Source organism: Coregonus clupeaformis, chromosome 27, assembly GCF_020615455.1.
Source record: "Coregonus clupeaformis isolate EN_2021a chromosome 27, ASM2061545v1, whole genome shotgun sequence".
Classification (NCBI taxonomy): domain Eukaryota; kingdom Metazoa; phylum Chordata; class Actinopteri; order Salmoniformes; family Salmonidae; genus Coregonus; species Coregonus clupeaformis.
In genome coordinates, this window is record NC_059218.1 from 34427156 (window position 1) to 34550525 (window position 123370).

Genomic DNA, 123370 nt, shown 5'->3' on the forward strand with positions numbered 1-123370 from the left:
CCATCTCCTTCCTTCCTTCCTTCCTTCCTTCCTTCCTTCCTTCCTTCCTTCAGTAGCACCTTCCCCTGATCCCCCAGGGTTCCCAGACGCCTGCACTCGAACTGGCGCTGGAATCTGGATGTTGTGTTAAAATAGCCCAGCACACTACTGGCTCAGAGGGTCTGGAGCTGGAGGAGACATGAGTGAAGAGGACAAGGGCAGGCAGAGGAGATGGAGCACATTCACTGGAGGCTGCTGCCCAGATTCACCGCCTGAGGCACCACTGGATCATCTTATAACATGTTTTCAGTCATACATTTCTATACGAAACATGGTTTTGTAATATTCTGTGCCCAATAGTGTATCATTTCATGCACCATCAAACAAAAACAACCATTGACATATATCACAGCCTTGTTTTCCTTGCTCCAGCATGTAGCAGATTTGTTTGTGTCGGACACCATATGCTGCCACTGAGATTTTAATGTGCAAGAGGCAGGTGGCCAGGTTGTGGGTGACCTTACCGTCTGTCTGTGTGCCAGGTGAAAGGAGCCAGTGGAGGAGGATGGCTGTGTCCTGAAGCACTGGGCACAGTGGACAGGAATCAGCTCAGTGAAGAATACTGGTTCTGGTTGTGATCAGGATTGAGACAGCAGACACCACATCTACACTTTGTGTGTACATCTACAGTTACTGTCTTGAAAACCTCCTGCATCTTGAGAACAATAAAGGCCTTTTCTATTTAAATCAGATGACAACTGGTTAATTCGGAGGACAACACTAGCTGAGGAGGGGAGGAGGAGAGAGAAGGGGAGGGGAGGAGGAGAGAAGGAGGGGAGAGGAGAGGAGGGGAGGAGGGGAGAGAAGGAGGAGAGGAGAGAAGAGAAGGAGGGGAGAGAAGAGGGGAGGGGAGGAGGAGAGGAGAGAAGGAGGGCAGAGAAGGGGAGGGGAAGGGAGGAGGATAGGGGAGAGAAGGAGGGGAGAGAAGAGGAGGAGGAGGGGAGAGGAGAGGAGGGGAGGGGAGGAGGGGAGAGAAGAAGAGGAGGAGGGAGGTCTGAGGCTGTAGCTGCTACTGAAGGGACATAATGCACGATGAGAGATTATTTTCAACCAGTAAATAGAGAAATAGAATCTGTCAGTGTTTTTAATGTGGAAAAGACTTTCCAGGAGGTTCTAAAACAGATATTTAGTTGACGTTAAGCTCAACCATGTGAATAAGTAAACGGCAAGATACTTTGGGGAGACACCATTCTTTTTTTCAAAATCTTGTTTATTAAATTTAGAAAACACCATTTTGTTAACGTTTCATAGCAACAGCAGGAAAGAACTGAAACTGAAAGAGGGAGAGAGAGGGTGTGTGGGCCGACCCCTGAGTTCAAAACCATCTCTGTGTGGAGCTCAGCTGCCCCTATCCAACTGCTCTGGGGGTCAACCGGCCCTAACCTGGCACAGACTAAGAGAGTCAGTATGGTAACCAACAGCATGGTTTTTACCCGGTAAAACGTCTAAAGAAAAAGGACATAATAAAACTCCAAAGACATCAGGTAGAAAAGTTGAATTGCAAAGTCACTCTTCAAGTCAAGGTATTTCCTGCCAAAATATACCGAATATGTAACATTAACATGTAATTAGGTTGCCAAACCATATTGGTATGCGGATTTCATCACTGGGGTGGGGGGGGTGGGGGGTTCTGCACAGCTTTGGGGGAGGACAGGGGGGTTTAGGGATGCAGTACAGATGTAGTCCAAAGAAGAAGTGCAAACAATGTCTATAGGGTGTGGGGGGTTGTGGGTTGTGGGGGTGTGAGAGGAGCGGGGTGGGCTCCCCCCCCTGTTCTTCAAGGTGCTGAGAGGGGTGACTCTCTGGAGGGGGAGCCCATCAAGTCCTCTGGAGGAAACACGGTCAGTGTGCAGGCTCGGATCCCACCCAGCGACTCAGGCAGGTCAAACACTTTGTGCCACTCGTCCTTCTCCGGGTCGTACTTCTGCACTATCTCCACCATACAGCGGTTGTTCCACGAGTAGCCTCCCACCACGTAAATCTTGTTCTCGAAGACGGCCACACCCACGTCGCTCTGGCCCCGCAGCATGGCGGCGATGGGCGTCCACAGGTCCAGGGCCGGGGAGTAGTACTCACAGCTTAACACGTCATCATAGTCGCTGGTGCCCCGGAAGTGATTCCCCCCGATGACGTAGAGGCGGTCGCCCACCGTGCACATACAGTGCAGGCCACGCACCGTGGTCATGGGCGCTTTCTGAGTCCATTTGTCTGCGTCTGGGTCAAAGCACATCAGCTCTTTCTGAAACGTGTCGTGAGTGATTCCCCCTGTAACACAGAACAAAACCATATTAAATAAGTCCCATGACATTGATTTCCTGGGGTTGAAAACAGCCCTGGGGTCTAATCAAAAGCATTTAACGGACTGAACCAATTGAACTGTACCTAATAGTAACTTTATCCTGGCCTCAACCTAGACCTACATTCAGCCCTGCCACGTTGGGTTGCCACGTTGGGTTGCCACGTTGGGTAGCATGGTGGGCAGGGTTGGCCTTGAACAGCTCCTGTCCTGTCAGTCACATGGCCAGACCACAGCACTGTGACTGGCCTTGCAGAGCATGTAATCCTGAACCCACAGTTCACTTTACTCCACCCAACCCCCGACCTCCTCAGAAACATCTGGCTGCTCTCCCCAGCAACACACGCAATTAGCCCCACGCTTAGCAGCATTAACACACACGGCACACATTTTCTCAGCCACACTCACCTGCAATAAAATATTTTGACACAAATAGAAGCATCAGAAATTCCTAACACTTTAATACAGTGCATGTGTACCAAGGTTATAGTTGTGATTTTCTATTCGTTTCTGTTTGATAAAAACATTTATATTACATTTTCATATTATTTAGTTTTAGTTGTATTGATAGGGACAGAGAGTAGTCTATGCGTGGGAGGCTAGGAGCCATTTATGTGTTGTAGGTCTAGTGTTTGTGTCACGCCCTGTCTCAGGGGACTCTTATTTGTTGAGTCAGGGTGTGCATATTCCTTGTTGTGCTTTTTCTATGTTGTCGATCTAGCATGTGTGGATCTATGTTGGCCGGTGTGGTTCCCAATCAGAGGCAGCTGTCGCTCGTTGTCTCTGATTGGGGACCATACTTAGGCAGCCTATTGGCACTGTCTAGTTGTGGGATCTTGTTCCGGTTAAGGTTTGTTGTATCTACCTTGGACTTCACGTTTCGTTTGTTGTTTTGTCGTTGTGGATAAGTTAATAAACATGTACGCATATCACGCTGCGCCTTGGTCTGACCCGTCCTTCAACGAACGTGACAGTTAGTTTTTTGGGGATGTCACTTCATGCCACTGGGGGGCAGTAATAAGGATTGTCATAGGTTTAGTTAGGTTTAAATTATAAATCAATCTTAGGCCGCGTTCCAGAGCATAGATGTTGCTGACGCCTGACAGATCTTTCAACACCTGGATAGGTATTTTAAGTATCAGCTAACCACGTGATATAGCAATCAGTCAGTCGATGACACAGTCGATGACCTGGCACGCAATTGGTTGATGAATGCAATGTCTGAGCAGGGGAACGCAACCATTGTCTGCTCATTGCCCCCGCTCCGTGGAAGGGGGTGCCCCAGAGCAAAACATCTCACTGGAAAATGTTTCTGGTCAGGGCCACTCTGGTCTGCTTATCGCCCCCGCCCCGACTATCGCACCGCCCTCTGCAGGGACAATACGTAGACCAGAGTGGACCCGCCCCGATCAGAAATGAGGGGGTGTCTCGCTTTCTCTACTGTCTTTGCCTCTGATTCTTCCCTGTTGTTAGCTAGTGATAGCAAATATGATCTATTATATTGAAAAGATGTTCAAGTAACCGCTCTAACAATGAAAATACATGTCCTCAAAGATGGAAGGCAGGCGGGAGGAGACGAGATCAGTTGGGACCATTCTAGCCAATGAGAGGGCAGATAGGTGTGTGAACACCAGGTACAGAAGTTGCAGATTGCCATATGAATCCACTTATATCGTTACATTTGTAACAACCTAAACATTACTCTATTTGATCAAATAAGCCTCACGTAACTTGACAATCTCATAGACCTCCATGCAAAAAGGTCTGCTTATGTCGTGGGGACAGATTTTGGGTGGAGGTAATCCTCTCGTGTCGCATCTTCCTCTCTGGTGATAGCTAGTGATAGTGATACACAAGCTAGACTTATTTGAAACATTACCATTTACTGGCAGCATTTACCCGCCAGAATCAGAAGCTGGAAAACCCCATTAGGAAAAAAAAGCTTGAAAACCCCATTTGATTAAAAATAAAAATACAACTGAACATCATTTATAATGTTTTTGTATTCTATTTTAGTTAGTTTTGCAGCCAAAGATAATAGTTTCAGTATAGTTGTAAAAATATTTTTATTATTTTATTACAGTTTACAGAAACTTTATTTTAGTTTTAGTTTACTATAATAACCTTGGCGTGTACACATACACACATAGGCACTGTAGTAGTGGAAACAAAGGAATAGAAGGGACACAAAGCTGAGGGAAAGTGGGGAGGGGGAAAAAACAGGACATGTCTATAGGGAAGGCTGAAAATAAAGAGGCACACAATCCCAGCATGCATCTGGGTGGGAGTCAGGCAGGCAGGCAGCCCCTCCCTCCTTGTGCTATGAAGAGTGGCTGGGAGCATACTCAGCGAAGTGAAGATCTGCAGTGCATGCTGAATGGAGCCCCAATCCATCCACTGCTGCCCAATGATCTCTCTCGCTTTCTTTACCTCTTTCTTTCTCTCCCTCTCTTCCTCCCAGACTCATTAATCTATACAGACCTATTTTTAATCAGTGGCCCTGACTGATCAGAAGTCTAACACCAGCCTCCTCCTCGACCATTAGAGCAAACACTTAGATAGCCAGAGTTCGATCCATTCTCCTTACTCAAGTGTGTGTGTGTGTGTGTGTGTGTGTGTGTGTGTGTGAGCGTGCGTGCGTCATTAAAATAATCTCTTTGAGACAAGAAAGACATATCAAACCCACTGATAGAACAGCAGCTTGATATGGGCTGTGGTTCTTTTGTATGTTGGGCTGCAGCTCACTGCCCAAGGTAAGTAGCATCTTACATTTACATTTTAGTCATTTAGCAGACGCTCTTATCCAGAGCGACTTACAGTTAGTGAATGCATACATTTTCATACTGGCCCCCCGTGGGAAACCATGCTCTACCAACTGAGCTACAGGGGACTACGGCCAGTAACTGATGTCACTGGCCAACAACCTTCAGGGCTTCTAATGGCTGAAGGATAGCTCTATTGCAGATACACATTTGTACAGCAAATGTAGAGAGGATAGATTTTGTTTCTAACATTTTTTACAAAAGAATCTCAGAGATGCAATGTTCAGTTTCTTTGTTACCATTTATCATTACTATTAATTACAGCCTTTAATTAAGGAATGTGTATCATCGCAGTTTAAAGACGATAGTAGCTTTCATTTAAAACAAAGGCAAAAGTGTTGGCATAAAAGACAATTGCAAGCATTTTTAGATTATTTAAAATACAATCTTTTCCATCTTGAAGACAGTATAAATCAAATCAAATTGTATTTGCCACATGCGGCGAATACAACAGGTGTAGACATTTCCGTGAAATGCTTACTTACAGCCCTTAACCAACAATGCAATTATTTCTTAATAAAAAGTAAAATAAAACAACAAAAAAGTGTTGAGAAAAAAAGAGCAGAAGTAAAATAAAATAACAGTAGGGAGGCTATATACAGAGGGGTACCGGTGCAGAGTCAATGTGCAGGGGCACCGGCTAGTTGAGGTAATATGTACACGTGGGTAGAGTTAAAGTGACTATGCATAAATAATTAACAGAGTAGCAGCAGCGTAAAAAGATGGGGTGAGGGTGGGGGGGCAGTGCAAATAGTCTGGGTAGCCATGATTAGCTGTTCAGGAGTCTTATGGCTTGGGGGTAGAAGCTGTTGAGAAGCCTTTTGGACCTAGACTTGGCGCTCCGGTACATTTACATTTAAGTCATTTAGCAGACGCTCTTATCCAGAGCGACTTACAGTTAGTGCATACATTTTTATTATTTTTTATACTGGAATCGAACCCACAACCCTGGCGTTGCAAACACCATGCTCTACCAACTGAGCTACATCCCTGCCGGCCATTCCCTCCCCTACCCTGGACAACGCTGGGCCAAGTGTGCGCCGCCCCATGGGTCTCCCGGTCACGGCCGGCTACGACAGAGCCTGGATTCGAACCAGGATCTCTAGTGGCACAGCTAGCACTGCGATGCAGTGCCTTAGACCACTGCGCCACTCGGGAGTATACGGTACCACTTGCCGTGCGGTAGCAGAGAGAACAGTCTATGACTAGGGTGGCTAGTTGAGGGAGAGGTTGTTATCCTGGCACCACACGGCCAGGTCTCTGACCTCCCAATAGGTTGTCTCATCGTTGTCGTTGATCAGGCCTACCACTGTTGTGTCGTCGGCAAACTTAATGATGGTGTTGGAGTCGTGCCTGGCCATGCAGTCATGGGTGAACAGGGAGTACAGGAGGGGACTGAGCACGCACCCCTGAGGGGCCCCTGTGTTGAGGATCAGTGTGGCAGATGTGTTGTTACCTACCCTTACCACCTGGGGTCAGCCCGTCAGGAAGTCCAGGATCCAGTTGCAGAGGGAGGTGTCTAGGGTTTCTGGGATAATGGTGTTGATGTGAGCCATGACCAGCCTTTCAAAGCACTTCATGGCTACAGACGTCAGTGCTACGGGTCAGTAGTCATTTAGGCAGGTTATCTTAGTGTCCTTGGGCACGGGAACTATGGTGGTCTGCTTGAAACATGTTGGTATTACAGACTCAGTCAGGGACATGTTGAAAATGTCAGTGAAGACACTTGCCAGTTGGTCAGCACATGCTCGGAGTACACGTCCTGGTAATCCGTCTTTCAAGCCCTGCCACATCCGACGAGCGTCAGAGCCGGTGTAGTACGATTCAATCTTAGTCCTGTGCGGATGTTGCCTGTAATCCATGGCTTCTGGTTGGGGTATGTACATACGGGGGGGGGACGTCATCAATGCACTTATTGATGAAGCCAGTGACTGATGTGGTGTACTCCTCAATACTCTCCGAAGAATCCCGGAACATGTTCCAGTCTGTGCTAGCAAAACAGTCTTGTAGCTTAGCATCTGCATCATCTGACCAATTTTTTATTAACCGAGTCACTGGTGCTTCCTGCTTTAGTTTTTGCTTATAAGCAGGAATCAGGAGGATAGAGTTATGGTCAGATTTGCCAAATGGAGGGCGAGGGAGAGCTTTGTATACGTCTCTGTGTGCCTCTGGATGAGCGCTGCCTCTGGATGAGCGTTTTCCTGTTTAGTTATGGCCTTATACAGCTCATTGAGTGCAATCTTAATGCCAGCATTGGTTTGTGGTGGTAAATAGACAGCTATGAAAAATAAACTTTTGGTAAATAGTGTGGTCTACAGCTTATCATAAGATACTCTACCTCAGGCGAGCAAAACCTCAAGACTTCCTTAGTATTAGATTTTGTGCACCAGCTGTTGTACAAATATACACAGACCGCCACCCCTTGTCTTACCGGAGTCAGCCGTTCTATCCTGCCGATGTAGCATATAGCCCGCTAGCTGTATGTTGTCCATGTCGTCGTTCAGCCACGACTCGGTGAAACATAATATATTACAGTTTTTTATGTCCCGTGGGTAGGATAACCGTAATCTTAGGTCATCTAATTTATTTTCCAATGATTGAAGATTGGCTAATAGGATTGATGGAAGAGGCAGTTTACTCGCTCGCCGTCGGATCCTTACGAGGCACCCCACCTACGTCCACGATATCTCAGTCTCTTTCTCCTGCGAATGACGGGGATTTGGGCCTTGTCGGGTGTCTGTAGGATATCCTTCGCTTCCGACTCGTTGAAGAAAAAATCTTTGTCCAATACGAGGTGATTAATTGCTGTCCTGATATCCAGAAGCTCTTTTTGGTTATAAGAGACGATGGCAGACACATTATGTACAGAATAAATGACAAATAATGCGAAAAAACACACATAATAGTACAATTGGTTAGAGGGCTGTAAAACGGCTGTAAAACGGCAGCCATCTTCTCAGGCGCCATCTCTACCTTTCAGAGACACTTATAGGCACCTTAGCTCATTGGTTGAAGTGGCCTCTAGATAATATCTCACCATGATTGCTGTTTCCTGGCACATTTATCTAATTATTTGTGGAGATAAAATTGTGCCAGTGCTTTAACCCGTCGTAAAAATGTATGACCTGCTTGGAGGAAGCACAGTGCTTGCACAAATGAGACCCAAAGAACAGAGGCGGGGAACACAGAGGAGAGACACAAAACCATAGGGTCAACAAGTTCAAAAAATAGATAGAGAGGATGGGCGGATGTGAGCTCCATTGTTACCCACGGAAGAGCTAGCCCTGGTTTATAAACATGCCGACCGACCGGCAGCTTAAGGAGGCAGTTGGTTTAAACCAGAGAGATATACTGTAGAGCAGCTCAAATTTCAATAGAATAAAATCCTATTAAAATAAACCCCTCTTTACAGATCAACACACAGACCAAGAGGAAAATAAAATGCATTTCTTGAGATCATAATCATGATTTTTTTAAACTTTTTTTTTTAAATATGCGAATCAGCGGTCACTGCACTCCAGGTTGAAGTAAAGGTGCCTCCTCCCCAGTGCTTTACAGTAGGAGTTTTGTGTGACTGTAGTGGTAGTGTAAAGCCGTGCTGGCTAGGGGTCTAAGCCCCACCCTGGGAGTGAGAGCAGAGCTGTGATGACCTATGGCTTGACTCAGCGTGTCAGCTCCATTCACCTGACAGGATGCCTTTAGACAGCACAGCCACCGCCCTGCACCCCCACGTGGGTCACCTTGCACAGTGAGGTCGTGACCCCTGAGATACGGGGTGCGCTCCCGGACAGAGACACTGGCAAAAAATGACTCAACAACACCTGACTACCATCACTAGTGAGAGGTTATGAAATGCAGGCTGTCATAAAATCTCATCTCTGCATGCTGCCAGTGACCTTGGAGGAATGAAGCTTGCCTTAGTGCTTGATGGGAGCTTGTTTAATTATTATGCTCTACAGTACAGACATCTATCTGGTAAGGTGGAGATATTTAGGCCTAACCATTGCTCAGTTCCTCCAGGCAGTCTACTGTAACTGTAGTGAGGTACATTTACATTTACGTCATTTAGCAGATGCTCTTATCCAGAGCGACTTACAAATTGGTGCATTCAACTTATGATAGCCAGTGGGACAAACACTTTTTTTTTTTATGAGGGGGTTGGGGGGGGGGTGGGTAGAAGGATTACTTTTATACTATTCCAGGTATTCCTTAAAGAGGTAGGGTTTCAAGTGTCTCCGGAAGGTGGTCAGTGACTCCGCTGTCCTGGCGTCGTGGGGGAGCTTGTTCCACCATTGGGGTGCCAGTGCAGCGAATAGCTTTGACTGGGCTGGGCGGGAACTGTGCTTCCGTAGAGGTATGGGGGCTAGCAGGCCAGAGGTGGATGAATGTAGTGCCCTCGTTTGGGTGTAGGGTCTGATCAGAGCCTGAAGGTAAGGAGGTGCCGTTCCCCTCACAGCTCCGTAGGCAAGCACCATGGTCTTGTAGTAGATGCGAGCCTCAACTGGAAGCCAGTGGAGTGTGCGGAGGAGCGGGGTGACATGAGAGAACTTGGGAAGGTTGAACACCAGACGGGCTGCAGCGTTCTGGATAAATTGTAGGGGTTTAATGGCACAGGCAGGGAGGCCAGCCAACAGCGAGTTGCAGTAATCCAGATGGGAGATGACAAGTGCCTGGATTAGGACCTGTGCCGCTTTCTGTGTAAGGTAGGGTCGTACTCTGCGAATGTTGTAGAGCATGAACCTGCAGGATCGGGTCACCGCTTTGATGTTAGCGGTACATCTGCAGTGAGATCAGGATGACACTAAGATATGCTCATTCACGGGGAGGGAAGTTGACTTTCTGGTGTATTAATAGTTCAAACACCATGACCGTTACCCGTTCCGTTTCCTCTCAGTAGAGGAACCCAGAGGTGCCAGTCGGACCATAAGCCAACCAGAGACAGAAACACATAGAGCAGAGTGTCCCAAACTCGGTTTGCTAGGGCAAAAACCAAAACGTGCACCCCTGACAGTAAGCCCCATCAGCTGGGAAGCAAAAATTCCAAATTTAGAGCCACCAGGCCCATGTTGTTACTCTACTGGATGCTGGAGGCTCAGGCTGGAGCAGAGCAGGTGAGGTGCCACTGGGTGAGGGAGGGTTATGGTGTTAGTGGTAGGTGGCTGGGTTACACTTATATGAACACTTGTGCCCAGAGGCCGGGGGAGATCAACATAGCCTTGCCTGTGTGTTGGAGCTCTATGGTTCTGCACCTCCTACACAGTCATCAACCTGTCCCTCCCATTTCTCTCACTCATCTATCCTTCCCTCTCTTTCGCTCTGTACAGCATCACTTTGCGTTAGTCACACATTGTGAAACTGTGGCTCATCTCTCCTTAAGGCAGGATTTTCAATCCTATGAAGTAAACAAGCACAGGGCTGACTCCTACAGAGAGACAGGGGATTAGTAGCACCAAAGTCTATGACAACCACACAATCATTATCCCCCCGAAAACGTCACAGTAGGGCTGTGGCGGTCATGACATTTTGTCAGCCGGTGATTGACCAGCAAATAACTGCTGGTCTCATGGTAATTGACCGTTAATTAACATTAACATGTTTACCATCTCCTGGCTTCCACACACAGCCTACAAGCCACTGATGCAGACCTTTGAAACATCTACATTCTAAAAAGTCTAAAGAAACATGAGATGAAGAAAATGTAGTCTATTTCAGAAGAACAGAATAGCATACTCTGAGTTGTCCTTATGTTAGGTCCTGATCTGGCTATGCCATATGGCTGTGGGCTATACTAGTTCATTTAGCAGACAAGATTTGCTTAGAATTCTGTGGCATTATTTTATAGTATGAAGAACACAATTGAACATAGCTGAATAAAATAGAAAGGGTATTTTCTCCAAACGATTTCCGTGGGAGTGCGCACATGCAGATATTCTGTGTTGAGTGGTTAACAAAGAAACAGGTCCTCCTATATGCTTACTTTAGAGTTATTTATGCAACTTTAGTTGTGATAAAATGTTGGGCTATATGTTTTGATTTTTAATACATTCTAAGGCTGCATGATGCAACTCTAATGATGATTTGAAAAAAGTAGCATGAAAGGCATGAGCTCTGCTTTGTTTCTTGTGCAGGCTGCCCACACTTCATCAGTCTCTCATTCACAATTTGACAAGCACTTGATAATATTCTCACCAGGCCTCGAATTTCCCAGCGGCACCCCACTTGTGTGGCCGTGATGCCCCCTAAAAAAAAGACATGCTTTGACCAAAGTGGCCGTTGTGCCTTTGGCCTGAATATAATAATTATAATTCCCTTCTCCCGGCTGCCAATCGCCGTGCATTGAAGCACCTCTCACTCACATGGCTGTCAGAGATCTCAATTATTATTAGCCAATGCCCTCACTTGATCAGGTCCTTCTCTCAGCTCCGAAGTAGGCTACAAGTGAAGACAGCTCATCGTTCTTATCGAATTCCGAGGCGTATATTGAAGATGTTAGAAGAACTGTCCACATTTACTTTTCGTCAGCCAACAAGATGAGTAGGCCTAACGAACAGCAAAAGCACTAGCCTCTGTCAATCTGCTATCCCACATAGTACAAAAGTGAACCTATTCTATTGATCAACTTGTCCTTCTGTGCGATAAATAAATATTCCAAACATACTCTGGGACAGTTGTGGGATGTGATAGATCCCAAATTAATACAAACACTTGCATCAAACATTTTTTTTAAAGCAATGAGGTTGATGCAACAGATCAGAACGTTTAGCTTAAAATGCAGTAGGCTATAAGCGTGAATGTTCCTAAATGCAATCAATTAGCGGGAAAACACCATTTTCAAAAGTGACCGCAAATGCTATTATGCATGTAATGCTTTATTATAAAGGTGCATTTTTATAGTGAAAATTATGGCTGTCTATGTATGCCAGTTAGGCTCTACACTGGTTGTAAAGCAGATTAATCTGCATAATTTTAAGAAGTTATTTGGCCACTGGATACAAACCTTATCAAAACATATAGGGCTAGGCTACATGAGGTGTGCGACTATGATTTGAAAAAGTTGCACACAAAAAAGGCATGTGCTGTTTCTGGCCTTAATGCACACACTGGGCATCATTCACAAGTGATATTACATCATTCACAAGTAATAATATTGTCACCCACAACACTATTCTTAATTTAATCTTGTCTTTACATATACTAAATAATATACAGTGGGGAAAAAAAGTATTTAGTCAGCCACCAATTGTGCAAGTTCTCCCACTTAAAAAGATGAGAGAGGCCTGTAATTTTCATCATAGGTACACGTCAACTATGACAGACAAAATCACATTGTAGGATTTCTTATGAATTTATTTGCAAATTATGGTGGAAAATAAGTATTTGGTCACCTACAAACAAGCAAGATTTCTGGCTCTCACAGACCTGTAACTTCTTCTTTAAGAGGCTCCTCTGTCCTCCACTCGTTACCTGTATTAATGGCACCTGTTTGAACTTGTTATCAGTATAAAAGACACCAGTCCACAACCTCAAACAGTCACACTCCAAACTCCACTATGGCCAAGACCAAAGAGCTGTCAAAGGACACCAGAACCAAAATTGTAGACCTGCACCAGGCTGGGAAGACTGAATCAGCAATAGGTAAGCAGCTTGGTTTGAAGAAATCAACTGTGGGAGCAATTATTAGGAAATGGAAGACATACAAGACCACTGATAATCTCCCTCGATCTGGGGCTCCACGCAAGATCTCACCCCGTGGGGTCAAAATGATCACAAGAACGGTGAGCAAAAATCCCAGAACCACACGGGGGGACCTAGTGAATGACCTGCAGAGAGCTGGGACCAAAGTAACAAAGCCTACCATCAGTAACACACTACGCCGCCAGGGACTCAAATCCTGCAGTGGCAGACGTGTCCCCCTGCTTAAGCCAGTAAATGTCCAGGCCCGTCTCAAGTTTGCTAGAGTGCATTTGGATGATCCAGAAGAGGATTGGGAGAATGTCATATGGTCAGATGAAACCAAAATAGAACTTTTTGGTAAAAACTCAACTCGTCGTGTTTGGAGGACAAAGAATGCTGAGTTGCATCCAAAGAACACCATACCTACTGTGAAGCATGGGGGTGGAAACATCATGCTTTGGGGCTGTTTTTCTGCAAAGGGACCAGGACGACTGATCCCTGTAAAGGAAAGAATTAATGGGGCCATGTATCGTGAGATTTTGAGTGAAAACCTCCTTCCATCAGCAAGGGCATTGAAGATGAAACGTGGCTGGGTCTTTCAGCATGACAATGATCCCAAACACACCGCCCGGGCAACGAAGGAGTGGCTTCGTAAGAAGCATTTCAAGGTCCTGGAGTGGCCTAGCCAATCTCCAGATCTCAACCCCATAGAAAATCTTTGGAGGGAGTTGAAAGTCTGTGTTGCCCAGCGACAGCCCCAAAACATAATTGCTCTAGAGGAGATCTGCATGGAGGAATGGGCCAAAATACCAGCAACAGTGTGTGAAAACCTTGTGAAGACTTACAGAAAACGTTTGACCTGTGTCATTGCCAACAAAGGGTATATAACAAAGTATTGAGAAACTTTTGTTATTGACCAAATACTTATTTTCCACCATAATTTGCAAATAAATTCATTAAAAATCCTACAATGTGATTTTCTGGATTTTTTTTTCTCATTTTGTCTGTCATAGTTGACGTGTACCTATGATGAAAATTACAGGCCTCTCTCATCTTTTTAAGTGGGAGAACTTGCACAATTGGTGGCTGACTAAATACTTTTTTTCCCCACTGTATGTGTGAAAATAGTTTTGATTTAGAATGGATCATTATCATGCACCTGTCTTGGAACAGGGGGAGGGGGAAAAAATACATGTCATCTATGCACTTAAATAGCGAATGGAGAATGCTTTTCCCGTGGTTCATTTTCATGCCAGCCAGGTAGGCTATACTCCTGTTGTAAAGCGAAGCAATGTGCTTAATATTAAGAAAGTTGAGAAATAAATATAGTAAGCCTATAGAAAGCTGATGGAATCCTCCTCTTTTTTAATAGAGGCCATCAAAACTATGTTGTTTTTTCACGCAATTGCATAGTCTATATAAATGTTGCGCAACATGAACTCATGGGCTCTCATGAAGTGTTTGATTTAAATGTTCCATTACATTTGCATTGATGCCAGAGTGATTAGAGGGACAATAGAGTGCTGAGTACCAGGCAGTTAGCAAGTTTGGTAGGCTACTAATAACCATTAGCAGCATCAGAGAGCAGTTTTGGAGAAGCCTAGTTACCGTGACTAAACAGTCACGTGACCGCCGGTGTGGCGATAATACGGTCACCATAACAACCCTAGTACCACGTACCGCTAGCAGCATTTTAGCCAAATACTGTCTAGTCTGTGTTTTATAAATGTGCAATAAGTATAAAACAATTATATAAGGAATTGGCAACTTTTTCTCATTCTGAGAAACAAGGTAGGCCACTTGATTTCAACATCTGAACAAAGTGGACAGGCTAGCATGCTGATGAAACAGTTGGAGACAGAAGGGTGTGTTCATAACAATTCAACTGTTCTACCTTGTTAGCAAGCAAATACATCCAAGTTGGCTAAACTTGAAATATAAAGATTAGCTGGCAACTCACTAGCACATGGGCTTGTGCTTGAGAGATTGTTTATGAGACCTGTGTTAATTTTCTATAGCCTAATGCCTGCTACAAGAAGTTAGTCATTATAAGTGAATGTGCATTATGCATGGTTCTGGTAAAAATTGTAACAAAAAGGGAATTTTCATAGACAGACTTGAAAGCCAGATCAGTGATTATTGCAAAAAAGCCCATTAAACTATTTTGATAAAATTATAAAATTATTAGTGGGTCTTATGGTTGTGGAAGGCTTATATTTAGCCTAGGTATTCATTAGATTATTGAATTCATTAGATTATTGCTGACTGTCTGTGAATTTGACCTTTAATTGTACAACAAAGCTTATTTAGAGAAAACATTAAAATCTAGATATATATTGTGAAATCGGCCATAAATAATAAAAAAATTAAATAGAGATATGCTTTTTAGGCCATATCGCCCAGTCCTATATCACATGCTGCTCCATCTTATGGCTAACGTGTGACTGAAACGATTAGGACGTGTGACTGTCAAACTTGTGAGGCTTTAGTCACCCACAGAAAACCCACACATCTATCTTGTAGCATGCCAGTCACTCTCTCAAACAGAGCACTACCCATCTGATACAGTCAGTGGCTCTAAAACACAAGTACAGTCAAATACGAAAAGAGCCTCCCCTCCACCAAACCCTGGAGCTAATAGGACTAAACTGCATCAGCAACTTGATTTGGAGCCAAGTACGTACCTGAAATATACATGTAACCACCGTACACCGTCCCTGCATGGCCGTAGTGTGGCTCGTTCATTTTAGCGACGTACGTCCACTCGTTTGTCCTGGGGTTGTAGCACTCCACCGTGGCTGCATGGGGAAGAAAAACAACAACAGAGTATTAGAGGGGAAAGTAGTTCAAGAGAAAACTAAGGAGAACAAACATAGCTGCAAATGCGGCCTTGGAGGGTCAGTGTGGGAGCTGCTGAACCAGGGACCTAAATACAAAGCAGAGATCCCCCCACCAACCACCACTCCACTCCCCAGCCCCTTCATTGCAGTGACTCTAGTCTACACAGAGAGACTAGGGAGGGTGTATCCACTCCCCATTACATAATTAGGGCCTACTCTGTACCACTCCACTTGAAGGCTCTTATCATAATTCAGTAGCGTATAGGCTAGCCTGGGATGTTCTCTTCACGCCACTCTGTCTGGAGCCTCTCAATTAGGCAGTGATTTGTCAGGTTAGAAAATGATTTGTCCAATCAAGTTTCCAGACAGAGGGCAAAGCTGATTTCTCAAGCTGGCTGGCACCCAGGCAGAGGAGTCTCCATATGGCAGTTGAAGCAGAAAGGATATTATCATGCAGCCTATAGGCGTAGCTGGGTTGGTGGGTGACGAGGTCTTAGACACCACCTGACTGTCCAGGTGATCAGGTCAAACACTCAATCCTCCTTTGTCTTTGCCCTGGCTAGGGCTGTGACAGTCATGGAATTTTGGATGACGGTTATTGGTCAAGCAAAACTTGCACCCCTTGGGGTCCCCAAGACTGAGTTTGGGAAACGCTGGGCTAATCCCTGGGACCTACCTATAGGGTTTAACCCAGGCCCAGATACAAAGAGCTCTGGCTACAGTTTTGATACAGAAGTCCCAGTGGACCAAATGGATGGTCTCCAATTCAGAGCATCACTACATCACGTTTTCATCATTATCTCACTAAGTAAGCCAGTATTCACTTCACCGATATTTCCTGTGAGAACTTGTCAAAAGGGGAAGCAGCCTAGGCCTAATTAAACATTAACAGTCCAAATCATTCGAAGAAGAATAAATATCTTTAACGAACTTTACTGGGAGAATAAAACGGCAGCAGCAGGCATTAGTGATTTATTAGAACCCTACTAATTAGTAATGTGTTCTATATCTATTCTCTATCTACTTCTTCCCACACGGTTCCTAAACAATAACTGATGATTTGCAAGAATGCATTCTGAAAAATATCCAAAGCTAATAAATGAAGTAATAGCCCCAGTTACCAAGTACATTTTCTCTTGTCCCCAGAGTGCTTGGTGCTTTAAGGTATACATGCAAATGAGTGCTCAAGAGCTTTGGTTACATGCTGCTATATTTACAAGAGCGTCCTACAAATCAATTATTCAAACATCAGAGATATCCGTGCTGTCATTGTTCCTCACATGTTTGTGCTCTGGCTGTCCTAGTAGAGTGGATTAATATGAAAGGCTTTCACATGGACAGTTATGGAGAGTGGCCATAGAGGTATAAACAGGATGGATGGCCTTTAAACCTGTAAATATAACCACATCATCCATCATATGTTAACAAATGTGTGTGTGTGTGTGTGTGTGTGTGTGTGTGTTGTCAGCGTGTGTCACTGACTGTACACACACACACACACACACACACACACACACACACACACACACACACACACACACACACACACATCACCATCCTCTACTCTCAAACCGCCCTGACTGAGGGGAGCCTTTTATGTTCTTTAAATCTTTTAAAATAAGCTGACAGAACCTCAGTAGCAAATCAAAGTTTCAAAACCCTCCCTCCTCCGCGTGGTTACATCAAAAACGATTTATGTTCAAAAGGCTGAACTCCGTGCTGCGTTCGAAACAAGTGACAGAATATCTGAGTCCCAGACTGGCTTCCCAAGGATAACAGGCAGTAACCAGCACAGGAGACTGTCCGTTCTACCCATTCAGAGTGAACTAGTGCCCTACGAGGACCCATGCCTACTGTGGCAATTACAGCCCACAACCCAGAGGAGCAGAGTGGATAGCATGACCTGGCCAGCCTGTCCCCTACAATTACAGGGCTGCATTGAGGTAGTAGGGTGGCACCACTCTGTCGTCTGCACTCTGCAATGAGAGTCTAGCTGCTGAGCTGGGTGGGCACTGACATCAGATCACAGTGTCCTGGGATGCTACTTACAAACATTCCACCGGCCGCTACCTCTCCCTGACCTCCTCCTCCTTCACCTTGTTGTTTCTGCTGCTGTCGTTCACAGGGTCTGGCTGCAGCTAGCCCTCCCTCATCTCATCCTATACTCTGCCTGGTCCAGGGCTATGTCAGAATCACACAGCCACGCCACATGTGCACCTGTGCTACACCATCATGTTGTGACAACTGACAATTGGTGTGCCTTGTGCTTGCCTTTCACTATTTCCCATGAGATGTCCTTTCCAAATATACCCAGATATGTTAAGCATTAGAGCAGGACTACAAGCAGTGTAATCAACCAACCTTGGTGAATTAAACTCACCCAGCTCTCCAGCGGCATTGCGTCCACCCACGGCGTAGAGGTGTCCCTTGAGAGCGCTGAGGTGGAAGAAGGTGCGTTTCTCATTAAGGCACGCCACCTGCATCCACTTGTTGTAGCGCGGGTCGTAACGGAACACCGTGTCCACCGCCGTCTTGCCTTTGGTGTCATAGTTGCTCTGGCCTCCCACCACGTAGAGGAAGTTGCCGATGACGGCGATGCCATGCTGGTAGCGGGGGGCGTCCATGGGCGCCAGCGCCTTCCACTCGTGGGCCTTCTCGTCAAACAGACGCAGCTCCTTACTGACCACCAGCTGCTGGCGCAGGACGCCGCCCAGGGTGACCAGGTGACCGCTGTCTGAGCGGATGGCCGTCCTCTCTGACTGCATGACCGGCTGCATATAGGGCATCATCTGGTAGTTGCTGGCCTCCAGGAGAAGGTTGACGCAGGTGTTGTCTGTGCGCATAAAGTCTACAGTCTGCACGTGGTTGATGAGCTCCTGGGGGTTCATGAGGGGGAAGCGGATGTTCTTCATGAGCTTGGGGGCGTGGTCCATGCGTCCGTCCTCATAGCGGAGCCAGCGGCACGCGGCCTTGAACAGGTCCAGCTCGCTGCAGTGCTTCAGACTGTTACTGGACAGAACAAAGGCCAGCCGCTCAAAGGGCAGCTTGACAAAGTCCCCCGTGCCCAGCAGCGAGGGAAAGTTCTTGAGGATGAAGTTGTTGACGTATTTGTCCACCTCCGTGAGGTTGTATGTGTTAGCGATGCGCCCCACCTCCACACAGTTATCCAGGGACACCTGCAGCCAAGGAGAGAGGGGAAGCAGTGAGAAGCAACCACTCTCAGTCACACACAGAAACACCACACACAAACAACACATTTTACACAGTGCTTTTACCGCAGGCCAAATCTAGATATTAAAGTAGGCAGTAGAGTACAGTAGTCAGATATCTTAAGCTGCTGAGTATAATCCCCCTGGCTGGTTCTGGAGGGCTGAGCAGGCTATACGAGCAGGCTATACGAGCAGGCTATACGAGCAGGCTATACGAGCAGGCTATAAGATCAGGTAGGATGAGCAGGCAGTGTTAGGCTCCTTACCCCAGATATGAGAAAGACCTTGCAGAAGTCGAGCACAGGGAGGATTTGGAGGAAGCTGGCTGCCTCCAGTGTGTCCTGCAGGTTCTCCATGTTGAGAGACAGCTTGGCCGTGTAGATGAAGTCTATGATCTTCTTCAGGCCTATTCGGTTGACACCATGAAGCTTGATGCACATCAAATCCTGTTCCTTCATTCCACCTGCGTGATGAGGAGAGAGAGAGAGCGAGAGAGAGAGAGACAGAGAGACAGAGACAGAGACAGAGACAGAGACAGAGAGAGAGAGAGAGAGAGAGAGAGAGAGAGAGAGAGAGAGCGAGACACACAGACAGAGAGAGAAACAGAGAGACAGGAGAAAAACACAAGGAGCATATTATACAAGGCACCAGTCAGAGAAAAACAGAATAGCATCACCTATGAGCTCTGCCTTTGACAGTCAAGGCTAACCGAAGGAACAGACGCCATTCCACCGAGCTTTCATACATCTACCATTATGGCTATATGTAAATGAAATGTATTCACCAAAGCCTGGAGACCGTTGTATAATTCACCCAGAGAGGGCTGTGGGTCGCAGTGAAAAGCCTTTGCTCAGCATCGCAGCAGCATACTCCCCTCCTTATTACGGGCTTAAACAGTGACTCACTTCCCTCTTAACACATCTATTTCAGCTCAACAACACTTCTGAACCTCTCAGATAGGCTGCATACTTGTCAAATATCTGCTGAACCACTTACAGGTATTGAGGCTGTCCTCTTTTGGCTGTTAAGAAGAGGACATTCGACATTGCCTAACTCTTGAGGAATAACTGCATCTATCTCAGTCATTTCTATTTGCGTCATCAGTGAGGCACTTACTAAGCTACAACAAGAAGAAAGAAAGAAAAACAGAAATACATTACGGAAAGAAAAATACACATGCTGAATATTGTTGCTGATCACAGAAATGATTTCCCAGGCATTGTACAATAACATAAAGAACATTTCTAAACAACCTCAGTGTTGAATGCAATTTTTGCATTGTCTTGTGAAAAGGCTTATTATTTTTCTAAAAGCACAAGGCAAATCGAAACTTTAACCCCTGGGGAAAAGGTCCCACATCTAATTCAAGGTAAGGTACACTATATACATTGCATTCTTAAAGTACTCAGACCCCTTGACTTTTTCCACATTTTGTTATGTTACAGCCTTATTCAAAAATGGATTAAATTGTTTTTGTCCTCGGTTGCAACACTCACTACCGAGTTCCAAACTGCCTCTGGAAGCAACGTCAGCACAAGAACTGTTCGTCGGGAACTTAATGAAATGGGTTTCCTTGGCCGAGCAGCCTCACACATGCCTAAGATCACCATGTGCAATGCCAAGCGTCGGCTGGAGTGGTGTAAAGCTTGCCGCCATTGGACTCTGGAGCAGTGGAAACGTGTTCTCTGGAGTGATGAATCACGCATCACCATCTGGCAGTCCGACGGACGAATCTGGGTTTGGCGGATGCCAGAAGAACGCTACCTGCCGAATGCATAGTGCCAACTGTAAAGTTTGGTGGAGGAGGAATAATGGTCTGGGGCTGTTTTTCATGGTTCGGGCTAGGCCCCTTTGTTCCAGTGAAGGGAAATCGTAACACTGCAACATACAATTACATTCTAGATGATTCTGTGCTCCAACTTTGTGGCAAAAGTTTGGGGAAGGCCCTCTCCTGTTTCAGCATGACAATGCCCCCGTGCACAAAGCGAGGTCCATACAGAAATGGTTTGTTGAGATCGATGTGGAAGAACTTGACTGGCCTGCACAGAGCCCTGACCTCAACCCCATTGAACACCTTTGGGCTGAATTGTAACGCCGACTGCAAGCCAGGCCTAATTGCCCAACATAAGTGCCCGACCTCACTAATGCTGTTGTGGCTGAATCGAAGCAAGTCCCCGCAGCAATGTTCCAACATCTAGTGGAAAGCCTTCCCAGAAGAGTGTAGGCTGTTATAGCAGCAAAGGGGGGACCAACTCATATTAATGCCCATGGTTTTGGAATGAGATGTTCGAGCTGGTGTCCAGATACTTTTGGTCATGTAGTGTAGCTTGTCAGATTGTAGAGATGACAGGGGAAGTAAAAAGCAGCATCTCAAACCCTGGAGGATTCACGCTGTGCTTAAAGGAAAAGAGCACTTTGGGAGAAGCCTCTTTCAGGGAGATTGACACAATAATTTCCATCTACCAGGCAGGAGAACCAAGACAGAGACCAACAACGCCCTTCTGATTAGCTATGGCTGGCTCAAACACACACACACACACTGCTTCCATCAGAAGGCGATTTACGCAACAACCAGACAACACAATGCTAACAGCCCCAGAGTACAGATTGAATGATGGACGCGTGACAAACAGGCTAATCCTCTGATCACTCAGTCTGTTAATCAACATTAAACACAATATGCAGTCGTCCCATCCTGTGCTTGCTGCTGCTGCGAGAGAGAGAGAGAGACATAATGTCTTACCTGTGAACATGGCTTTGAAGTAGTCGCTGGAGGAGGCCATCATTGCGCGGTGCACTGGAAAGGCTTCGTCTCCGTCCCCCGCCACCAGTGTGACATCACACAGTAATCCCTCTATCCTCAGCTGGTCAAATCCCTGGGATGGAGGGAGGGAGAGACAGGAGAGACCAGCCTGTTAGAGAGCTGCTCTGTGTACTGTGGAGAGACCCTGTCTGTCCTGAACCATGGCCTCATTCCAGAGGGGCTCAACCTGCTCTCTATAGCCCTGCCAAGACTTGGACACCGAGACTGGATTATCCTAACTCAATCACTACATAACAGCACTACCGGTTCTTGACAACCTTCCTGCAAATAAACAATGTATATCCCTAAAGTAATTATTTGTCTACCTTCACACAGAAAATGTTACAGTAAGTTTTTTATTTCATATTCTGATTTAATGTAAATTCCTTCAAGGAAAATATTTTTTGGGGGTAAAACCAGCCAAATACATCTTAAATGAATATGCCACAGAACTATACTGCTCACCTGGCTTAATAGCAATATGTAGCAATGATATTATTTTCTACTGGTCAAATTGATTGTTTCTAGACGGCTCCCTTGACATTCCGAATACAAAGTCATTACTCCAACAACATTCTTTTTAACCTTTTTATGTTCAGGAAAAACTGATGTCGATGTTAGCTAAATAGGACAATTATGGTGTTATCAAGCCCAGTGCTCAGTCACAGACTGAGGTCCCTATAAAGAACACAGTGGAGTCTAAACGCGGCCACATGCTTCCCATCCGAAACAGTTCGGAACAGTTTGTGTATATATTATGACGACATTTTGTGACGTTTTTGTTCATTTTGGTCTTCGGCAAGGGTTTTTTAGGCTGTTCGTGCACACATTTTTGTAATGTCAGTTGAGTTGAATCAACAAATCACAGCACATATTGATGGGTACACCTCCTGCTTTTACTTCCTGCTTTGCTCCTATGGGAACGCTGTATCGCATTAGTGGAAACCAAGACTGTTCTAAGGGCAAGTCTGTCGGTTTTGACTAGCAGAAGTGACTTTTCGTAGCAGGTTAGGAAAACTTACGTGGCAGGTTAGAAGAATAAGGTTAAGGTTAGCTAAAATTGTCCCCGACGTGACTCAAACATATCTAGCTACAACCAGGCCTGCCCTGAGAACAGTCTTGGTTTTCACTAATGTGATGCTGCTATGGGTACACTTGCAATGGCCGCCAGTCCACCCATTATGCTATCATTGACGAATGGGGACGCTCGTTCTATTCATTCTATTTCTATGGCAGCACATGCGTTCAGGAGCGGAGGATAGGAGAACATTTGCTATTACCATCATCCAAAAGTCCATGACCATCACAACCCTACTTGCAGCAATGACAGAGACAGTGTTAATATGATTAAGTGGCATCCCATATAAGCATTGTGCTGAATCACACGTATACACCCACCCTGTGCTGTGTTCCTGACACCTTTTCAACACGATAATACACTCTTCAACAGCTAAAAGGCTATTACACTGTCGAAGGGAAACCTATGAAGCACTCTGTCTAACTAACAACATCTCCACACTTCAACACAACACACCTCCGTCATAGTGACAGGTTGTGGAGTACACACAGTGTGGACAGGTCATTGACGAGTCCAACAGCTTTCTGCCATCTCCTGCCTGGCCTGGGGGCCCCTCTCTCTGTGACGACCTTCACGTGTGGACAGAGACTGGCATGGGCAAGGCAGGCCAGGGAGCCTGACTCACTGAATGACTCACTCACTCACTGACTGATACTGATGCTTCATTCCACGGCTGGAGCCCAACACGCTGAGCCACTGTCTGTTTACACTGCAGGGGTCACAACCATGTCTCTGTCTTACCCTTCCAGCTAGTTACTGTATATAAGTAATATAATGGAGTTCTTCTCCAATGAAATTGTCATCACGTTTTCTTTGTGTCTTCTCATATGCAGAAGACATCTCGTTCTATGCGTGCGATGAAAAAAGTAGGCCATTTCAACTAGAGGGAACAACAGTCATTTCCATTATTTCAATCCAACTTTTCATGAATGATATCACTTTGACAACTCATTGCAAAGAGCATAACAGACCGTTTTCAATGTCTTAGAACATAATTCCCTTTGAGTCAATGGAATCATATACTGATCATTCTCCTTATCAAATGCAGTGAATGGGTTTGAAAGTCTTATATATCCTAACCAGCTTGCACACACAACCCTGATTTATTTATGTGCTTTGACCCTCCACGCGCATTGCATCCTGACTTCAGATGTGCCAGTGATTAGAGTGGGTGAGTCGTGTTGTTAGCGTGGGTGTGATTGTTATAATTATTAAAAGGTGACGCGTTCATTGCGTTGTGAAAAACTCATTATATATTTTTTCTAGGACTGACCCAATTTAGTCGACTGGTCAATTGTTTGGTTGATAAGCTGTTTGTCGACCGAGATTTCTTCAGTCAAGTTTTTTTGTTTTTCATGGTGCACAAGACACCTGTCGCACCTGATTCGCGCCTGTCTCAGTGGACTGATCCATTGCTGAGGCCACGGGGATGGCACAGTCTATCACTCTAAGACATATGATACTGAAATTGTATATGGTTATATTATGTAATAAATAATGGTGCAACATTACCCCAACCAGAAGCCATGGATTACTGGCAACATCCGCACTGAGCTAAAGGGTAGAGCTGCCGATTTCAAGGAGCGGGACTCTAACCCGGACGCTTATAAGAAATTCCGCTATGCCCTCCGACAAACCATCAAACAGGCAAAGAGTCAATACAGGACTAAGATTGAATCGTACTACACCGGCTCTGACGCTCGTCGGATGTGGTAGGGCTTGAAAACTATTACAGACTACAAAGGGAAGCACAGCCGCGAGCTGCCCAGTGACACAAGCCTACCAGATGAGCTAAATCACTTCTATGCTCGCATCGAGGCAAGCAGCACTGAAGCATGCATGAGAGCATCAGCTGTTCCGGATGACTATGTGATCACGCTCTCCGTAGCCGATGTGAGTAAGACTTTTAAGCAGGTCAACATTCACAAGGCCACAGGGCCAGATGGATTACCAGGACATGTACTCAGAGTATGTGCTGACCAACTGGCAAGTGTCGTCACTGACATTTTCAACATGTCCCTGATTGAGTCTGTAATACCAACATGTTTCAAGCAGACCACCATAGTCCCTGTGCCCAAGAACACTAAGATAACCTGCCTAAATGACTACCGACCCGTAGCACTCACATGCTTTGAAAGGCTGGTTATGGCTCACATCAACATCATTATCCCAGAAACCCTAGACCCACTCCAATTTGCATACCGCCCCAACAGATAAACAGATGATGCAATCTCTATTGCACTCCACACTGCCCTTTTCCACCTGGACAAGAGGAACACCTACGTGAGAATGCTATTCATTGACTACAGCTCAGCGTTCAACACCATAGCGCCCTCAAAGCTCATCACTAAGCTAAGGACCCTGGGACTAAACACCTCCCTCTGCAACTGGATCCTGGACTTCCTGATGGGCCGCCCCCAGGGTGGTAAGGGTAGGTAACAACTCATCTGCCACGCTGATCCTCAACACGGGGGCCCCTCAGGGGTGCGTGCTCAGTCCCCTCCTGTACTCCCTGTTCACCCATGACTGCATGGCCAGGCACGACTCCAACACCATCATTAAGTTTGCCGACGACACAACAGTGGTAGGCCTGATCACCGACAACGATGAGACAGCGTATACGGAGGAGGTCAGAGACCTGGCCATGTGGTGCCAAGATAACAACCCCTCCCTCAACGTGATCAAGACAAAGGAGATGATTGTGGACTACAGGAACAAAAAGAGGACTGAGCACGCCCCCATTCTCATCGACGGGGCTGTAGTGGAACAGGTTGAGAGCTTCAAGTTCCTTGGTGTCTATATCACCAACAAACTATCATGGTCCAAACACACCAAGACAGTCGTGAAGAGGGCACAACAAAGCCTATTCCCCCTCAGGAGACTGAAAAGATTTGGCATGGTTCATCAGATCCTCAAAAAGTTATACAGCTGCACCATCGAGAGCATCCTGACTGGTTGCCTCACCGCCTGGTATGGCAACTGCTTGGCCTCCAACCGCAAGACACTACAGAGGGTAGTGCGTACGGCCCAGTACATCACTGGGGCCAAGCTTCCTGCCATCCAGGACCTCTATACCAGACGAAGGCCCTAAAAATTATCAAAGACTCCAGCCACCCTAGTCATAGACTGTTCTCTCTGCTACCGCACAGCAAGCGGTACCGGAGCGCCAAGTCTAGGTCCAAAAGGCTTCTTAACAGCTTCTACCCCCAAGCCATAAGACTCCTGAACAGCTACCCAGACTATTTGCATTCTCTGTACCGGTACCCCCTGTATATAGCCTCCCTACTGTTAACTTATTTTACTGCTGCTCTTTAATTATTTGCTATTTTTTACTTATCTACTTTTTACTTAACACCTTTTTCCCCCCCCTTAAAAACTACATTGTTGGTTAAGGGCATGTAAGTAAGCATTTCACTGTAATGTCTACACCTGTTGTATTCGGCGCATGTGGCAAATAACATTTTATTTTATTTGATATACACTACCGGTCAAAAGTTTTAGAGCACCTACTCATTCAAGGGTTTTTCTATATTTTTACTATTTTCTACATTGTAGAATAATAGTGAAAACATTCTACAATGTAGAAAATAGTAAAAAATAAAGAAAAACCCTTGAATGAGTAGGTGTTCGAAAACTTTTGACCGGTAGTGTATATCTACAGAAATAAGACAGATCTTGCTTCTGTTGCCTGTTTGAGTGTTTGTTTAATAGCCTACTGACTCCGTGAGCACCAAGCCTCATGCAACGACAAAATGTCGGATAAAGCAATTTCACAGATTTGGCTGTTTTTAATCTTTGCTATGCTGTAATAAAGGTTTACAAATTTTTTCGTTACAACTGACTGTTTTTTTTCTTTTTAGGGGTAGATCAGCTTTAATATTTCAGATAGATAGTAACTTCCATCAATGTAATTGTCTGCATCACTTCCAATCCCCCATATGTTATTTTTCTCGCAAATATATATATACACATACATACAGTGGGGAAAAAAAGTATTTAGTCAGCCACCAATTGTGCAAGTTCTCCCACTTAAAAAGATGAGAGAGGCCTGTAATTTTCATCATAGGTACACGTCAACTATGACAGACAAAATGAGAAAAGAAAATCCAGAAAATCACATTGTAGGATTTTTAATGAATTTATTTGCAAATGATGGTGGAAAATAAGTATTTGGTCAATAACAAAAGTTTCTCAATACTTTGTTATATACCCTTTGTTGGCAATGACACAGGTCAAACGTTTTCTGTAAGTCTTCACAAGGTTTTCACACACTGTTGCTGGTATTTTGGCCCATTCCTCCATGCAGATCTCCTCTAGAGCAGTGATGTTTTGGGGCTGTCGCTGGGCAACACAGACTTTCAACTCCCTCCAAAAATGTTCTATGGGGTTGAGATCTGGAGACTGGCTAGGCCACTCCAAGACCTTGAAATGCTTCTTACGAAGCCACTCCTTCTTGCCCGGGCGGTGTGTTTGGGATCATTGTCATGCTGAAAGACCCAGCCATGTTTCATCTTCAATGCCCTTGCTGATGGAAGGAGGTTTTCACTCAAAATCTCACGATACATGGCCCCATTCATTCTTTCCTTTACACGGATCAGTCGTCCTGGTCCCTTTGCAGAAAAACAGCCCCAAAGCATGATGTTTCCACCCCCATGCTTCACAGTAGGTATGGTGTTCTTTGGATGCAACTCAGCATTCTTTGTCCTCCAAACACGACGAGTTGAGTTTTTACCAAAAAGTTATATTTTGGTTTCATCTGACCATATGACATTCTCCCAATCCTCTTCTGGATCATCCAAATGCACTCTAGTAAACTTCAGACGGGCCTGGACATGTACTGGCTTAAGCAGGGGGACACGTCTGGCACTGCAGGATTTGAGTCCCTGGCGGCGTAGTGTGTTACTGATGGTAGGCTTTGTTACTTTGGTCCCAGCTCTCTGCAGGTCATTCACTAGGTCCCCCCGTGTGGTTCTGGGATTTTTGCTCACCGTTCTTGTGATCATTTTGACCCCACGGGGTGAGATCTTGCGTGGAGCCCCAGATCGAGGGAGATTATCAGTGGTCTTGTATGTCTTCCATTTCCTAATAATTGCTCCCACAGTTGATTTCTTCAAACCAAGCTGCTTACCTATTGCAGATTCAGTCTTCCCAGCCTGGTGCAGGTCTACAATTTTGTTTTTGGTGTCCTTTGACAGCTCTTTGGTCTTGGCCATAGTGGTTTTTGGAGTGTGACTGTTTGAGGTTGTGGACAGGTGTCTTGTATACTGATAACAAGTTCAAACAGGTGCCATTAATACAGGTAACGAGTGGAGGACAGAGGAGCCTCTTAAAGAAGAAGTTACAGGTCTGTGAGAGCCAGAAATCTTGCTTGTTTGTAGGTGACCAAATACTTATTTTCCACCATAATTTGCAAATAAATTCATAAAAAATCCTACAATGTGATTTTCTCAAATTTTTTTCTCAATTTGTCTGTCATAGTTGACGTGTACCTATGATGAAAATTACAGGCCTCTCTCATCTTTTTAAGTGGGAGAACTTGCACAATTGGTGGCTGACTAAATACTTTTTTTCCCCACTGTACATACATACAGTGGGGAGAACAAGTATTTGATACACTGCCGATTTTGCAGGTTTTCCTACTTACAAAGCATGTAGAGGTCTGTAATTTTTATCATAGGTACACTTCAACTGTGAGAGACGGACAAAATCCAGAAAATCACATTGTATGATTTTTAAGTAATTAATTTGTATTTTATTGCATGACATAAGTATTTGATCACCTACCAACCAGTAAGAATTCCGGCTCTCACAGACCTGTTAGTTTTTCTTTAAGAAGCCCTCCTGTTCTCCACTCATTACCTGTATTAACTGCACCTATTTGAACTGGTTACCTGTATAAAACACACCTGTCCACACACTCAATTAAACAGACTCCAACCTCTCCACAATGGCCAAGACCAGAGAGCTGTGTAAGGACATCAGGGATAAAATTGTAGACCTGCACAAGGCTGGGATGGGCTACAGGACAATAGGCAAGCAGCTTGGTGAGAAGGCAACAACTGTTGGCGCAATTATTAGAAAATGGAAGAAGTTCAAGATGACGGTCAATCACCCTCGGTCTGGGGCTCCATGCAAGATCTCACCTCGTCAATGATCATGAGGAAGGTGAGGGATCAGCCCAGAACTACATGGCAGGACCTGGTCAATGACCTGAAGAGAGCTGGGACCACAGTCTCAAAGAAAACCATTCGTAACACACTACGCCGTCATGGATTAAAATCCTGCAGCGCATGCAAGGTCCCCCTGCTCAAGCCAGCGCATGTCCAGGCCCGTCTGAAGTTTGCCAATGACCATCTGGATGATTCAGAGGAGGAATGGGAGAAGGTCATGTGGTCTGATGAGACAAAAATAGAGCTTTTTGGTCTAAACTCCACTCGCCGTGTTTGGAAGAATGAGGAAGGATGAGTTCAACCCCAAGAACACCATCCCAACCGTGAAGCATGGAGGTGGAAACATCATTATTTGGGGATGCTTTTCTGCAAAGGGGACAGGACGACTACACCGTATTGAGGGGAGGATGGATGGGGCCATGTATCACGAGATCTTGGCCAACAACCTCCTTCCCTCAGTAAGAGCATTGAAGATGGGTCGTGGCTGGGTCTTCCAGCATGACAACGACCCGAAACACACAGCCAGGGCAACTAAGGAGTGGCTCCGTAAGAAGCATCTCAAGGTCCTGGAGTGGCCTAGCCAGTCTCCAGACCTGAACCCAATAGAAAATCTTTGGAGGGAGCTGAAAGTCCGTATTGCCCAGCGACAGCCCCAAAACCTGAAGGATCTGGAGAAGGTCTGTATGGAGGAGTGGGCTAAAATCCCTGCTGGTTGGAGGTTGGAGTCTGTTTGATTGAGTGTGTGGACAGGTGTCTTTTATACAGGTAACGAGTTCAAACAGGTGTAGTTAATACAGGTAATGAGTGGAGAACAGGAGGGCTTCTTAAAGAAAAACTAACAGGTCTGTGAGAGCCGGAATTCTTACTGGTTGGTAGGTGATCAAATACTTATGTCATGCAATAAAATGCAAATTAATTACTTAAAAATCATACAATGTGATTTTCTGGATTTTTGTTTTAGATTCCGTCTCTCACAGTTGAAGTGTACCTATGATAAAAAGTACAGACCTCTACATGCTTTGTAAGTAGGAAAACCTGCAAAATCGGCAGTGTATCAAATACTTTTTCTCCCCACTGTATATATATATATATATTTTTATTTTTTTCATACTGGTCCCCGTGGGAAACGAACCCACATCCCTGCCGGCCAAACCCTCCCCTAACTTGGACGACGCTGGACCAATTGTGCGCCGCCCATGGGTCTCCCGGTCGCGGTCGGCTGCGACAGAGCCTGGACTCGAACCAGGATCTCTAGTGGCACAGCTAGCACTGCGATGCAGTGCCTTAGACCACTGCGCCACTCGGGAGCAGCCGGCCGCGACCGGGAGACCCATGGGCGGCGCACAATTGGTCCAGCGTCGTCCAAGGTAGGGGAGGGTTTGGCCGGCAGGGATGTGGGTTCGTTTCCCACGGGGGGCCAGTATGGAAAAAAAAAATATATAATAATAATAATAATAATAATACATGTATGCATATATATACACATACATACACACACACATATATATATATATATATATACATACATACATGCATACATACATATCCTTTAAAAAATTATATTTCCCTTCATTACTTTCCAACCCCACCACCTCTTCCCCAATTGGAGTAAACTAGTGAACAACAACGCTTAGGCCTCTACTTCCAGCCCATACATACTATATACATTTTATGGACACAGTCAAATTCTACAATAATTATATTTTGTTTATTTTTACTCCTGAACTTCCTCCAATCATTTTCATGATATCCATCTGGTTTGCTTCTATATGCCATATTTTTCTAACTGTGCTCTTTCACAAAAGCTCTCAACCTATAACCTATATACTTATTATGGAGTATGCTTAACATTAGTTATCTTTCCGTTATTAGTTGTTGTTAGTTGTTATTAGTCCCATTCTTCAGCTCCATTCAACACCTCCCATCTATCTCTTAACACCATCCATATTGGATTTCTATTTGCCATATATATTTCAACTGTACTGTGATGTTTTACAAAAGTTCTGAACCTTTCTATTTTCATTGTTTCTACAGATTGTAAATTGAAAATAAACATTTTTGCTAAAAGTATTATTATATTATTGATCGATTGACTATGACTTTTCAGATCACCCAGTAGCGCTATCTGCAGGGTTAGCTCCAGGTAAATATTGAAATCCTTTAGCCATTCCTGGACCTGTGTCCAAAAACAAGCTACAAATGGACAGTACCAAAACAAATGATCTAATGATTCTGTCTCTTCGCAGCAAAATCTGCAGAGCTGGGAAGATTGTATCCCCCATATAAATAACATTCTATTGGTAGCAATAATTTTATATAATCATTTAAATAGAAAAATTATAAGTTTTGAATCCGGCGTCGTTTTGCGTATCAATTCATAAACACTATGCCATGGAATCGGTACGTCAAAAATCTCTTCCCATCTATTTTGCAATCTATATGGGACGGCTGTCAATCCTTTGGTCCTTAAATGAAACTGGTATACATTTTTATTTATCACAATTTTCTTTAACCAATTATATTCTTTAATGCAAGGCCGACAGACAAGTTCCTTACTTTTACCCCCTTCCACTTTCCTTTTCCATTTTTGCGGTAATGCTGCAATTATTTGGTTATAATTTTGGGTAGAGCAGACATTTCCATATGTTTTTGTTAGCTGCATGTGCGACATACAGTGGGGAAAAAAAGTATTTAGTCAGCCACCAATTGTGCAAGTTCTCCCACTTAAAAAGATGAGAGAGGCCTGTAATTTTCATCATAGGTTCACGTCAACTATGACAGACAAATTTAGATTTTTTTTCTCCAGAAAATCACATTGTAGGATTTTTAATGAATTTATTTGCAAATTATGGTGGAAAATAAGTATTTGGTCACCTACAAACAAGCAAAATTTCTGGCTCTCACAGACCTGTAACTTCTTCTTTAAGAGGCTCCTCTGTCCTCCACTCGTTACCTGTATTAATGGCACCTGTTTGAACTTGTTATCAGTATAAAAGACACCTGTCCACAACCTCAAACAGTCACACTCCAAACTCCACTATGGCCAAGACCAAAGAGCTGTCAAAGGACACAAGAAACAAAATTGTAGACCTGCACCAGGCTGGGAAGACTGAATCTGCAATAGGTAAGCAGCTTGGTTTGAAGAAATCAACTGTGGGAGCAATTATTAGGAAATGGAAGACATACAAGACCACTGATAATCTCCCCTCGATCTGGGGCTCCACGCAAGATCTCACCCCGTGGGGTCAAAATGATCACAAGAACTGTGAGCAAAAATCCCAGAACCACACGGGGGGACCTAGTGAATGACCTGCAGAGAGCTGGGACCAAAGTCTACCATCAGTAACACACTACGCCGCCATGGACTCAAATCCTGCAGTGCCAGACGTGTCCCCCTGCTTAAGCCAGTACATGTCCAGGCCCGTCTGAAGTTTGCTAGAGTGCATTTGGATGATCCAGAAGAGGATTGGGAGAATGTCATATGGTCAGATGAAACCAAAATAGAACTTTTTGGTAAAAACTCAACTCGTCGTGTTTGGAGGGCAAAGAATGCTGAGTAGCATCCAAAGAACACCATACCTACTGTGAAGCATGGGAGTGGAAACATCATGCTTTGGGGCTGTTTTTCTGCAAAGGGACCAGGACGACTGATCCGTGTAAAAGAAAGAATGAATGGGGCCATGTATCGTGAGATTTTGAGTGAAAACCTCCTTCCATCAGCAAGGGCATTGAAGATGAAACGTGGCTGGGCATGACAATGATCCCAAACACACCGCCCGGGCAACGAAGGAGTGGCTTCGTAAGAAGCATTTCAAGGTTCTGGAGTGTCCTAGCCAGTCTCCAGATCTCAACCCCATAGAAAATCTTTGGAGGGAGTTGAAAGTCTGTGTTGCCCAGCGACAGCCCCAAAACATCACTGCTCTAGAGGAGATCTGCATGGAGGAATGGGCCAAAATACCAGCAACAGTGTGTGAAAACCTTGTGAAGACTTACAGAAAACGTTTGACCTGTGTCATTGCCAACAAAGGGTATATAACAAAGTATTGAGAAACTTTTGTTATTGACCAAATACTTATTTTCCACCATAATTTGCAAATAAAATCATAAATAATCATACAATGTGATTTTCTGGAAAGTTTTTCTCATTTTGTCTGTCATAGTTGACGTGTACCTATGATGAAAATTACAGGCCTCTCTCATCTTTTTAAGTGGGAGAACATGCACAATTGGTGGCTGACTAAATACTTTTTTCCCCCACTGTAACTCCACCAGTCCTACCGATAATATCATTTACATTACATTTTAGTCATTTAGCAGACGCTCTTATCCAGAGCGACTTACAGTTAGTGAGTGCATAATTTTTTTTCTCCATACTGGCCTCCCGTGGGAAACGAACCCACAACCATGGCGTTGCAAGCGCCATGCTCTACCAACTGAGAGTCGTCCTGTTCTTTCAACCAATCGATTGGTCGAAATGTTTTAACTTATTTTTCCATATATAGACAGACACACCCTATGTGTTTAAATAAAACCAACAACATATGCACTGAGCTTGTCTGATGCTTTAAGCACACTGTAAATAATTAAGACACACAAATGACTCAAGAAAGAGCCCGATGGTCACACTGTGTTAAATAAAATGACAGCGAGTGCCTGTGTGACTGGCACACGTTGTTTCGCTCTCCTCCTTACTGCAGCGAAAAGGCACCACATAATAATAATAATAATAATATGCCATTTAGCAGACGCTTTTATCCAAAGCGACTTACAGTCATGCGTGCATACATTTTTTTTGTGTATGGGTGGTCCCGGGGATCGAACCCACTACCATGGCGTTACAAGCGCCGTGCTCTACCAGCTGAGCTACAGAGGACCACATCACAGTAAGTGTTTATTGCGCTGTCCGTGCTGAAGCTGCCACATAATTTCATCCATTTAGTGTCTTACTTGTTTCTGACTGAAAAGTTCTGTTACCGAAATCCCTAATTTGTTTAGGAAAAACATTTCCTATTCCCTCAACCCTTGCTCTCTTTACGTGAAACATGTACGCATTTCATCGCATGTGACCAATAGGGCCGGACCTATAGCCTATCCTAATCACATTAATAAATTGGTTGTATCAAACTCAGAACACCATAATGTCGACAGCAAAATGGATGCAGAGGACGTGAAAAAGAAACTCGAAATGGGCAAATGTTTACTGGTTTCTCAGGAGGGAAAGGGGAAGTCAGATCTGTGGAAGACATTTTACTTAGTTGTGGAAACTACTGGAGATCAACAAAAAGGAGGGTATTGGAGCAAGCGTTGCGTGAGTATTGGGTGTGCCAAATTATTGCCGTTAGATTACAATATTATACTTTTTTCTGACCATTTGGAACAGTGTAAACAATGATGATGACATTACTTATTATTATAATGATGATCATAATAATATTTGTAATAATAACAATAAGTAGGAGATCAAGAAAAAAGGAGAGTATATGAACCATCTCTCATTCTCTCTCCTGTAACCCTCCCTCCCATCCATTACTACTCACCTGAAGGACAACTGAGCTGTGTGTGTTGCTTGTGAAGAAGCGAGTGTTTCCTGTTTTGGAAGGCTGTAGGTGGGCAGAGACGCCCATGTCACCACACCCCAGCGACACTTTCATGTGAGGGTCGTCGTCCTCCACGAGGGATCTTCAGGGGAGGCAGAGAGAGAGAGGAAACGAGAGAGAGGATAAGAGAGAGAGAGGGAAAGAGACGTTTAGCTCACAATCATGCAGTACAAGCACAGATTTACATTAAAATCAACTTGAGTGTGTTTTGCATTCGGAAAGTATTCAGACCCCTTGACTTTTTCCACATTTTGTTACGTTACAGCCTTATTCTAAAATTGATTAAAAAATAAATAAATCTCAATACGATACCCCATAATGACAAAGCGAAATCACATTTTTAGAAATGTTTGCAAATGTTTTTATTTTTTTATACGCTATTCAGACCCTTTGCTATGAGACTCGAAATTGAGCTTTCCATTGATCATCCTTGAGATGTCTCTACAACTTGATTTGAGTCCACCTGTGGTAAATTCAATTGATTGGACATGATTTGGAAAGGCACACACCTGTCTATATAAGGTACCACAGTTGACAGTGCATGTTAGAGCAAAAACCAAGTCATGAGATCGAAGGAATTGTCCGAAGAGCTCTGAGACAGGATGGTGTCGAGGCACAGATCTGGGGAAGGGTACAAAAACATTTCTGCAGCATTGAAGGTCGCCAAGAACACAGTGGCCTCCATCATTCTTAAATGGAAGAAGCTTGGAACCACCAAGACTCTTCCTAGAGCTGGCCGCCCGGCCAAACGGAGCAATCGGGGGAGAAGGGCCTTGGTCAGGGAGATGACCAAGAACCCGATGGTCACTCTGACAGAGCTCAAGAGTTCCTCTGTGGAGATGGGAGAACATTCCAGAAGGACAACCATCTCTGCAGCACTCCACCAAATCAGGCTTTTATGGTAGAGTGGCTCCTCAGTAAAAGGCAAAACAGCCCACTTGGAGTTTGCCAAAAGGCACCTATGCTGTGGGGATGTTTTTCAGCGGCAGGGAAGACGAGTCAGGATCGAGGGAAAGATGAACGGAGCAAAGTACAGAAAGATCCTTGATGAAAACCTGCTTCAGAGCGCTCAGGACCTCAGACTGGGGAGGAAGGTTCACCTTCGAACAGGACAGCGACCCTAAGCACACAGCCAAGACAACGCAGGAGTGGCTTCGGGACAAGTCTCTGAATGTCCTTGAGTGGACCAGCCAGAGCCCGGACTTGAACCCGATCAAACATCTCTGGAAAGACCAGAAAATAGCTGTGCAGTGACACTCCCCATCCAACCTGACAAAGCTTGAGAGGATCTACAGAGAAGAATGGGATAAACTCCCCAAGAAGACTCAAGGCTGTAATCGCTGCCAAAGGTGCTTCAACAAAGTACTGAGTAAAGGGTCTGAATACTTATGTAAATGTTATATTGCAGTTTTTATTTGTATACATTTGCAAACATTTCTAAAAACCGGTTTTTGCTTTGTCATTATGGGGTATTGTGTGTAGATTGATGAGAGAAAAAAAACAATTTAATCAATTTTAGAATAAGGCTGTAACATAACAAAATATGGAAAAAGTCAAGGGGTCTGAATACTTCCAAATGCATGATGAGAGAACCTTGAGATTTCCTGATGCAACATGTACAGCACAGAGGCTGAGGAAGGGGGTTTTAGGAAAAGGCTAATTAATACACAGCACCACAAGAAAAAGTGTTTCCTCTATATGCATTTAGCAGCGCAGCACCGCCTCTGCTAAATCTTGGCCACCGCCTCTGCTAAATCTCATTTTTGGGATGTTAAAACATTTTCAATGTAAACTTAAACGGCTAAAACCAGATAAATTATGTAGAAAATATAATGGAGCTATATATTTAAAAATAAGATCATATTTGAGAACTAACAACCACCAAAATAAACACCAGGTGGGTGTATTTAATTATCAGGTAGAACAGAAATAACCAGAAGGCTCCAGACGTCGTAGGGTTGAATACCCCTGCACTTTCCTATCATCATCATCTGAAATTTTTATCCTCCTTCTGTACCTCAGAAACCGCAATTGCTATCCCATAGTTTCTGATGCCAGACGGCCTCGTCATGCTCTCATTGAGATTGTATAAGAATGACACGACTTGCTTTGGTTGGTGCCCCTGAGCCAATCATAATGGTGTGCTCAACTCCTCCGACACATTACGCTCCATCATCCGAACCTGATGAAGCAATACTTGTGCTCCATGCAACACACCGAAGCAACATCTTGTTAACTACAGAAACTTTAATTAGGCCTATAATTACTGGAGACTGACCAATGTTTCCACTGATTAGTAGGGCACAGCACCAAAACCCTGAGGGTCATATTAACTTGAGGACATTCAGGAGGGGGAGCTTCCTCTGGGAAACCGTTCTCTCAGATAAGGAAAAGTAGCACCATGCACTCTTATGAGATGCATCATGGCCAACATGTCTCCACACTCCTAATCACAATGGAGCATGCAACTGCCCTGGGAATTCCTGAAGCAGAAAAGATTTCATGCTGCTTTAATGCTGTAACTATTCAGTCAGACGCAGTCAGGCTCACTTGGGAAGAAAGCCCAGACAGGCACTTTTATTATAAATGGGGCAGTTGTTTGTGTGGGCTGAAGACGTCTTTTTCCCCTCCTTTCTTCTCATCAAATAATTTTGCATTAAATAATGATTAAATGTTTTCTACTTCAAAAGAGAGGCACGGCTGAAATAATCAGACCAAGAGAGGCTGGGAAGAATAATCGTGAATCTCATTTTCATCACACAGCATGTAAAAACCATGGCAATGCAAAAATATATAACATTTACAATGAAAAGTCTGATTGACATTTAGGCCAACACGAAGGGAGAACTATTTCTAGATCTAGGCTACCACCACAAAACTAAGGACAACCAGTCCATATTTAGCTACAACACATTCTATACAAGTTATGTTAAACACATTATATGATGATCATCCAGGACTGGTGACTCTAATGAATGGATCTAGATGAGCCAATCAGTGGGTCAGTTAATACTATCAGATATGTTTCTACAAGGAGGTGAAGGTGGATGACCTAGTGGGCTCTAGTGTTTCTACAGGGCTATGAAGATAGATGGCCTAGTGGGCTCTAGCTTGCAGGAATTCAGGGTCAACACCACCACTAGATGCTGAGGATTCATAGCTAGAGGAGTGAGAACAATCACACTGACACACAGCACAGGCAGGGTACTGGTACATTTACCCTGTCAGGTGGTAAGTCAGAGAAGCAGCATGGAGAGAGTGGGTTGTCCAGACCACAAAGGAGTGTTGGTGGCTCCCGGAACGAAAAACAAAGAGAACAACATCTAGAGCAGGATGATGTTATTTGGCCCCCCAAGTTTTTTTATTTTATTATTATGTTATCCCTTTTTTCTCCCCAATTTCGTGATATGCAATTAGTAGTTACAGTCTTGTCCCATCGCTGCAACTCCCGTACGGACTCAGGAGAGGTAAAGGTCGAGAGCCATGCGTCCTCCAAAACATGACCCAGCCAAGCCGCACTGCTTCTTGACACACTGCTCGCTTAACCCGGAAGCAAGCCACACCAATGTGTCTTGAGGAAACATGAACAGCTGGCGAGTGAAGTCAGCGTACACGTGCCCGGCACGCCACAAGGAGTCGCTGGAGCGTGATGGGACTAGGACATCCTGGCTGGCCAAACCCTCCCCTAACCCGGACGATGCTGGGCCAAATGTGCGCCATCTCATGGGTCTCCCGGTCGCGGCCGGCTGCGACACAGCCTGGGCTCGAACCCGGGTCTGTAGTGACACCTCTAGCACTGCGATGCAGTGCATTAGACCGCTGCGCCACTCGGGAGCCCCCCCCCCAAGTTTTCTGAACAAAAAAATAAAAAATAATTTTCGTTAAAATACTGTACAGGAAATGAGCTCAAACTGATTTTAATTGAGGAAATCTGTTCCTAAGTATTCGCACACATAGGTAGAGAGGCATACAGTGGGGAGAACAAGTATTTGATACACTGCCGATTTTGCAGGTTTTCCTAGGTTTTCCTACTTACAAAGCATGTAGAGGTCTGCACTTTTTATCATAGGTACACTTCAACTGTGAGAGACAGAATCTAAAACAAAAATCCAGAAAATCACATTGTATGATTTTTAAGTAATTCATTTGCATTTTATTGCATGACATAAGTATTTGATCACCTACCAACCAGTAAGAATTCCGGCTCTCACAGACCTGTTCGTTTTTCTTTAAGAAGCCCTCCTGTTCTCCACTCATTACCTGTATTAACTGCGCCTGTTTGAACTCGTTAACTGTATAAAAGACACCTGTCCACACACTCAATCAAACAGACTCCAACCTCTCCACAATGGCCAAGACCAGAGAGCTGTGTAAGGACATCAGGGATAAAATTGTAGACCTGCACAAGGCTGGGATGGGCTACAGGACAATAGGCAAGCAGCTTGGTGAGAAGGCAACAACTGTTGGCGCAATTATTAGAAAATGGAAGAAGTTCAAGATGACGGTCAATCACCCTCGGTCTGGGGCTCCATGCAAGATCTCACCTCGTGGGGCATCAATGATCATGAGGAAGGTGAGGGATCAGCCCAGAACTACACGGCAGGACCTGGTCAATGACCTGAAGAGAGCTGGGACCACAGTCTCAAAGAAAACCATTCGTAACACACTACGCCGTCATGGATTAAAATCTTGCAGCGCACGCAAGGTCCCCCTGCTCAAGCCAGCGCATGTCCAGGCCCGTCTGAAGTTTGCCAATGACCATCTGGATGATCCAGCTCGCCGTGTTTGGAGGAAGAAGAAGGATGAGTACAACCCCAAGAACACCATCCCAACCGTGAAGCATGGAGGTGGAAACATCATTCTTTGGTGATGCTTTTCTGCAAAGGGGACAGGACGACTGCACCGTATTGAGGGGAGGATGGATGGGGCCATGTATCGCGAGATCTTGGCCAACAACCTCCTTCCCTCAGTAAGAGCATGACAACGACCCGAAACACACAGCCAGGGCAACTAAGGAGTGGCTCCGTAAGAAGCATCTCAAGGTCCTGGAGTGGCCTAGCCAGTCTCCAGACCTGAACCCAATAGAAAATCTTTGGAGGGAGCTGAAAGTCCGTATTGCCCAGCGACAGCCCCGAAACCGGAAGGATCTGGAGAAGGTCTGTATGGAGGAGTGGGCCAAAATCCCTGCTGCAGTGTGTGCAAACCTGGTCAAGACCTACAGGAAACGTATGATCTCTGTAATTGCAAACAAAGGTTTCTGTACCAAATATTAAGTTCTGCTTTTCTGATGTATCAAATACTTATGTCATGCAATAAAATGCAAATTAATTACTTAAAAATCATACAATGTGATTTTCTGGATTTTTGTTAAAGTGTACCTATGATAAAAATTACAGACCTCTACATGCTTTGTAAGTAGGAAAACCTGCAAAATCGGCAGTGTATCAAATACTTGTTCTCCCCACTGGAGAGAGGACAGAGCAGGATATCCTATAAACTCTAAACTGGAGAGAGGACAGACAGAGCAAGTATTTGATACACTGCCGATTTTGCAGGTTTTCCTACTTACAAAGCATGTAGAGGTCTGTAATTTTGATCATAGGTACACTTCAACTGTGAGAGACGGAATCTAAAACAAAAATCCAGAAAATCACATTGTATGATTTTTAAGTAATTAATTTGCATTTTATTGCATGACATAAGTATTTGATCACCTACCAACCAGTAAGAATTGTCTCTCACAGACCTGTTAGTTTTTCTTTAAGAAGCCCTCCTGTTCTCCACTCATTACCTGTATTAACTGCACCTGTTTGAACTCGTTACCTGTATAAAAGACACTTGTCCACACACTCAATCAAACAGACTCCAACCTCTACACAATGGCCAAGACCAGAGAGCTGTGTAAGGACATCAGGGATAAAATTGTAGACCTGTACAAGGCTGGGATGGGCTACAGGACAATAGGCAAGCAGCTTGGTGAGAAGGCAACAACTGTTGGCACAATTATTAGAAAATGGAAGAAGTTCAAGATGACGGTCAATCACCCTCGGTCTGGGGCTCCATGCAAGATCTCACCTCGTGGGGCATCAATGATCATGAGGAACGTGAGGGATCAGCCCAGAACTACAAGGCAGGTCCTGGTCAATGACCTGAAGAGAGCTGGGACCACAGTCTCAAAGAAAACCATTAGTAACACACTACGCCGTCATGGATTAAAATCTTGCAGCGCACGCAAGGTCCCCCTGCTCAAGCCAGCGCATGTCCAGGCCCGTCTGAAGTTTGCCAATGACCATCTGGATGATCCAGAGGAGGAATGGGAGAAGGTCATGTGGTCTGATGAGACAAAAATAGAGCTTTTTGGTCTAAACTCCACTCGCCGTGTTTGGAGGAAGAAGAAGGATGAGTACAACCCCAAGAACACCATCCCAACCGTGAAGCATGGAGGTGGAAACATCATTCTTTGGTGATGCTTTTCTGCAAAGGGGACAGGACGACTGCACTGTATTGAGGGGAGGATGGATAGGGCCATGTATCGCAAGATCTTGGCCAACAACCTCCTTCCTTCAGTAAGAGCATTGAAGATGGGTCGTGGCTGGGTCTTCCAGCATGACAACGACCCGAAACACACAGCCAGGGCAACTAAGGAGTGGCTCCGTAAGAAGCATCTCAAGGTCCTGGAGTGGCCTAGCCAGTCTCCAGACCTGAACCCAATAGAAAATCTTTGGAGGGAGCTGAAAGTCTGTATTGCCCAGCGACAGCCACGAAACCTGAAGGATCTGGAGAAGGTCTGTATGGAGGAGTGGGCCAAAATCCCTGCTGCCGTGTGTGCAAACCTGGTCAAGACCTACAGGAAACGTATGATCTCTGTAATTGCAAACAAAGGTTTCTGTACCAAATATTAAGTTCTGCTTTTCTGATGTATCAAATACTTATGTCATGCAATAAAATGCAAATGAATTACTTAAAAATCATACAATGTGATTTTCTGGATTTTTGTTTTAGATTCCGTCTCTCACAGTTGAAGTGTACCTATGATAAAAATGACAGACCTCTACATGCTTTGTAAGTAGGAAAACCTGCAAAATCGGCAGTGTATCAAATACTTGTTCTCCCCACTGTATATATATATATATTTTTTTTTTACTCAGACACCCGCAACCCATTCAAAACCTGGGTCGCGACCCACCAGTTGAGAATTGCTGGACTAGGCCACACACACACGCATACGTTTCTCACAAATACAATTTTATTTGACAAAAGTCCATATTATTAGGCCCAAATCGTCATTGTGTGTGGGTTGTGGATGGCCGTTTTCTTTTAACAAAATACTGGAACATGGCAAGAATCATCTGCTTTATGGAATGGGGACTGTGAACCATTTATCAGAAACACATCAGGGAATAATTAATTAAAATTGGCCAAATTGCATGGGGGTTAGGCATGCGATGCGCCTTAATTGCTTTTGTAAATTTCCTCTCATTCACGCATCTGTTTGAGGGATTCATTTATAAAAGTGGGGAAGTATAGGATTAAAACTAAAGCTAGAGGAACATAATGTTGTCAAACCATCTATCTAATTAATGGAGATCTCCACCCTACAATGAGGAAATAAAACCCATTGACAGCTGCTCATTCATCAAACTGACACTGTTTAGTAGGCCATTTCTCCACTTCCTGGTTTTGTGACAATCATTGGAATTAAGAATAACAAAACAGAGACAATGCCTTTACTGACAATGTTTTATTTTGTATTAAAAGAAACATACTGCACAAAAACACACAACACCACCAAAATATAATGGTCCCCCCCAGGGAACTGGTTCAGTATAATTCAACGGCTAGATGCTATGCAGCATAGTGCTTGCTGCAAGTCGTGTTTTACAATGTTATAGTTTGGGTAATGTTTCCCCTCTAACACCAACACAGGATGATACCATATTTGCTACCTGGGCTGCACCTCAAAGTGTGTAGCATGATGGAAAAGCCAACAATAAACCCCTGCCTGTGCCATATAAATGACTTCCAGTCTAACAGTACCCCAAAGGAGGTGAAAAGACCCCCTGCAGCACATCGGGTTTACACCCATTTGCAAATAAAGCACCAAGCACTCAAATGAAGAGCAAAAACAACATTGATTAATTTACAGAAAATGTTACGGGAATAATAATACTAGCTTTGAAGTCAGAATTTTCAACGAGACAAAGTAGCCATGATGTAATATAAGCAGCGGGCATTTTTATTAAGAGAGGGTGCATTTTGACTCAAACAGATGCCACTCAATTGTTAAGACGTCACAGCAGCTAAAAACACTGTTTTGATTGATCATGCTACCCTCTGGTATCATTTCCTGCTACATTAATATGAGTGCAGGTGATCCGCAGTTTGTGAGCATCTACTGATGGGATAGGTTGAGAGATTATGCCAAGAAAATTGACATTTCTGATATAAAGGAGAATAGACTTCCTAAGGTTTCCAGTCATGCAATATGAGTCACCACATCATGCACCAACTGCACTTTACTGAGAAACAGCTTTACTGAGAAACACTTAAGACCTCCAGCATTTATTTACCCTGCAGTATTGGTCGGCAGATTTTTTATTTCATAATTTAAAAAGTCAGAAACAAAGATATGCTAATACTACTGGGAGCTGCCATGATGCCATACTATCTGAGCTGTGTGGAACAGAAATAAACCTTGGGGTGAATGCAGCTTATGAAGAGGAGCCACACAAAACACACAGCAGCATCTATTCTCCACTGACTGTCTCAGCGGCAGACAGCGCTGCATGTGTTTGAGAAAATTCACTTCCTATTCGTAAAGGGCAAAGGCTTATTCCCAACACTAATAAAATACCAATAATCTCCAGTCTCCTCTACCTGAACACATACACCAGCATAGGCCTATATCAATTCCATTTAGCCTACATAGATTAAAGGCCCCATGAAGCCTTTGTAATTGTATTTTTAAATCATCACTGTATGTCTAATAAATCACTGTGTGTTTATTTAATGAAAATACCTCCAACATATTTTTTTATCATTGAATTCCCTAAGCCTCCTTTGGCCCACACTGATCGTGTGGGCGTAAGGAAACACATTTCAACATACAGTATTTTACACAGCCCTGATTTGCAGATAGGATGGTCTAGATCCCACATTGTGAAGTCATGATGTGGGCCAAAAGTTCCATCCCACCTGAACAGGCTGAAAATCCAGGCATTTCTTTCAAACAGCTTTTAGACAAAAAAGGGCATTATCATAATTTTCACAATTTCGAAGTGTTATTTCGACCTCATAGTGTGGAAATATCACAAAAAAACTGGAAAATCACATTTTTAATTGTGCTGCCCCTTGAAGAAAGTCTTACTTTTGCCAAATGTCTATTTCTGTAGCAAAGGTTCATTGTGGCCATTTTGTGAAAACAGAGGTATGATTCATCAGAAAATACTGTCTGGGGGAGAGAGCAAAAACTAAAATGTAGACAAACCATTCAAGCATTATTACTAGCCTATTGTGTAAATAAATCCTGAGTATTGCGTAATTCACATTTAGATTGGAATTTTGAGGGTGTGCTCTTCTCATTGTACAACCGTGCTGAATCGACAGGCAGGGGGCATGTAGGCTTAATGAGTATTGGAGTGTTGTTGAAAACATTGGACAATCAAACCTAATCAAACAGTTCAAACCAGGTGAAATGTGGTGCTATTGGGTTTAGCTGCTTATCACGGTGGACTGGGGGGTTCGTATGGCACTGGTGGCATTGCTGTATCTGCCAGGAAAAAAGTGATCCCCTGCTGATTTTGTATGTTTGCCCACTGACAAAGACATGATCAGTCTATAATTTTAATGGTAGGTTTATTTGAACAGTGAAAGACAGAATAACAAAAAAAAAATCCAGAGCAAGATGCCTTTAGATAAAACAAGGTTAAAACAGTTAAATACCCATAAGGCTAGGTTGAAGAAAACCACCCTCCCCGGAAAAAAAATAGATTTCCTGGCCGGCTCTCTTGAAAGTAATGAGACTAAAATGAATGTGTGTCTACAAACTCCCCTGCTATGGTATGGGCCACTGGGCTGGAAACTCTACTTTTCTGGTAGCCAAGTCAGGATGATTATCACACTCAAGTCAAATTGGACTGTAGTGTCCAGCCTCATTGTAACAAGATAAAACTGTGGTGGCAAATAGGACTGTGGTGTTCATGCTCATTGTAACAAGATAAAACAGTGGTGTCCAATTGGAGTGAAGTGTCCAGGCTCATTGTAACAAGATAAAACTGTGGTGTCAAATAGGACTGTGGTGTTCATGCTCATTGTAACAAGATAAAACAGTGGTGTCCAATTGGAGTGAAGTGTCCAGGCTCATTGTAACAAGATAAAACTGTAGTGTCAAGGGAACTGGGAGCAGTGGAGAGAGAATAGAAAACAGAGAGGTACAGAGCAGCCATGGTGGGTTAGGGCCAGCCAGCTACATTCCTCAGGGAGTAGAGATCAATGTTTGCATGAGCTGATTCTGCTGCCAAATGCAAAGTTTTACTGCACAATATGCTTTCCAGCCATACAGTTTATGACACTGTTTCTTTTTTTTTTTTTACTTAAATTAATTGTTTTCCCTGAGATGCCAGGAAAATCAGGAAATCAGGGTGTTGTGTTTCTTCTCCTTACACCACCATGGAAAAATAATCCACTTCCGTTTAATTTCTTGTCGATCACCTTATAATGATGCCTAGTAATGAAACGTTAGGCCTATGATGTCATTTCCTGACCAGATAGTACAGCCTATACTAATTTGTCCTATGGCCTTGTCTTTCAGTGGTTAACATAGGGCCAAACAATTCTATGGCCATTGGCTGAGGAAGACAGATGAGAAAAATTGTAAGAATCTTAAAATAGCGCAATCCGCTAAATATCTTTTCTGGTTTTACCAGTGTCCTTGATGCGATGCAAGGATGAAATTAACTGTAACGGACATTGCATAGTGGCAAGGATAAACTCCTGAAATTCCCTGTGAACTTCCAGTTATTCCATGGGTGTTCCGGGCAGTGCACCTTTGCCATTCCTTCCAAGCATGAAATCCGCACCACAGACAGAGGCTATATTTAGACCCGAGTGGAATCACTGCAGGCAAACACACAGACCCCTCTCCATAATAATCTCCAGCTAACACACAAATCACACATTAACACACACCAGCCCTTCTTCTGTGGACTACAGGAACACGCCCCCATCCACATCGGCGGGGCTGCAGTGGAGCCGGTCGAGAGCTTCAAGTTCCTCTGTGTCACTAAGGACTTAAAATGGTCCACACACAGTCGTGAAGAAGGCGTGACAGCGCCTCTTCCCCCTCAGGAGGTTGAAAAAGGTTTGGCTGCACATTGTACAGCTGCACCATTGAGAGCATCTTGACCTTCTGCATCACTGCTTGGTATGGCAACAGCTCCGCCCTTGATCGCATGACACTACAGAGGGTGGTGCAGACAGCCCAGTACATCACTGGGGCCAAGTTCTCTGCCGTCCAGGACCTTTATAAATCAGGCGATGTGTGAAAGGAAGCCCCGGAAAATCGTTAAAGACTCCAGCCACCCAAGCCATAGACTGTTCTCTCTGCTTCTGCAAGGCAAGCGGTACCGGTGCATCAAGTCTGACACCAACAGGCTCCTGAACAGCTTCTATCCCAAAGCCATAAGACTGCTAAATAGCTAACAAAATGGCTATATGGACTATCTGAGTTGACCCCTTGTTTTGTTTTTTCACTGTCTCTATGCACACTCACAGGACTCTGCACACTCACGTACACTGACACTCCAACACACACACACACTTCATTTGCTCACATATACACACACATTTATACTGACTCCACACACACTCACATATAATCTTCATTTACCCTGCTGCTACTCTGTTTATCATATATCCTGATGCCTAGTCACCTTACCCCTATACATATCTACCTCTATCACTCCAGTATCCCTGCACATTGTAAATATGCTATTGGAACGGACCCTGTATATAGCTACTGACCCTGGAACTGATCCTGTATATAGCTTCTGACCCTGGAACTGATCCTGTATATAGCTACTGACCCTGGAACTGATCCTGTATATAGCTACTGACCCTGGAACTGATCCCGTATATAGCTACTGACCCTGGAACTGATCCTGTATATAGCTACTGATCCTGTATATAGCTACTGACCCTGGAACTGATCCTGTATATAGCTACTGACCCTGGAACTGATCCTGTATATAGCTACTGACCCTGGAACTGATCCTGTATATAGCTACTGACCCTGGAACTGATCCTGTATATAGCTTCTGACCCTGGAACTGATCCTGTATATAGCTACTGACCCTGAAACTGATCCCGTATATAGCTACTGACCCTGGAACTGATCCTGTATATAGCTACTGACCCTGGAACTGATCCCGTATATAGCTACTGACCCTGGAACTGATCCTGTATATAGCTACTGACTCTGGAACTGATCCTGTATATAGCTTCTGACCCTGGAACTGATCCTGTATATAGCTTCTGACCCTGGAACTGATACTGTATATATCTACTGACCCTGGAACTGATCCTGTATATAGCTACTGATCCTGGAACTGATCCTGTATATATCTACTGACCCTGGAACTGATCATGTATATAGCTACTGATCCTGTATATAGCTACTGATCCTGGAACTGATCCTGTATATAGCTACTGGCCCTGGAACTGATCCTGTATATAGCTACTGATCCTGGAACTGATCCTGTATATATCTACTGACCCTGGAACTGATCCTGTATATAGCTACTGACCCTGGAACTGATCCTGTATATAGCTACTGATCCTGTATATAGCTACTGATCCTGGAACTGATCCTGTATATAGCTACTGACCCTGGAACTGATCCTGTATATAGCTACTGACCCTGGAACTGATCCTGTATATAGCTACTGATCCTGTATATAGCTACTGATCCTGGAACTGATCCTGTATATAGCTACTGACTCTGGAACTGATCCTGTATATAGCTTCTGACCATGGAACTGATCCTGTATATAGCTTCTGACCCTGGAACTGATCCTGTATATAGCTTCTGACCCTCGAACTGATCCTGTATATATCTACTGACCCTGGAACTGATCCTGTATATATCTACTGACCCTGGAACTGATCCTGTATATATCTACTGACCCTGGAACTGATCCTGTATATAGCTACTGACCCTGGAACTGATCCTGTATATAGCTACTGATCCTGGAACTGATCCTGTATATAGCTTATGACCCTGGAACTGATCCTGTATATAGCTACTGATCCTGGAACTAATCCTGTATATAGCTACTGACCCTGGAACTGATCCTGTATATAGCTACTGACCCTGGAACTGATCCTGTATATAGCTACTGACCCTGGAACTGATCCTGTATATAGCTACTGACCCTGGAACTGATCCTGTATATAGCTACTGATCCTGGAACTGATCCTGTACATAGCTACTGACCCTGGAACTGATCCTGTATATAGCTACTGACTCTGGAAATGATCCTGTATATAGCTTCTGACCCTGGAACTGATCCTGTATATAGCTTCTGACCCTGGAACTGATACTGTATATATCTACTGACCCTGGAACTGATCCTGTATATAGCTACTGATCCTGGAACTGATCCTGTATATAGCTACTGACCCTGGAACTGATCCTGTATATAGCTTATGACCCTGGAACTGATCCTGTATATATCTACTGACCCTAGAACTGATCATGTATATAGCTACTGATCCTGTATATAGCTACTGATCCTGGAACTGATCCTGTATATAGCTACTGACCCTGGAACTGATCCTGTATATAGCTACTGATCCTGGAACTGATCCTGTATATATCTACTGACCCTGGAACTGATCCTGTATATAGCTACTGATCCTGTATATAGCTACTGATCCTGGAACTGATCCTGTATATAGCTACTGACCCTGGAACTGATCCTGTATATAGCTACTGATCCTGTATATAGCTACTGATCCTGGAACTGATCCTGTATATAGCTACTGACCCTGGAACTGATCCTGTATATAGCTACTGATCCTGTATATAGCTACTGATCCTGGAACTGATCCTGTATATAGCTACTGACTCTGGAACTGATCCTGTATATAGCTTCTGACCCTGGAACTGATCCTGTATATAGCTTCTGACCCTGGAACTGATCCTGTATATAGCTTCTGACCCTGGAACTGATCCTGTATATATCTACTGACCCTGGAACTGATCCTGTATATATCTACTGACCCTGGAACTGATCCTGTATATATCTACTGACCCTGGAACTGATCCTGTATATAGCTACTGATCCTGTATATAGCTACTGATCCTAGAACTAATCCTGTATATAGCTACTGACCCTGGAACTGATCCTGTATATAGCTACTGACCCTGGAACTGATCCTGTATATAGCTACTGACCCTGGAACTGATCCTGTATATAGCTACTGATCCTGGAACTGATCCTGTACATAGCTACTGACCCTGGAACTGATCCTGTATATAGCTACTGACTCTGGAACTAATCCTGTATATAGCTTCTGACCCTGGAACTGATCCTGTATATAGCTACTGATCCTGGAACTGATCCTGTACATAGCTACTGACCCTGGAACTGATCCTGTATATAGCTACTGATCCTGGAACTGATCCTGTACATAGCTACTGACCCTGGAACTGATCCTGTATATAGCTACTGACCCTGGAACTAATCCTGTATATAGCTACTGATCCTGTATATAGCTACTGATCCTGGAACTGATCCTGTATATAGCTACTGACCCTGGAACTGATCCTGTATATAGCTACTGATCCTGGAACTGATCCTGTATATATCTACTGACCCTGGAACTGATCCTGTATATAGCTACTGATCCTGTATATAGCTACTGATCCTGGAACTGATCCTGTATATAGCTACTGACCCTGGAACTGATCCTGTATATAGCTACTGACCCTGGAACTGATCCTGTATATAGCTACTGATCCTGTATATAGCTACTGATCCTGGAACTGATCCTGTACATAGCTACTGACTCTGGAACTGATCCTGTATATAGCTTCTGACCATGGAACTGATCCTGTATATAGCTTCTGACCCTGGAACTGATCCTGTATATAGCTTCTGACCCTCGAACTGATCCTGTATATATCTACTGACCCTGGAACTGATCCTGTATATATCTACTGACCCTGGAACTGATCCTGTATATATCTACTGACCCTGGAACTGATCCTGTATATAGCTACTGACCCTGGAACTGATCCTGTATATAGCTACTGATCCTGGAACTGATCCTGTATATAGCTTACTGACCCTGGAACTGATCCTGTATATAGCTTCTGACCCTGGAACTGATCCTGTATATAGCTACTGACCCTGGAACTGATCCTGTATATAGCTACTGACCCTGGAACTGATCCTGTATATAGCTACTGACCCTGGAACTGATCCTGTATATAGCTTCTGACCCTGGAACTGATACTGTATATATCTACTGACCCTGGAACTGATCCTGTATATAGCTACTGATCCTGGAACTGATCCTGTATATAGCTACTGACCCTGGAACTGATCCTGTATATAGCTTATGACCCTGGAACTGATCCTGTATATATCTACTGACCCTAGAACTGATCATGTATATAGCTACTGATCCTGTATATAGCTACTGATCCTGGAACTGATCCTGTATATATCTACTGACCCTGGAACTGATCCTGTATATAGCTACTGATCCTGTATATAGCTACTGATCCTGGAACTGATCCTGTATATAGCTACTGATCCTGGAACTGATCCTGTATATATCTACTGACCCTGGAACTGATCCTGTATATAGCTACTGATCCTGTATATAGCTACTGATCCTGGAACTGATCCTGTATATAGCTACTGACCCTGGAACTGATCCTGTATATAGCTACTGACCCACTATCCTGTATATAGCTACTGACCCTGGAACTGATCCTGTATATAGCTACTGACCCTGGAACTGATCCTGTATATAGCTACTGACCCTGGAACTGATCCTGTATATAGCTTCTGACCCTGGAACTGATCCTGTATATAGCTTCTGACCCTGGAACTGATCCTGTATATAGCTACTGATCCCTGGAACTGATCCTGTACATAGCTTCTGACCCTGGAACTGATCCTGTATATAGCTACTGACTCTGGAACTAATCCTGTATATAGCTTCTGACCCTGGAACTGATCCTGTATATAGCTACTGATCCTGGAACTGATCCTGTACATAGCTACTGACCCTGGAACTGATCCTGTATATAGCTACTGATCCTGGAACTGATCCTGTACATAGCTACTGACCCTGGAACTGATCCTGTATATAGCTACTGACCCTGGAACTAATCCTGTATATAGCTTCTGACCCTGGAACTGATCCTGTATATAGCTTCTGACCCTGGAACTGATCCTGTATATAGCTACTGACCCTGGAACTGATCCTGTATATAGCTACTGACCCTGGAACTGATCCTGTATATAGCTACTGATCCTGGAACTGATCCTGTATATAGCTACTGACCCTGGAACTGATCCTGTATATAGCTACTGACCCTGGAACTGATCCTTTATATAGCTACTGATCCTGGAACTGATCCTGTATATATCTACTGACCCTGGAACTGATCCTGTATATAGCTACTGACCCTGGAACTGATCCTGTATATAGCTACTGACCCTGGAACTGATCCTGTATATAGCTACTGATCCTGGAACTGATCCTGTATATAGCTACTGACTCTGGAACTGATCCTGTATATAGCTTCTGACCCTGGAACTGATCCTGTATATAGCTTCTGACCCTGGAACTGATCCTGTATATAGCTTCTGACCCTGGAACTGATCCTGTATATATCTACTGACCCTGGAACTGATCCTGTATATATCTACTGACCCTGGAACTGATCCTGTATATATCTACTGACCCTGGAACTGATCCTGTATATAGCTACTGACCCTGGAACTGATCCTGTATATAGCTACTGATCCTGGAACTGATCCTGTATATAGCTACTGACCCTGGAACTGATCCTGTATATAGCTACTGACCCTGGAACTGATCCTGTATATAGCTACTGACCCTGGAACTGATCCTGTATATACAGTGGGGAGAACAAGTATTTGATACACTGCCGATTTTGCAGGTTTTCCTACTTACAAAGCATGTAGAGGTCTGTACTTTTTATCATAGGTACACTTCAACTGTGAGAGACGGAATCTAAAACAAAAATCCAGAAAATCACATTGTATGATTTTTAAGTAATTAATTTGCATTTTATTGCATGACATAAGTATTTGATCACCTACCAACCAGTAAGAATTCCGGCTCTCACAGACCTGTTAGTTTTTCTTTAAGAAGCCCTCCTGTTCTCCACTCATTACCTGTATTAACTGCACCTGTTTGAACTCGTTACCTGTATAAAAAACACCTATCCACACACTCAATTAAACAGACTCCAACCTCTCCACAATGGCCAAGACCAGAGAGCTGTGTAAGGACATCAGGGATACAATTGTAGACCTGCACAAGGCTGGGATGGGCTACAGGACAATAGGCAAGCAGCTTGGTGAGAAGGCAACAACTGTTGGCGCAATTATTAGAAAATGGAAGAAGTTCAAGATGACGGTCAATCACCCTCGGTCTGGGGCTCCATGCAAGAACTCACCTAGTGGGGCATCAATGATCATGAGGAAGGTGAGGGATCATTCCAGAACTACACAGCAGGACCTGGTCAATGACCTGAAGAGAGCTGGGACCACAGTCTCAAAGAAAACCATTAGTAACACACTACGCCGTCATGGATTAAAATCCTGCAGCGCACGCAAGGTCCCCCTGCTCAAGCCAGCGCATGTCCAGGCTGTCTGAAGTTTGCCAATGACCATATGGATGATCCAGAGGAGGAATGGGAGAAGGTCATGTGGTCTGATGAGACAAAAATATAGCTTTTTGGTCTAAACTCCACTCGCCGTGTTTGGAGAAAGAAGAAGGATGAGTACAACCCCAAGAACACCATCCCAACCGTGAAGCATGGAGGTGGAAACATCATTCTTTGGGGATGCTTTTCTGCAAAGGGGACAGGACGACTGCACCGTATTGAGGGGAGGATGGATGGGGCCATGTATCGCGAGATCTTGGCCTTCCCTCAGTAAGAGCATTGAAGATGGGTCGTGGCTGGGTCTTCCAGCATGACAATGACCCGAAACACACAGCCAGGGCATCTAAGGAGTGGCTCCGTAAGAGGCATCTCAAGGTCCTGGAGTGGCCTAGCCAGTCTCCAGACCTGAACCCAATAGGAAATCTTTGGAGGGAGCTGAAAGTCCGTATTGACCAGCGACAGCCCCGAAACCTGAAGGATCTGGAGAAGGTCTGTATGGAGGAGTGGGCCAAAATCCCTGCTGCAGTGTGTGCAAACCTTGTCAAGACCTACAGGAAACGTATGATCTCTGTAATTGCAAACAAAGGTTTCGGTACCAAATATTAAGTTCTGCTTTTCTGATGTATCAAATACTTATGTCATGCAATAAAATGCAAATTAATTACTTAAAAATCATACAATGTGATATTCTGGATTTTTGTTTTAGATTCCGTCTCTCACAGTTGAAGTGTACCTATGATAAAAATTACAGACCTCTACATGCTTTGTAAGTAGGAAAACCTGCAAAATCGGCAGTGTATCAAATACTTGTTCTCCCCACTGTAGCTACTGACCCTGGAACTGATCCTGTATATAGCTTCTTACTTCTTGTGTTCTTCTTATTTCTATTTCTCCTGTATTTTTCTTCTACCTTGTGTTACTTTTAGTACTATATTGATGTTGATTACTGAATTGTTGAGTTTAGATCTTACTATAAATGTATTTCACTGTACTTGTGCACGTGGCATTAAAACATGAAACAGAAATACCACCCTATCCCTGTGGTAGATGTTACACAGGCATCCCCATATGCTACTCACAGTCTCCATGTTGAAAATGGCCATATCTAGTGAAAGGGGAGAAGCTAAGCACACAGAGGCCATTCCCATCCTTACTGTAGGCTGTATGGAGGAACCACAGAGGAACATATAATCAGCGGGGGCCGGGCTAGTCAGGGCATGGCTCAGTATTAAACGTTAGTCTTTTTGTCAGTCATTTTTACAAGGAAAAAGCTATTTGACTGCAAAAATCTATATGCAATGGTAAAATATGTAGGTCTATAGCCAAAGTATAGGCATGTATGTTAGTTTAAAGATTATTAATTGAACCTAAGTCTCTCATGTGAGAATTGGTGGCTCCGATTTATAGGCAACACCTCATCAGGACTGGGGTCAAGTCCATCTCAATTCAAATCCATTTTTTGATATACAATTATGGGCACATGTTCAATTTGAATTACATTTAGAAATGTACTGTGATTGTTAAGGAATCTTTCCCATGCTGTCATTTTGGTTTTGTGCAATTATGTTATGGAAATATTAGCCTAAACATCACAGGCAGAGAATTGATGTGCATCACTATGTAAAGTTATGCACAATAAGACAACACCTTTTTCTTTTACAGATTTACCTGCCAGTCCATTTACCTCAAACCCTGAACACTAGAACACTGAAGGCATATTCTTGGTGCCTTACCACATCATTTTGAGAACTGTAAGAATTTCTCAGTGTTCTATTTAAGCAATAAGGCACGAGGGGGTGTGGTATATGGCCAATATACCACGGCTAAGGGCTGTTCATACACGACGCAACGTCTGGATACAGCCCTTAGCCGTGGTATATTGGCCATATACCACAAACCCCCGAGGTGCCTTATTGCTATTATAAACTGGTTACCAATGTAATTAAAGCAGTAACAAGAAATGTTTTGTCATACCCGTGGTATATGGTCTGATATACCATGGCTTTCAGCCAATCAGCATTCAGGGCTCGAACAACCCAGTTTATAAATGTAAATATAATTGGGTGGATGGGAAAATTCAAACATTCCATGCATCTGCAACGCTTTAGGGAGTTCACTTAAATAGGTTATGGATGAGGGCAATGTAAACAAACGTACAGTATTTGCATCCACTAAGGAGGCATTTCTCGTTATAGAAAGGTAAGGTAAAATGTAGACATTTCTATGGCAATAAACCTAATGTAACCGCATTAACCTTTCAATATCTAATATAAATGACGTATCTACAGTATGGTAAAGCATATAGAGACCATCTCATTCATTTTGCCATAAAGAACTAGCAAACAGAGCCTGAAATTCCACTAGAAATATTCGGATAGAATTAAGCCAAAAATAAAATACACATTCATCAACTGACCATGAGTCTTTCAATCTAGCTTTAACTAAAAAGCAATGTACCGATGTTCATTTTCACTTGCCACGATTGGCAGCACTGATACAGTCTCTGCTCCAAGCCAGATTAAGCTAGGTTACTTTACACTGTCCTCCAAACCAGATTAAGCCAGGTTACTGTACACTGTCCTCCAAACCAGATAAAACCAGGTTACTGTACACTGGTTAGGAAAGATACTCTGATCCCTGCCATTTACCTAGAGCTAGCCTAGCAGGGTGACTGGCAGAGGACATGATATGGGGCTTCTCGCACCCAGAAAGGAGGAGATGGAGGGAGGAGAGCCTGGAGGGACCCTCCATATTCTGCCCTTCCCCCCTCCACAGCAGCAGACAATAGCTCCTAAACCAGGGCAAGCCAGACGCCCTGACAAAGGCAGGCTGGCTCCTCCTCCCAAGCTTGCTGTTGCGGCCGGCAGTCCTTGCAGCTGGATAAACACAGCCCCAGGGAGGGCGGAGAGGGCCAGTGGATGTGGTCCTGACCCAGAAATTTGTAAAAAATGGGCCACGCCCATGGATAATAAGCCACACCGCTCTAGAGAACAGTGTTCCGTTAGCTGGCCAGTCATCACACCGCTCTAGAGAACAGCGTTCCGCTAGCTGGCCAGTCATCACACCGCTCTAGAGAACAGCGTTCCGTTAGCTGGCCAGTCATCACACCGCTCTAGAGAACAGCGTTCCGTTAGCTGGCCAGTCATCACACCGCTCTAGAGAACAGCGTTCCGCTAGCTGGCCAGTCATCACACCGCTCTAGAGGACAGCGTTCCGTTAGCTGGCCAGTCATCACACCGCTCTAGAGAACAGCGTTCCGCTAGCTGGCCAGTCATCACACCGCTCTAGAGAACAGCGTTCCGCTAGCTGGCCAGTCATCACACCGCTCTAGAGGACAGCGTTCCGCTAGCTGGCCAGTCATCACACCGCTCTAGAGGACAGCATTCCGCTAGCTGGCCAGTCATCACACCGCTCTAGAGGACAGCATTCCGCTAGCTGGCCAGTCATCACACCGCTCTAGAGGACAGCGTTCCGTTAGCTGGCCAGTCATCACACCACTCTAGAGGACAGCGTTCCGCTAGCTGGCCAGTCATCACACCGCTCTAGAGGACAGCATTCCGCTAGCTGGCCAGTCATCACACCGCTCTAGAGGACAGCATTCCGCTAGCTGGCCAGTCATCACACCGCTCTAGAGGACAGCATTCCGTTAGCTGGCCAGTCATCACACCGCTCTAGAGAACAGCGTTCCGCTAGCTGGCCAGTCATCACACCGCTCTAGAGGACAGCGTTCCGCTAGCTGGCCAGTCATCACACCGCTCTAGAGGACAGCATTCTGCTAGCTGGCCAGTCATCACACCGCTCTAGAGGACAGCGTTCTGCTAGCTGGCCAGTCATCACACCGCTCTAGAGGACAGCGTTCTGCTAGCTGGCCAGTCATCACACCACTCTAGAGAACAGCGTTCCGTTAGCTGGCCAGTCATCACACCACTCTAGAGGACAGCGTTCCGTTAGCTGGCCAGTCATCACACCGCTCTAGAGAACAGCGTTCCGCTAGCTGGCCAGTCATCACACCGCTCTAGAGAACAGCGTTCCGCTAGCTGGCCAGTCATCACACCACTCTAGAGAACAGCGTTCCGTTAGCTGGCCAGTCATCACACCGCTCTAGAGAACAGCGTTCCGCTAGCTGGCCAGTCATCACACCGCTCTAGAGAACAGCGTTCCGCTAGCTGGCCAGTCATCACACCGCTCTAGAGAGCAGCGTTCCGCTAGCTGGCCAGTCATCACACCGCTCTAGAGGACAGCATTCCGCTAGCTGGCCAGTCATCACACCGCTCTAGAGGACAGCATTCCGCTAGCTGGCCAGTCATCACACCGCTCTAGAGGACAGCGTTCCGTTAGCTGGCCAGTCATCACACCACTCTAGAGGACAGCGTTCCGTTAGCTGGCCAGTCATCACACCGCTCTAGAGGACAGCATTCCGCTAGCTGGCCAGTCATCACACCGCTCTAGAGGACAGCATTCCGCTAGCTGGCCAGTCATCGCACGCGGCACAAAGGAGGGTATTAACCCGACACAACAACGCTCCCATCATATTCTGCCCAATTAGGCTGCATTGAGAGAGGAGGGGTACTCCACATACCCAAAAATAATACACCACAACTGAACCGAAATATAAAACTGAAAATACACCACCACCATAGCATGCTATGAATAGCATTTTTTTCCTTACTCACATGTAGGCAGGAGAGAGCGGCGAGGACCTGGATGTCTTAAGAACTTGCACTGGGAATTTCCAGCTGACAGGAGAACCGCTTTTCCATTTTAACGGCATGTTGTCACCAGCACGGAGCTACAGTGCAAACAACGGCAAAGACCATTTCCATGAACAGGCTTCCAGCGAGGGCTTCCATCCCACTCTGCCCACACGGATCAGAGGGAGGGAGAGCGGCAGCGGTTGAGTGGTACAGGCAGCAGCAGCGTTGGCAGCAGTAGCAGCGCAGGCTACACAGGCTTATGACACTAACGGCAGTAGTGAGAAGAAGCCAATGGATCGTATCTCCTGTGTCTACTGGGGCAACGGCAGCTCACAGTCATCTCTGTTACAAGGGGAAAAAGCCCTCCTGTCCTTTGAGGCTGTGCCGTCTCTAGCCCAGCAGCACAACAACAGTGCCACCTTGTTAAAGGAGCGGCGACTGCAGTGCTGGGCTTGTTATAGTGAGGGGTGGAGGGGAGGGGAGGGGTGGAGGGGAGAGGTGAGTAAGAGAAAGGGAGGGAAAAAAACAGCTCTGAGCAGAGGCTTAAATACAGTAGCTAGCGTCTCCCCACCCTCAGAGAGCAGTGCCTAAAATACCACTAGTTTACACTGGGAAATAAAAAGGAACATTTGTTATTTCTAACCACCAATGCATTAACTTTCCATCCTCCATTTATAACTAGTAATAAAAGCTCTACAGTGTGACTCGGACACACCCACATAGGCTAGGAGGCCAGGTGTAATTCCATGTGGGAGAGAGAGTACATCATAGAAATATAGTTATATTTCTACGGACAACTTGTCCCCCTACACCTTTGGAGGGAATCGTTATTCTCCACTCCAGACTTTTATCAAATATAAAAGATAAGCCTAATATGCAAGCGTGGCAGATTGTATATCTACTGGTATAGGCTATACAATGAAGATCCCATATCTCATTCCACTGGACCCTTGCAGTTAGATTGTGCCCTCATAGTCTGTCTCCTGCACGGCCGTCATCCATGGTGCCCTCTTATCAAGCAGGAACACAGAAGATCTCAAACGCATACTCCTCGCATTCTCATCTCCTTCTCAAAACCCATTGGATGAGAAGGTCAAAAGGGGCGGGACCTGACCTCCGGCTTTTTCATCCAACGGGTTTTGAGAAGAGAGAGGATGCGAGGAGTATGCAATTGAGATCGTCCCACAGTGTGCAGTAAGCCATGGCCTTGCCTGAGGCAGCTAGCTGATCAAGATGGAACACTAAAATACCTCTCCTCAACCTCTTTAGATCAACATTCACCCAAGCACTAAGAGCAAAATAAAAATCAAGAATAGAGCATTGTGCAGCTCATTTCCGCGATTACAGTCCCTCTCGTCCAAAGAGCTCTGAAGGCCCTGTCAAGAAGTCTAAAGCGATGTCATTTCCTGTGTGCTACTTCCTTTTGACAAGCCCTCTCTCTAGCCCTTTGTTTCAAAACACTTGTCAAATCTCTTCTACTCCCATCGTCATGAACAACTACCTCTTGTGGAACTTCTAAAAGTGCCAGCCTCAGCCAAGCTGGGACCCCTAGTCACCCCACTCCTGCTTTCTCACTGGAGCTTAAGGGAATGTCTTCCAACCTGCCCTTAACCCCTCCCTCTAGATTGACTCCTCAACATCTCATCCCATAACTACGGAGAATATCACAAGTAGAACCACTGCAGGTATTTTCACCGGAGCCATGATGTCTTGGGCCACTTCTTCACTGTGGAGCTCTTTCAAAAGAGGACACAGCCTGGTCTCTCAGGCAGGGTGGTCATGTGCTCGGTCTCTGTCTGTGGTTTCAGAGGATGACGGGGATAATATTTTCATGGGTGCAGATTAAACTGTATGATGGAGGTAGGAAGGACACAGACAATGGAAACCAGGGGATTAAAAAGCCCTTTGTCAGATGAGTGGGGATGGCGCTCAGCCAGATGTGAGCACATAAAAATGATGAATATGCGTCTGTCTGAGTGAACAAAGCATAGTTGAATATGTTCATTTGTACCTGCTCCACCTCCAATTAATAACAGAAAGTGAAGACACACACCAAGCCTTTCTCCAGATCAAAAAACTGAGCTTGTGTGCAGGTTATACTACACTGCACTACAGCCTGTATCTAGGGTACTTAAGCTGCTTCTCTTTATTTAGATGCAATCCTAAATCAAAACGGAGAGGGCAAACATCTAAACATGGTACTGGATCTGTCATGAAACTGGATAGTCCTAAATGCAGAGTTGCCCATTTAAAAAAGACTAAGCTAATTAGGCCAATGCAATTTCACAATCATTGTATGTTTCATCGTGAAACACTTCCCTTTTTCAAAAACAGAATGTAATCTGAACATTTATTGACTTCTGCCCTGCAAGCCACAACAACTGAGCAGTATTATGAAGAACAAGACAGGCTGGGAACAAAGAGGGGAGGCAGCACTGATAGCCTAATCCTCAAAAACCAAACTCTTCCAGCTATTACAGTGAAGCCTGACAATGGCTGCTTTTATCAGAGCCTTGATGAGCATCAATCTGTCGGCTTCTTTCAGAAGCGATTAGGGCCACTGGGGGAGGGGAAAGAGGAGAGAGGGAGAGAGAGGAGAGAGAGGCGAGAGGAGAGAGGGGAGAGAGAGCGAGGAGAGGCGAGAGAGGAGAGAGGTGAGAGGGAGATAGAGGAGAGAGGGGAGAGAAGAGAGAGGAGAGAAAGACAGAGACAGACCGACAGCGAGAGACTCCTGAGCTATGCAGACACACTGACCCAACAGCCCTGGATGACAGGCCCAAAGGCAGGAACACCCTCACTGTGCTGGAACACTGCTGTACTCTCTGTCTCTCACTTTAAAGCACACCCCATCACTATTCTAACAGGAACACACTGGACTAAAAGAACACATACAACGTATTAAAAGTGTTGACCATCCACATATTTGCTTGTCCATAAGATTGTTTTGCACATTGGCTTTGCCTGACATTTGTACTGGCCATTAGGTATGTGTACACGCCTATATGAGCATCAGGGGAATAGACAGCCCTCGTGACTGACTGCAGAACAGACACACGTATACCATCTACTGGACACAGAGGGAACTGTACCGTCTAAATGCCATACACACACTCAAGCAAGCAGCTGACTGCACATGCTGTCACCACCACACAGTGTGATTCCTCATCCATCCCAATCAGGATGATCAAAACCGTCATCTCATCTGACAGCTGTCACAGGATTGGTAAAACATTGACGACACCAAAGCGCAGAAACCAGAGAGCACAGCAGATCAACTCAATCAAAAGATGAAAAGTACATGTCAGTTATAAGTGATTCAGAATCGCTCTTCCTCTGCTGTGTGCATTTGGACATTGTAATAGAGCCATTTACATATTTACATTTGTAATTTAGCAGACGCTCTTATCCAGAGCGACTTACAGTAGTGAGTGCATACATTTCAAACATGTTTTTTCTCCTCTGTACTGGTCCCACGTAGGAATTCAACCAACAACCCTGGTGTGACAAGCGCCATGCTCTACCAACTGAGCCACATCGGGACCAAGCTAATCCAACACTAGTGCTCAGCAATTAACCGAAATGTTGGTTATTTTTCAGTTTTTAAACAACTACACTGAACACAAATATAAACGCAACATGTAATGTGTTGGTCCCATGTTTCATGAGCTGAAATAAAAAAATCCCAGACATTTTCCATACACACAAAAAGCTTATTTCTCTCAAATGTTTGTGCACAAATTTGCTTACATCCCTGTAGTGAGCATTTCTCCTTTGCCAAGATAATCCATCCACCTGACAGCTGTGGCATATCAAGAAGCTGATTAAACAGCATGATCATTACACAGGTGCACCTTGTGCGGGGGACAACAAAAGGCCACTGTAAAATGTGCAGTTTTGTCACACAATACAATGCCACATATGAGAGTGCAATTGGCATGCGGGATCGTCTGAGAGGGGGTGGGGGTGCTGAGGAGTATTTATTTCTGTAATAGCGCCCTTTTGTGGGGAAAAACTCATTCTGATTGGCTGGGCCTGGCTCCCCTGTGGGTGGGCCTGGCTGCCAAGTGGGTTGGCCTATGCCCGCCAAGGCCTACCCATGGCTGCACCCCTGCCCAGTCATGTGAAATCCATATATTAGGGCCTAATACATTTATTTCATTTGACTGATTTCCTTATATGAACTGTAACTCAGTAAAATCTTTAAAATTTTTGCATGTTGCATTTATATTTTTGTTCAGTATAATTGACTGACTCAATTATTTGAATTCCATTTCGTTCTTTAATTTTTTTGTGAGCTCAATGTGAAGTTTCTGTAGAGATAAATCAGATCAAACCTGAACTGTGCGATGTAGTAGGGAGTTGTAGTTTCCAACAAGCAAATATTCTACATAGCTTAGCGCAGAAAACGTGGTAATTAACTACAATAACCATAACTCATTGCACGCCCGCTTAAACTTGTCCGTCTGTGCGCAGCAGAAGCAGTTGCTTCACGAGATATCTACCTGACAATACATTATCTAAGTGATTGATCGATGGTATTCAGCAGTCATAAAAGTATGCCTTATTTACTTTGAAGAACTATTAAAATAGTGATTTTGTCAGACAGCATAGGCAGCAGCTCTATAGAGATGACATGATGACTTGGAATGAAATAATAAAGTCATCAAATGTAATATACACAACATCTGAAATATTTTATTAAAGTAAAGTAATGTGAATAAATGGTTAATAAGTGATAAGCAGTAATGGGCAGTCACTACCATCATGGGACTTTTATTAATTGTTTTATTCTGTGTTGTGGCATTCAACCCACATAATGCATTGTGCATTTCATGTCAAAAAACAAATCGAAACAGAAATCGAAAACCGTGATAATTTTTTTTATAATCTAACTGAAACCGAACAGACCTCAAAAAGCACTAATAGTTCAGCACTATCTAACACAGAACAACCATGTAAAAAAACAAAAAGCAAGTGCCCTAAAACGTCATAGCTATGAAACAGTGCCTGGTTTGTTTCACATTTTACCACATTTTGCAAGGCTCAGCAATTATCAGAAAATGATCTGCATTTGTCGTTATCAAAGCGTTTCTGGGACGAGAAATAATCCTTCTGAAAGTGCTAGTTAAGAGAAACTCACCCAGTGTAGAAAATCACAAAGACTGAGGTAGCGAGAGCAAAAAAGGGGTGTTCGCCTGGCATCAGAGGGATGGGGTGACGAAAGCAGAGGCCCAGCAGGTGCTGAAGGCTGAGGACTTCTGCTGAGGAGTGCAGAAGCAGCAGCAGGCAGGGCTGACGAAGGCTCTCCTCAACACACCATGGATAGAACCATGCCCAAGGCCCTACAAAACTCTACCATAAGAACACTCTATGTATGTCTTTTCACATTCTGTCTTCTTAGTCATGATCCACTTTCAGCCAAACAATACAAACTCCATCTAGGCCTAAATAAAACAAGCCAGGGAGCAGTAAAATAGAACTGCTACTAGAATTAGGCTTAGCTGGGTAATTGTTTACTGATTGTTTTACCTTTCTCATTAACGGTCAATAAAATGCATCTTTTTTAAACATCTTCAATGGGATGAGATTAGCCTCATCTGCACAATCACAGATGCCTTCACTTTGGACAGCCTCAGTCAGAGAATAAGGCATACAGATATAGGCTAGGTCACAGGGATCAATTCCGGGCAACAACAAAAAAGACCTTCACATAAAAAGACCTTTGACAAAACCAATCGTCACACCTTGTGGTTGAGGACAGAAGAGTTGGCTTTAGAAAACACAAACTCACCCCAGTGTTACAGGGTTGAATAGATACTGGATTTAGGTACTTGAGTTCATATGTGGGCAGCAGAAGCACAGCGGCGCATACGGATGTAGATTTGCCCATTGGCGTGCATTGACGCAACAGATGGAAGCTGGTGAAAAACAGCTAAGCGAACATGGGGGAACAAACATTGCCAACGGCACACTTTCCCATCGGTGTCCCTATACCGGGACGGTTGCTGCTCAATATGCGATATGTGACTAGAATGGCGTTGTAAACAACTTTCTGGGACATAGACATGTCATATGGGCAGAAAGCTTAAATTCTTGTTAATCTAACTGCAGTGTCCAATTTACAGTAGCTATTACAGCTAAAAAAATACCATGCTATTGTTTGAGGAGAGTGCACAACAAAAAACACTTTTGTCTCAGCAACTGGTTTGATACGTTCACCTCTGAAGGTAAATAATGTACTTACATTCAGTAATCTTGCTCTGATTTGTCATCCTGAGGGTCCCAGAGATAAAATGTAGCATAGTTTTGTTTGATAAAATCAATTTTTATATTCAAATGTAGGAACTGGGTTCTACAGTTTTTTGTATGTTCTCTATAGTTATCTACTTGAAAACGTATAAATTGACCAATTCGGAACATTTTGGGAAAACTCCTGGCAGACTTAATACAAAATATTGTGCAGTGATGTAATCCTTCACTGGATCAGTCTGAAACCTTGCGCACACACACACACACAATGCTGCCATCTTGTGGACAACATCTAAATTACACCTAGATTTCTACATCATTGTCTGGCCTTTTTCTTGCATTTCAAAGGTGATGCAACAAAAAAGAAAATCCATGTTTTTTTGTTTGTATTATATTTTACCTGATCTAATGTGTTATATTCTCCTATATTAATTTGACATTTTTACAAACTTCAAAGTGCTTCCTTTCAAACGATACCAATATCCTTGCTTCAGGTCCTGAGCTACAGGCAGTTAGATTTGGGTATGTCATTTTAGGCGAAAATTGAAGAAGAAAAAAAAAAGAGTGCCTAGAAGAGTCAACTGTCCACCTCAATAGAAGGTTTGCTGGCCAACAACTGTGGCATCAGGAGTATCAACTTGCCAAGTGATACACTGACATTTTCCCGGCTTTTTGGTACATTGTTACTACCTCCATCTGGACATTAACTTTACATTATAGTGATCCTCAGCACAGCATGAAAGAGAGAAATAAAACACCTCAACTCCCACAACATACACGCTAAAACCCAGTCAAGCTGCTGTATGGTTTATTCATTACAATAGCACTCAAAATAGTGATGCTATAGAGATGAAACTACTGTTGGTTGGGAGGGGGGGAATGATGACAAACCCATTATGTGTATAATAATTGGCAATCTGTGTGTTTGATTAACCCATCAACCCCTCCTCCATCAGCTTGTAGCCTTTACTCTCGCTCCACTGCACCACGTTGACAGTCCAGAGGCACACTCTCTGGCCAAAGACTGCCATTGCCTAGCAACCACTTCCTTGATGCTCGTTAGGAGGTGGCAAGCTGAGTGACAACAGAGGGGCATGCAGGTCCAGTAGGCTTCGGCGGTGTCCAGATTCTCATACCTTCATACCGTTTCTGTACCATACCGGGGTATACCGTATTACCGGCAGTGCAAGTCTTTCCAAACTTCCCATAGCGTATGCTAGCTAAATGCTAACAAGCGCAAGCGAACATAAACTAATTGCATGGACAGACAACCCAGCTCATAAAATTATACAACTATTTCAATAGGCTACTCAAAGTTTGCTACACGCACAAAACAAATAATTAGACAGCAGGGATCTTGATCCAAGAGGGGATTGACTGTCTCTGCTGTAACCAAGAAGCTTGATCTTGAAGCTTGAGCAAGTTAGCTAGCAAGATAGCAAACCACATGCTGGAGTCCTGAGCTGTAGAGAATCTTAGATAGTTAAACTTATAGTTATAAGATATTTAGCTGGCAAACAGTCGTAGTGAATTTCAATTGTAACTTGATCATCTCTCTTGCACAACAGTGGATCGTCACGTCACAAAAGCTTCCGTTTTCTCCGTGTGCTCTTTGTTAACAAACCTACCATGTGGCTGGCTCAATCAGCTGCTTTGGGGAACAGCTTCATAATGAATAAATATTGCAACAGGTGAAATGAAGAACGCAATCTGCTTCATCTATTAACGTAGTGCACAAGTTGACTGCAGGTATTTATTCAAAAATTTAAAATAAGCTAGATATTGTTTCAACGGTATTGAAAATCATACCGTGGGTATTTCAAAATACCCTGGTATACCGCCCAAGGTCAGGGCTCTACCGTGCGACCATTTTACTAAGTATGTGGCTAAATATGTTGCTGTGCGACCTGGAATTTTAATTTGCTGTGCGACCTGGAAAAATGTACGATTCCAGCTTTATTACCTCAAATATTTTCATTGTGCTCCTAAATGTCTGTGTGCACCCCTACATTTTTCAATTTAGGCGCACACGTGCTCCTTTTAAAAAAGGTCAGCGTAGAGCCCTGCCCAAGCCTATGGTCCAGCAGCCTCAAACTACTGCTTAGCTTAAAAAGTACTGGACACAATATAATAAGGAAATACAAACTTTACAAAAGGGAAACAAAAAAAACACATGACTGAAGCATTGCCCATTAATCCCGGTTGTTGTATTTATGGTCATGAAAATGACTGAAGGCAGTATTAAGTTAGACGTAACAACCGCTACTTGTTTGGTGGAAAGAAATTCAATTTGTAAAAATAAAAAAAAACAGTATATTTCAGTAGTCAGAGCTCACCGTGCTAATATACCATAGGTCAAAATGCACTGATGCAGATTCTAGTTAGAGATAAATCTGTAACATTGTGTCATGAAAGCATTTCCAGTTGAGGCACTCCACTAAAATCTTCATGAAGTGCTCAGAGAAGACAAAATCCCTGAACAGCTGCAGCAACACATAGGAAGGCACAAAGGACAGGGGCTTAGAGAAGCCTCGCTGACACTACACCAGCACCAAAGAGGACACAGAGAAATACAGTCATGAGAGAAGCATAATTTATGATCCAAAATTGTCAACAGTCATGATGTTGTGAGTAATCTCCCCTGGCGCTCCACAATCACACAACTTCCTAATTCATTAGCGTTGCCGATTGTATCTGGCTTACGGATAAAAATCCACTCACAGCTTGAAGTAAGGCATTAGTCACCTGGTACAAAAACAACACGTCCCAAAGAGGGGCCTGGAGACAGGCCCAAAGAGGCAGCCATTTACCCAGCAACAGGGGGACAATGACGGCCCTCTGACGGACTGAGTCATGGATACATGCTGTAACCCAACCTGAATCACTGCTGCAGCACAGTCAAGTTAGCCCACACACACACACACACACACACACACTGAGCTGCATGAACACTCCATACTTAGTCCATGTCTTTGACTCACTTTAAGACGTAATCATGAATGTTAGTTAACAGGCGAGTTAAGATAGAAACAGAATATTGCAAATGATGTAAGAGTATTTTTGTTTAAAACTACAATTTCCATCTCTGTCCGTGAGAAAAAGAGAACAGACCTGACAAAAATAGGAGATCTTCATATATTAATTAAGAGATGAGAGAATTACTAACGTGTTGCTGAAATTGCACAGTAAAGACCTTAAGTTACACGTTCACACATAACATGAGAAAATCCGGAACAGCTAAAATGAGCCACTTCAGATGAAAGTGAGGAACGTTGAATGATTGTGTGTATAAATGCAGAAGAAAAGTTGGACATACATTGCACAGTACCTGTCGTGCAGTCCGAGGGACATCGTCTCCCCTCTGTGTACAGGGTGCTCCATGCCCTCGCCAAAACCACACCTCTGAAAAACAGGTGAACAATACAATAATGATATTGTCAGGGCTCTTCAAAGGACATTAAGACGATAATACAATCAACAACCCCTTCGCCCGTACACATGAATAGCCTAAAGAAAGTTTGTGGAGTGTTTGGAAAATGAAAGACAGGTTCAGTCCTTTCTCACTTATCCACTGTCACCTTCTGTCCAAGTGAAAGCCGAAGCTCAGGGCTGCGAGACCGCAAACTGAAAATGGGAGATGGACAATCTACACTACTTTAACAGTTGTCACAGTGCTACCCCGCTTGCCAACACTGACTGACTCCTAGCCAAACCCTGTTCCGCTGTTTAGTTTCAAAGTCATAAAATGCAATAGGCTACTCCCCTCCTTTTGTGCATTTGTTTTCAAACTCGCATTTTAAACTGGGTAGTTTGGGTCCTGGATGCTGATTGGCTATAAGATGTGGTATATCAGACAATATACCACTGGTATTACACAAAAATACTTGTTTACTGTTCTATTTATGCCAGCAACCAGTTTATAATAGCAAAAAGGCTTGGGTGATATACCATACAGGTTTTTTTTTCGAAATACCGACGCCACTTCTTCCAACTATAAGTTAAGTATTACTTTAAGAAATCTAAGATGTGTCAAATAAAGTATATCCAGCTCTGGGCTCCAGCTATACATTTGGTTTAATAACTTGCTAGCTAAGTGGCTAGATGTCAAGATCAAGCTTCTTGGTTACAGCAGAGACGTTCAATCCCCTCCTGGATCAAGATCCCTGTGTCCAATTATTTTTGAGGGAAATAGCGGCCCTTGTGTGCACTTCCGGTAATACCGTATACCCCGGTATGGTACAGAAACAGTATCACCGTATGAAAATGTGGATACCGCCCAACCCTAATAAGGCACCTCAGGGTAGAACCCTGCACAGGCATGAATTTTAAGACCAAACCCTACCCATGCCCGCGACGTTCAGGCCCTACCCAGGCCCAATTGCCAAATTTAAGGCCCGGCGCTGCCCGAAACCCTAAATAATGTCCTCCTTTATTAAATCCATTAGCTGCTCTTCTCGGTCTGTCACTCGCTCCCTGCGCGCGGCTCGCTCTGCTCAAGGTGCTCGGAGTCTGAGTATACATAGCAACAGCTCCGATTGCGCTGCTCTGCTCAATGAAGAGACATGAGAAAGCAGTTAGCTACTTTTTCACTCTAACTCAAGGAACATTTTCATTTTTCTGTGAAATAATCTCTCCTTTCTTACATATGTTATGATCTTAGTCAGATATACAGTGGGGAGAACAAGTATTTGATACACTGCCGATTTTGCAGGTTTTCCTACTTACAAAGCATGTAGAGGTCTGTCATTTTTATCATATGTACACTTCAACTGTGAGAGACGGAATCTAAAACAAAAATCCAGAAAATCACATTGTATGATTTTTAAGTAATTAATTTGCATTGTATTGCATGACATAAGTATTTGATCACCTACCAACCAGTAAGAATTCTGGCTCTCACAGACCTGTTAGTTTTTCTTTAAGAAGCCCTCCTGTTCTCCACTCATTACCTGTATTAACTGCACCTGTTTGAACTCGTTACCTGTATAAAAGACACCTGTCCACACACTCAATCAAACAGACTCCAACCTCTCCACAATGGCCAAGACCAGAGAGCTGTGTAAGGACATCAGGGATAAAATTGTAGACCTGCACAAGGCTGGGATGGGCTACAGGACAATAGGCAAGCAGCTTGGTGAGAAGGCAACAACTGTTGGCGCAATTATTAGAAAATGGAAGAAGTTCAAGATGACGGTCAATCACCCTCGGTCTGGGGCTCCATGCAAGATCTCACCTCGTGGTGCATCAATGATCATGAGGAAGGTGAAGGATCAGCCCAGAACTACACGGCAGGACCTGGTTAATGACCTGAAGAAAGCTGGGACCACAGTCTCAAAGAAAACCATTCGTAACACACTACGCCGTCATGGATTAAAATCTTGCAGCGCACGCAAGGTCCCCCTGCTCAAGCCAGCGCATGTCCAGGCCCGTCTGAAGTTTGCCAATGACCATCTGGATGATCCAGAGGAGGAATGGGAGAAGGTCATGTGGTCTGATGAGACAAAAATTGCGCTTTTTGGTCTAAACTCCACTCGCCATGTTTGGAGGAAGAAGAAGGATGAGTACAACCCCAAGAACACCATCCCAATCGTGAAGCATGGAGGTGGAAATATCATTCTTTGGTGATGCTTTTCTGCAAAGGGGACAGGACGACTGCACCGTATTGAGGGGAGGATGGATGGGGCCATGTATTGCGAGATCTTGACCAACAACCTCCTTCCCTCAGTAAGAGCATTGAAGATGGGTCGTGGCTGGGTCTTCCAGCATGACAACGACCCGAAACACACAGCCAGGGCATCTAAGGAGTGCCTCCGTAAGAAGCATCTCAAGGTCCTGGAGTGGCCTAGCCAGTCTCCAGACCTGAACCCAATAGAAAATCTTTGGAGGGAGCTGAAAGTCCGTATTGCCCAGCGACAGCCCCAAAACCTGAAGGATCTGGAGAAGGTCTGTATGGAGGAGTGGGCCAAAATCCCTGCTGCAGTGTGTGCAAACCTGGTCAAGACCTACAGGAAACGTATGATCTCTGTAATTGCAAACAAAGGTTTCTGTACCAAATATTAAGTTCTGCTTTTCTGATGTATCAAATACTTATGTCATGCAATAAAATGCAAATTAATTACTTAAAAATCATACAATGTGATTTTCTGGATTTTTGTTTTAGACTCCGTCTCTCACAGTTGAAGTGTACCTATGATAAAAATTACAGACCTCTACATGCTTTGTAAGTAGGAAAACCTGCAAAATCGGCAGTGTATCAAATACTTGTTCTCCCCACTGTAACTGTACTGCGCAGCAGAGCAAGAGCAAATGGCTCTGCTTCAAAATGTTAGTGATCAATTTAGTGACACCCGAGCACTGCCCGCACCCTAGTTATTGATGAAAAAAACAGGCCCTAACCCAATGTATAATGTCGGGCCTGTCAGGCTCGGGGAGCAGAGCTCTACCTCAGGGTTTGTGGTATTAGCAATATTGCTAAAATATAGCCTATCAAAATTCTACATTTAAGACTTTGTTTCATTTTATTTCACCTTAATCTATCCTAGTTAATCTCATTATAAAATCTACTCAATAAGAGTGATATGGTCGACCATCAATACAAACCCTTGACAATTAAATTTTTGACAATTAATAGACTACAAATATTACTCTACCAAATCTCCACAAGGCCAGAGCTCAGCTCTGCCTCGCTTGCCTCCTCTCTTTTTCCATTTATTAGCGGCATGTGAGCATATGGCCTTTCTATTAATATTTCACTCATATTTTGGGGCGTTGTCTGCCATCTGTCCTCCCTGCACCCCACTGTTCAGCTTGGTCATGATTAAAGTGGAGATCAGATGGGGTGATAATTGCAGCACAGTCTGTGTGGATAGTTCACAGTCCACGGGACCACACCAGGGGTCTACATAGTCAGACAGAGGGACATAGGAAGAGAGGAGAGAGAAAGTGAAAAGCAAGTAGCTAATATAGCTGTTAGTCTGCTACCTATAATAAAGGTGACAACACCTGTGGCTTCCTCACCATCCTAGCTAATTTTAGTTGAGCATAGTGGCATAAAAATGTTACAGTTATGTAGCTACATTGACTATCCTAATGACTTAATGTAGTGACAGAACTCTCTTCCTACCAGTCAGGATTCAGAAGCATATCAAAGTAGCTGGAACTGTCATATCCGTAGTGCAACAGAGGCTGGGGGATGACTTTAGTCTAGTCTAGCTGAAATGCAATTGGTTGGAAAAGACCAGTCCAGGACCAGTGCCTAGTCTAATTTGCCTAAATAAAAAATTCAATGAAGATTGAAATTATTAATTATCTTGTCTCTTGTAAAGAAAATGAAATGATTATAAGTCAGGCTAAGTCAAGAGAGGACAACCTTGAAGCACTAAACTACTAGGCCTAGACGGGACAAACAAGGTTCAACCAAGATGCTCCATCTAGAGAGGACAAAACACAAAGCCAAGCAGTGGTCATCTTGAACATGGCCTTCAGTCTCCTGACAACAACGCAGTCACTAAATGGCACGTTACTTGTTATTTGTAGCAGGTCAATGGCAAAGGGCCCTTTGTTTGACTGAACAATGTGTAGCCTATTTTCTCCGGTCACACTCAGGACAGTTGACACGAAAACCCATCCAATATGGCCAACATAGAGAAAAACTTTAGGTCTGGCTTAGCAGACTACACGCCACTCCATGGTGAAGGAAGTTTATGATGACTCCACCAACGGAGTGGATCAGAGACCAGGCTTTGTGGAATCTAGCTCCGACTACATCGATTTGCCCAAGGTCAATACTTTCAATCAGGAAACGCCTACCCTGTACCTATGTTTGTCCTCTGTAGTTGCATGCCTTTCTTTGTTTGCTGAAATTCACTTTTTTAAGACTCAATTCACACATGCGCATTCACGCTGAGTTGCCATCTTCAAGAGACAGAAACAAGCAAAAAGTTGGTGGTTGCATTTGATTAACGTTTATTGAAAAAGTATGGATTTCAGCAAACGAAGAAAGACACGCAACTACAGAGGACACACATAGGTAAAAGGTAGGCGTTTCATGATTTACAGTATTGACCATTGGCGAATCGATGCTGTCGGAGCTAGATTCCACAAAGCCTGGTCTGCTCCACTCTGTTGGTGAAGTTCATCATAAACTTCCTTCAACATGGAGTTTAGTCCACTAGGTCTGGCTAGCCTTCAGATTAGCTTACACAGAGTTGTGCAGTTTTGAAGTATACTGTGTAGCCTATTGTACATGCTACGTACTTCCCACATTTTGACAGATCTGACAAACATGTATCAAATGAACAATTGGCATTACACTAAAAAAGGCTCATCATGTGAAGGGTGACAGTATGCTGCTTCCATAATGATATACTGATTTTGAAAGCAAATACATGCATGCCCCATTGGGGCAGGTAACTAGCACAGTTTGCGGTTTGGATGTTGTCTAGTATGGCAATCCCCATGACACCAGCTCCTCCAATAAACACATCCACCTTCTGAGTGCACCTACACCGACCCTATATTACATAGAAATGATCAACACGAGAAGGCATTTGACAGGTGCTGCAGAAATGTTCTAGCAATTGAGTGGGTCGCATTTCACATTATGTTAAAGTTCATTACATCATTGGCTAATGTCAGTCAATACGTTAACAGAGATGAGAAAGCGCAGCAAGTATGTCATCTGAAATTGGGGAAAAGAACAGCGCCCAGTAGATGCCCTCAATTCAATTGAATATTCTAAACCACAGTTTGTCACGGTATCTTTGTAGCTGGGTAAATTATTATCCATAATTATCCATGCCATGTCTCACTTTCCTGCCGTTAATACTAGCTAATCAAAATATCAAATAGATAACAGATAACTTGATGCTTTACAGTCAACTGTTAGCTAGCTCCAAGTTTAGCCGCGAGTTAACCCCAGGATAGCCATGCATGGAAGACATGACTACACATGTTTATTGGAAACTTTTAAAACTTAACAGACTAGCTTGCTAAAATGAGAAAAGCTGAGAGTCAGCTAGGTAGCTAGCTAGTTGTAACTACAGGCTGGATAGTTAGCTAGCTGTAACTACAGGCTGGCTAGTTAGCTGTAACTACAGTCTGGATAGCTAGCTGTAACTACAGTCTGGATAGCTAGCTAGCGTTAGTTACCGCTAGTTACAACACATCTTTATTCCAAACATCCATGATCACCTAAGTGAAAAGCTAGGGCAACAATTAGAAATAAAGGTGGAACGTATTTATATCTATCTAGCTAGCTATTGTGGTGTGCTTAACCCCATTAAGCAGTGTCAATGTATACCAACTTCGCCGGGCGAGAGCATTTGCAGGAAGGACAAACCATACAGCATGGCTACCCGTCAAGTTAGTTAGCTAGCCAGCTGAAGCTTCTAGCTACATCTTCAGCTACTTAGCTAGCTAGCTACTTATCTAGCTAGTTACCCATAATTGGAAACGTTGGGTTGCTTTTTATGTTGTATTCAACATTTTACATATAAAGAGAATTTAAAAGACATTCTATAAACTTTTAAATAGCGAAATTCCTACCTGATACGTCCTTGTTTTCTTCTTAAACCCTCAAATCCACTCTACCCATAGATCTCAATAAGGTCCGCCTCCAACCTATCCAATGGTCGTTTGCAAGGAACGTGACGTAACCACGCTGGGAAATGGTAGGCTCATATGGCAATATTTTTCATAGCCACAAAACTTAAATACCAAACAAAGTAGATGTGGTCCAGCTGGTGGTAGAATATGCCATTTATTGGGGATGTGAAACCTCACTGAAGAAAGAAGAGTGCTGAAAATATTGATCTTGTTGATTTTATTTATAAATCAATTTTATCGATAGCTATTTTTTTGGCTTTTTTTTTTTTTAACAAGATGAAGTGGGTTTTATTTCTGAGTCTGGTCTGATCCCCAGAAACGGAATTGGTTCGATGAACCACAATCTTTCCTGCAGACCTGAAGACTTCACACACTTGTAATCAAAGGACAGCAGGCGTGAACACAAAACAAGAGAAGAGAAGGAGAAGAGAGGAGGGGTCTTGGAAGCTGTCAGATAAATTATCGCGAGATTTCCGTATGCATTATAATTATTTTGGGGCGTTCTTCCTTGTTTGTGATTACACTAGCTAGCTATGTTTGGCTTGGCTGCAGCCCCCTTTTTTGTGTGAGGAAGACGGGGATGGGCAGTCGTTTTTATCGTTAGACCTTTAGTTCGGAGTATTTATTTATGAATTGATTCAAGAAACTTGGTAGTTAGCTAGGTTAAAACTAGCGTTAACTAACGTCGTTAGCTAGCTGGTTACGTTAGCAGCCAGGAGTACCTAGTACACACAGGTGAGTGGCCTCTCCCATGTATTAGCTAGTAGCAACATATGGGTGTATCCTAGCGAAATAAGTGAGTTTTCAGTCGAGGACCTTTTTATTTGCTGCACAAATTGGAAGTCTTCATCACTTCGAACCGAACACATCTAAATATTGCAGCGATTTCCCTTATCGTAGAGGCCCTGCATGCATCTAAACTATCTAGCTAGCTAGTTCACGTTAGTTAGCTAAATGGCGTCAGATAGTGACACAGAGGAATTCTACGATGCTGCTGAAGACGTACATTTTACTCCATCTCCTAAATTGTAAGTGACATTTCTACTTACAGCTATGTATGTGTATATGCTGTGATTGGTATTGAAACATTCTCAGCTATGAAGATGATGCTGGCCATTGAATTGCACCATATGTTAGCAAGAGATAACATTATTTAGTTCATACATTCAGTGTTTCTTCTGTAGCTAATAAAGGAACAACATTAGTTATCATTATTTGACAACAATAATAACAACGACGATGCCATCTGTCTGGATGATTTTGCCTGGTCTTACTCTACTCCCATCTTTTTAACGAGGCAAAGGTTGTGTGGAGATCAATTGCCCAAGTCTACCTTACACTTGGACCCCTATATTGTCATTGTTTTCACGATGACAATATAGGGGTCAAAGTGTAAGGCAGAGAGAAGTCTGATTGATGTCTTTTTGACACACACGCAACCATATCAGGACTAGTCTTGTGACTAACAGACTTTCATGTCTTTTTTATTGCTTAGGACACCAACAAAGTTTGTTCTTCCCACACCTCAGGTATGTCTTCTTCTTACTAGCATTTTACAGTTTTGAACATTTGTTTCTAACAACCATCTCTTTAAAGAGTGAAGTTTAACTTTGGATTGCCATATCAAAGACTGTAACCCAGAGTGTTGGTTTTAGTCTAATCATTACTTAAAAGGCATAGCTGCTGGAGACTTTGGGTAACTACTTTCAAATGAGCTAGAGGATGGCCTTTAAGAGCTCTATTGAGGTGAAAGTTAACCCAAAACACAGCTTTACCTGGGATTGTTTGCAATAAGCAGTTTGCTACTGCACGTCCTGAGTTGCCAGTGAAGTTGTGTTTTAAAGACTCTATTCAGGACATTGTCATCTCATTTACTAGTAAAATATTACAAAACATGAGCACATCCCAGCATCTTAAAGTGTGTGGATGCACTGTATGAGGTGCTAGTTTATAGAAGTATAGAGTGTTTGATTCTCCCTTTCAGTCTCCTTGTACCTTCGCTTTGTGTTCCTGCAGGGGGTGGTAGAGAGCCCACCAGAGGACGTGGCTGTTGGGCTGGCCCCACCTGAGGTACGCCAAGATGACTCCATCCAGGTATTCCCTCCTTATCTTCAAATCTACGCTAATGCTCATTAATCCCTATACAGATGGGGCATTGTGATTGTCATTATGAAAAAAGTGTTGTTTTATTCCCTGTGATTTGTTTATAGTCACTGAGCCCCTAAGTATGTGTTGTTCATGTCTAAATGTTTATTTTTTTATGGTGGCTGGGTTCTGGGCTTTATGTAAATGTGGCTAGTCTGTCACTGTTCTATGGAGTCACTGCCAGTGAGGGGTGTATCACACCACTAAGTGGTCTAGGTCATTAAAGGGGAACTGCACCTGTGTTTTGGCTTGCTCCTCAATAAATGCTGGCGGCCATGACGGAAGCCAAACGTGAGTTGGCTTGGGGGTGTGGTTTGATGTGGGTGTTTCTTGACACACCCTTCTGTCAGAACCTTGCCCGCAACTGTTTCCCCGCACTCAATCGCATCAAACAAACCTCCTGCAGGTTGAGTTCAACAACTACAGGCAGATGTATGGTGAGATGCCGGAGGAAGCTTTGAATAGGTCAGTAGCCTACAGAGTAATATGAGAAGAATGCAATTTCTGAATTTATGTAGATATTCTAAACGAAGTGTTTTGATAACTTTCAAATGTAGTAACAGGTCCATGTAGAATAAACATAATAACATAGAAGCAGTGTTCTGCTAATATAACAATGTGCATCTTTCATTGTCATTCCCAGTCGATACACATACTGTGCCTATTGGCATTTTGTTTCGTAGTAATGGGGCTACCTTGGCAAATTTGAATGCGGAGTGCCAAGTCTCTCTCCATTCAGAGACATCAGTATCAAGCCCGTTTGTCAGTCTGGACCATCAAGTCTCCATGTGCTGGCTCCATACATGTTTCTGTGAACACAGTCACTGTTCTATTACCAATGACAGTTAGGATAGGATAGGTAATATCTGACTGACAAACAAACAGGTACTGTGTCGAAGTTTGAACAGGTCAGATAAAACCTACCCTGTTATAGTCTCCCCATCAAATGACTGAGGCTGCCGTCTGGCAAAAGCATCTCCAGTCCATCTGCAGAAATAGGCAGAGTTCATCAGTGATACATGGAATGAAAAGGGTGTTGCTATTACTGGACATTTGTGCTATACTGAATTATTAGTAATCACCTCATTGTGGATGTGTTGAGTGCCAGGTCTCGTGTATCTGTGAACACATACAGTGCCTTCAGAGAGTATTCATAACCCTTAACTTATTCCACATTTTGTTTTGTTACAGCCTGAATAAAAAAATGATTAAATATGTTTTTTTCATTTTAGCAAATTTATTGAAAATGAAATACAGAAATATCTCATTTACATAGGTTTTCACACTCCTGAGTTAATACTTTGTAGAAGCACCTTTGGCAACAATTACAGTGGTGAGTCTTTCTGGGAAAGTCTCTAAGAGCTTTCCACACCTGGATTGTGCAACATTTTCCCATTATTATTTTCAACATTCTTCAAACTCTGTCAAATTGGTTGTTGATCATTAGTAGACAACCATTTTCAGGTCTTACCATAGATTTTCAAGTAGATTTAAGTAAAAACTTTAAGTCGGCCACTCAGGAACATTCACTGTCTACTTGATAAGCAACGCCAGTATATATTTGGCCTTGTGTTTTAAGTTATTGTTCTGCTGAAAGGTGAATTCATCTCCCAGTGTCTGGTGGAAAGCAGACTAAACCAGGCCTTCCTCTAGGATTTTGTCTGTGCTTGGCTCCATTCCGTTTCTTTTTTTATCCTGAAAACTCCCTAGTCTGTAACGATTACAAGCATACCCATAACATTTTTACATTTTAGTCATTTAGCAGACGCTCATATCCAGAGCGACTTACAGGAGCAATTAGGGTTAAGTGCCTTGCTCAAGGGCACATCAACAGATTTTTCACCTAGTCGGCTTGGGGATTAGAACCAGCAACCTTTCGGTTACTGGCACAACGCTCTTAACCACTAAGCTACCTGCCGCCCCATAACATGATGCAGCCACCATTATGCATGAAAATATGGCGAGTGGTACTCAGAAATGTGTTGTATTGGATTTGCCCCAAACATAACACTTTGTATTCAGGACAAAAACAAATATTGCTTTCCCACATTCTTTGCAGTATTAATTTAGTGCCTTTTTGTAAACAGGATGCATGTTTTGGAATATTTTTTATTCTGTACAGGCTTCCTTCTTTTCATTCTGTCAATTAGGTTAGTATTGTGGAGTAACTACAATGTTGTTGATCCATCCTCAAATTTCTCCTATCCCAGCCAATAAACTATGTAACTGTTTTAAAGTCACCATTGGCCTCATGGTGAAATCACTGAGCGGTTTTCCTTCTTCTCCGGCAACTGAGTTAGGTAGGATGCCTGTATCTTTGTAGTGACTGGGTGTATTGATACACCGTCCAAGGTGTATTTAATACCTTCACCATGAAGAGCACCATGCATTCTACCAATGGGTGCTCTTCTTTGCGAGGCATTAGAAAACCTCCCTGGTTTTTGTGGTTGAATATGTTTGAAATTCACTGCTCAGGACAAAGGAGATGATTGTGGACTACAGGAAAAAGAAGAGGACCGAGCACGCCCCCATTCTCATCGACGGGGCTGTAGTGGAGCAGGTTAAGAGCTTCAAGTTCCTTGGTGTCCACATCACCAACAAACTAACATGGTCCAAGTACACCAGGACAGTCATGAAGAGGGCATGACAAAACCTATTCCCCCCCTAAGGAGACTGAAAATATTTGGCATGGGTCCTTAAAAGGTTCTACAGCTGCACCATCGAGAGCATCCTGACTGGTTGCATCAATGCCTGGTATGGCAACTGCTCGGCCTCCGACCGCAAGGCACTACAGAGGGTAGTGCGTACAGCCCAGTACATCACTGGTGCCAAGCTTCCTGCCATCCAGGACCTCTATACAAGGCGGTGTCAGAGGAAGGCCCTCAAAATTGTCAAAGACTCCAGCCACCCTAGTCATAGACTGTGCTCTCTGCTACCGCACGGCAAGCGGTACCGGAGCGCCAAGTCTAGATCCAAGAGGCTCCTGAACATCTAATCAAATGGCTACCCAGACTATTTGCATTGCCCCCCCCCCCCCCTTTATGCTGCTGCTACTCTCTGTTTATTACCTATGCATAGTCACTTTACCTACATGTACATATTACCTTAATTATCTCGACTAACCGGTGCTCCCGCACATTGATTTGGTACCGGTACCCCCTGTATATAGCCTCGCTATTGTTCTTTTTACTGCTGCTCTTTATTTGTTACTTTTATTTTGTATTTTTTTTGTGTGATTTTGTTTTTTTGGTATTCTTTCTAACAGGAAAAACAGGGTCAACGATTGTCATCATCCTTCAATTATAAACATAGCTCGAGAAATAACAATCTCGTTTGGAAGCTAATTCTATGCTTTACAGACTGACTGGCTCCAGATTGGATTAGATTCAGGCCGGTGATGCCGTTACACTATGCAACCAACTGTGACATATTTTGCTATGGCACTGGGTTAGTTTGAGTTTGTTGCTGCTAGTTAGTACACTGTTGTAGTCAGACATGAGTTATGTAGTACCACCAGAGCTGCATCCAATATGTATTTGTGCCCTAGACATGGGTTGCACCTCGGAGGCTAATGTTAAGGTTTCGTCTAATTTACACTATTAGTGACATGGAAATACCATGACATGGCTAAAGTAGGCAAATAATTAGGAGGAAACAACTTTGCCATATTATGTCCTCAAATTTACTTTAGAGAGTTGCCAAAGTTACCATTACTGTTACTAAATCAAATCAAATATCAAATTGTATTTGTCACGTGCCGAATACAACAGCTGTAGACCTTACTGTGAAATGCTCACTTACAAGGCCTTAGCCAACAATGCAGTTTTCAGAAAATGGAGTAAATTTTTTTTTTTACTAAAGTAAAAAAAAAAAGTAACAATAACGAGGCTATATACAGGTGGTACCTGTACCGAGTCAATGTGCGGAGGTACAGCTAATTGAGGTAATTTGTACATGTAGGTAGGGGTAAAGTGACTATGCATAGATAATAAACAGCGAGTAGCAGCAGTGTACAAACAAAGTGCGGGGGGGTGGTGTGTCTATGCAAATAGTCCGGGTGGCCATTTGATTAATTGTTCAGCAGTCTTATGGCTTGGGGGTAGAAGCTGTTAAGGAGCCTTTTGGACCTAGACTTATGGCTCCGGTACCGCTTGCCGTGCGGTAGCAGAGAGAACACTCTATGACCTGGGTGACTGGAGTCTTTGACCATTTTTTGGGCCTTCCTCTGACACCACCTAGTATATAGGTCATGGATGGCAGGAAGCTTGGCCCCAGTGATGCACAGGGCCGTACACACTTCCCTCTGTAGCGCCTTACAGTCGGATGCTGAGCAGTCGCCATACAAGGCGGTGACGCAACTGGTCAGGATGCTCTCGATGGTGCAGCTGTAGAACGTTTTGAGGATCTGGGGACCCATGCCAAATCTTTTCAGTCTCCTGAGGGGGAATAGGCGTTGTCGTGCCCTTCTTAATTTAATTTTTTATTTCACCTTTATTTAACCAGGTAAGCCAGTTGAGAACAAGTTCTCATTTACAACTGCGACCTGGCCAAGATAAAGCAAAGCAGTGCGATTTAAAAACAACAACACAGAGTTGCATATGGAATAAACAAAACGTACAGTCAATAACACAATAGAAAATCTATATACAGTGTGTGCAAATGTAGTAAGTTATGGAGGTATGGCAATAAATAGGCCATAGTGCAAAATAATTACAATTTAGTATTAACACTGGAGTGATAGATGTGCTGAAGATGATGTGCAAATAGAGATACTGGGGTGCAAATGAGCAAAATAAATAACAATATGGGGATGAGGTAGTTGGGTGGGCTAATTACAGATGGGCTGTGTACAGGTGCAGTGATCGGTAAGCTGCTCTTGACAACTGATGCTTAAAGATAGTGAGGGAGATAAGTGTCTCCAGCGTCAGAGATTTTTGCAGTTCATTCCAGTCATTTGCAGCAGAGAACTGGAAGGTATGGCGGCCAAAGGAGGTGTTGGCTTTGGGGATGACCAGTGAGATATACCTCCTTCACGACTGTCTTGGTGTGTTTGGACCATGATAGTTCGTTGGTGATGTGGACACCAAAGAACTTGAAGCTCTCGACCTGCTCCACTATAGCCCCGTTGATGTGAATGGGGGCCTGTTCGGCCCTCCTTTTCCTGTAGCCCACGATCAGCACCTTCGTCTTGCTCATGTTGAGGGAGAGCTTGTTTTCCTGGCACCACATTTCCAGGTCTTTGACCTCCTTCCTATAGGCTGTCTTATCGTTGTCGGTGATCAGACCTACCACCGTTGTGTCGTCGGCAAACTTAATGATGGTGTTGGAGTCGTGCTTGGCCACGCAGTCGTGGGTGAACAGGGAGTACAGGAGGGGACTAAGCATGCACCCCTGAGGGGCCCCTGTGTTGAGGATCAGCGTGGTAGATGTGTTGTTGCCTACCCTTACCACCTGGGGGTGGCCCGTCAGGAAGTCCAGGATCCAGTGGCAGAGGGAGTTTAGTCCCAGGGTCCTTAGCTTAGTGATGAGCTTTGTGGGCACTATGGTGTTGAACGCTGAGCTGTAGTCAATGAAAAGCATTCTCACATAGGTGTTCCTTTTGTCCAGGTGGGAAAGGGCAGTGTGGAGTGCAATTGATTGTGTCATCTGTGGATCGTTGGGGCAATATGCGAATTGGAGTGGGTCTAGGGTTTCTGGGATGATGGTGTTGTGAGCCATGACCAGCCTTTCAAAGCACTTCATGGCTACCGATGTGAGTGCCACGGGGCGGTAGTCATTTAGGCAGGTTACCTTCGCGTTCTTGAGCACACGGACTATGGTGGTCTGCTTGAAACATGTAGTTATTACAGACTCAGTCAGGGAGAGGTTGAAAATGTCACTGAAGACACTTGCCAGTTGGTCTGCGCATGCTCTGAGGACACGTCCTGGTAATCCGTCTGGCCCCACGGCCATGTGAATGTTGACCTGTTTAAAGGTCTTGCTCACATTGGCTATGGAGAGCATGATCAAAGCTCGTAAAATACGGTGGTCCCCTCAGTCTTAGTCTTAGTTAACTGGCTAAAGATATACAGCATCTAAAGTCAATCTGGCGACATCACAATTATGACAAAAGGATTTCCTACTAATTATTTGCTTTCTTGTGAAATGTTATCGTGTTTCTAAGACAAATCTGAGTTTTATTGTGATAGGCTAACGTTAGCCAGCTAGAAATGATAGTGATCATGGTTATCAAAATATACATAACTACCAGTCTATGGTCTAGATACCGGTATACTCACCACCACTGCTCCGGGGACCAACTAACTCCAACCACCTATTCTGCATGATGGCGTCCTTCGGCAGGGCATAGTTGGTCAATCCATATAGGGCTTTTCAGTCACAAACGACCGTGATCCTTTGAACGCATTGGGGGCAATGAAATAACGGCTCCCCATGGAGGGGGTTCGTTTTTCTGGCCTGGGTTAACCCGGTGGGAGGAGTTTGAACAGAGTGAAAAGTGAATGCACTTGGCTCCCAGGCGTGAGCCAAGTTCCCCGCTCTGGTCGACGGTGAAGTCGGCTCAAAACAAAAGGGACGTAATCAAGCATGTGGAGTGATGAGGAGGATTCTGTGTTTTCACATGGAAAAGTGATTGCTTTGATAAAAACGCTTTATCTGCTTTGTCAATGAAAACTAGTTAAATTCAAACATTTTATGGAAAAAATATTTTTCTGTTTCTCAATGATTCTATTTACACTTTGTAGTCAATTTTGACACTATAATAAATGTTTCTGACTCGTATTGATGCCACATAGGCCGTTTTCAAAGGGATTAGTTGGTTTTTAGGGGCAGTCGCTCTTTAAGATCAACGCACACAGCCCCTCAACGTGTCTGTCTGTAATCCTTCTCTGCATCCCTCTTTCAAGTGTGGGGAAAGCCCCCAATGCTGTTTATCAGAGAATACAGTGCATTTGGAAAGTATTCAGACCCCTTCATTTTGTTACATTACAGCCTTATTGTAAAGTAGATTTTTTAAAAATGTATATATAATGCTCAATCTACACACAATACCCCATAATGACAAAGCAAAAACAGGTTTTAGAAAATTTTGCTTATTTATAAAAAAAAATAAAAGCAAATATTACATTTACATAAGTATTCAGACCCTTTACTCAGTACTTTGTTGAAGCACCTTAGGAAGCGATTACAGCCTCTAGTCTTCTTGGGTATGACGCTACAAGCTTGGCACACCTGTATTTGGGGAGTTTCTCCAATTCTTCTCTGCAGATCCTCTCAAGCTCTGTCAGGTTGGATGGGGAGCATCGCTGCACAGCTCTTTTCAGGTCTCTCCAGAGATGTTAGATCGGGTTCAAGTCCGGGCTCTGGCTGGGCCACTCAAGGACATTCAGAGACTTGTCCTGAAGCCACTGCTGCGTTGTCTTTGCTGTGTGCTTAGGGTTGTTGTCCTGTTGGAAGGTGAACCTTCACCCCAGTCTGAGATCCTGAGCACTCTGAAGTAGGTTTTCATCAAGGATCTCTCTGTACTTTGCTCTGTTCATCTTTCCCGCGATCCTGACTAGTCTCCCAGTCCCTGCTACTGAAAAACATCCCCACAGCATTATGCTGCCACCACCATGCTTCACCGTAGGGATGGTGCCAGGTTTTCTCCAGACGTGACGCTTGCCATTCAGGCCAAAGAGTTCAATCTTGGTTTCATCAGACCAGAGAATCTTGTTTCTCATGGTCAGAGTCCTTTAGGTGCCTTTTGGCAAACTCCAAGCGGGCTGTTATGTGCCTTTTACTGAGGAGTGGCTTCCGTCGGGCCACTCTACCATAAAGGCCTGATTGGTGGAGTGCTGCAGAGATGGTTGTCCTTCTGAAAGGTTCTCCCATCTCCACAGAGGAACTCTGGAGCGCTGTCAGAGTGACCATTGGGTTCTTGGTCACCTCCCTGTCGAAGGCCCTTCTCCCCCGATTGCTCAGTTTGACCGGGAGGCCAGCTCTAGGGAGAGTCTTGGTGGTTCCAAACTTCTTCCATTTAAGAATCATGGAGGCCATTGTGTTCTTGGGGACATTCAATGATGCAGAAATGTTTTGGGACCCTTCCCCAGATCTGTGCCTCGACACAATCCTGTCTCGGAGCTCTACGGACAATTCCTTCGACCTCATGGCTTGGTTTTTGCTCTGACATGCACTGTCAACTGTGGGACCTTTTATATAGACAGGATTTGGAAAGGCACACACATGTCCAATCAATTGAATTTACCACAGGTGGACTCCAATCAAGTTGTAGAAACCTCAAGGATGATCAATGGAAACCGGATGCACTTGAGCTTAATTTCGATTCTCATAGCAAAAGGTCTGAATACTTATGTAAATAAGGTATTTCTGTTTTCTATCTGTAATACATTTGCCAAAATTTCTGAACCTGTTTTCGCTTTGTCATTATGGGGTATAGTGTGTAGATTGAGGAAAAAATATGTTAATCAATTTTAGAATAAGGCTGTAACATAACAAAATGTGGAAAAAGTTAAGGGGTCTGAATACTTTCCGAATGCACTGAACACTGCTAGGACCACACAATACTAGGACAAACTCCTCATTAGAGGAACATCCTGTTTCACTTCTGATGATTTTTTCATCTGTGATGTCTTGTTCCTCCTAGATCATCGACAGCATCATTGAGGAGAGCCAGAAGGGAAGTGTGGCGGAGGAGGCTCTGCTGATGGGAGAGAGGGATGTTGATACAAGGTCAGAGTCAGAGGTGAAGAAGGAGAATGAGGCCCCTGTAGAACCAGAGCATCCTGCTGTGGAACCTCAGCCTGTGGTTGAGAGATCAGAGCAGCCTCAGGAACAGCAGGGAGTGTGTTCCATGGCTCTCCCAGACATCCCCGGCCCGTCGTCTGGGTCACAGGAGCACGTCCAGCCCCCAGACATCACCAGCACCCTGGGGCAGGGCCAGAGTCAACCAGACCTCCCTGACCCGCCACGGGTGTCTGCAGAGGACAGGGAGCAGATACCAGCAGACATCCTAGACCAGGTCCCCTTCACAGACAAGAAGCCGGCTGACTCCACCGACCCTGGGCCTTCTAAACCCCCACGGCAATTCACTGTAGAGCCTGACATTGTGGCCAGCACCAAGAAGCCTCCACCCTCACGCCCACCCCCTCCCAGCGGAGCTCCTCCTCCACGACCGCCTCCCCCATCCCGACCTGCTCTACCCCTCAGCAAGAAGTCCCAGGAGTGTATGAGTCCCACAGGACTGGAAGGTAAATAACGCTGTTCTTGTTTCTCCACACACCCAATAGCATAAGGTCAATAGACTGAATGCTGATATGCATGTCAATAAAAAAAAATCCTGCATAGAGTAAATACATTGTGCTTAACACATTGACCTCTCATAACTGTTCTCACAAATGTTCACTTCTGTCCCCACACCTACTAATGATAATTTCTATTAATATTAAGGTTTTAGGTAATTTTATTGTTTAACCATGGAGACTAGGTTACTGTGTTGACCTTTGACCCTGCATGTCTGCTGTGTGATTGGCCAGTGTGTGCAGAGGAGCCGTGTGGCCTGGTGTCTCCCAGTAGCACAGTGAGAGGCATCACCAAGGATCTGCAGCACTCTCTGGACATGGCCAGCGCCACCAGTGGGGACAAGGTGGTCACAGCACAGGTCAGTGGTCATTTGTTTCCCATGCTTTCCATTGGCACAGTGCACAGGTCAACTAATTGTTGCCCAGGAAGCTAATGTACTGTATATATTATTCTGCACTTGGTGAACACTTTGTCCTGACGAAGACCCAGTTTCGGGTTAAAATGTTCTCCTTTTCTGATTAAACACTTTGGGAGCAACATACCAGTGTGTGGATTTACTTTTTGTTCTATGTTCTCCTCTTTCAACAGGCCTTTAACAATTTTGAATACCCCTTTCTCTTAGTTAATTTGTGTGTGTGTTCCCACAGGAGAATGAGGATGAGCAGGCATCCGGTCCCATTGATGACTCTCTAGGTCCTCAGCGCCCACGCTCCAACTCTGGTAGAGAGCTGACAGATGAGGTACATATCCTCGTCTCTGTATCTTCCATTCATCCAGCCATCAGCTCCTTTTGTACAGGTTCTTCTGTCTACACATACCCTTTTTGAGTGTTTGTGTTTCAAATTCATTGATTGGCTGTGTTATCTCTGTAATAGGAGATCCTGGCGAGTGTGATGATCAAGAATCTGGACACTGGGGAGGAGATCCCTCTGATCCAGGCAGAGGAGAAGCTTCCTACAGGGATCAACCCACTCACATTACACATCATGAGGAGGACTAAGGAGTACATCACGTAAGAACTGCTCTCCTATTACTTCAAATAGTTTAATATCTCATGGGCTCACACCAATCCCTGGTATATGGTAAAAAAACGTACAGCTACTGTATACAGTGGGGGAAAAAAGTATTTAGTCAGCCACCAATTGTGCAAGTTCTCCCACTTAAAAAGATGAGAGGCCTGTAATTTTCATCATAGGTACATGTCAACTATGACAGACAAAATGAGAAAAAAAAATCCAGAAAATCACATTGTAGGATTTTTAATGAATTTATTTGCAAATTATGGTGGAAAATAAGTATTTGGTCAATAACAAAAGTTTCTCAATATTTTGTTATATACCCTTTGTGTGCAATGACACAGGTCAAACGTTTTCTGTAAGTCTTCACAAGGTTTTCACACACTGTTGCTGGTATTTTGGCCCATTCCTCCATGCAGATCTCCTCTAGAGCAGTGATGTTTTGGGGGCTGTCGCTGGGCAACACGGACTTTCAACTCCCTCCAAAGATTTTCTATGGGGGTTGAGATCTGGAGACTGGCTAGGCCACTCCAGGACCTTGAAATGCTTCTTACGAAGCCACTCCTTCGTTGCCCGGGCGGTGTGTTTGGGATCATTGTCATGCTGAAAGACCCAGCCACGTTTCATCTTCAATGCCCTTGCTGATGGAAGGAGGTTTTCACTCAAAATCTCACGATACATGGCCCCATTCATTCTTTCCTTTACACGGATCAGTCGTCCTGGTCCCTTTGCAGAAAAACAGCCCCAAAGCATGATGTTTCCACCCCCATGCTTCACAGTAGGTATGGTGTTCTTTGGATGCAACTCAGCATTCTTTGTCCTCCAAACACGACGAGTTGAGTTTTTACCAAAAAGTTCTATTTTGGTTTCATCTGACCATATGACATTCTCCCAATCCTCTTCTGGATCATCCAAATGCACTCTAGCAAACTTCCGATGGGCCTGGACATGTACTGGCTTAAGCAGGGGGACACGTCTGGCACTGCAGGATTTGAGTCCCCTGGCGGCGTAGTGTGTTACTGATGGTAGGCTTTGTTACTTTGGTCCCAGCTCTCTGCAGGTCATTCACTAGGTCCCCCCCGTGTGGTTCTGGGATTTTTGCTCACCGTTCTTGTGATCATTTTGACCCCACGGGGTGAGATCTTGCGTGGAGCCCCAGATCGAGGGAGATTATCAGTGGTCTTGTATGTCTTCCATTTCCTAATAATTGCTCCCACAGTTGATTTCTTCAAACCAAGCTGCTTACCTATTGCAGATTCAGTCTTCCCAGCCTGGTGCAGGTCTACAATTTTGTTTCTGGTGTCCTTTGACAGCTCTTTGGTCTTGGCCATAGTGGAGTTTGGAGTGTGACTGTTTGAGGTTGTGGACAGGTGTCTTTTATACTGATAACAAGTTCAAACAGGTGCCATTAATACAGGTAACGAGTGGAGGACAGAGGAGCCTCTTAAAGAAGAAGTTACAGGTCTGTGAGAGCCAGAAATCTTGCTTGTTTGTAGGTGACCAAATACTTATTTTCCACCATAATTTGCAAATAAATTCATAAAAAATCCTACAATGTGATTTTTCTGGATTTTTTTTTCTAATTTTGTCTGTCATAGTTGACGTGTACCTATGATGAAAATTACAGGCCTCTCTCATCTTTTTAAGTGGGAGAACTTGCACAATTGGTGGCTGACTAAATACTTTTTTCCCCCACTGTATATTCATTCCCCTGTGCTAACAGATTGCTTTGGTAAGGATATAGTGGGCAGCACTCCCATACAGCACTGCAAAAGAAGATGTCACTGTTTGTTCCTTTTTTCCTGTCAGGAATGATGCAGCACAGTCCGATGATGATGACAGGGTCCAGGCTCCGCTGACCGACACAGACGGAGGGAAGTTGAAACAGAAAACGTAAGAGCTGGAACAGTGCCCTGCCTCATGCTGTGGTTACGGTCTTTCCTCTCTGCTGCTGTGACAGAGCCTGTGATGAAGTCCATGGAGTTTTATGTCTCCTCTGTCTTCACTCCCCCAGCACACGGCTGAAGAAGTTCCTGGGCAAGTCTGTGAAGAGGGCCAAGCATCTGGCTGAGGAGTATGGGGAGAAGGCCGTCAACAAGGTGAAGAGTGTCCGTGATGAAGGTATGCCCTCCCCCACAGCCCTCCCCCACCCCAATCACATGCCTGCTTGTTTTCATGATGGACATCCTTTTGTATTTGCTCTTTGTCAGTTGGTCAGTAGTGTTGCTGCTGTTTAGTCTCACTGCGTGGTTGTTGTCTCAGTGTTCCATAACGACCAGGATGACCCATCGTCCAGTGACGATGAGGGGATGCCCTACACCCGGCCTGTCAAGTTCAAGGCAGCCCACAGCTTCAAGGGCCCCTTCGACTTTGATCAGGTCAAGGTGGTCCAGGACCTGAGCGGAGAGCACATGGTAAGATTGTGTGTGTTTTGAGTGTATGTTAATGTGTCAGTGCTTTCTTTCCATTAAACAATCAACTACTGCCATGACTGAAGCATATGTTACCATGAATGTGGATGTAAAACTTGAGTATATGTATATTTGCCAAACGCTTGTTCTGTTGTGCCCTCAGGGTGCAGTGTGGACCATGAAGTTCTCTCACTGCGGCAGGCTGTTGGCGACAGCAGGCCAGGACAACGTGGTGCGAATCTGGGTTCTGAAAAATGCCTTTGACTACTTCAACAACATGAGGGCAAAGTACAACACTGAAGGTAGGTAGTTTCTCTCTCTACCTCACCTTTGGTAAATGTAATGCTTGTTTGGTGGGTTCTTCATGGTTTTCCCCTTATGTTCTCTCTCAACCAGGTCGTGTGTCGCCCTCTCCCTCTCAGGAAAGCCTGTGTTCCTCCAAATCAGACACGGATGGTGGGGTGAGTAAGGTTAGGACCCGTCTGTTTTATAATCAGATGCATGGTTTATTTGTGTTAACTCAAACCACTAAAGGAGGAAGTCATATCTCAATCACACCCAGTTGTCTAGAAGGTCTAACTTAACCAGTGTTAACGTTGAGACCTCAGCACCAGTCTGATAGACAACAGTGTCTTCTGTTCCCAGATGAGCAGTGTTCCTGAAGACCCTGAGGACAAGAATCTCCCTTTCCGCCAAGTCCCCTTCTGCAAGTACAAGGGTCATACAGCTGACTTGCTTGACCTGTCCTGGTCAAAGGTGAGACTCCAAAGCCCTTTCCTCCTCCCCGTTTAAAAAAACAACACTCCCAAATGTCTGTACACTGTGTCCTAATATTCCCTGTGTTCTTTGATTTCAGAACTACTTCCTGCTTTCCTCGTCGATGGATAAGACGGTCAGACTGTGGCACATATCCAGGAGAGAGTGTCTATGCTGCTTTCAGCATATTGACTTTGTCACTGCCATCGCTTTCCATCCCAGAGTAAGTGGGCGTCTGTGAGCTTGTGTGCCTTTGTCAGTGCGCGTTTAGGTTTAAGTATGGACCTGTGCAGAGTGAGTTGGCTCTATTTGTGTTCTGAGACTGAGAGCCAGACTAATCATCTGTTATTTCTCCTAGGATGACAGGTACTTCCTGAGTGGCTCTCTGGATGGGAAACTGCGTCTGTGGAACATCCCAGACAAGAAGGTGGCTCTGTGGAACGAGGTGGACGGACAAACACGCCTCATCACTGCTGCCAACTTCTGCCAGAATGGGAAGTACGCTGTCATCGGCACCTACGATGGCCGCTGCATCTTCTACGACACAGAGGTACAGTGGAGGGAGAATTATACACTGTTACTCAAGTTTGAAGGACTAGTGAAGAATCATTATTACATAATTATGAAAATGAGGAACACTGGAAATGGTTCACCATTTCTAATGTTGGTTCTTTTTTCAGCGCCTTAAATACCACACCCAGATCCACGTACGGTCGACCAGAGGCAGGAACCGAGTGGGACGGAAAATCACAGGCATCGAGCCTCTGCCTGGAGAGAACAAGGTATAGCCATGCTCCTGATGAACTTTCCACAGACATGTCTCTCTGGAGATGACATACTAGTGTTCCCACTAAGCTGCGCGCGTGTGTGGGCGTGCAGCTCCCGGGACTGCCGCGCAGAAGAAATATCAGCCCACACAGAGAAGCACAAGATTGAACTTCACTCAACTTTCTCGAGTTTTCCCCCTTAGTTAATAGTGTTAACATTTCCCTTTACTGTGGGAATTGTGATCGAATCAACGCAATATTAGCCACTTTCAATGCAACATACCAAAACAAACTATGCAAGACTTAAGTATGCATAACTAACTACGCAATATATTTTGTTGTAGGCAGAACGCATCGGAGTAGGATTCTATTGCATTGAAACACACGACTCAGCCCTACTCTAGACAGACCGTTGCGGCATAACCAATCAGAGCTGCAGTAGGCCTATATGCAAATAGACCATTGCCATATACAGTGCATTCGGAAAGTATTCAGACCCCTTGACTTTTTCCATATTTTGTTACGTTACAGCCTTATTCTGAAATGGATTAAACATATATATATATATAATCCTCCTTAATCTACATACAATACCCCATAATGACAAAGCGAAAACAGGTTTTTAGACATTTTTACAAATAAAAAACAAATGTATTTACGTAAGTATTCAGAACCTTTGCTATGAGGTCCAGCCAGAGCCCGGACTTGAACCCGGTCGAACATCTCTGGAGAGACCTGAAAATAGCTGTGCAGAGACGCTCCCCATCCAACCTGACAGAGCTTGAGAGGATCTGCAGAGAAGAATGGGAGAAACTCCCCAAATACAGGTGTGCCAAGCTTGTAGCGTCATACCCAAGAAGACTCGAGGCTGTAATTGCTGCCAAAGGTGCTTCAACAAAGTATTGAGTAGAGGGTCTGAATACTTAGGTAAATGTGATATTTCAGGGTTTTTTTTAATATACATTTGCGAAAATGTCTATAAACCTGTTTTTGTTTAGTCATTATGGGGTATTGTGTGTTGATTGATGAGGGGGGGGGGAAACTATTTAATCCATTTTAGAATAAGGCTGTAATGTAACAAAATGTGGAAAAAGTCAAGGGGTCTGAATACTTTCCGAATGCACTGTATGGATCTGTGCCATTCACTTTGAACTGGACTGTTTACAGCGTGAGCGGTCGTGAGTAGATGCGCTTGTTCTGAGATCAAAGCGAGAGCTGCATGTAGCCACGTGTGCACATTTTGTTCATATCCTTTGTTAGTTAGTGAGTTATTAGCCCAGTTATAGCTAATTTGTAGTCAGCAATGGGGGAGTGATTGCTTCCTACAAGAGCACAAAACGAGTAAATTTCGAGACATCTTTGAAAAGTCAGTTAGGTAAAGAGCTTTTTTTGTTGTCTTAAAGGGGTTGTATTTTGAGGCAGGCTTGAATAAGCTAAGTAGCCAATAGGCAGAGGGTTACATCATTTGTCTGATTCTCTGTAATAATGGTATGGGAATAATAATGCATTTTATTTTGTAAAGTGGTTTCTTGCATCAAACACAACATTTTCAGTCACCTCCTTGCCTAAAGGACAAGTGGATGAGCAGGTTAATGTCAAGCCCTGCATGTTTTTTCAAAAGTCTCATGGAATGTAGGCCTACATTGAACACCACACATTGGCTGCTACTGTAGGCTGAATGATAGAACAGCTATCATGTTAAAATGTTATGGGATGCATTTTCTCAATAGTTTTTGATGGTAGGCCACTCTGGTAGGCCTACATTATGATCAAATAGCCAAAGTAGCCTACTTGACCACTGTCTGAAACTAACTTAAAATTAGAGGGTACATTGCTAGTGACAGCTGTCCATTAGCTAAGTCTCTTTATTTTGTTATTAGATTCTGGTAACCTCCAATGACTGCAGGATCCGCCTGTATGACCTAAGGGACCTGTCTCTGTCCATGAAGTACAAGGGTTATGTCAACAGCAGTAGTCAGATCAAAGCCAGCTTCAGGTGAGAACAGCTCCTCCTCAGTCCGCCATGTTGTTCTTCAATGTTGCCGGTAAACAAACCATAAGGAACTGCTTCTCTTTATTTTCCAGCCATGACTATTCATTCATTGTGAGTGGCTCAGAAGACAAGTGTGTGTACATCTGGAGCACCTACCACGACCTGAGCAAGTTTACCTCCGTACGACGAGACCGCAATGACTTCTGGGAGGGAATTAAAGGTACCTAGATACTGTAGTGGTGCTCAGGTCTTTACTGTTGGTGATATGAAACAGTCTAGTTTGATTGTAGTGTCCCTCCACTAAGTCCAGTGTCTTGTCTTTCAGCCCACAATGCAGTAGTGACGTCGGCCATTTTCGCACCCCATCCTAACCTGATCGTCCCCCAGGAGGCAGGGGCAGAGAAAGCGGGGGCTGGGGCCGATGCAGAGTGTAAAAGCTTGGACTCCACTGATTCCGAGACCATTCCCTCAGGTACAGTATGCCGATTTAGATACCCGTTTCTGTATGCTGAGAGACTAATCAGAGGGGCTCCTCATAAAGTGATAGATGGTATGTGTTGAGTGGATAGTAAAACACTTGTATACTTTCAATGCTTAACATGGTATTTCTCTTCCACAGGGGCTCTGAAGACCGATCATACAGAGGTTCTGCTCTCTGCTGACTTCACTGGCGCCATTAAGGTTTTCATCAATGTAAAAAAGTACTGAGCACTTCTGCCTTAAAGGCTTCACCCTGAACATATACTGAACTCTGTCAGTGTACAGTCCTACCATGGAGGCAGAGCAACCCGCTGCCCTACCAATTTTTCTAAAAGCGGCCAATTTTCTACTGGTGAGTGCTCCGGGAGGGAGGTGTTACCCTACGGAGAACAGGGACCCTAAAGTAGAGGATGATGGGAAGGCGGCGGAAGTGAACTGTAAATGGAGGAAGCGGCTCACGAATGTCCTGTCACATTTCTTCTTTTTTTTTTTTTTACACAGAACAAGTGCACTGTTTAAAGTAAAGCAGGTTTGTGAGACTGGATCAGACTGTATAGTAGGACCAGAAACAATCTGGTTAAACAAGTGCAAACTGAGGGGTGGATGGTTAAGACACTAATGTAAGCTTTTTGTCAGTTAAGGGGCACACCGTCTTACTCTGAACTTCACTGCTTTTCTAGTACCCTCTCCTTCTTGCCAGGAATGACACGGTTTTAAAATTAAAACTAAGCATATCTCCAATCATTTTGGTTACAAATCTGTGTCTTTGTCAGTGTTTGTATAATGAAAAATAAAACGGAACCACTTTAAGGATAATGGTTCTCATTTATAAAGTGCTCTCATTGTATTTTTTTCCATCGAGATGAGTGTAAAAACCTTTCAATACTAGTTTCCAATACTGTTTAGAAAGGCTAAATGACTGGACATGACATGTGGTACCCTCAGCTAATCCATTCCCCATCCTGGAGCATGGACGACAACACAGACACATTGCCAAGAGTGATTTATTGTCTCAGGGACTAGTCGCAATCTGAATGGGGTTTAAAAACAACCTGACGGGAAAACAAAACAAAGAACTGTACAAATAATGTTCAAATGTCATCTTACAAAAAAACTGCCAAATCTTCACTGCAGAGGGGAAACAAACAGCTGTCAGTTGGTCTGCAGAGACAGTCCAGAGGCATTGTGGGGAAAGAAGCGTGTAGCGCCGTGGCGTGGTCAGCACTGGCGGAGCAGGGCAGCCCATGAGGGCAGCCCATGAAAGCCGCCTGGTTGCTTCAGGAGAGGCACAGGCCTCAGGATCAGTGTTTGCTCTTCTTTGTCTTTTTGTGGGAGCGGTGTGGTGACCGGGAGCTAGACCTCCTCCACGTCTTCCTGACTGGCGAGGGCGACCGGGACCGCTTGGACTTCTTGGGAGACTTTGACTTGATTCTGTTTGGAAGGGTGGGATAGGGGTGAGTCAGTCAGCACAAATATATAGAATGCTGAACACAAACAGTGGTTTCACACAGGCCTTACTTTGAGGGAGAATGTCCTCTGTATTTCTGTGTCCGCTCCTCTGTGTCTCTACTCCGTCCCCTGTCCCTGTCTTGACTTCTTTTACTCTTCTCCTTGTCCCGTGCTTTACTGCTCTCCTCTGCCTTGTCTCTCCTCTCATCCTTCTTTGATCGGTCTTTTGACTTCGGAATGGATCTCTCTCTCTTCTCCTTGTCATCCTTATCGAACTCCTGGAGGTGAACAGAGAACATGTGGATCCATTGCAACTGGGTTTTTTTTGTCACATTTTAAACCTGCAACTTCATGGTATCTGGACAGTTTCCCTTACTGCTGGGCTTATATGAAATAAAAGTACACTAGAGACCCACCTTTTGTAGCAGCTTGTTCCTGTAGTGCTCCACCTGTTTCTGCATGTTCATCTGTGACTTCCTGGGCTTCTTCCCAGACTCCAGCTCATCCTGGAACTTCATCACCTTCACCTGCAGCAGAGACACTTGAGTAAATATAAGATACTATACATACATTCGTACTGTTTGGACAGTGGGTCCAATTGTTGCATAAATGAATGGAAATCAACTGCTTTCAAGAATAGAATATTAGCTAAGTGTGTTCGGGTTTTGAAAAGCGCTATAGAAGACCTACAGTACCTTCAGAAAGTATTCACACCCCTTTTTCCACATCTTGTGTTACAGGCTGAAGTTGTCACTAGCTTACACCAATACCACAAAATGTCAACATTTTAACAAATTATTTAAAAATGAAAAGCTTAAATGTCTTGAGTCAAGTATTCAACCCCTTTTGTTATGGCAAGCCTAAAGTTCAGGAGTAAAAATTTGCATAACAAGACACACGGACTGTGTGCAATCAGTGTTTTAACATGATTTTTGAATAACTACCTCAACTCTGTACCCCACACATACAATTATCTGTAAGGTCCCTCAGTCGAGCAGTGAATTTTAAATACAGATTCAACCATAAAGACCAGGGAGGTCTTCCAATGCCTTATAGGTAGCTTAGTGGTTAAGAGCGTTGTGCCAGTAACCGAAAGGTCGCTGGTTCTAATCCCCAGGCCAACTAGGTAAAAAAATCTGTCGATGTGCCCTTAAGCAAGGCACTTAACCCTAATTGCTCCTGTAAGTCGCTCTGGATAAGTGCGTCTGCTAAATGACTAAAATGTAAATTTTTTATAAATGGCACCTATTGGTAGATGGGTAAAAAAAATGACATTGGATATACCTTTGAGCATGGTGAAGTTATTAATTAAACTTTGGATGGTGTATCAATACACCCAGTCACTACAAAGATACAGGCGTCCTTCCTAACTCAGTTACCGGACAGGAAGGAAACTGCTCAGGGATTTCACCAGGAGGCCAATGGTGACTTTAAAACAGTTACAGATTTAATGGCTGAGATAGGAGAAAACTGAGGGTGGATCAACCTAATTGACAGAGTGAAAAGAAGGAAGCCTGTACATACAAAAAATATTCCAAAACATGCATCCTGTTTGAAACAAGGCACTTAAGTAATACTGCAAAAAATGTGGCAAAGCAATCAGGATAAAAAAAGAAACGGAATGGAGCTAAGCACAGGCAAAATCCTAGAGGATAATCTGGTTCCGTCTGCTTTCCACCAGACACTAGGAGATGAATTCACCTAAAACACAAGGCCAAATCTACACTGGAGTTGCTTACCAAGAAGACCGTGAATGTTCCTGAGTGGCCGAGTTACAGTTTTGACTTAAATCTACGGAAAGACCTGAAAATGGTTGTCTAGCAATGATCAACAACCAATATGACAGAGCTTGAAGAATTTTGAAAATAATAAATGGGCAAATTTTGCACAATTCAGAAAGACTCGCACCTTTGGCAGAGATGACAGCTGTATCTACAAAGTATTGACTCGGGTGTGAATACTTATTTAAATTAGATATTTCTCTATTTCATTTTCAATAAATTAAATAATAATAATAATAATAATAAGCCATTTAGCAGACGCTTTTATCCAAAGCGACTTACAGTCATGCGTGCATACATTTTTGTGTATGGGTGGTCCCGGGGATCGAACCCACTACCTTGGCGTTACAAGCGCCGTGCTCTACCAGCTGAGCTACAGAGGACCACATTAGCTCAAATATTTTTTCACTTTGCCATTATGGGGTATTTAAGCAATAAGGCACGATGGGGTGTGGTATATGGCTAATATACCACAGCTAAGGGCTGTTCTTAAGCACGACGCAACGCGGAGTGCCTGTATACAGCCCTTAACCATGGTATATTGGCAATATACCACAAACGCCCGAGGTGCCTTATTGCTATTAAAAACTGGTTACCAACGTAATTAGAACAGTAAAAATAAATGTTTCGTCATACCCATGGTATACGGTCTGATATACCACAGCTTTCAGCCAATCAGCATTCAGGGCTCGAACCAGACAGTTTATAATTGCCATTATGGTAGATGTGAGAAATCACATTTAATCCATTTTGAATTCAGGCTGTAACACAGCAAAATATGGAATAAGTCAAGGGGTATAAATACTTTCTGAAGGCACTGTATGTATTATTATTAATATTAGTCGGTTGACCGGTATGGACTGAGTCTGATGGTCTGCTGCACTGTGTTGTGTGTTGTGTTACATTGGTGTGTGCTTGCCTCCAGCTCCCTCAGCCGGCTCCTCTTGCTCTCTGACATCTCAAAACTGCTGAGGGAGCTCTTGAAGTCAGCGCTGTCGTACTTAGAGGGGCTATCATCATCGCTGCTGTCATCCTCGGACTCCCCATCTCCTCCCTTAATGTTAGCACTGTGGACCAGGGGGAGAGAAGATGAGAAGAGCCACTAAGTCCTCCAGTACCCCCAACAGTACATCTTTTTGTTGTGGCCTTGAACAAGCACACTTTATTCTACTTGTCAACTAATCATTAAGCCCTTGACAAGTTTAATCAGGGTTTTCTTTGTCCAGGGTTACTGTTGGGGGTCCTGGAGCTGGAAACCACTGCTCTACAGCAGCACTGCAGGAAATGCTACATCACAGTTACTCTGTGAGGAGTTGGGTTTCCAACCATTCGTATGATCTTGAGTGATGGGAAAAGAGTGCCTGCACCAGGTTCTTACCTTGCATTCAGGTCGTCCCCCAAGTCTCGCTCTCCCAAAGTGTCCCATTTGGATTCAGTGTTAGCTGAAAGAGGAAGAGGCAGGGTGAGCCCAGCTCTAGTAGAGATATTATTGTTGGGTTTACAGTGCTGACAGTACAGTACCTTGTGGGAGAGCATCAGCATCGTCCACCCTCTCCCATTTAGACAGAGCCACTCTGGAGTGGGCCAGGTCATCCACTGCAGAACACAAACTTACATCAAGTCCACATCTTATAACGCTTTAATTGTTTCCATTTTTCACAGAAATTCTGCCAGATTGACCTACAAGGCATTCCGTCAATGTCGTCCATGGGTGCACCCAGGGGAACCCCGTCGATGTCATCAACAGGCACCCCATCCAGGGAGGCAGGGTCCCAGGCCAGGGGCGAGCCGTCAAGGTCGTCAAGCGGAGCTCCGTCTAACGGCGCCCCATCCAGGTCTGGAGACGCCACCTGAGGTGAGATATGCCCAGCCCACATAAACCAATGTCGCTAAATTCAGCTCTGCTTCTAGCTGCATTGTATATTTACACACACTATCAGAGAATGTAACAGTGTCATCAATCAAATAAGCATTGATCAAAACTATTTTCCAGGTCTTGTCCAGGACAGGTCCTGAGATCCAGCTCACCTCTACCCTCTCGATCACCTCCTCTCCTGCCTTGATCAGACCCAGGAAGATGTTCTGTAGCTGGATCAGGTAAGACTCTGGGTATACGGCCCAGTCTTCCCAGGCCCTGAAACAGCCCATTATCTTTTGCTGAGGAGAGAAGACATGTGGGTGAGCGTTAATGTATTTGTTCTGGCCAAGGCAACAACAAATCACAAGCATGGAAAAAGGTTATAAAGCGTTATCATTTTTTAAAACTACACTCATTACCTTGAACTGTTCAGCTTGTAGTCTTGCTTGTATGTTTCGATATGCATCACTAATGTCACCAAATATCTGGGGCAATTTTGCTTCAAAACTGAAGGAACAGAGAAACAGTGAAAACCCTTAAACAGAAGGACACAGTATGACCACTGAGCATGTGTATTATATAATGACAAACTTATTTCAAATAGACTTTCCTTACAATTTGCGATAATAAGATGCATTGGCAACTTTGGCACAGGAGTTGTACAAGATGTCGGATACAAGGTACAGTCTGGCAATCTGTGGGAATAAAGATAGACATGATGATTGTGAGTAATAATCTGGGCGGCAGGTAGCCTAGCGGTTAGCGTTGGGTCAGTAACCGACAAGGTGGAAAAACCTGTCGATATGCCTTGAGCCAGGCACGTAACCCTTTGGGGTATATACTGTATGCCATGTGAATGTGGTTGATCATGTAAGACTGTCATAGGATAAGGGACCTTTTTCTGTAGTGGTGTCTGAAGGAGGGACAGGGACTCTGCGATGCACCCCACCACCTCCTCTGCTGCCTCTGCTCTCTCCAGACAGAACAGCATAGCATCACCAACGTCCTCCCTACGAGGGGTGAGTCCTCTCAGCAGCGTCTCTAGTCTTTCTCTGTGCCTGGAATAAAAATACGCATTCATTATTATCCTGAGAATGTCGATATTTCCAATAACATGTCAAATCCATGAGAGAATGCCTTTTATCTTCAATCTGCCTCAGAACCTGCCTCTGTGTGTACAGCAACACTTACGCAGTCTTGAGCTGGCCCTTCTTCAGCTCCTCCTCCTGGGAGGGAGACTCCTCCTCGTCTCCCGCCTCCTCGTCTCCATGGAGGTAGGGGTTTAGGAGGGGCGGCCTCCAGATGGAGCCCCCACGGAACATCCGGAAGTCTGCCGTCCGCCACTCACTGGGGGGCTCACCCTGGGGATGGAGGGAGAGGGACACGGATGAGGCGCAGTAGAGGTGTAGTGGGTACTGTTCTTTATTTTACTCTTTATAATCTATCCTGATGCCTAGTCACTTTAACCTGCCTTCATGTACATATCTACCTCAAATATCTCGTACCCCTGCACATTGATCTGGTACTGAAACTCTCTGTATATAGCTTCATGCTTGTGTATGTTATTCTAATTGTGTTACCAACTCTGCATTGTTGGGAATGGCTCGTAAGAAAGAATTTCATGGTAAAGTACACCAGTTGTATTCAGCGCATGTGACAAATAACATTTTATTTGAGATGGACTCATGGTCATAGGGGTGTAGCCAGGCCAGATTAAGAGCATGACCTACCTGGAGAATGGAGTAGAGTTTCCAGCGGTAGTACACATGCTCTTGGCTTTTGTTGTCAAAAAGGAACCTGAAATCATGAATAGAAACACGAGTTTAAAAAGATATCTTTAGACCAGTGGTGTGACTAGAGGGAAAGGGAGAGCTCAGCAATGGCAGCTCACCTCAAGTCAGGGTTGTTCTTCTCTTTGCTCATAATGACGGCTTCAAACATGGGTCCCTCACGCACCACAAACTCTATCATCCTGTGGATGAGGCCTAACAGATTCCTGTGGAGTAAAAGGAGAGGGGATGAGAGACCGAACGCTGTGACTTGTCCCCCCTCATTCAAACCAGTGACCATGTCAAAGCTCTCACTGAACACTGGCCCCAAGCCCTTTAACCTCTCTCTCGGTCTCTCTTCTAGAACATTGTGGGTGCTTACATTTGTCCCTCTGCAATCATTTATCACAGCAACATTGAGGATATGTTGTGTGATGTGTGTTGGTGTGCACACACGAGTGAGTTGGGGAGACGTCTGTCCCTAGTGTGCAGTTACATCAGAAGTAGTGTTTCCTTCTGTCATGTGTCTAGTACTATGTGTCTAAATGAAGAAGCAGTAAGTGTTTCTAAATTTTAAAAGTGGGGCTATATACTGTATATATAAATGATAGTGACAACATTACTTACTACTATTAGCTACTACTGATTTTAATCTAAAATGCATTTGCCTTCTAGCTGTATCTGTCTGCAGTGTCTCAGCCAACACAGGTAGGAAGAACAAATATTGCCACTGAAATTAGTACCAGTACGTTTCAATGGATATAACGGACTCCAACAATCATTTAAAAGTCTAACAATCCATTTTCCTGACGGGGATTACAATGGTGTCATTTACTAATCTAATGAGGATGACATGAATGAATAAACTATGGGCTTTGCTTACTAGGCCAATGATTCACTTCAACAGTGTTCAACTGAGGCCCATGGCCCTCCTACTAGTTAGATACAGGGCCTCCAGTCCTAAGCAGCAGGGGTAACCAATTCCCTGAACATAGGCCATGTTGTCAACAAGATAGCTTAATGCAGACCAATGTTAGAACAGGACACTACTACAAACTATGAGACATGTAGGGAGAAAAGCACAAAAACAGTTATGTTCTCAGCTGTCCTCTTCCATCATTCATGTACATACAGGCGTATCACTTAGGACTGGGGCTTCCTGTCTGTCACATACGTACACAAGACCAGTACACCAGGACAGGGCCTCTAACACTGTTCTGTCTGTGAGAACGTCTGGTCAGTCGTAGTAGCAGTAGTAGTAAGAATGGATAAAGAGTGTGTACCTTTCTGTTGGGATAACCACTTTGACTACAGCTTCGGACAGAGTCTGTTCGTGAAGTCAAATCAAATAGTGAAGATATAAAAAAAGTGAGTATATATACACACAGATGAAACACTGCAGGATACATACAGCATATAAAATGACGATAGCAGTAACAGCTATACTTTATTTTAACGAGGGAAAAGGTTCCCACATTCGAGAGACAGCTACACTGTTGTTAAAGTAAATTATCTATAGAATACCCCCACCCTCTTAATTTTACAGTAACGTTGATTACATATGGTTCTGTAACTACCTCATAACTCTATCTGGGTCAAATCCCCTGCCTTAGGACCTATCCTAAAACTAGGTCACTACTAGTCTAAGGAATAGATTCATAACATGTCTATACAAGCACCACAGGACAAACCAACTGGAATTTAAAAAGGTAAATGGAACTCAGAACTGCTATTTCAGAACATGACCATCACATCCCTTTTGTTTGTGCATACAAATGCCGTTCTGAATTCTAGATCAAATTCTAAGCAATGTCCAGTTGATTGAGCCTATGATAAATGTATCAACCTGCATAGAATATCTACTACACACACACCTCAAATTGGCGAATGAACTGTAGTTTAAAACAAAGCAAAAAATTATTTTCAACAACTTGACAGAACCATGCACACACGCTATAGCAGGGGTCTCCTCACCCTGTTCCTGGAGAGCTACCTCCTGTAGGTTCACTCCAGCCCCAGTTCTAACTAACCAGATTCAGCTTATCAACCAGCTAATTATTAGAAAGGTGCGCTAGATTAGGGTTGGAGCGAAAATTTACAGGACGGTAGCTCTCCAGGAAGAGGGTTGGAGAGCCCTACCCTACAGTCTTTTTTTTTTAAAGGACCAACCTACCTTGTCAAACTCCTCCTTGGACCTGCCCCATGGCTTGGTAAAGTCATTGCGGAAGCGGTCTCTGGGCTGAGCGTTGAAGGGCAGGCCGGAGGGGGGTGGGGGCGTGGACATTTTAAGAACCCCTATAGGTGTATAGAGTGGCTGCGGAGGGATGCGAACAGCTTTCCCCCATCCCAGCTTCATTTCAAAACCCATAACCATTTTACCTGCAGTAAAAAGCAGCAATGATCCTACAAGGTCAATGGAACACGGAGCAGGGCATTTATCATCTTGCGTTGTTTACTGAACAGAATGTAATATTCCCTTATCACAGATTGACTCACCGTCTAGAGCAGCCAAGGCCCTCTCTGCATCTTTCCTGGTCATGAAGGCCACAAAGCCTCTGTTTGTGACCCTGGTGCGTTCCTCGTCACTACGGGGCCACATGATCTTCACACTCGCCAGGGGACCATACTTGCCAAACTCTTTGCAAAGCATTTCTTCATTCATCTGACACATCATAAGTATCATATCAGCAAAGTTTCGCAGAAATTCAGTCAGCATTTAAGTTGGTTGAATTTATCCAAAACAAACGAAGAGCTGGCTATATTGTGAATCTTTATCAAAACGTCCTAAGCAGATAGTTTCTTTACCTTAGGGCTAATGCAGCCAATGTACAGGTTGGTTGTGTTCGGTATGGCTGGGTCATCATCAAATACTGGAGGGAGACGTTCATATGTAGCTAAACATGTAAAAGCTACAGAGGGTTCATCTTTGATTTGGACTAAGGCTTATTGTAGTAAACCATTCTTATTCCACTGCAAAGGACAGATTTGTCTCTTACTTGATCGTGGCATTAGTGGTATGTCCAAGTCTCCATATCCTCCTCCAGGCTCTTTTGTCTTTCTTTTGTACCTTTCTTCACGTTCCTCCTGTATTCTAGGAGAACAGAATTATTTGCACACAAAAATAAACAACAAATTGGTCAAATAAATAATGAAACAACATGAATTACTACGACGTGTCAAAAAACATACTGCTTTAGCTCCTCTTTAAAAAGTTCAAGGTTGCTCTTCTTCTTCTCTTCTGTCTTCTTTTTAACAATCTGTGGACCAGGCAAACATATAAGGGGACAAAATAATGTATCATTCTGTATACACAGTAAGGGATTCACATGGATACTCACAGGCCTTCTGATTTCAGAAGAGTGTGCCGGTGAGACATTCTGGGACACTGAAGTAAACTTGGTGATCGGTCGGTAAAGCTTGCTCTTTTTCACCTCTGCTGCTTCCTCTTCTGCAAAAAAAATCAAATAGAAATTGTAACCGTGTAGGCATTAAAATAATGGAAAATAGTGTTCGCAACACAGATTCAACCGAAGTTGGATTCGCCAGGATGTTTCGCTCACCTTTAGTTGCATTGACGATACCCCCACGGACAAAAGTCTTCACCCCACTTTTGTCATTACTGTCAAAACATGCTAAAAACTCTTCAAAAACTTCAGCTGCTTTTTCTTCTTCCTGGAAAAGTGATTGTTAAAATTGAAAATAATAGGCCTACACTTTGTTGAAGATGGCTAGCTATAAATGGTCAAATCTCTTACCTTTTTCTTCAGATCTTCTTGTTCTCTCTTGGTCAATGTTCTCTTCACGCCTACAGGTTTCCCTTTCTTGCCATTTTTGTCTGCCATGCTGATACTTATATAAAAAAAAACAGAAATATAGTGTGTCATATTGAAGAAATGTAGTCTAACAAAATGCACCCCCCTCTGTCTCTTCACACACTTCTATTTTATTTTATTCAGCTACAGCTCTTCTGGAACTGTGGGTACCCAACTGAAAAATATATTTGTGTAATGAATGCAATTGCATGCAAACTTATTACAACTGCAGATGCATGAATCTGAACAAATAACAGTAGTTAGTCAAGTTCTGTAGCTAGCTAACTACTGCGAGCTATGGCCAACCAACATTAGCTAGCTAGACATGTAATCATATTTGTTGACTGTAACATACCTGCACATTTCTGTCGCCAGATACGAACCTAACCTTGCTTATTAATACCTAGCCAGCTATCATTTCCTCCATTACTCTTCAAATAACTAGTTAGCTCAGTTGATCATACACGAGCCCTGCCCCCCATACAATCACTGTGTGGCTAACGCTAACTAGCTAGCTAGGCCAAATCTCGATTGCATGCTGTGTGTGATCTGGTGCAAAGCTTTGCTACAGCGTCATTTCTAACATACTGCAAGACAAATATGTACCTAATAAAATAGATGCTTGTTTTGAATGATCTACATAACAATGAGTATGGATCATTAAGACTAAAAGTTGCATATTCCTTACCGTAGAAATTTACAATGCGTTTGTTATTGCTCCACCATTTTGAATACGACAAAATTGGACATGATGTCACTGCACTCTCTGACCAATAAAACACCCAGAAAGATGACTTCAGTTTGTCGGCTCTTTCAGTAGGCTATCATAAAATTAGGCCAAGGCTATAATAAAATCATTATATCATAATATGCATGCAACGTGATTTAGCTACATAATCTAGCTATTTCATTTAATACAATTTATGGTTAAAAAAAACATGTGATCTTTACCCAATACATCTGTAAGTGTAGGATACATGTATTGTAAATGTATTGATTACCAAATAAATAAAACATTTAATTATATCAAGTTTTTTAATAAGTATATTTCGTAATTAATTTACAACAATTTACAACATATGTGCAACTGAATGACAGCAAGTAAACAAGCAAATCGAGGGACAACAGTAATAGTCTCATTAAAATCAATGTTTGACATTTTATCAGTAGATTTCCATAGCGGTTGCTGTAAACATAATGTAATATGGCCTACATGCAACTGCATAGACCAGTGCTATAAATACTTTGGGTAACAGGCTGAGGTCACTGTCCGAACCTCACATGATATTTCCCAATATAACATGTGTCTAGGGTCTTTATGAAGTGTGTGAACATCTGTGTAGCCTGTCACTTCTGCTCTTCTTTATCACTTGTCATTTTAAGTTCTAATATTAATTGAGTTCTTCAGAGGTCAAAAAAGTTTGTAAACACGGCCACAGAAATTCTCCGACATCCCAAATCTAATTCAGGTCATGGCCTAACTGCTCCGCAAAACGATTTTGCGGGTTTCCATATAACTGATTATTAAAACAGCCAAGAAATGTAATTAATATGTGTGCCATACATCCTAAAACCAACATCAAGATAAAGTGGCAACAAATTACATCGTTGGGTACTTCATTGAACCTTGAGCACTGAACTATTTGAGACTTGCTTTTTTAACACTTTCAGACTATTACTTCTGTACCTTTATGAGAACGCATGTACAGTAACTGCATTAGTGCTTTTAGATTACAGTTGAACAAGTTGATGTTCAGTGAATCTGTAAAGAGAAAGCAAACATTTTTAAATTGGCTAGTGGTGGAACATTGAAGATAATTTTCAATGATATTTAGTTTTTAAAATGTTAAATGTAAGCATATCAGAAGGGTTAAGAGGGTGATTAATGAGATGCTTTGGATATAGGCTACAGAATGCACATGGGTCCTCAACAGTGATCACTGCAGGATGACAATCCGGCCTTCTCAGCCTCTGCCTCTTCTCCGCCACTGCCCCTCTGTGGACCCTGTCCTGGGCCTGCCCTGATCCTCATACCAGGAAACAAAAGTATGTGGACACCCCTTCAAATTAGTGGATTTGGCTATTTCAGCCACACTCGTATCTGACAGGTGTATAAAATCAAGCACACAGCCATGCAATCTCCATAGACAAACATTGGCAGTAGAATGGCCTGTCCATAAGAGCTCAGTGACCTTCAACATGACACCGTCATAGGATGCCACCTTTCCATCAAGTCAGTTCCTCAAATTTCTGCCCTGCTAGAGCTGCCCCGGTCAACTGTAAGTGCTGTTATTGTGAAGTGGAAACATCTAGGAGCAACAACGGCTCAGCCGCAAAGTGATAGGCCACACAAACTCACAGAATGGGACCGCCGAGTGCTGAAGCGCATAGCGCGTTGTAGTGTCTAAACAGTTTATGACTTTGCTGACGTTTGCAAATGGTGTGTTAGAGGAAGTTGACTCAGCTTGCGGAAGCATCTGGAAAGCATTACTATAGGGGCCCCCTAAAACAGAGGAAGTCTGTTATGTGGCGTCCTGGGATTGGTTTATGAGAAAACCACCCATATCATGTTACAGATTTTAAATACCATGGTTGGAACAAAGGACGAGGAGGAACAACATATTAGAGATTGGGTCAGTTGTTCTCCAGATGTCTGCAGGAGTCTGTAAATTGACCCTGAAATCTTGACGCTGAAATCAGTGTCAGCGGATTTCTTGTCATCACAGCATAATTAGCATCGTTATTTCGATACCACAGAATGGCGACGGGGAACTTTGGGACGTGTTGCGTCTCTCCAGCGTTCCATTCATGAGCTACGAAGTGACTCCTCAAGACGCCTGCACATAAGGTGAGATTTCTCACAATTTTGGGCGCTGGTCGGTTCGTTTGCTTATGTGGGTGTGTGCGCTGAGGAGATGTACCGTTTGAAAGACTTATGTGTGCACTTTGCTGTTATTTGCTGTGGGATAAGAATCCGTTCTAAATTTCTAAATTTGTTTGCGTTGGAAACAACGCAAACAGGAGGGAGTGTCTATAGGAATTGATAACACTGGGCACAGGGATATTTGGCTTGAATAAAAATGAAAAAGAATAGGATGAAGGAATAAGGCCTGGAACTAAGGAAAAATGTATACTAATTAGGACGTCGTTGATCTATGGAAGCCCTCAAACGAGGCGATCATTAGGATGGGCCGAAAATCCTGAAAACTCACTAGGTTGATTTTTAAGGTCAGTTCCGGGAACTGGAATTTGTGGTAGATACATTCGGTTGCAAGTTACCCCTCGACTTATAGTTGACGAGGTATATGTTTAATGTAACCTCTCACTGAATATCTGCAAACTCGAGGTAGCAGAAATTTAGGAAGGAACTATGAGAAATAAGGAACGACGGTAGCATGCTTTAGAGGACCGTAGGAACGGATGCATTCCTCTTGAATTGTGTGTGTGTGGGGGAAAAAATTATAATAAAATAAAGACGTCTTTGCTGTGTTTCGACTCATGTTATGATAAGATTTATGTTAGAGATATATACATATATATGTTTTGGTTGAGAACAGGGGTTTTAGCTTTTTTGTAAGGAAATATGTTAGTTAAGGTTAAAATCTTATGAGTCTCCGTTAGCGAGAACGTTAATAATTGTTAACTATATATGAGCCCCCTGGAAGGAAGTTAAGGTTAAAATCTTATGAGTCTCTATAAAAAGAGAACGTTTAATAACTGTTAAAAGATTATGAGCCTACAGGGAGGATTTTAAGAGTGTATAGAGATGTTTTGTAATGGATAAGAAAATAACTATAAATCTGCAGATTAGGATAAGTGAAGTTAAGAAACTTCAAAGTAGGATTTGTGTTCTATGTTTTGTGTTGGTTTGTGAGTTCTGTTAAGTGTTACTGTTTGTCTGTGTTGGGGAAATAACGGAGGGACAGCTGGTCTGTCTACTTTCTGTTGTTTAGCTTGGAGAGAGCTGCTTGGGAGCTCTTCTCACTCTGAAATCGCATTGGTGAATGAACTGCGCATGTGTGGGATTTTATGAGTTTAGAGTTACGTAGAGCAAATATGCCACTCCCCTGCCTGCACTGAGCTGCTGTGACATGCAGACAGAGAAGGAGGGGGAGACTTACACACGAATAAAGTATTCTGTTTGTTAAATCGGCTGTTGCTTAACGATTAAACTATTTGATTGAGATCTATTGAATTTATAAATGAGAGATATGTTGACGGATTAAAAATAAATAAAATAAAATGTTATTGAGCTGTTTATAATATTCCTGAGTTAAGCTGTTTGCTTATTTCTTAGCGCGAATGTGAACATAGGTATGCATAAAATACTAAATGATTGTCTGTGTTCTTTGTTCTTCTGTTATGGGAGAGACGAGAAGGAGGAGACAGAGAGAGAGAGAGAGAGGAGGTGCTGACCAGTGAGTCACGCGACAGTGTGTGCTGCCACGGATCCAGTCCAATTAAGGCCAGTACTGTTCTGTTCACAAAACTTACCTTCCCATACAGGATATTGTGTGTGCCTAGCATATTTCATGTTATGACAATTTGACAGGGACTTGGCAACAGACTGATCAATTGATGTAATTAAGAATTGCACATTGGAGTTTTTTGTGCATGAGTTGGATTGATTAGAGTTGTGTTGGAAATCCAGCACTGACATTATTCTGTAAAATTAAGATAAATGGGTGATTATTAAGCAATTGGTTTGTGAGTGCTGTAGTGTTGCTGGATTACAGGTCTTTCTTTTTTGGATTGCTCTGAAGTTGACTATTTTCCTTTACTTTTCCTGATCGGATGTGGTAAGATTGCCACTAATCAATAATTTGGTAAAATAAAATAAAATAAAAAATAAAAATAAATAAACATAAATAAATAAATAAATATATTGATTAATTAATTAATTAATTAATTAATTAATTAACAATTTAAACAATTTTTTAAAAAATAAAAGGGAGGGAAACATAAGCTACATAGTCTAAAGTATTTTTGGTTTACAAATTAATTGGTTTAAAATAATAATAATAATAAAATAATTCACAATAAAGGAATATAAAAGAGTTGTTACAATGGGGGAAAAGGACGTCAAAACTATGAAAGTAATTACTCCTGTTGATGTAGTAAAAAATAGTAATCCTCTAGTTAATGGTATTGCAAGGTTATCTGGAAAATGGAATAAACGTTGGCCTGACATTGAACAACCATGGCCAGTGGAAGGGACTCTTAACCCTGACGTCATCAACATAATGAAAGTGCTTCTGTCAATTCATAAGGCAGATCAAAAGAAGGGGGAAAAAAGGGAACAACATAAAGAAAAGAGACAAAGAGAGCTGGGTGTTCTTAAGCTGTTTGAAAATGAAGGACAAAAACTGATAAAAGATACCAACGATAAAAGAGACAGAGGTATAGAGAAAATGGCAAAAGAGGTGAAGGTGACAGAAAAACTAATGGCAGAAGTCAATACACCTTTCTCACATACGGATTCAGCAAAAAGACCCCCACCTTACGAGAAAGAAGTAGAGTTTAAGGACATCTATCCTCAGCTTCCAGTGATCATTCAGGAGGGTTATTATTGCATCAGAGATGAAGATGAACGAATAATAGAGAGAGGACAAGCAGAAACGACCATAAAGATGAATCCAAACTCCAAAAGTAAGAAGAAAACGAGATGTCTGGGAACTAAGGGTGGAGTGAGGTTCAGGAGGATGGAACTTGAAGATGATGATGATGATGATCAGAGTGATTCAGAAGAGATCATGGGTGGATATGACCCTGTGATCAGACGGAGGTTGGCCAGAGCGGAAAGAAGGGGTGATGGATGTTGGAAGAAGAAGAATACAAGAGATTCGAGTTCTGATGAAAGTGAAGATGAAGACAGCGACAAAGATTTGGAGATTAAAGGTGCTTCATATTCAAGAGGATTTTATCCTACAATGATTAGCACAGAAGAAATAGAAAGAGATATAGACCGATGCGTATCATGCCTGGATAAGGCGAATAAGTAAGAGAACTGGAAGAACAACTCAAGAAGCTGAAGATACAGAAGAAGAACTGCTGAGAAAAGGATCCCAAGAATTGGAGAAGAAGTATACATTGAGGCCAAGGAAAGAGAGCACAAGTAAGAAGATGATGCCAGTGATAATTCGAGGACAGAACCTGGAGTATAAGCCTTTGCAGAATACCGATATGTCAGATATATTTGAGAAGCTGCCTACTCTTCAAGATGGAGCACATCATTGGATTTCAAAATTGGAAGAAATTACGGTGGGAACACAGTCTGCCATAGGAGACATTAAGAGACGTTTAGCTAATCTCCTTGGGATTCCAGATATGGAAGACATTTTTCAGAGAGCTGGACTTAATAGATATGTGGGGACTGCGGTGAACGATCCTGAATTGTTGGCTGCAAGTAGAAATCGGCTGTGGAGAGCACTGAAAGATACATTTCCAACAAATGTGCATCCTGACATCATTCTGCTTGACCCACTAGGACAACAAGAAAATCAGAGAGCCTATGTGTCAAGAGTTCATCAAGTGTGGAGAAATATTACCGGAAATTATCCAGATGTGAGTCAAATTGAGCAGTCAATTTTGAAAGCTAAACTGCAGATGGGACTGCCCTCACCAGTAAGGAGCAAACTGGCAGAGGTGGTTGGACTTGGAAGCATGACAAAAGGTGTCTATACAGATCATATAGCCCATCAAGTGGATCTGTACAGGAAAAAGGAACACAACCAGAAAGAACAGGACCAAGAAACTCTCAGAAAACTCAATCAAATGCAACTGGTGGAGAATAAGAAGGAGAAGAAACAAGCTTTGGTTATGCAGAATCAGTGTGCACCAAATCAACAATCACTGCCACAGCTTCAACCGGACCAGTTCCAACCGCAATTGTACCAGCCACCAATAGCGGTACCAGTTGTTTCATATCCACAGCCAGTCTCTGGACAGACACAGAATTGGAGAGGAAGAGGACGAGAAGGCTTAGGAAGAGGAAGAGGAGGAAGATTTAAGCCTCACTTCCAGCAATCTTCAGAAGTGTGTTATAATTGTGGACAGGTTGGTCACTTTGCCCGTTGGTGTAATGGGCCAGGAGGAAACACCAGAGGGAATTTCAGAGGAAGATACAGGGGCCAGTCAAGATCATCTGGAGGACCGGTGAACCCTTATAGGGGCCCGGAGCAAGGATTCTAGGGGTGCCCAGAAGATCCGAAAGGGGGGTGTCAGCTGGTAGCATCAAGACCGGAAAAAGATCCAACAATTGAGGTGAAAATAAACAACCGACCATTGGAAGTGATGGCGGATAGCGGAGCTGCTTTTACCTGTGTTCGGCCTGAAGATGCTACACATCTCCCTATGTCCAATCAACTAATTAGGACAATCGGATTTGAGGGAGTGAAACAACTGATTCCTCTTACGGAACCAATTGAGGTCTGCTATAAAAATCAGAAAATTACAATAGCCATACTGGTATCTGTCACGAGTTACAAAGCCAGAACCCAGAAGCAGACCAGGACAAGGTAAGTTGAAACGAAGGTGAGTGTTTATTTACAAATTCAAGAGTGATGCTGAATAATCCAGGGAACAGAGCGGGCGGCGTTGATTAGTTGTTGGGGGTGCAGTGGTTGATCCAATCATGGCTCCGGCAGCCGCCGACCACCAGGCAGAGATTGGATGAAGGTTCGGACGAGTGACTGCAGATGGAACAAAACGGAGGTAAGTAAACAACAAACCAACAAGGTGCAAAACAACAAAACTAACGCTAGAAGCTCTAAGACTGATACTCTGGTAAACCTACTGTTCATGGCTAACGATCCGGCAGGGAATGGATGTTAGGCCAGAGCCTAAGAAGGGTGATGATCAGGACCAGGTGTGCAGATTGCTGATGGGATGCAGGTGCGGAAATCAAGAGAGCTCCCCGGAGCGTTCCAGAACCCTCGGGAAACTGGAGATCACGAGCAGAAAAACTAGTCCACAGACAGGACCCGACTCAGACTGCCGGGATCGTTACAGTACCCCCCCTCCGACTAACGCCACCGGGCGGACTCCCCGGAGCGCCAGGATGGAGGCGGTAGAAGTCACGGATGAGGTCAGCATCTAGGATCTGTCGCCGCGGAATCCAACTCCTCTCTTCAGGACCATACCCCTCCCAGTCCACGAGATACTGGAAACCCCGGCCCCGCCGTCTGGAATCCATGATGCGTCGCACCGTGTAGGCAGGACCACCTCCGATCATCCGAGGAGGAGGAGGAGGAGGCGGAGGAGGCAACAGAGGACTGAGGAAAACAGGCTTGAGGCAGGAGACATGAAAGGTGGGATGGACTCTGAGCGTCCTCGGTAGTTTGAGTCGAACTGCCACCGGATTGATCACCTTCTCCACCACAAACGGACCAATGAACTTTGGTAACAACTTCCTAGACTCAGTCCGTAAAGGAAGATCCCGTGTGGCCAACCAGACCCTATCTCCGATGGTATAGGTGGGAGCGGGGATCCGGCGACGATTCGCCTGGAGCTGATACCGGTCCGAAACTCTAAGGAGTGCCTTTCTGGCCCGATGCCAGGTCCGGTGGCAACGACGAATATGGGCCTGAACAGAAGGCACTGAGAGCTCCCTCTCCTGAGAAGGGAACAAGGGAGGTTGGTAGCCATACAGGCACTGGAAGGGAGACATCCCAGTGGCAGATGTAGGGAGAGTATTGTGGGCATACTCAACCCAAGGCAACTGAGAGACCCAGGAGGTAGGGTTGGAAGAGGCCAGGCAGCGTAGCGTGGATTCCATCTTCTGGTTGGCTCTCTCCGCCTGACCATTAGATTGGGGGTGAAAACCAGATGTGAGACTGACTGTAGCTCCAATGGCCAAACAGAAGGACTTCCAGACAGCAGAGGTAAACTGAGGGCCACGGTCGGAAACGATATCACTGGGCAAACCGTGGACCCTGAAAACCTCCCTTAACCAGGATCTCGGACGTCTCCGAGGCAGAGGGAAGCTTGGCAATTGGCACAAAGTGGGCGAACTTGCTGAATCTGTCCACGATAGTCAGAACGACCGTGTTCCCCTCAGAAGCGGGCAACCCAGTGACAAAGTCCAGGGCCAGATGCGACCATGGTGGCGGGGAATAGGAAGGGGGTGAAGTAGTCCAGAGCTGGGCCGATTGGTACTCTTATTCTGCGCACACACTGGACAGGCAGCAACATAACCCCGAGTATCCTCGGCCATGGCAGGCCACCAAAACGCGTCTGCGAAGAAACGCCATCGTCCGAGCCACGCCAGGGTGACAAGCCATCTTGCTGGCGTGGGACCATTTGAGGACCGCAGGGACGAACCGACTCAGGCACAAACAACCGACCGGGTGTGACCGTTACCGGGACCGGGCTACGTCCGAAGGGCGCCATCACCTCCTCCTCAATCTTCCACCTAACAGCTCCCACGACGCAGTTCCGGGGAAGAATTGTCTCGGTCTTGGACCCACTCTCCTCCGTCTTGGAGAACATCCGAGACAAGGCGTCCGCCTTGCCGTTCTTAGATCCAGGTCGGAACGTCAGGGAAAAAATTGAATCGTCCGAAAAACAACGACCACCTGGCCTGACGGGAGTTGAGACGTCTAGCCGATTGCACGTAAGCAAGATTCTTGTGGTCAGTCCAGACAATAAACGGTTGCTCCGCCCCCTCCAACCAGTGGCGCCACTCCTCCAAGGCAAGTTTCACCGCGAGAAGCTCCCGGTTACCCACATCGTAATTCCTCTCCGCAGGCGAAAGGCGACGAGAGTAGTAGGCGCAGGGATGGAGTTTACTGTCCGTGGAGCATCGCTGCGACAGGATGGCGCCAACTCCCACATCAGACGCGTCCCACTTCAACGACGAACTGACGGGCCGTGTCCGGTTGAGAGAGAATCGGTGCGTTGGTGAATCGCCTCTTCAAATCCAGAAACGCTCGATCCGCCTCCGGATTCCACTTGAAGCTCCTGATACTGGAAGTCAAGGCAGTTAACGGAGCGGCCACACGGCTGTAATCCCGGATGAATCTGCGGTAGAAATTCGCAAACCCCAAAAATCTCTGGAGCTGCAATCTCGTACCGGGCTGGGCCCATTCCAGAACCGCTCTAACCTTCTCCTGGTCCATCCTAATCTCTCCCCTGGAGATGATGTACCCGAGAAAGGATGTCGTGTGGGCGTGAAACTCGCACTTCTCGGCCTTCACGAACAGGCGATTCTCCAACAATCGCTGCAGAACCTGCCGGACATGCTGGACGTGGTCGGAAGGTTCCTTCGAGAAGATCAGAATGTCATCCAGATAAACAAACACAAAGAGACCGATCATATCTCTCAGGACGTCGTTCACCATACTCTGGAATACCGCTGGAGCATTGGTCAGTCCAAACGGCATCACCTGATACTCGAAGTGACCCATCGGTGTATTGAAACCCGTCAACCACTCGTCTCCCTCTCTGATCCGGACCATGTGATATGCATTGCGTAGGTCTAGCTTGGTGAACACCGTAGCACCCTGTAAGGAGTCGAAGGCAGAACTCATCAAGGGCAGGGGATACTTGTTCTTGACCGTGATGTCATTCAACCCCCGATAATCAATACACGGTCGAAGAGAGCCATCCTTCTTACCCACAAAGAAGAATCCTGCCCCCAGGGGTGATGACGAGGAACGAACGAGACCAGCAGCTAGGGACTCCTTGATGTAGGTCTCCAAAGCCTCACGTTCAGGGCGGGAGATACTGTATAACCTTCCCTTGGGGTAGACAGCTCCAGGGAACAGGTTGATGGCACAATCATATGGTCGGTGGGGAGGGAGTGACAGAGCCTTCTGCTTACTGAACACTTCCCCCAAATCGTGATATGTCTCGGGAACCAGGGACAAATCTGGGGTTTAGCCTCAATCACCTGACTGGGAACCGAATGGGGACAGGCAGTCTTGAGACAGTTAGCATGACAATCAAGGCTCCAACTTCGTTACCTTGCCCGTCACCCAATCGAACGTGGGATTGTGTTCCTTCAGCCAGGGGTATCCAAGGACCAGAGGAACATGGGAAGACGGCAGAATGAAGAATGAAATCATCTCCGAATGATTCCCGACAACAGCATCTTAACCGGTTCAGTCCTCGTCGTGATACGTGCCAGACTACTGCCGTTCAGAGTGGTCGCTTCAATGGCTTCCGGCAATTGCTCCTTGGAAAGCCCCAGCTGTTCCACCAACTCGGCATCAAGAAAGCTTCCATCGGCACCTGAATCGATAAAAGCGTTAATCGCTAAGCTCTGATTCCTGTTCACAAGGGTAGCCGGAAACGGGTCTGACAGAGGTATTGAGAGGTCGAAACTGGCTCGCTAAAAGTCCTCCCAACTTTAGCGAGCCGCGCAGTTTGACGACCGCCGGGAACAGGTGGCGAGGTAATGTCCCGAACCACCACAGTAGAGGCAACAGTTAGTCCTACGTCTGAGTTGGCGTTCCTCCTTGGTTAACCCGTGCCGCCCTACTTGCATTGGTTCCGAATCGGAGACAGGACCTCTCCACTAATCCTGTGTGGTGGACGATGATCGACGTATTCTGGTCCAATCCCGACCCGACTGGAACCTGAGAAGCTGATCGATTGGACGGACCCCATTGCTTCTCCCTCCTTCGCTCTCGGACTCGATTATCCACCCGAATAGACAAGGCTGCCAAGCTGTCCAGGTCACTAGGCTCCGGATAGGAGATCAACTCATCCTTGAGCTGCTCCGACAGACCCTGGTAAAGGCCGCTTGCAGAGACTCCTCATTCCACCCACTCTCCACAGCCAACGTCTTGAACTCGATCACGAAGTCGGCCACGCTGCGAGTTCCTTGGTGAAGCGAAAACAGGCGCCTAGCTGCGTCCCTCCCTCGGACGGAATGGTCAAAAGCTTCCTCATCTCGGCCGTGAACCCCTGGTATGAAGCCATGCAGGGGTCTTGTCGTTCCCAAACGGCTGAAGCCCACTCCAGCGCTCGACCACGCAGCAACTCAATCACAAAGGCTATCCTAGCCTTGTCTGTGGCATAAGAGTAGGGCTGTAGATCGAACACTAACCCACACTGCATAAGGAAAGAACGGCATCTTCCCAGCTCCCCCTCATATTTATCCGGCGTCGGAACCTTGGGCTCACGGAAGGACACCGCTCCAGACGCGGCAGGCGAGATGGGTGAAACCGGTAGTGGATCCTCCACCGGAAACTTGCGCTGGTTCTGGACCTCCGTCAGACCGGTAGAAAGGTTCCGAACTGCCAACGCGATCTCCTGTAGCTCCGTGCTATGATGGCCCAACATCTTCTCCTGATGGGTAATGGCATGGCGAACAGAGTCCAGGTCCGCTGGGTTCATACTGGCCGGATCGTTCTGTCACGTGTTACAAAGCCAGAACCCAGAAGCAGACCAGGACAAGGTAAGTTGAAACGAAGGTGAGTGTTTATTTACAAATTCAAGAGTGATGCTGAATAATCCAGGAACAGAGCGGGCGGCGTTGATTAGTTGTTGGGGGTGCAGTGGTTGATCCAATCATGGCTCGGCAGCCGCCGACCACCAGGCAGAGATTGGATGAAGGTTCCGGACGAGTGACTGCAGATGGAACAAAACGGAGGTAAGTAAACAACAAACCAACAAGGTGCAAAACAACAAAACTAACGCTAGAAGCTCTAAGACTGATACTCTGGTAAACCTACTGTTCATGGCTAACGATCCGGCAGGGAATGGATGTTAGGCCAGAGCCTAAGAAGGGGTGATGATCAGGACCAGGTGTGCAGATTGCTGATGGGATGCAGGTGCGGAAATCAAGAGAGCTCCCCGGAGCGTTCCAGAACCCTCGGGAAACTGGAGATCACGAGCAGAAAAACTAGTCCACAGACAGGACCCGACTCAGACTGCCGGGATCGTTACAGTATCAGAACATACACCTATTGCATTGTTGGGAAGAGATGCATTGTGTAAGTTGAACTGTACAATAAAATGTACACCAGACGGCTGTCTGGTAGAAGTGCCAAAGGAAAAGGTTTACCAATTGTTGATGATGACAGAGATGGATTCTTCTTCAGTATTCTGAATTGGAAATCTCAGTGAAGATTTTTTGAAGCAGGCTACGATATGGGAGAAATATATTGTGGCAAATATGCCAGATGCGAGGCTTCCGGAATATCCATTTCATTGTACGCTCAAGTATTTCAAGAATGCTGCCCAATCGAACTCAGAGGAATGGTTGAGTCATCAACCAAAGAAAGTTCAACTCAGCTCATGTTGCATAATTTTAGGACCACAAGGAGCAGCTATGAAGATAAACACAGACGATTATCTGGATAAAGAATTGGAGATTGAGAAGAGTGTGCCACATATGACCTTGTTGGTTTCTGAAGGCTATGAGCAGAAGCAAATAGGATAAATGATGACAGAAGCAGAGAAAGCTGTTTTCGTACTGATGAAAGAGAATTTCGCGATTTGGAGGAGTGAAGATCAGCGATTTCTCAAAATCATGATTTCGGCTCAAGGACAAGGAGAGCCACAAGCTGTACGGATGACACATGAATCTATTTGCAGTGTGAAGATGGATTCAGACCCTATGAAAGAGGAGATGTTGCAACAAGTTCCAGAATGTTTGTGGTCTCAACACAGTACTGATATTGGACTTGTGAAATCAGCCCAAACGGTGAAAGTTGAACTTCGACCAGGAGCCAGACCTCCTTGGAAGAATCAGTATCCATTGAAAGATGAAGCAATCCAAGGGATTGAACCACAAATTGAAGGACTTTCGAAAGCAGGTGTTTTGAAGACAATAAAAAATCCTCAGAGTAACAATCCTTTGAGGTCTTTGGAGAAACCATGAGGGGTTGATAGTAGCGCCTCTAGACCTATTAGGTCTGATGATTCAGGAAGCACATGGGTTAGCTCATGTTGCAAGGGGGGAGGTTAGGAGAAAGATCACAAAGGAGTATGGTTTTTGGGCACCATATTTGCTTGAACAGGTTGACTATGTCATAGGCAGGTGCACAATCTGTCTGAAAAATAATGTTCGCAGGGATGTGACTGTTATTCTTGGTTACATTCCTACACCAAGAGGTGCATAGGATGTCCAACTAAGCGAAAAGATGCTCAATCGGTTGCCAAGTTCTTGTGTAAAGAAGTCATAAGCAGGTGGGGACTACCCGATCGAATATCCTCAGATAATGGGAAGGAATTTGTGGATAAATCAGTTAAATTGATGTTGCAAAAATTGGGAATTAAGCAACGTCTTGGAGCAGTTTATCACCCACAAAGTCAAGGGATTTGTGAAAAAATGAACGGTGTCTTGAAAAATCGCATTGTCAACATTTGTCAGCATACGGGTCTAAACTGGATAGCGGCGCTTCCTTTAGCATTAATGGTGTGTCGCTCAAGTGAGTTGCGTGATCTACGTATGACACCCCATTAACTGGTAACAGGAAGAAGGATGCCTACGCCTTGTTTGCGAACAAACGGAAAGGGTCCAAGTTTGGCTCTTTTGGAAGATGAAATGAGAGCGTACGTTACATATATGGCCAATTTTCATAAAAAGTTGTCCACATATGTTTCTGACTGGCAAAGAAAAGAAGAGGTGCAGGAGAAGCTTGATGAGCAAAAAAGGAGTACAGTGCAACCTGGGGACAAGGTGTTCGTGAAGGTATTTAGAAGGAAGTGGTATAACGAACGTCGTGAAGGACCATTTGAAGTTGTTCGTAGTACTGGAACAGCTGTCCAGGTTAAAGGGTCTCCAACGTGGTATCATTTGTCACATTGTGTTAAAGCGCCTGGAGAAGAGGTGCCACGCGCAGAGAGACAGGATGTTGAAGGCTCAAGAGAGCAGGATGGAGATAGGGGAGAACAGGCAGAAGGAGATATGCATGACAATATCCAGAGTGAAAACCCAGAAGGAGAGATTGTCCATGTTGTGGACAATGTTGATGACAATGTTTACACTTCTGATGATACCAGAGATGACTCTGCAATGGATGGAAAGGAAAGGAGATTTGGGGACATTGATTTTCAATATGTCCCAGAAATAACAGGGAATATTTCAGTGGAATGTGAAGCAGCGGAGATCACCAAGGGCAACTCTGTTACAGGAGAAGCTGGTGATTCGGTTAGACAAAGTAGGCCCAGACCAGTTAGGAGGAAAGTCAGACCAAAACGTTACGAAAACTAGGGTTGAAGTAACTCTAGGACAGTCAGCTCAGCTCCCATGTCAGTGCACGAGAGAGAACAGTGGTGAAGGGAAATGTAGAGTTCAGTGGGAAGATAGATATGGCAGGAGTTTAGATCTGTTAGGAGCAGTTGCATTGAGAAAGTATGCATTGCTGAATGATAAGAGAAGAATGAAGATTGAGGGTGATTGCAGTCTCTATGTGTACAATTCCCAGCAGGAGGATGAAGGTGATTATAAATGTATTTTTTATAATCCACAGTTTGAAAGTGAGGGATTAGAGTTGGGACTGAGAGTTAATGTAGTGACACTAGTGGTGATAGATGGAAATACAAGTAAAGAGCTCAAAGCTGTAGAGAAAATAGATGAATCAACAACAATGACATCAACACTTCAGCCTAATACAACAACAGTGAGAAGCAATTCAACTCTTTCAACATTGACAGTTATTAAAGCTATAAATGTATCACATTTGATTACAATGGCGCCTCAGACAATCGCTCCAACACCAATTTTAGAGGAAAAGACTGTCATTAGGGTTAGGATGGTTGGTACAGCTCATCTTCCTTGTAGATGTGAGAGAAGGAGTAGGGGTGGTGACATTCCTCCCACGTGAAGAGATAATTATGGACAAGAAGTGTTGTTATCAGGACCAGAAGTAGAAGCTGTTTCATCTAGTCAAAGGAAGTATATTTTGTACAACGATATGAAGTGGAAGAGGGTTATGAGTGATTGCTCACTTATTTTGCGTAATGTTACATGGGAAGATCAGGGAGAATATATGTGTACTTATTTAGAGCCAGCGTTAAAATTTGTTCCGGTTAAGAATTATTGGTTAAAAGGCTATGTAACTCGTAAGGTGACGCTTATGATGGAAGATTTAAAGTCTGTTGAAGTTTCCACAGTCACCAAAGGAGTTCAGGAGCAGTATATTACAGTAGCCACTCCAACAGTAAATAATACACAGAGGACATCTGTCACTTTCCCACTGGAAATAATTAAGAGTGTTAATACATCAACTAAAGCAACTATTTTAACAGTAACTTTGAAAGAGATTAATGTTACGACGGCAATAACACATTTCGGAAATGTGACACAGACACCAACAACAACTTTTCTGAAACTAAAGGATGTAGTAAGAGTGACTCAGGAGTTTATGATACGGATGGAGAGTGCTGTGAATGGTAGTAAGGATAGTGTTGAAATAGGAGAGCAGATGGTAGTAGAGAATGATGTAGATTCATCTGAAATATTGCAGAATACTATCCTGGAGGTAAAGGATGAGTTCTTTAACTTTGATGGAAGACCAGAAGATATATCTGATCAAAACCGCTCGTTAGGGAAGAGAGAAACTAAATGGAAGGCATATGGATTTGATTCTTCTGTTTTGCAAATTAAAGATGGATGGGCAGGTAGGAATCTATGGTTCCAGCAGTTAACTTGTGGTAAACAAGACCGAGCTTTTGCTGGTAATGCCGTAGTGATAAGAAGATCCGCCGACACTGTACTTTGATTATAAAGGTTTATTATAACAAAGAGTTTACAGTGTCCAATTTACAGATACCTGCCGATATCTAGAGAACAGCCCGACCCAATCTGATTAGCTATTTCTCACCCTATTGTCCAAGACATGGCATTTATATCATACATGACAGAGCATGACGTGATTCCAACACACCAATCCCTAGTCTTTTTCACGTCTCTCCCCATATCATCTTTCCATGAACATTAGTAATGCTTTCCAGATGTTTTCAGCAAAGTAGAGTAAAGGTCATCTATTACACCATTTTGCCACATCAGCAAAATCTTAGGGCCAAGTTTCCTCTAACCCACTTTCTGCAACGGTCAGCATTTCTAGACTCTTAAGATACTACATATTTCCCCCCTTCGAGACTAATTAAGTCTCGAAAACAAAAAGAATAGGATTATGACAAATAACAATTCTTGTTCTTGAGTAACTTTAACAATAAACCAAAATGTATGGAGATTAAACACATGTTTATATAGACACATTTTTGTATGTAGTGTAAATACATTATTATGGAGTGTAAATAAATTGTTATGGAGTGTAAATAAATTGTCATGGAGTGTAAATGAATTGTCATGGAGTGTAAGTAAATTGTCATGGAGTGTAAATGAATTGTCATGGAGTGTAAATGAATTGTCATGGAGTGTAAGTAAATTGTCATGGAGTGTAAATGAATTGTCATGGAGTGTAAGAGCGAAAAACCTGTCTGGCAGCTTTCATTCCAAATATCCATCAGTCAGTCAAGACAGGAAAATTCTCTCACGGCCCCTCTGCCCTAGGCGACCACCTAAGTACTCCAGATCAATTCACACATCTTCATGAATACATTTTAAGCTATGATGCAATTGAATACATATGAAAACCCCCAGCAAACAAAAATACAATCAAAATGTCCACATTCAGGCTGGTCGACCCATCGGACCCTCCTGTGGATTCTCTCTGTCCTTGCCTAGACCCCCATATCCCTAAACTTCAACGAAATAAACAAAAACATCTGAGGTCCCCACATGTACCCAACAACAGAAAACATAATTCTTCAAAAATTAATACAGAAAGAATATAACACTGGAATGTAGTCCACTACACTTCATCTCCTCCACAGTGTCGTCTTTCAATGCGACGTTGATGATGGAATCGGAACATTTCCACTCCTTCCTTGTTCCACTTCCTCCAGTCCATTCATATTGTCCATGTTTGAGTATTTGAGTCCCTCTACATATTCCCCCATATGCTTCTGGAAGAAAAGAAAATACCAAACAGTATCTTTTGCAAAACAACACATGCAAATTAAAACATCAATATTAGCAATAATATAAGAATGTATATTTAAGATTATATATAAAATGAATCACATTCCATTTCCCCCCTTTGATTCATCACAATAATATAATCATCCCACAATCAGATATTCCAAATTTCCTAGAATTATTTCAACCCTAGTTTTCATAACATTTTAGTCTGACTTTTTCCAAATTTTTTTCTTTCTCTAATTTTTTCAAAAACCATTTCACTGATTTATTCACAAAACTCTTTCCCATTTTCTGAGGATATTAAATTGGGAAATTCCCACCTGCTTATGACTTCTTTACACAACAACTTTGCAACCGACTGAGCATCTTTTAGCTTAGTTGAACATCGTATGTACCTCTTGGTATATGAATGTAACCAAGAATAACAGTCACACATTATATTTCAGACAGATTGTGCACCTGCCTATGACATAGTCAATCTATTCAAGAAAATATTATTCCAAAAACTCTACTCCTTTGTGATTTTTATCCTAATCTCCCCTTTTGCAACATAAACTAACCCATAGCTTACTAAATCATCATGGTTTCTCCAAAACAATATTTACTTGCTACTCTAAGGATGTTTTTTCTTTCATTGTCTTCAAAACACTTGCTTTTGAAAGTCCTTCAATTCCTGGTTCAATCCCTTGGATTGCTTCATCTTTCAATGGATACTGATTCTTCCAAGGAGGTCTGCCTCCTCAACTTTCACCTCAATTGAGCTGATTTCACAAATCCAATATCAGTCCTACTTTGATATCTCAAACATTCTTGAACTTTTTTTCAACATCTCTTCTTCCATAGATTCTCAATTCATCTTCACACTTCAAATAGATTCATTTGTCTTCCGTACAGCTTATGACTCTCCTTGTCCTTGAGCCAAAATCATCATTTTCAGAAATCGCTGATCTTCACTCCTCCAAGTCCTTCTCATAATTAATTGATTTGACATCGTGAGATGTGTAACCTCTTCAGGCTGAACACAGATAAAAGCCTTTCTGCTATCCATCATCACTTCCCATAGTCCATTGTTTATTTTCACTTCAATTGTTGGAATTTTTTCCCTAACTGGTGCTACCAGTTGAAAACTCCTTTCGGATCTTCTAGGCACCTCTAGAGTCCTTGTTCCTTATAGGGTTCACCTGGAGGACAGGTGATCTTCACTTGCTCCTGTATCTTCCTCTGAAGTTCTTTATTTCCAGAAACTATCTATGGATATGAAACAACTTATACCACTTGTTGTGGCTGGTATAATTGTATTTGACCTTGTTCAGTTGAAACTGTAGCAGTGATTGTTGATTTGGTTCACACTGATTCTGCATAACCAATGCTTATCTTCTCCTTCTTCTCCACCAGTTGTATTTGATTGAGTTTTCTGAGAGTTTCTTGGTCCTGTTCTTTCTGGTTGTGTTCCTTTTTCCGGTACAGATCCACTTGATGGGCTATATGATCTGTATAGACACCTTTTGTCATGCTCCCAAGTCCAACCACTTCTGCCAGTTTGCTCCTTACCGGTAAGGGCAGTCCCATCTGTAGTTTAGCTCTCAAGATTGACTGCTCAATTTGACTCACATCTGGATCATTTCCGGTAATATTTCTCCACACTTGATGAACTCTTGACACGTAGGCTCTCGGATTTTCTTGTTGTCCTAGTGGGTCAATCAGAATGTTGTCAGGATGCACATTTGTTGGAAACGTATCTTTCAGTGCTCTCCACAGCCGATTCCTGCTTGCAGCCAACAATTCAGGATCATTCACAGCAGTTCCCACATATCTATGAAGTCCAGCTCTCTGAAAAATTTCTTCCATGCCTGGAATCCCAAGGAGATTAGCCAAAAGTCTCTTAATGTCTCCTATGGCAGACTGTGTTCCCACCGTAATTTCTTCCAACTTTGAAATCCAAGGATATGCTCCATCTTGAAGAGTAGGCAGCTTCTCAAGTATATCTGACATATCGGTATTCTGCAAAGGCTTATATTCTAGGTTTTGTCCTCGAATGATCACCGGCATAATTTTCTTACTAGTGCCATCTTTCCTTGGCCTCAATGTATATCTCTTCTCAGATTCTTGGGATTCTTTTCTCAGCAGCTTATTTTCCTTCGTCTTCAGCTTCTTGAGTCGTTCTTCCAGTTCTTTTACTTCTTCTAAATCATTGGCCTTATACAGGTATGATACGCATCGGTCTATATCTCTTTCTATTTCTTCTGTGTTAGTCATTGGAGGATAAAATCCTCTTGAATATGAAGCACCTCCAGTCTCCAAATCTTCATCGTTGTCTCCATCTTCATTTTCACCAGCACTCGAATCACTTGTATTCTTCTTCTTCCAACTTCCATCACCCCTTCTTTCCGCTCTGGCCAACCTCTGTCTGATGACAGGGTCATATCCACCCATGATCTCTTCTGAATCACTCTGATCATCATCATCATCATCATCGTCATCATCAAGTTCCATCCTCCTTGATCTCACTCTACCCTTAGTCTCCAGACATCTCGTTGTCTTCCTGCCTTTGGAGTTTGGATTCATCTTTATGGTCGTTTCTGCTTGTCCTCTCTCTATTATTCGTTCATCCTCATCTCTGATGCAATAGTCACCCTCCTGAATGATCACTGGAAGCTGAGGATAAACGTCCTTAAACTTGGCTTCTTTCTCATAAGGTGAGGGTGTTTTTGCTGAATCCATATATGAGAAAGGTGTATTGACTTCTGCAATTAGTTTTTCTGTCACCTTCACCTCTTTGGCCATTTTCTCTGTACCTCTGTCTCTCTTATCTTTTGTATCTTTTATCAGTTTTTGTCCTTCATTTACAAAGAGCTTAAGAACACCCAGCTCTCTTTGTCT

At 44.0% G+C, this 123370-nt stretch overlaps 3 protein-coding genes across 8 annotated transcripts; 1 reads left to right on the forward strand and 2 right to left on the reverse strand.

Annotated features, from left to right (window-relative positions):
* Positions 1-1228: 1228 nt before the first annotated feature.
* LOC121541879 (kelch-like protein 13) lies at positions 1229-73057 on the reverse strand. Of its 3 annotated transcripts, none has more exons than XM_041851237.2 (8): positions 72953-73057; positions 66735-66808; positions 34469-34610; positions 21624-21756; positions 19147-19343; positions 18052-18847; positions 15516-15629; positions 1229-2304 (listed from the first exon to the last, which is right to left on the reverse strand). In XM_041851237.2, exons 2-8 carry the CDS (start codon positions 66785-66787, stop codon positions 1817-1819), a joined length of 1923 nt encoding a protein of 640 aa, XP_041707171.1. In that variant the 5' UTR covers positions 66788-66808; positions 72953-73057; the 3' UTR covers positions 1229-1816. The 3 variants fall into 3 exon arrangements, with proteins under 3 accessions (XP_041707171.1, XP_041707170.1, XP_041707169.1); XM_041851236.2 differs by having other exon boundaries at positions 66723-66808; XM_041851235.2 differs by lacking the exons at positions 66735-66808; positions 72953-73057 and adding an exon at positions 57137-57596.
* Positions 73058-73466: 409 nt separating this feature from the next.
* On the forward strand, positions 73467-92713 carry LOC121541878 (WD repeat-containing protein 44-like). 3 transcript variants are annotated; one of them, XM_041851231.2, is made up of 20 exons: positions 73467-74040; positions 74508-74541; positions 75029-75106; positions 83802-84405; positions 84691-84815; positions 85105-85197; positions 85333-85469; positions 87283-87366; positions 87488-87594; positions 87736-87887; positions 88048-88186; positions 88281-88354; positions 88530-88640; positions 88741-88863; positions 88999-89190; positions 89321-89422; positions 91288-91403; positions 91493-91620; positions 91726-91872; positions 92020-92713. In XM_041851231.2, exons 1-20 carry the CDS (start codon positions 73967-73969, stop codon positions 92106-92108), a joined length of 2709 nt encoding a protein of 902 aa, XP_041707165.2. In that variant the 5' UTR covers positions 73467-73966; the 3' UTR covers positions 92109-92713. The 3 variants fall into 3 exon arrangements, with proteins under 3 accessions (XP_041707165.2, XP_041707166.2, XP_041707167.2); XM_041851232.2 differs by having other exon boundaries at positions 73469-74040; positions 88281-88345; XM_041851233.2 differs by having other exon boundaries at positions 73472-73747.
* A 153-nt stretch (positions 92714-92866) lies between these two features.
* Positions 92867-103318, reverse strand: LOC121541876 (U2 snRNP-associated SURP motif-containing protein). 2 transcript variants are annotated; one of them, XM_041851230.2, is made up of 24 exons: positions 103238-103318; positions 102493-102586; positions 102298-102409; positions 102076-102185; positions 101927-101994; positions 101734-101828; positions 101543-101607; positions 101234-101399; positions 100911-101116; positions 100021-100064; positions 98860-98964; positions 98699-98765; positions 98160-98329; positions 97864-98026; positions 97584-97663; positions 97388-97475; positions 97139-97267; positions 96795-96960; positions 96632-96706; positions 96489-96552; positions 96030-96177; positions 93746-93856; positions 93399-93607; positions 92867-93311 (listed from the first exon to the last, which is right to left on the reverse strand). In XM_041851230.2, the coding sequence occupies exons 2-24, from the start codon at positions 102577-102579 to the stop codon at positions 93182-93184; spliced, it is 2658 nt and encodes an 885-aa protein (XP_041707164.1). In that variant the 5' UTR covers positions 102580-102586; positions 103238-103318; the 3' UTR covers positions 92867-93181. The 2 variants fall into 2 exon arrangements, with proteins under 2 accessions (XP_041707164.1, XP_041707163.1); XM_041851229.2 differs by having other exon boundaries at positions 101927-102185.
* Positions 103319-123370: the final 20052 nt, after the last annotated feature.

Excerpts from the sequence above, each read along its gene's own strand:
- LOC121541878 (XM_041851231.2), top strand. The coding sequence starts at position 73,967 with ATGGCGTCAGATAGTGACACAGAGGAATTCTACGATGCTGCTGAAGAC. Across the intron at positions 87,595-87,735 it reads GAAGAGTGTCCGTGATGAAG|TGTTCCATAACGACCAGGAT; the intron begins GTATGCCCTCCC and ends TTGTTGTCTCAG. Across the intron at positions 87,888-88,047 it reads ACCTGAGCGGAGAGCACATG|GGTGCAGTGTGGACCATGAA; the intron begins GTAAGATTGTGT and ends TTGTGCCCTCAG.
- LOC121541879 (XM_041851235.2), bottom strand. The coding sequence starts at position 57,234 with ATGCCGTTAAAATGGAAAAGCGGTTCTCCTGTCAGCTGGAAATTCCCA. Across the intron at positions 34,611-57,136 it reads CCGCTCTCTCCTGCCTACAT|ATCCCTCGTGGAGGACGACG; the intron begins GTGAGTAAGGAA and ends CCTCCCCTGAAG. Across the intron at positions 19,344-21,623 it reads CTTCAAAGCCATGTTCACAG|GTGGAATGAAGGAACAGGAT; the intron begins GTAAGACATTAT and ends CTCATCACGCAG.
- LOC121541876 (XM_041851229.2), bottom strand. The coding sequence starts at position 102,579 with ATGGCAGACAAAAATGGCAAGAAAGGGAAACCTGTAGGCGTGAAGAGA. Across the intron at positions 102,410-102,492 it reads AAGAAGATCTGAAGAAAAAG|GAAGAAGAAAAAGCAGCTGA; the intron begins GTAAGAGATTTG and ends TCACTTTTCCAG. Across the intron at positions 98,965-100,020 it reads GTGGTTATCCCAACAGAAAG|GAATCTGTTAGGCCTCATCC; the intron begins GTACACACTCTT and ends TTTACTCCACAG.